Source organism: Hemibagrus wyckioides, linkage group LG13 (assembly GCF_019097595.1).
Source record: "Hemibagrus wyckioides isolate EC202008001 linkage group LG13, SWU_Hwy_1.0, whole genome shotgun sequence".
NCBI lineage: Eukaryota > Metazoa > Chordata > Actinopteri > Siluriformes > Bagridae > Hemibagrus > Hemibagrus wyckioides.
This window is the reverse complement of record NC_080722.1, coordinates 13,465,001-13,571,585: the sequence shown is the minus strand read 5'-3', so window position 1 is coordinate 13,571,585 and position 106,585 is coordinate 13,465,001. Positions and strand designations below refer to the sequence as shown.

Here is a 106,585-nt window from a genome sequence, read left to right as displayed (position 1 = left end):
TGACCTATTTATTCTTACACTAGGGATATGTTTTCAGTGGAGATTACAAAATACTTTTAGAAGTTACACTGGATAAGGATATCTCCCAAATTCTGTAAATGAAAAAAAGAGTGCAGCTGATAAGAGTGCATCAGAAAAAAATGGAACTGAACAAGAAGAATGAGCGCTGCATTTATTCACTGATGCTGGTTCAACCTGAGAGGTTTGAAACTAATGCTGCCAAGCTACCTTTCATTTCTGCATGATGTGTAAAATTCCCAAAATGAAATAGATTTAAGAATGTAGTGTGATGTGCACAGTAATGCAGCCAGTTAAGGTGTATAATGTAAATCTCCATTCCTTCTGGTCAGGAAGCACTATACAGATTAATCTGTTAGAAATTCCACAGTAGGACGGAGCAGATGCGCTGGTAGGCACAGCTCTGTGGATTGAGTCCAATCGTAAGAAAAGTGAGTTGAAAGAAAAGTGAGCTGCAGTGAGTCTTGCTGATATCCAGAAGAGTCGTTTGTAGCTTCTTAGAAGTTCTACATATTTAGAGCAACTGTAAAGACTATAATAAATAGTAAATGAGAGCGGTTGTAGGAGGAGCATGCAAAGATGCCCGACGCAGTGGACGCCATCTTTATTTTAGATAATTAGCTGTCTGTTAGAATTTTGCTTGTGACTGCAACACTTTAAGTTAGTTGAGCACTTAGCTAAACTTTATGATAAATGGTAGTAAATTAATAGCTAATGATTTAAAAAAAAAAAAAAGATCAAATCTTGTATTTTGAGCATAGTGATAAGGAGAACAAGAACAGGGTGTTTGGTGCCACTTTCTAATATCACTTACATGAAATGAAAATTATTTCAAAATATTTAAGGACTTCATATGGTCCAGGTGGAAGAAACAATTTAACACTTCCACCCGGTCAACAAGATAGGACGTCAACAAATGTTGATTTAGTTCAGGCAGACTTTTCGGGTTTCTAAATTGACAGTATATATTCAGTGATTAAAAATATATTGAAGCTGAAATAAATGAATGGAATATTTCAGTGGCTAAGTTAACAAGATTGGTGGAAGTTAACAAGATTCCCACCAATGTTTACACAGGCTCTACAAAAATTCTTAAATCCATCCACGGGTTCATGTTTTTGCATAGTACACTTAAAATGTGCTGATTTACTTTAAAAATAGGTTTGTAAATAAGAATAAATTAAATTTATTCAGGGTTATTTTTATTTTTATACTGGAAAGTGTATTCAAACTTTTTCAAAGTAAATGCTAACACATTACTGTTATTATTTTCTATAAATGTACACTTTTACATATGACTTAAATAGTAAAAATATAATAATAATAGAAATAGTATACAAGTATAATAAAAAAAAAAAATATAATATAATATAATATAATATAATATAATATAATATAATATAATATAATATAATATAATATAATATAATATAATATAATAATTAAAATAGCCTACATTTGATATTGTTTGATATTCTGATATTTTTCCTAAATTTCATAATATGATATTTATGGTATGTGAATAGCCAGGTTGTATTGTTTTGTTTTGTTTTTCCACTACTATGCAAACAGACAGCTACCATGTGCAAATAAGTCTACAGTGACAGAGAAATAACTGAGACACAAATGGTCACAGTGAGTAATCTGTATTAAAAGTAACCACCCTTTGAATATTATCTCCATAGTACGTATATAGTTTTACTGCATCAGCGGAAAATTATATAAATAACAGAGCCCAGACAGTGATCACAAGCAACCAGCTATAAATAAAACAGCTGTATAAACTCTTATAAATCCTAATCTACATAATGGCACCTCCAGGGATATCACTGACTCTAAAAATATTTTCACTCAAGAAATTAAGTAAACTACCAGGTTACTGAAACTAGTAAGCTCACAGACATTGGCTTTGAAAGTTCTGGAACACTGTACAGACTTGGCACACTCCAGTTCGCTCATGTAACTTACTGAACTCCTGTATCTTTTAACTCCTTAGAAAACTGACCAGGAATGATAGCGGTTTAAGGAGGAGGCACAACAGCAGACAGAACACCAACAGCGATCTCACTGATCACATCCACGAGTACTCAACACTCTCTCTCCGTGATCAGAAGACCTGGATTCCATGTGCACTCTCCTGCACTTCACATCTGACATCAAAACTCAGCTTAAGGCGCACGCAGTTGTAATCCTGTTGTAGTACTTAAGGGATGTGACTCTACTCAAACGTATCAGAACGCCCTCGCACGCTGAGCTTTTGAGAGCCCATTTTGAGTGAGAACAAAAACACAAGGAATGTATAGCTCAAAGGCAAGTTGAATTTGGAGTTTAAAAAGCAAGCGCTGACAGAAAGACATCACCAAGTATCAGAAGGTGCGATAATTTGTTGAAACAGCAGCCCAAGCTGGCAGAGCACAGAGTGTTCTCTAACTCCTAGAGCCCCATTTACCCTCCTCCTCCTCCATCTCTCACGCTCAGTCTTTCAAACAACCTTGGTGTGATTCCTTCCAAAGCAGACCATCTCTCAAGGTGCACTTGAGTGGGAAACATTAAAAAAGTGACTGCCATGAAGAAAATGGAATAAATGCATTTTTTTTTTCTAATTAAATGCGACGAACACTTTCTGAAGACAAAGTTGGATGACACAGTGAGACATTGAGGAACTCAGTCACTTTAGGAAATGTTTCAAAGTAGGAAGCGCAAGCGGATGTTTGCCAAGTTATAACGGCTAATTGGTGGAAACTTAATGAATGCGGGTTGGTGCAGAGACAGATGCTTTGTGGAATGTGGCAGATTTCTGTGGCTTCACGTCTCCACACATCAAGACACCGAGAACATTTGGCAGGTCACGGAATTGTGCAGGCAGAGGGGAAGCCTGAGAAGGAGAAGAAAAGCCCATATGAGCAGAGCGTGTGCGTCTCTGTGTGTTTGCTCGAGTGTGTGTCTGTGGATGCCTGCTCTTGAGCTCGCTTGTTTGTTGGAGCTCTCTCTCTTTTGTTAGGGCTTTCTGTTCTCGCCAGCGCAGTGGCTTGCAATTAGCGCACAGGCCTCAGGGACCTAATTAACCAGTTCAATTAATTCATTCTTTTTTTCAAAAATAACCATACAAGTCACCCTGACATTTGTCAGCCAGTCGGGAGGTGTTCACAGTAAGCGATGATTAGCTCGTTTGCGGCCTGTCCTTCTCCCCCAGGTGGCAGCTGGGAGGGTGTGTGTATGAGTGTGTGTGTGTGTGTGTATTATGTATGTAAAGGGGGACAGCAAACTGAGGTGGGCTCAGACCACAGGGAGTTAGATACTGCATTTTCAGTAAGGTGGTGGGTAAGAGGAGGGGTCTTTTGACCTTTTTTATCGAATCACCAATCAATATTGTTCAGGCAGCAGCCCCTTTGACGTAGACCCCTGAATGCCTGCAGGAACCAGAAACATGCAGTTACAAACAGTGCAAGTAAAACAGAAGTGGGGGGCATCAGCTGCCTCCTCTCATTAACACATTATGATGTCTTTCTTTTTCAGAAAAGTGGGGTGGCATGGGACATGGATAGCACAGGTCCTCAATAACCACAGTGTGTCTTTGTTCTACAGCTGCCTGACACATTGTCCTTATTTGAGACAATATTTACTGACACTTTGGAATGGAAATATTAAAAGAAATATTAAAAGGAATATTCAACATAGTAAACAGTATGTGGGAAATCAAGTAACAAAAATTGTATTATCTGCTCTAAAATTCTCAAATGGTTTGGGAAGGATGGAAAAAACATTGAAATTGAAATGTACAATATTCTATATACAACAAATGCAGAGTAAAATACAATATTTTTGTAATAGTTTGTTTGTGCTATAAATTACTTATTTAACAGAAATTGCTACAATAATTGTTAAATTGTTAACAGTAATTAATAAATAAATAAATAAATAAATAAATAAATAAATAAATAAATAAATAAATAAATAAATAAGATTATTAAAGCAATATTAAACAAGCAGGAGCTAACTGGAGGGTAGGGTAGGAGTTAAGGTAATGGGTTAAAGCATATGGTTAAACAGTTAAAACATTAGCATCTACAGTTTAAAAAAGAGGAATGGTATGTATTTATATTGGTGAGGTGTCTGGACACACTGGCTGGTCCGGGGAGTTAATCTTCAAACTGATGGATCCTATTTTTAATAGAAAGATAAAGAGAAAAAAATAAATAAAGACAGAGAAAAAAAATTAAGAGTTTAGAAACAGAACACAACTTCCACTATAAACATTCACTTCAAAAATAGTTTCTAGAAGGCCAGAAACAAACACTGTGATAATTTCTGTCAAGAGCTACTGTGTACAAATAGAAGGTCATGTCATAAAGTGCAGTATAAAAGACATCTGACCTACCTACACTTTCTCTGCACAGGCGTTCCTACACATTCTAAGCTTTAGAGAAAAACCTGCACGAACATGTCTGTTCTTCTTATCTCAGCATTATGAATACTGAGTGGTCTATTAAAAACTATGATATTTGTAAATTCTTCATCTGGAATAGATTTAAGATAACATCACCGTAACCCCAATGTCTGTACGCTGCCCACATAGATTTATTGCCAGATTCGATCCAAGAGTATTTTCAAGCACTGACTCACATGGGAGCAGAAGAAAATAAAAGAGGCAAGCAGACATAAAGAATGAGAGAGTCATTCGTTCCCTGTTCAGTGTGACCGAAGCACACCCTTTTCATGGGTGTACATGTTCTCTTTCCCTCACTCCCTCTTTCTCCCTGGTGCCCTCAACCTCCCCTTAAGAAATCACAGTAGAAGAGCAGCTTTGATAGGGAAAGAGAGGGGTCGTTGTGTAAACATTTTGTGTGAGTGCCTTTTGTGGATCTCCACCGTGCATTGGGTGATCTCTCCAGAGAAGAGCGGCGAGTGCTGGCGCTCATACACAGTGCCGGCTGGAGACAGGGTCTCTGTACTTCCGGGAGTGCTCAGGGCTAGAGTTCACTATGGGGGCGTTAAGGGTGTCAAGGAGAACGCTTCCCTTCCATTACAAGCCCCAGGGCCTCTCCACAAACATTCAAAAGCATAAGCAGTCAATACTGAGTGTAACTGCTGGAAAAAAGACAAAGAGATGAGTGTGAGGAATGCAAGGTTTCTGAAGAGTTACACAATATGGTGAGATCAGAGTGGTACTTTGGCTGGGCAGTACAGCTTTTTCACCAAGCTCCTTACTCTCAGAGAGAAAGAGCAAAAGGAGTGAATCATTCATAGCAAGATGTGGGGCATGATGGGATTTTGGAGTGGGGGGGGTGATGCTGTCGTGTAATAAAAGAAGAGTTAGATGAAGGAAAAGCACACCTAGTGCAATGAAGAGGTCAAAACATCTCGAGGACAAAAAAGAGACCAATTGCCCACTGCTCAAGATATTTAGAGATCTTTGCACTAACGTGACATGCAGAAGCACAAATGCATTATTTACAGGCTTGAACACAGTCTGAACTATATATATATATATATATATATATATATATATATATATATATATATATATATATATATATATATATATATATATATATATATATATAAAATTTATTTATGTGTGTGTGTGTATGTATGTATTTATAAAGATACATAGATCGACTGCATGTTTTCATCTTCAAATTCCTTCATTCACGGTCAAACTACACTGACATGCTTTCCAAAAATCTCTCCCAAACACTGACTGACAAGGTCACATATTGACTATTTGGGTGCTTCTGCAATGACTAGTGTTATTATTCAGCACCCAGCAAAATTTTGTGCTTTACAAACATTTGTGTCCACTTACTTTAAAATGATGAAACCAACAAGATGTTTAATGTGTGTTTAAATTTACAGATGTGCAGCAAAGCAGCTGTGATCCACAGATTGATCAACAGTGCAATAATATGATGAGTAACTTATGTCCAATGAGTTTATTCTAATAAGAGCATCCAATGCATAATTATGTCCTGGCACAGTTATAAATTGTTGTACTGGTTGCTTGTAGGTGGTATACATTTCTGAATGTGATACAAATGTAGACTTTCATTTCACTCACCTTCAAGGACTTTTTCAGATCTTGCCAACAGTTCTTTTTTCAGACAGTTTTCTCCTACGCTTTGGGAGTGTCTATGTTTCCTTCAGTTCTAATGCTATGGTATTAAATTCTGATATATTTTATAATATTTAGGCCATGTAGTAATATTTAAATAGGAAAACACCATTAAATAATTATAGTTGGGTTTTTTGTTTGTCTTGATATGTAACCAACATCAGGGGTTCCAATAAACATTATGAATATTCCTCAACCCATCTTACCTTTTCATCTGTACTACATTTTAAACATTTCAGATTTACACTGTAGTATTAACATACAGTGACTGAAAACAAATGGATATTTCTTGAACTGACTAACCAGTCTAGTGGGAAGTGTTGTGCTGTTAAAAGAAACTGATCCACACCAGGGTGATGTGATACAGCGTGATGTGAAACAGAGGAGCCTGGTTTATACTTGACGGAAGCAGCAGCAACATGAGCTGCATTGCTCACACACTCACTGTGTAAATTATGTACATCCAGACAATTTAAACATGACATTCAGTAGATGTTATGCCAGACTCAAAACATCCCAGTCCACCTGGTTTCCAACTCAGACCGTAAAATGTTTGGAAATTTTAAGCACAAAGACCAGCACTGTTTCATTCGGAACAATTTCTTGCTGCCATTGTTATTACTATAAATAAAAAATTCATACCTTACATTCAAAAATATTTACAATCCCAGATAATCAAGGTAGTGTGAAAGACAGACCTTTAAGTGGGTTTAAAGGCTATGAAACTAACACTAGCTGTAATATAAAAAAAAATGGTTTGTATTATTACTCACAGACTTTTTTTGAAGAAAAAATTATTTATTGTTAATTTATTGCTGAACTACTGCAACATGTGATTATATTGAAAAGACTAAAATGACATTCATATTCTAATAATTTAAATGTAGATTGTCTGAATGTGACTCGCAGTAACATCTCAAAATAGCATACGTAATCCTAATAATTTCTGAAATAAATGAATAAAACAAAAAATGTGTGAGTTCTCTTGACCCTGTCTTGTAAATCAAGTGATCCCACAAAGTGGCACCTAGATTGAACTCCTCATAAAGGATAATGAAAACCTTTTCATCCAAATGTAAATTAAGATAATAATTATAAAGATAATAATAAAGACAGGGACTAAAATAAAGGAAAATCACTTTGGTTTACAATAATTTTCTCACTGACTTTTGTTTAGATGCGAACTCCTTGTACTTGAGATTCCTTACGCTTCAAAAATTAATCTGCTGCAGTGATCGTCAGGATGAGCTTTCTAACTGCGAGAAAGTTTGATTCTTCTTGTGTTTTACATTGTTCATGAGTAACTTAATCCCATCTTGCTGCTCTCCTGGTGAGGGTATCGGGGTTAACAGTAGAGGAAGAAAGTGATGAGACTCCCTGGGATACAGACACTTTCCTTTTGTTGTCAAACAGAATGATTAAACATGCTCGTTCACATGCTCCCATGGTGCCGTGTTATTAATTTTTTACTTTGGAGTCACCCCAGCTTTTTCACACATGCCTTTAGATGAATGACAATGTGTTAAATTTTGTTTGAGTATGGCTGATATAAATTATATAACCACTGGCTGGAAACTTTACTGCTTCTGTGTAGCACACAAAACTGAAATACAGTGGGTTAGACACAGAATGTGTCTGATCTGCTCATTCTGTGGATGGTGATCAACTGTGTGACAATTATCTCTGGAGGAATAAGACATTGGAGCAAGGGTATTCGAATTAAATGTATGAAGGTCTAGCTACATGAAATTATTTGCTGACAAAGAATGATTGAATGAATGATGACAACAATTACCATTTAATGCTTAACTAAATAAAGAGCAGTTCATGGCTACAATTAGCATACACATCAGCTTGAAAGTGGTTATGTTTGTTTTGCACTGACACATCTCATTAGCACTTTTGGCTAGTTCCCCAGACTCTGAAGAAACAACTGTTTTGAACTTTAAGCAGAGAATAAACACATAGGTGACATCTCTGTCCAGTCATTCTATTTTAGTCATCACCTTATTAAAAAACAAAATAAAAAAAACAAGCCACATCATTACTTCACTAATCAGAGCATAGGGTATATAAAAGAAATAACTCTGAATTTCTAAAAACTATGAACAACAATGAAACTCTTCTCTTTCTTAATGAGCTGTCTTCAGACTCTTCTTATTTTGGCACCTGGGTGGTGGAATGAACGTCCCCTAGATGTCCAAACAGTTGAGTCACTGACTGTCTTCAAACAACATCTAAAGACCAACCTCTTCCTGATGTACCTAAATTAGCATTTAGAAAATAAACAAAACAAAACAAAACTTGTGTTGCCTGTGTGCTTTACTTGCTATATTACCTCCCCAACAGAGTTTTTAGACTGATGGTATTCTTGGCCTAGTGAACCAGTATCAGGATGTATTCACTCATACAGACTTCAAAGCAATTCTGCTATTCGTTCTGGATAGGGGCATCTGCCAAATGCCATAAATGTAAATAATTTGCATTAAATTATGTGTTTGGCTGCAACAAGCCCTAACAGTGGATCTGCTACAGAAGCTGTGATGGTTGATGTGATAAAAATGGAGTCAATGATCTGCAGTTTTTTTTTGTTGTTGTTGTTGTTGTTGTTGCTGCTGATGTTCTTGAACTGTCTATCAGTTCTGCTACTCAGTTCTACCCACTGAAATATTTTGCTGAGTCCACCTCTAGACCGCAGTGCACCAGTTGATGACCCCTGCATTAGAGTGTATTTGACACTGAACTCATGTCAGCTATAATGTGAACCACTGGGAGGCTCTGTGAAGAAAACCTGTGAAGAAAAAAGGCTTTCCATTGCATCAGGATTCTGCTAATTCTACCAAGCCTGTGTGAACAAACTGGTTTACAAAATAATAAATGGCAGCAATTATCAAAAACATGAACTGTTTGCTGAATGAAGAAATAACAACTGCCATGAATTGTATCAGTTCAGTGAATATCAATGATGATTTATTATATAAAATAAATACGGACAAACAATATATACACTACATTAATCAAACTTCCAAAGTATTAAATTCAATTAGTAGATAAATTCATATTAATTCAATATATGTGTTTATTATATCATAAATGCTGTGGGGTTTGTTTTTTGTTTTTTTATAGGGATCAATAACATGACCCAGGCACACAGAAACTTAGCTAGATTTTTTGGAAGCTCTGGCAAGATTCATAAGGATGCAAATAAACATTGATTTCTACTGTTTCTGGAAATACTCCTGACCTTGCACTACTGTCTACACACACACACACACACACAGACACACACCACACACACATACACACACACACACACAGTTAGAGATGCTGATAAACCAATATACATGGACAGAGCATCACTTTTTCGTGGCCAACCTGTCAGAATCTTGACATTCAAAGAAGTCCTGTTGTGCGTTTTCTCAAGAGGAGCATCATGTCTTCATCACAGCAGACTGACAGGAAGAAAGAGTAGAAATCCCCAGCAAATTCACTTCATACTTGCTCACTGGAAATTTTAAACTTAAGTGCAGGAGCTCAGGTAGCCTGTGGTTTAGTTCTTTGTCCGCAGTGACATAACTGTCATCAGTTACACTATGTAACTATATAACCTCCAATTCAGGAGAGAAACAAAAAGGCCATGCAGCAGCCAAAGTCTTTTTTTTTGATGAGTGGGCCTTTTCTTTTCATTCCACAGGGCCATAATGTGCATGGCAAAAGCAAATAAGTGATTATTTGGTTATTGTATAAGTCTCACAGTGCTGCATTTCTTGGTCTTCTGTATAACTGATATATTCTCAATTTATTTTGGAGGGAAACAAATCCAAACTAGATTTCATCACTGGAATAAAAATATCAAGTCAGTATTACAGTCTGAAAAAGCTGCGTGTTAAATTTTATTTAATTGAATCTCTGCTGGAAAGTGTACATATTTTTTTCCTTTTTTGTTTTATTTATGTGTGTTTTTCCTTTTCTGCTCCTTTCTTTTTTTGCTTCCTCCTCGCTCTATCTGACAAAAGACGCCAGTCTGCCAAGCCTGGCTGCTCTGGGACGAACCTGTCAATCATGACTGACGGCACCCTGACAACATGTACGTTAAAAATTAAACCAGCTCTCAAAGCCTGTGCGTGACAGCCGAGCCTTTGAAAGTGGCTACAGCGCTCAGCGACAGAGAGGGGAGTATGAGAGAAAAACAAACTAAGAAAACAACAGTGAAATTGGGGGGTGGGGGTGGTTGGGGGAGCAAGGGAGGGAAGGGAGAAAAAGAGAAAAGCAAAAGTTGGAAGTTAAAAAAAAGAGAGATTCTTAGCATTGATGGTGGGAATGGATATCTTTCCCCTGCCGTTTTTAATTTAGTAAACCCCTCACAAGAACATACAGGAGGCTTCCAGGGACTGAGTGCAGGGCTGTAGAGTGCAGTTCAGGGATCACACACACACACACACACACACACACACAGCCATACTGCCTCCAGATACATTCACATACCACTCCATCCTAAATTCCCTACACACCTAGTGAGAATTTCTGACACAGTTAAACACAGTTACTAGATAATACACATTATGTACACATGAAGATCAGATTTATTTAAGACCAGTGAGGGATCAAGTATATGATGTTAAATAAAAGAACAGTTTTTTTTTTGTTCCTCATTTTCTGTTTCTCACTTTAAAAACAAATTATAGCCAATAAAAATATCTGCAGTTTATCACACAACCTGCCAATGTTGGCAAAAAATATACATAACTTGTGCTTCATATACAGTGCTGATGTTAATAGTAAATTTAGAAATATTTTACCAATATTTGCCAATTTGTGTGTCTGTGTGTGTGTGTTGTGTGTGTGTGTGTGTGTGAGAGAGAGAGAGAGAGAGAGAGAGAGATCTTAGTGTTTGGATAAAACCTGGGCATGCAGCTGAGGACAGACTGATGCCTATTGCCAGGTTTCATAGGATTAAGAATTTAGAGTACAGGGGGAAAAAGAAAGAAAACAGCCAGCAGATAACTACCTAGTTCCAAGCTGAATTTTACAAATAGTACAGGGTGCAAAAGAGAGACAAGGTGCAGACATTTAGAGTACTACTGCCCTCTGGTGGACTCATGCGTCTCCATCACCTGGATGTTACAAAGCACGGGATTTTTCCTCAGAAAATAGAGCTGAAATGATCATACTCTGTAATATAATAATAATAATAATAATAATAATAATAATAATAATAATAATAATAATAATAATAATAATAATAAATCAATTACCTAAACACATCACTTAAAATCATTATATATGTTAATAAATTATATATACATACACATATACATACATACATACACACACACATGCTGTAGGGTAAATGTTTCACCTGGGCAACATAGTGTGGCTTGAGATACACTGATATATAATTTACAGTACGAAAGCTCCTATATACAGTACAACAGTTTCATAACACTTTTAAATTAATTATTTCATAACAAAATGTAAAAAAAAATGTATCTGTATCCTAATAACAAGCTATTATGGACATTACATATTACTCTCTTATATGCCTAATTATTATGCATGTCAATTTTTAATACACATTTAATAATAAATGTGTAATAATAAACACATTTAATACTGTGAGAAATATAAATGAATAATTGTAAATTGTAATGTCTAATAACAAAGAAAAAGAGAAAAATTGAGAAAAACATTTATAATAAAATAAAACCATGGATATTAATACAAATAAGCTGTAAGCTGTGGTCATGTTATAAGAAGAAGAAAAAAAGACAGAAAGGAATGGAGAAAGAGAGAGAGAGAGAAGAGAAAAGAGAGAAGGTGATGATGGAAAGACACCTCAAAGCTCTGATTACCCTGAGTGGCTTGGCCCAACAGTAGTACCTACTGGGACAGCAGCACAGGGCCTCTAAATAAATTGCAAGTGGCCTTGGGCAAAAAGAAGAGTCCGCCTTTGATCTTCTTTACCAGCGAACGAAGAGAATGTGCAGGCAGTCAATCAAACTCAGAAACCTACACAACAACAGGGAGGCCCTTTGTCTATTATTTATTTTCCTAAAAATCATGTATTTCATTATCACAAGGCACCCGCACTCTGGTCGGGGGTGTCACAATCAATAATTGATACTGTCGGCATCCCGCCTTTTCCTTTGGCACTCTTGTCACTAGCTGTTGTCAGAACACATTTGCTTTGATGGCAAATTTGAAGAAGCAAAAAATGGCATCATATATGATTATATATTTAGGATAGCTGAAAGGCTGGGCCAGATCGTCAGCTCTGAAGCACTATTCCCTGCATGTTCAAGGGGTTCCACTGAAGTTGCCTTAAACACAGCCACACCGTGAGGTGATCTCTCCTTCTGAGGAAGAAGATAAAAAAAGATCCAAACCTGTTTTGTCATGTGTCAGTAAACACCAAGCCTAGATTTAGAGGAAAGCAGATCACAGGCAAAAAAGGTTATGGAGCTGTGGATCCACCATGTCAAAGTCAACTCAATCATTCCCTGGAACTTTCAGCCTCCTCATAAACAGCCAGATAGCTTAGAGATGGAAGAGAGCAGAAGAATGCATGCTCATATGTGAGTTTTGATGTGAGTTATGACTATGCAATTTAAGATGTGGAACCAATGAATTCATAAACCCAATAAAGTCACCACTGGCATACATGTTCACAGAGACCACATCTGCTGTAGCTACATCTGGGGTTGGAAAATTTAAAACTTGAAAAACAAGGAGAAAAGTTTTCAAAAGTCAGAGAAGAAACTTTCAACTAAATAACAGCTGCCTCCATTATCCGTGGGCACCAGCTCTCAACCAAACACCCAATCCTCATTCTTCAGTCTATATTCCATCACCATTTCCTCTTTTAATTACCCTGCAACAGAAAAGATGGAGCACATCTGACACATTTTCATAAATCCATCCCTGGCACGCTCTCAGAGCACTGCTGCTCCGTCTGCTGTGGCCGATAGAGTGGCATGCGCTCTGTCAGGGACCGCGAGAGGCTGCCTGCATCTCCACACAAAAGCAGAAGGATGAGCTCTCAGCAGACGGCTCCTCGTCATTCTCTTTCCTGAGCACGAAGCTTTAGCGCACATCAGCATAGCACATCACACAACAGCAGTTTTCAACAGCAGATTAGGGGCCACCACACATAGCCACAACTAATTGGAGCTGCCGTTCTATAGCTTCTGGCTTATTTGCCAGCACCATAATGTACTTTGAATGAATTCTTTTGTTAAACTGAGGCACAAAGAAGAAAATGTAAATGCTTATCTGCCTTTGCAAACCTCTCAGTGTATTGTGCAGACATCTGATAAAGCACAATAAATCGTTGTGGTCAAAAATGGGATTTATGGAATGTATCATTCAAACTTTTTTATACTAATTTTAATATTGCAGGACTAAACTAAAACATCTTTGAAACAGTGAGTTCTCATTTCAACTCCAGCTAGGATCTGTGCTGGATTTCATAACCTGATAGCAGTGAACAATACAGAATTACCATTTGTGGTCTGTCCTAACATATTGCACATAAATACACAGCAGTTGCATGATGCCTGCATCCCAGCCCAACTCTCAGCTTCATGCAGTCTCTCATTTGGAGATGAAGCAAAAGATCCTAAGCTCTGGCTTTTTGTTCTCTTGGGAAAACCGAGGCAGCATGCTGGGGCTTATTTGATGTGTTCTCTCCGTGTGGCAAGATGTCTTGTAATGCTCTTAAGATTATTATTTTGAGAGCCTGTGAAGAAGGAGAAGAGTGCCAGTAGTGCAGTAATTTCCATGCCAAAAAGTAACACTAAAATAAAACCGAGAAGTCCCTGCTTGAGATGTGACAAGCATTTCATATTGATGAGGATAGAAGAGACAAAGTTTTCCGTAGAGTACGAGTAAACAACTGCCTCTTTGGGCCTCAATCTCAGTTTGCAAATCCACTGAATCAGGCTCCAAGCTTGATTTAACACCATCTGGCTGGGCTAATATGCCACAATTACTGGGATGAAATGGATACAGACGAGCTTTGAGGATCAGTCTTTGTCTTTTTTTTAAAGACACTTTAAATGACACATTAAAGCCTTTGTGATTATTACTGCCTGGGGAAGCCAATCCAACTTTCACTCACTCTAAAAGAGATTGATTTGGTTTTACTGGAATGGCATGTGATAGTGAAAGAATTCATACAGTACATTTCAGGTGTTTTGTCTATCCTCCAGATTAAAATCTGCAATAATTTTTAATCTGCAAAACAAACAAACAAATAAACACTCTAAGTGGACTCAAAGCATCTTATCAAGTTACTGAGAAAACCAGAAAGCACAGAAAGTCCTCTACCACTGGAGACTTCTTCAAAAATAAACATATACAGTATGTAACTGTAAATAACAACACTAACTAAAAGGCTTATATTATATTGAGCATCTGACCGGCAAGTCTTTGTGAATAAACTAGAGAAATTATAACACTGGAATGCAGATCAAAGTAGGAAAAAAGTTTTAGCAAAGTCCACACACCAGAAATGTGTCAAAGAAAAAAAAAAGCTAGCTTATCAGCCTTCAAAAATGAAGATGTATCCCTATTTAATCTTCTTTATTTTACTATTAATAAACAATTTCCTTTATTGAATAATGGCACATTGTAAAACTGGCATGTTCATTATTTTGTATTAGTTTGTATTGTATTAGTTTGTATTATTTTTTGTATTAGTTTGCATATTATATCTTCATAAAAGTGTATAACACTTTCATAAATTTTAGTTTAATTAAATCTATTTATTATGTAGAATCAAACTTTCCAAAACTACTGAGGTACAGACTTTAGTGGTCTCACAGTCAGTTATGGCCATGAATAAGAGCATTAAATAAACCTGTGATTTGCCTTGCAGTTAAACTATCATTTTTATCTGTTACAGAAAATTAATCAGTACCTTCTGACCAATCTGATTAGCGAAGTCAAAAAGATATATTTTACTTTACAAAATGTTTTCATCAATATATACTTCCTCTTAGATACACATTTGTTCATGCAACTAATACATTGCACATTACTGGCACACAAAGAAAGTAACAAAAAAAGCTCCTATACCTTTTGTGGGATGCTGTGTTAAGCCCCATCACTGGGTCTATCTTTAGAGGCATGAATAATGGGAAGGGCCTGTGATGGTTCAAAAGGTAAACTCTAGAATCTCTAGAGGGCCCCCTTTCTATATACATATAGAAGTAGATATATATAGGCCCCTATACAGAGCCTCAACAGCTTGATGGTGCAAGCAAGGATGTTTCAAAACTAAAACCATTGCATCAGTTGGATGAGGAAATTAGCAGAAGAAGTTTCACAGTTGTTGTTTTTTTCACAGGAACTGGCTCATACTATGGCTAAATAATGACCCAGCTACAGAGTAAGTGTTTGCTGACACTGACTATATTCTACACTGCTTAGATAAAACAATACTAAACATGATTCCATAATTAACACACCACTGCTGTTTTACGTCTGGAGTTACTAGAATTGAATAATCACTAAAAGGGAAGTTCTTCTCTGATAAAACCAAAAATATATATATTATTGACAGATTTTCCTAGAAAACATAACATGGTGTATACTGTACAGAATAATTGGATGACTGGAAATCCAGGTCAGTTCACAGGAGAAATGAACTAAATGATCTACACACTAAATAGGTATACTTTCACAGTATTTCATCTTGTAGTACGCAGCATAGGATGTGACCCATGGAATTGTGACTCTGAGAATGTAAGTATCTGCTGCTATTACTATTGTCTTCTCAATAGTACAGAAGCTTAGTAGTAGCTAGAGAGCACATTCTTGTCACTTTTAACACATTAGTTAACACAGCATTGTCTTGTAAAGAGCTGGCCATCTAACTTTAGCTACACTAAAAAGAGCTTGTTGAATTTGCTTAGTTTAAATGCATACATCGATTCCATGTGACTGAATTGAGTAACATTATCACAATTCGTTTTTGCACACCCAACATGATTTGATCACATATTTTCAAAGCGCTGAGTAAAATCCAAAACTGAGCTCGCACCTGACCTGAGAATCAAACACTGGCATGACAGTGGTGTTTTAAACCAGACACGTTACAGCTACACTCTGTTACCATGCATGTTTTAATTACCTAAAATTAATGCTATAGTTATATCCCATCAGTGAGATTGTACCGTGTAATTGGTTTATTACTACATGAATTGCTTCTGCTCACTCTACGTAATTCAATCCAGTCATTAGAAACTTGTTTCAATTAAGTTTTCTTTAAGCAATGAAAAGAAGTTTGTTTTGTTGACAAATGTAAAACTATACAAAATGCTGTTTCTTAAAACCACCACATATTCCCTTTTTTCAGTGTAGATAAAAGTACAAAATGCATGTCTTCAATTCTGGTTCTAATTTATTTAGTCATGTCCATAGTACTACTGAGTCTGTCTTTTATGGAACTAGATCATTTTAGTCACCTAGTGAATCTTGTGTGTGTGAAGACCCATGACGTATGTCTAAAAATGTATTCCAAATCAGACAAAACTTTGGATTTGGATAGCCAGGATGACTCAAATATTATGCACAGAAACTTGAAATTAAGGTTTCATGATGAAACATGATGAAAATCAAATCTTTAAAATATAACTTCTACCATTTCATTCCCATGACAGGCCAGAATTTTCAGGAAGGTTTTTATGAGTGCTGTGAGCCCTACTTGGCATTCAGACTTTAATTTAGGTCAGCTGGGGTCACTGGATGTCCCAAAAGAAGCCCACTTTCATGGGTCATCAGTACATCCTGGGCTATGGGGAGTCTCCTGATTTTCACCATTGAATGGGCTTCAACAATTGCATCAGATCTTGTCAGATGTTCCTCCCAGTAAGTCAATCAAAATGATGGTTTTTGTGGCCTACTTTAGAACATCTTAGCAAATCAATGTCAATCAATTAATGCTTTGAAGCAATTTATAGATGCAGCATGAAAAGTGAATAAGGGTCCACCAGGAGATTCAGTCATATAAAACAGAATGGAAGACATGCCCCAAAGACTACCCACCTCATTATAATTCTATTAATCTCTTCAGTCTGGGGGAATAGCATAAAATCACTGGACTGTCAGTGAAGTTGTTTAAACATGACTAAATGGAAAATTCAAAAATCACGTTTATGGCAGGAAATACTGTTCAAAAAGGATTAAGCATTCAAAGATTCAGCATTTTTAACAGCCTTGCTGTTTCTGCACTTATACAACAACAGTACAAAGGATGACACAGTATGAGAATCTACAGCAGACCTGATTTGGGCAGATTTATGATCAAGTCAACAGACACCTACATTGTCTATGATCGCTTCTATCTCCATGATATTCACTTTGTCTACAGCATGTGGGCTTACGGGAGACATGGGTACTTCCTGTGGACTGGAGAGCATAGAGCCTATGCAGACTGAGACTGCTACAACCATGACCGGCTCAACCCCATGATCAGAGGAGGCTTCATGTAGGCTCACTCTGTGGGATTAAGACATCATTAAAGGCTGGGTTTAAGAACACTTCATCCTGTTGCATTTTCCCCCATTTCTCTAAAACACAGTAGAGAATGCTGTCAAGGTAACTAAAACTATATATTAATTTGACTCTATACATTAAATATTAAAGCAAACTCAAGAAATTCTTTTCAAATTTCAGATATTTAGGTGGTAATGTAAACACCATAAGGGTATTAAAAAAAAAGTATGTATCCGTTGAAACATGTTTAAATATATTAGAGTAGATGATCATGACCAAACCCAGCTCATGTCTGAAACTCACTATTAACTAAAGTCAGACTTTGCAACCCTTTTGTCCACTCAAAAGTGCAGTGGTCCTGTCTTTTGCATTAGATAAAAGAGCTCTGACAAAGACAATGAAAGCAGACAAACCACCAGACCTATAATGGTATGCAGTCTACAGAATGCAATCTGCTGACATGGCACGAGTTTATGAGCTACACACAAAAGCCATGTCCCATGGTCAGTCTATAAAGAGGCCCTGACCTGTAAATGGATCTCATCTGCTCTGAACACACTCACTATGGGCAAGGTAAGCATGCAAAATTACAATTGCATCTGTTAGGGTGCAGAGGAAGTGATACAGACTGATGTTTGGGAGTAGATATTATAGAAAATATTCGTTTAAAATTCATTCAGGATATGTGGCAGCTGTGATCACATTTACAATAGCCACTAAAGTAAATACATAAAAGTTATAACATCAATCAATAGAAAAGATATATTTCATATTCAGGAGCAGATTAATACTGTTACTGTCTTTTCAAATCAAATTTTATATATGATATCTGAATGTAATAATAATATTCAGATAGGAACAGTGTGTAGTTCTGAGATTGTAAAGAGAGATTTAATCATCAGCATAAACTTCATGCATGTCTGTGAAGAGAAAGTATTATAGATCAGCCCTAACTGCAGAATGTAAGATTAGGAACTGTGAATCGACAGTCAGTTTTGTTTTGTTTCTTTGCCTCAGCATGACATCCTAACTATGAGAAGTTAAAAGAAAAAATAAATAAATAATATATTTACAGATTATCTTCTTTGAGGAAAAGAATTTCCAAGGCCGTCACTATGAGTGCAGTAGTGACAGTGCTGAGTTGCAGCCCCACCTGAACCGCTGTAATTCCATCCGTGTCGAGAGCGGCTGCTGGATGGCTTATGAGAAACCAAACTTCTCTGGCTACCAGTACATGCTGCACAAGGGAGAATATCCAGATTACCATCACTGGGCAGGTTTTAATGATCGCATCCATTCCTGCCGCATTGTACCTTCTGTAAGTATCTTTTTATTACACCTAAGCACACTTTCCTTTTTCCCCACTTGTTTGTCAACTCATGTGCATGATTATAAAATAATCCCCCCACAGTACCAAGGAGACTACAAAGTGAAGATCTTTGAGCGCTCTGATTTTGGAGGCCAGGCCATAGAGCTGATGGAGGATTGCCCAGATTTGCGCAAATGTTTCCACAATGGTGAAATCCTCTCTGCTAATGTCATGGAAGGTTACTGGATCCTTCACGAGCACCCCAACTACAGTGGGCGCCAGTACTTCCTGCACCCAGGGGAGTACAGGAGGTTTAGCGAGTGGGGCAGTGTCAGTCCTGCTACAGGCTCCCTGAAACGGATCACCGAGCTCAACTGAAAAGATTTTCTGCCTAATATAGCAAACTAATCATACCTGGTTATCAAGTGCTTCCAGCATGATCTGATCTTTTCAGTTGACTGTGGCTTGACTGTGTAATCAATATGTAACATGGATTCATGTTGCTTTTTTTTGGCCTCTGTTTGAGCTATTCATTAGCTAAAACAAATGTTTGCATCTTTTGTGTGTTGACAGATCATATACTTACCTAGCACCTGAAGCGTTAATGCTTAAAGTGCGAACAAATTGAAATTAAAGTACTTTTATACCTTCAACTTACACAAATGTATTATGGTGTTTAATAAGGAGACCAAAGTTTTCTCACTTCATTTGCTGGATGGTATACAGGCTCATACCATATGCTATATAATAGTCACTGTTTTATTTGACTATGCAGATTGATATCAGTATGGCTGAATGATAAAGAAATAATTTGTTCTTTGAGCTGTTATTAAAGAACAAAAAAGGGTCATCAGAGGATGGGAATGAAGACTTCTTTTATAAAATTACACGCTATGTTGCAAGGGCTTCTGGGCCCATAAAAAGGCCCATATTAGCAGCACATCACAGGGCAGTGAAGCCTCAAAGAGGAAAAGTCAAAGTGGCCTGATACTAGCCGCAAGCACGCACTTGTCTCAGAACACAAAACAAAACCAAGTCTATATCCCAGTTCATGCATTTTTTATAGACCAAGCATATCAAGCCCTTTAGAGATAAATATCAATTATTGAAATTGTTAATTAGACACCTATAATCGCCAAAGATACAAATGAATAAATAACTGCTGATTAATTATTGATTTGAAAGAAATCTAAGCTCTGCAGGGAACACATTTCAGAGTCTCTGAAGATCAAGCAAAACAAGAAATATGAGTTTTGGCCTTGAGTAATGTTCAATTAGAGCTAGGCCAGATTTGCTATGAAAGGTCTGACAGCTTGCTATGAGACTAACCTCCTTAATTTTTCATCCAGTCCGTCAGCCCTGCTCGAGTTAGACCTGTAACACAGTCTGTTACTTTTCATAGATTGAGAAATCAATAAAAACACAGCAAAAGACAAATTTCTCAACATTTACTCATTTTTAGTTTTTTTCCTCACAACCCTAATTATGATCTTCAAATAGGAAATTGTGTTTCAAAAAATTATGAAAATTAATGGATTGTGGAAAAACAGTTGAATTTAATCCACAATTGAAAATGTAAGCAATTGTCATGGCTGCTTGGCATTGGAGAAATGCCTTGACCTGGAGAAAACTCAAACACCTAACCCAGACATTATTTTTGTAGCCCTGCTATTTGCTAATGAAAAGGACAGAGCAGGAAATCACTTATTTTGTTTCTTTCGTTTGCCCCAGCTAATAATTTTCATTGTCTGTACTGCTTATCTGATCTATCCTTGGGTCACAGGGAGCCTGTGCCTATCTCAGGTGTCATCAGGCAGGATACACCCTGGACGGAGTGCCAACCCACCACAGGGTGCAGACATTAACACTACAGGCAATTTAGAGACTCCAATCAGCCTAGTAGCATGTCTTTGGACTGTGGGAGGAAACCAGAGCAGCCAGAGGAAACCCACCAAACACGTGGGAGAACATGCAAACTCCACACACAGTGAGCAGGAGCGAGACTTGAGCCCAGGACAATGGAGGTTTGAGGCAAACATGCTAACCATTAAGCCACCCTGCCGCCTCCAGCTAATAATTCTTTTCTTTTTATTTACATTTCTTAATTAACTTACAACTTGAAACATCCAATCAAATTCACATCACAATTGGTTTGAATACCACAGTCAACCTGCCTGTTAGTCTCAGTTACTCTTCATATGTTAAATCTGATTGGATTTTGCAGAATGATAAAAAAAAGAAAGTTTCAAACACTAACTAATTGAGTATTGCATATATTTCCTAATTTACAAGCATAAGACTGTGAAGAAAACCCTTCTAAAAGCCCACACGGTTCATGTGTAATATGAACTACTGCCAATGTAAGATGAAACAGTAGAATTTACATTGAACTTGTGTTACTTTTATCAAGATTCTCAATGCTGTTTTATTGTCTTTAAAGTTGGAATGCAATCTTCAATCACACAAGGATTTTGCTTCTCTTCATCTCCAGATCGCTTGCTTTCTGATGAGAGCTCATTAAGTATAAACAGTGCGTTTTTGCTGAATGAAAAAGATTTACATGAAAATGCAAAGGCACTTTCATAGCAGGACTCGGTTCTCTTTCAGCTGCTGCCTCTCTCCTAATAGCTACATAATTAAGCCTCTGTAGTATTCTTTTCACTCGTCTATGCCCACTTGCTGTGGAGTCGCTTTCCCTTAAGAAAACTTACTGAAGTCTGACTTGCCGACACACTTTTTTTTTTTTTAATTTATAAAAATTAATGATGGATTAGTTGAATGTCCTGGATATTGCTATAGTTTAAAAGCAGAAACTTAACTGTTAAACTGTCTAGATACACTCACAGCTTTAAAATGTATGTGAAGCAGGGACACAAGATACTGAAGCTTATTTTGCGAAAAAAATTAATGTACAATTCAGATATACAAATTACTGAACATGTTTGTCGTTCAGTGCCTAACATCAAACACCAAAAATGTTTCAGCCCATTCACATAAAGAAGAGAAACCCAACAGAAGTAGACATGGTGCAACACAGTAAGCAGGAAATGTCAAGAACTGTAAAATGTCTTTCTTTAGGATATTTCCTTTTCCAGGCTGAGTCTGTAGTGTAGTGGTTTTAAAAAAACTGGTCACTGCCAAGTAAAAAGTGTGATTTTAACCATTCCGCCATTCAAAAAAGGTGAAAATCAGAAGGATATTTATAATAACAAAACTGCTAAATGGGACAAAAACCATTACCGTCATAATTTCATTGTCATGAAATAATATTCAGTTGGTTTTAAAGAACCATACCTTTTAGATTTTTTTTTCAATCATTCTAATTGTGAGACAGTAACTTGTGGCATTGATAAACTTGTTCAGTTTTTAGACTTACAGTATAAAACCATATTGGATTTCAGGACAAAGCAAAAGCATTACAGGACAATATCCTATAAATGGAGAAAATGGTCCTCAGAGTTATATATTGTACACAATAACCACAGTCATTGGGCTTTGCCTGAAACTCAGATTCACAGGTTCGTGAACATATAATCCTAGGTATGATTTAATAGACACTATTTTCAGCTTAATTAATGTCAATTAATATTGTACAGAACCACATAGGTCTCATAAAGGAGGCAAAAATCGCACAAGCTACAGACAAGTGCAGGCAAAACAAAGGAAAAATCAAGTAGGATGTTAAGGTCACCATGAGCCACCAGAAAAGTTTCAGTGTACCTTGGCAAAGTTGCTACATGTCTCTGGACTTTAGTAGAGGTATGAACACCCTTCTTCCAAAATATATTACCTCAGTCATTGTTTTTATTTTTATGATCTTTCAGGTGTTTACTTGGGGTAAAATTTGATGACTGACGTCCATAACATACGACTTGCATCATTTTCATTCTCATCAAGCCGTTCAGTGCAGTGAGCCCTCATGCCCTTAGAATGGGGATGTGGTCTTCCTGGGAGAGACCACTCCAATCAAGATAGAAATGTTCATCATAGGATAAAGGTGATCAGTCTGAAGAACTTGCCAGAAAATGACAGCATTGTGTTTTCCTTTAAGTTGTTACCTACCTGTAGCTAGAGGAAATATTGCCTCCTAATTTCTAAATGGTTCAGTGCTTTTAATGCTTTCAGAATATGACCCAGAGCATCCAATGTTTAGCTAATACACTTGGTAAATTTAGAGGAAGGAGGAAATTCAACAGACTTAGAAACATTACACCATTCCCAGTATCCAGGCAGGGTTCTTTTCCATAGTGGATGCTGTACATCTTGAAAGGGTTTTTTTTTTTTAACCGCTCTAATTGGAGGTTCTATGTCCAGTTCGTGGCTGTGCAACAGGCAGATTCTCATGCAAGAACTTCATACTGCCTTGCTCAGAAAAGTCTGCTGCTGTGTGGCCATCTCCTCTCAGAACCCATTTAGTGGTGAGAAGCCCCTCCAGACCTACGGGTCCACGAGCATGGATACGAGCAGTGCTGATACCAACCTCCGCACCTAACAGACAAAAGGGTATTGCTGTAAAACACTGCCCTGATAAATCAAGTGTTAAAGTCCTTCTGCATGTCTGGTCAGAAATGTTATGGACTTTGTATTAAGTATAGACTTTAAGTGACATTTAACCATTTCAAAACAGATTAACATGTTTTATCTGAACCAGTAAGGTGTACATATGTCAACTGGTCTTACCAAGACCAAAGCGATATCCATCAGCGAATCGTGAACTAGCATTCCAAAACACACAGGCACTGTCCACTAACTGCAGGAACTGCTCTGCTGTCTCCTCTACAAAAAATAAGGTGCACATAAACTGTCACATTACAGTGCATATTTCATATAAAATATAGGCAAAGTAATCAGTTATACTGTATACTAAATAAAACCAGCACAGGAGAACACATCTACATTAACACAGAGTGGTTAGTTAAAATAATTTTTAATAATTACTAAAATCACACATATTAGCATATATTAAACTATATACATCACCCTTAATGGAAAAGAATGATTCAATAATCCTCTTGAATCTTGAATTATTTACCAAAATATTACAATAGTAACACATGTAAATACCAACATCACCACAAGATGGTACTACTGTCCCACAAATACATGTTTTAACAAACGTCCTATATTTCATTTGCTATTTATTTATCATTATGTACCCTGCAAGAAAGCACACTAAAAATAAATGAGCAGACAACTTTACCATTCTCAGTGATGATCACATCTGTGTGAGAGCTGCCATATTTATGAATGTGATCCACTGCCTCGTACATGCTGTCTACCACCTCTATGCAGCACTCCATATCTCCATACTCGGTACGCAGCGACTTTACCTCAGACGGGCTGAAGGTCAGGTATGATGCAAACCTGGGGCCAGCGTGTATCTTGACCTGCGTACGGCAAGTTATTAAAAAGGAAATAAGCACTAAATTTTTACAATGTGCAAGAACAATTCTATAAAACCTGAACAACACTGACAAAAACAATCCGCAGCAACTCGCAATCCAGGAGAATCAAGGACATAAGACGGCTGCAGCCCTTTCAGTTGTCAATGCCACCATCATTAAAACGCCTGAAACCAAAAAACATCTTTAACCCTTTTTAACTGGACCACTATTCGATGTACTTATTTGCATATATTTTACAGTTTAAAATGTTTGTGCCCATAATGTTTTCCCTGGATGTACAGGCAATAGCAATATTGATGACATTCATTCATGCAGCTTCAGTAACCGCATTATCTGTCTCAGGGTTTTGGTGAATCTGAATGCTATCCTGGGAAAACTAAACACAGACCCAGTATTCAGGCTGAACAGCTTGCAAGTAAATTCCCACTGATGACATTACAATGCAGAAAAACTACTTCAATACCTCAAGTACAATATAAGAGTAAAAGTACATTACAATACTTAAAGTCTGCTGAGACTTACCTGCTCTGTTCTCAGCATGTCAATGATCTGATCAAACAGTGGGGTCCGAAGCACATCTCTGTGAACTAGCAGGGTTTCCATGGCATTACAGGCGGCAGGGTAATCGCATTTCGAGTCTCTGACTGCAAGAAGAAAAGACAACATTGCACATCAAACTAATCCTTATTAAAAGTCATTCATCACTACATGTTAATTATTATAGTAAATAAGAACAATATGCTCACGCTGATATTTACCAATTTTGATAACTTTATCTATGCTGGCCTCATGGTCGACATAGACATGGCATATGCCCTCACTGTGACCCAGCACAGGAATGCCTTTAGCAGCCCGCTGGATATCTCTAACCAGCTGAGATGAACCCCGGGGAATGATGAGATCGATCATCTTCTCCAGGCGACACAAGTCTTCCACCTCCTCACGTGTGCTTACCTACAATACACAATCCAAATACACAAATATATACAGAGATCAAGGGTCATAGCATTATATTATAACCTGCAATATTACTGGCTGTCATACTGCAACCGCCTGCTACTGCTACATACCCAGTACGACAAAAAATACATAAAGCCATGTCTTCAGTTAATCAGACAACGAGATGCCACTGTGCAAAAAAGACTAAATTTACAGAGTTGTCCTTAACTGTATGACTTTGGGCTTTTATTGTGTATATGTTATTGTGTATATTCACATAAACCCCGGCATCTTACCAGTTGGATGGCGTCTCTGACACCATGTATAGATAGAGCCTCCTGTGCTAGCTCGTGTAAGACACGGTTGGTGTTAGCTGCCTCCTTTCCACCTTTCAGCAGCAAAGCATTCCCACTAGCAACAGCTAACGCAGACACCTTTGTGGGAAAACATATATTCACCATGAAAATAGAAGAAACACCAAATGGATAATCCAAAGAATAACAGGAAACTCAACTGAACGTCATAAAATTGTATGTGTGTATGAGAAAGAAATGAGACCTGAGGCAGGCAGTCTGGACGCGATTCGAAGATTACAAGTAGCACCCCAATGGGCACAGTGATCTGCTCCAGCTCAAGGTTGTTGGCTACACGGGTTCTGCGCAGTACTTGTCCCACGCTGTCTTGAGAGGACACTGCAATCTGACGCAAGCCGATGGCCAGACTGCTCAGCTTAGCTGATGACAAACTCAGCCGCTTAAGCATGGCAGGAGGCATACGCCCTGTAATGTGTAAAATAAGGCATACTGTAAGAATACCAAAGTCAATATTGAGGTGACTCATTTTCTAGTAGCACAATCACTCAAACAGCAAAGTGGCAGTCTCACAGTCCGCATCTGCAAAGTCTGCAAGGCCATTTAACATTCTGGGATTCAAAGCGCTCACAATGTTTTGCATTTGATATCCTACAATTTTTTTTTCTGCAGAATTAGTGTTTGTTGCTTTAGTTTCAATTTCATAAAATATTAAAACTAATATACACTACTCACAAAAAGTTAAGGATATTCATCTTCTGGGTGAAATTTCAGGATGCACCTAAAATGCGCTATGACCTTTACAGGTGAACTTAATTTGACCTTCTCTACACTTTTGAATGCACATGTCCAACTGTTCAGTGTTTCAGTACTTTTTACATAACTTGCTGTTCTCTAACAAGGTGCTTAAAGGCAAAATTCACAACTGGTGTTTGAGCCATGAATCGACCAATAAATTTTCTGGTTCAATTGCGGAACCGGATGATGAATGACACTCAACTCCAGGCACATTTAAGGGAGGTGAGAGGCACCCAAGTGTCATGTCAGACCATTCAAAACCGTTTACATCAGCGTGGTCTGCGTGCTGGACAACCTGCAAGGGTACCTGACCACACCACCAGGCAGAGGCGTCATCGTCTTGCATGGGCCAAGGGGCATTTACGCTAGACGAGGGACCAGTGGGCCTCAGTGCTGTTCTCTGATGAAAGCCGATTCACGTTGAGCAGAAATGATGGCCGCCAACGATGTTGGAGATGTCAAGGAGAGCGCTATGTATCAGCCACTGTTGTGGTGATGTTACAGTCTGGGCAGGTGTGTCTACTCAATACAGAACTGCCCTACATCTTGTGAATGGTACAGTGACAAGCCAATGCTACCTGAATAACATCATTAATCCAGTCATTGTGCCCCTGCATGAACAACACAGGCCTAATTTCATCTTCATGGACGACAATGCTCCAGGTCATCGAGGTCGCATCATTAGGGAACGGCTGCTGGAGGCTGGGGTACCTCAAATGGAGTGGCCTGCACTTTCTCCAGACCTGAATCCCATAGAAAACCTATGGGATCAGCTGAGTCACCATGTAGAGGCTCATAACCCTGCACCCCAGAACCTCAATGACCTGAGGGCCGCCCTTCAAGAAGAGTGGAACGCCATGCCTCAGCAGACAATAAGTCGACTCGTGAACAGCATGAGACAGCATTGTCAAGCTGTAATTGATGGTCAAGGGCACATGACAAATTATTGAGACATTGACATTTTTTGTTGTGATATACCCTCCACTGTTGTTAGCTTTTGTTTCAATAAATTGTTTGAGATGAGGAAATCACCATTGCATGCTTCTACTTAAATGCCCTACTTTGGTGATAAAATATCACTGTAGCGTGAACTTTTCACATTTTCCATAAATTTTACCCAAAATCCAAATATCCTTAACTTTTTGTGAGTAGTGTATTTCTATTAAGACAGCTAAAACATTGTAAAGTGGTGATCAAAATATGGTGAAGAACTTTTAAACCCTAAAGCGTATCATTGGCTTGCACCTTAATAATGTCAGCAAAGTGACTTGCAGGAAGACCACAAGACTTAGGAGTATCCATTTGGGACAGGGCCTGTATGTTAAGGTTAATTCAATAGGTAACACAATCCAATATACCTGAATTGACAGCAAGTTCCATGTCCTTTTTATTAGCTGACAGAATTTCCTCTCTCTTCTCAGTCAGAAGGTCAGCCATGGAATAAATGATCTCGCTCCTCTGAAAGAGGAATCAGAACATGTGGACGGGACACATTATTCTTCTTCTTTTTACACTTCATTACCTTTGCTTTACATTTGACACCAAAGAGCTACACAGAGCCATATCTCAAAACAGTCAGCATAATATTATTCAGCATCATGAGAGATATACCTGCTCTGGAAGAAGAGACGCCAGTGTCCTCCCTGCAGTGCGAGCCATATCTGTCTGCTGCTCCACTGTGGGCCCTGTAACATTGGTAATAAAGAGTAGAAATATCACCACAACATCCTCTAACAGATGAGACCAGAGAAGAACACTGAAATGCTTACATACCAGCAGGCTTGACCTCAGAAAAGAAGGTGCCCACTTTCTTGCCCTCCACAATGTCTGTAATGACATGGCCTGTGACTTTTGGGTGAGTGCCGTTAGCGATGACTACAGATGTGCCACCCTGAAGAGCCCAAAGTGCAGCTTTCACCTGTGGATTGTGTGGTCAGTACATCTTTAATGATTTTAATTACAGAAAACTGGCCTATATTCCTCAGTCAAATAATAAATGAACTCAGACGTCATACCTTTGCTTCCATTCCCCCAATGCCCACTCTGGATTTGGTGCCATAGGTTATAGACTGCTGGTCCCCAGGGTAGAAAGTGTCAATTAATTTAGCATCATCAGAACTGGGAGGGCTGTCATAAAGACCTGTTGGAGGCAGTGGCAAGATTAGACAAAAGAGTAACTTACCAGTTTGGCTATTTTTTAAACAGAATGGTGTTGAAGGTTGTTTAATAAACAAAATAAAATAAATAAAATACAAAAAAATGCTCCTACTATTCTTACGTCTGAAATATTTTTGATTCAACATATTATAAATCTAAGAAGAAGAAGAAGAATTTTGTCCTCCTTCAACCATATTGGTCAGGAGGTTTAAAAATAAATAAATAAAACATAAAAGCTTGAGATTACGCACATAAACCCCAGGATTGTACATGTTCAAGTTTGTAAACAGGCTTTAATAAAACCCTCAAGATAAATTCAGCCCTAATGTCATGTATTCATTTCTTACCTTCTACATCAGAAAGAGCAATAAGGAGATCTGCTCTCATCTCCACTGCAAGCCGTGCTGCCAAACTGTCATTGTCTTTGATGCTGATTACCTGTAATGCGATAAAGTACACGACAGTAAAACCCAAAGCACGAGATAACCTACACTGATTTTTCTTCCTATTCTTCTAAATGCATTTAAGCCATCAGCAATAAGCAGAATAAACCATAATATTCTTTGAGAGGACTGTGAAAAATGACCATAGCTGCTGTATGGCAGCAGGCAGACAGAAATGCAGAGCACAAAGAGTGGTACAATATAGGAAACTGTGACGTTAGTTAGCATCTTTCCATGGAGGTGCGAGAAATAAGAGAAAAGTCAAGCTGTGTCCATTTACTCCACTGAGCTCCAGTCTCTCCTAGCCTCTGCTTCACAGCATGCGTGTGTTAATAGGGCCCTCCCTGCATGCATCTTTCACAGACCAGTGGGGGAAATCAGAGTATTCTGCCAGCCCCTCTTCCCCCCAGGCCCTCTCAGCTCTATACCCACATTTACCCCCTGCAGATCACTGTTTGGCTCTGGGGGAGGCACCACTGCATCATTAGTGTTGATGATGGGCACGATGTTCATACGCAGAAGCTCATGCAACGTGCTGTTCAGATTTCGTCTCTTCTGGTCATCGTGGAAGTCCAAATTTGTGACCAAGATCTGGAAAGAGAAAATGGCATTTCATATATCAGTCTACAATAATAAACAGAAACATAAATTAAGTAACAAGACACTGAGAATTAGTTAAATGCTGGAGTATTCAGTTAACCATCTCCATCAACTACACCAGTGTGTGAACAATACTGTGTACTGTACAGAAACTGCAAACCCAAGGGCAGTTGTTGGGGCAGACATGAAAGAATAATGCCAAGCAAACTTTTGTAGACTGATTTCATAACTAATAACACTAAAAGCAGTTTTATTTTATTTATTAACTGTATAATTCCACTGTCTGAAACACAGAACAGTTTTACTAGAACACTCATGCCTGTCTCATCCCAAGACCTTTTAATTGTTATAGTCCTGCACTTGTGAGAGCCACAAGATATAAATGTTTATTGATGGAATTCACCACGTGCCTTTGGACCTCCATAAGCATGTTTTCAGTAAATAGGCTCCTTTCTATTCTTTTTTTTTAATGTACAATGAAAATTGATGCAATGTTTGTCTGTAAAGGGCAAAAATGGAGTTGTATTCATTTAATCTGTGTGTGTTAACATAGATGATGGAATATACATTTGGCTAGAAGCTACTTCATCTATCTTATGTGTGTATGTGTGTACCTGTGCTGTGCAGGTGCTGTACTGAGTGAACATGGCCTCATACAGTGCCATCAGTCCACTCTGTCCTGCAGCGGCACATGCCCTCGCCTCCAGAACAGGCAGAGACTGCAGACACGATAAAAGTTCTCTACAGGTCATCCAACATTATCACCACTATCCAACAACTGTAATATAATGAATTAAACTGTTAAGTGGCATCTGATAGTTATAACTAGTTTAATAGGGTTGTGCTCACCATGTCTTTAAGCTGATTCTGTCCTGAATGAAGGGCTTGTCTGACACTCTGGGAGAGAAGAATCTCATGCCTCAGTCTCTGTTTCCCAAATGCTACAGCTCCACTTGTAACGATCATCATTTCTCTGCCTTGGTTCTGCAGCATTGCTACCTTAAAAGACCACAGAATACATTCAAATACATATAATTAGCAAGGGATATAATATCAATGTTAAAAATCCATGCACTATAATTGTATTGAGTTTGTCTATAATGCTTACTCATGCTACAAACAAACTGATTATCAACTGATAAAGCAACGAGCTCATCTAATCTCTCTTACCTGTTCTACAATAGAGGCAAGCCTCCCAAGTGCGAGGCCGCATTCATCACCTCGAGTTACTACAGCACTGCCCAGCTTCACAACAATCCGTTTGGCCTGACGCAGTTCACCTCGGTGTGCGAATGACTTACCATGGGCACGCGCCAACGGCACTGTAAGAAAAGGCACGTTACTCCAGTGATGCACAGCATGGTGTCTGAGAGATGAAGATGTAGAGGGATCTGGTGGCAGAGAGACCCAGGGAAGGAGCCAGTGAGGAGAAATGGCATGCAGGGAATCAGTCCAGACAAGGTAAGGGAAAAATCAAGGGAGATGTTAGTAAAGAGATGTGTAGGACTATGATTGGGGCAAATGTGTACAGTGTCAGAATTATGGAAAAACATGTGGAGACAGCTGTTAGCATTCTGTGGATCAGTGGATCACTGGCTGAGACTTATGGAATGGGACAGAAAGAAATTGCAAGATATATAAAGAAATAAAAGTGATGATTGCGAAGCTATAAAGTGGTTCAGCATCAACTGATAATGCTCCAACTACACTATCTAGTGTAGCTTTTATAAACCATCACCACACCCAGGCCTGGTATTAACTACCATCTTGGGCGATCAGATCCTATGTGGACTACATGTGGTGGTGGTGGTGGTGGGGGGAGGTCTGTCAGTCTGAAATCATGTCTATTTGATTCTAGAAACACAAAAGCTGCATTGCATTGTTCAAGTCTGACAGAACTATCTGACTAAATGCAACTCACGTTTTACTTTTCTCGTTTATTTGTTTGTGTGAATCTGTGTCATATTAAAAGCACAAGAAGCAGGATTAACGGAGTGAAAGCTGCACAAAATGTCACACATGCAATCTGCTAAAGATAAAACATGATCGTAACTGGTCAGTGAAGACACATGGACTGCCGAACTTGACTCACACACCACACACACCCAACACCCCCCAACCCCAGTCAATGAAACCTAATGACAGTGTTAAAGCTGCCACATCAGCAAAGCCAAACAACAGGCCCTGGTGCTGACAGCACAGAACTCTGAGCAGAGCATGAAACCCAGTGAATAAAATTATTCAGATAGAAAAAGGGGGAAAAAAAACTGAGACACAAAGGAGAAAACATCAGAACAACAGTCTGCAATAGTAATTAAACCTAAAAATAAATATGCTTGTGTTTGAAATGTATGTGATGGAAACTCACTTTTCCCGAGAGAAAGAGATCTTGTGAAGGATTTGGGGCCCACAGAGAGCCGGGAGCACAGGGACAGTCTCTGCAGCAACATGTCGATCATGTGCTTTACTCTGCAGAACACAGAAGAAGCACACATTTACATCCATCATATTTTTACTGACAACAGGGAAATGTGTCTAAATTCTCCTTTATGATAATCTCACAAACACTTCAGATGTTGAAAAAAAAAATACTGTGTTCCTTTGTCTAAGCTGCTCCAACAAAAGGATTTCCTTTATGGGATCAATCTATCTATCTATCTATCTATCTATCTATCTATCTATCTATCTATCTATAATCCCTCTACTATGATTTTACTTATTTCTTGTCTGTATGCTCAGTGTCAGACTGCTCAGGATTTCATTTACTGGAGCATGTTAGAGACCACAGTCCAACAGCTCCAGCTCCACTACAGCACTGTGACAATAACAGATACCTCATTTCCCTTCAGCTGTCATAAGGAAGTACAGCTTTAACCTAGTTAGCCCTAGCCTCAGGTGTCAGTCTGTTTACAGCTTTATACACTTCACATAAACAACCAACGAGATTATAGATTACGGTTAAGCAGCTTCTTGTAACCAGTCCAGTTTATTAGCTAACTAGCATCTTAAATCCATCACACCAAGTCTTCTGAGATGGCAAAAGCATCCAAGTCAGGTCCTCCAGCACATTAACTGAAGGATGGTTAGCTTAGCTAGTTTACGTTTAACAAGCTACAACAACCCGTTTAACTAACTACCAGGTAATCTGTTTAACACCACTCCGGTTAAAGATCTGCGTGTTAGTTAGTGAAACTGTGTGAGTTGTGTACACGGTTTTTTAGCAGGCATGAGTGTTAGCAAAAAATCCACACACGGCCACATGCACACACTCCACCACAATAAAACACACTCAGGTTGCTAAACGCATCATATCACACCAATAGTAACAGCTCGTATCTACACAGCATGTATTCGTGCATACCCTGATTTGCTAAACAATCCAACGCCGTATCCGCGGTTCAAGTTCAATGTCTACACACCAGCTGCGAGTGCCACATCAACTCACCACGGCTCCTGCAACTTTCAGCCGTGTTGACCTGCGCGTGTTCTCACACCCGCATTCCGCACAATCCCGCATCCTGTAACACGTTTTGTTTTAACATGCACTGCGTTCAATTGGGCGGTTAAAAAATACCTAAACAATACAAACGTGAAAACCGAAGGCAAATTTTCGCAGAAAGATTAACGCAAAAGTGTATTTCTTATCGTTTTACTTGACAGTAGCAATTAGAGTCACATCACTGCCCAATCAGTGAGCGGCTTGTATAAAGGCTTAGCCAATCATTGTGCAGAATGCAATATTTGTCGGAATACGGGTGTGGTAGACACCAACCATCTACGTGGAAAGCCATGTTGCCAGGTCTGAGGTTGCATCATCTGTGGTGCTTCGGGGAAAAAACAGATTTCTTCTAATATAGAGCGATGCTAAAATAGTTTGAATATCTGAATGCATTATTTTGTGTGTCTGTAAATCTTGTTTGCTCATTATTAACGACATACTGTACATTTAGTAAAAACAGACATAACTGGAACCTTGTGAAAAATAATTATTTATCTTAAATAAATATTTTTTTATATAACATTATATTCAGTTGTGTTCTTTGTAAGCATAACATTTGGTGTGGCTCAAAATGTGTGCCCATGGTTTGAGAGGGATCTGTGAGCTCGGGTTGGTCATTTGGCTGCTTTAGTTGATCTGGCAACCATGATGTGAACTCAGAATATGCGCTCTTTATCGTGATATAAAAATATTGTCATAAATAAAGAATGCGTGATGGAGATCAGCTGCGCCTTGCCTTGACTGTAAGAGCGAGCTGTTTATATATTTCTGTCTGTGCGTCACCTCCAAGCATGAGTCCTGGCAGATATTGCAGAAAGAAATAAAACACATGAGCTAGTAAAATAATTTATCCTGTTCACATGTTTAAGGGTGCAGACTGATTTTAAAGTGAGCAATGTTTAGAACTAGATCAGAATTATTGATATTGGTATCACTGTGACAAACTTTTCATATTTAAATGGGTAGGGAGATATAAGTGTGTTAGTGTGTACCCATTATCTGGAAGAAAAAAAAAAACAAGATATGGGATATGATTATGATTATAAGAAAAAGGTTGTACGCCTACAAGGGTGTGTAACATTATTACCACACATTAGTCTGAACAAAAATGATATTTAATTGTGGTAGGCTAAAGGAAGATAACGGGAATGGGATAAAGGTAAGGGAATAAGTAGGAAACATCATGGTGACTGGCAGAGCCTCTGGATTATATTATTATTCTGTCATTATAAAGTCAGATCTGGGCTTGTGGAGTAAGTGAAGAGCAACTGGATCATGTCATACATCACTGTGAGGTTCATGATGTGCTGGTGGCACTGACACAAGTCATAAAACAAAAAGAAATATCATTTGCTGCACCAAGCTAGATGACATCCACAGAGCCACACAGGCCTGCAGTTAATCAAACTCACCTACTGGGAATTAATACACAAACATACACAACATGGCCTAAAGTTTGTGGAAACTGAGCATCCCATTCTAAAGCCATGAGCATTAATATGGAGTTCATCACCTTTTGTTGTTATAATAACCACCACTCCTCAGGGAAGGCTTTCCATTAGACTTTGGAGTGCTGTTGTAGGGATTTTCCCTTTCAGCCACAAGAGCATTATTGAGGTCAGCCACCAATGTCCGGCAAAAAGCCTGGGTCCAGTCGTCATTCCAATTAATCTCAAAGGTGTTCAGTGGGCTTGAGGTCAGAGCTCTGTGCAGGACTCTCGTGTTCTTGTGTATGCACTGACCTTAGCAGACCAGATCTTCATGGACCACCCTTTCTGCACAGTGACATTTTCATGCTGGAGAAGGCTCAGGCCTCTATGTTCCAGTGAGGGGAAATTCTTAATTCTCCGGCATAAAAGACGTTCTAGACAATTGTGTGCTTCAAGCATTGTGGCAGCAGGATGGAGAAGAGCGAGTGTGATGAGTGTGATGGTCAGGTGTCCACATACTTTTGGCCATATAGTGTATTTATAAAATAAAAAAATAAAAAAAATAGTCTAAAATCTAATAATAAAAAGCTATATTACTTTATGCTATTTTATGCTTTATTATATTTTTAGTGTATATAATTTTTTTTTTTTTAATTTTTTTTACCAACATGCATCTGTCAATGCATCTGTCAATGTAATTCTATCTAATCCATATGCTTCTGTGCTTAAAGCAGTCTATACAGTACATACAGCAAACACATGCCAAAGGGGGAAAAAACGTAATCGTAGACACTCCACACAATCTCCAGGGGGCAGTGCATGCAAAAAGAAAAATCACTGAAGACTGCCAAAATGCTCTTCAAAGCAAGAAGATTTTATTTCCATTCATTCTTTCAGTTTGATTCACTGCAATTTAGTCTACACCAGTCCTGCAAGAAAAGCCCTGATCTTTGGCCTCCTCGAAGAGATCCCACCCAGATGTTTCCACAGAGTTCATCCACGTTCCAGTCTGCAGTTACTTAGTTACAGTTCTGTGGAGGCCTGTTATAGTCATTATGCTAACATAATGCAGCCTTAAATGTACCAGATTGCATGGAATCTTGCCATATGTGGCTGTCTATTTGTGTGTCTGTGTGTAGGCACAGTAGGGCCTTTATCTTTATGGGGACCAAATTGTCCCACAAGTAATAAAAAATATCTGATAGCAATATCTGACCTTGCGACCTTGGAACAGTTTCTTCTGCTTCTTCTGAACACATCAGCTCATAGTTGTGGTATGCCAGAGATTTATTTATTCAGATACAGGGTATTGCAGTATGAAACAGAACATGATTATGATTGTGGTTGAAAAAATCAGTGGATAAAAACAAGTAGTAAAAAAAATCTGTTTGTACATTTTGTAAAAGTAAAACTGTACAAATGATTCAAGATTTGTTTCATGTGTTTTCAAGGGATAACCTGAAGTTGGATAACTGGAAGTGTAGAGACATTTCTTTGGCCATCTCTTTAAATAAACCTTTTTTTTTTTCTTTTTTTAAATCTAGCCTCCATTACACCCACACACATAATACTTGAGTATTGAGTAACTCTTTTCAAGTGAATTGAACAAAAAAATTAACCATTTTAGCTAAATGTATCATATAATGTAGCTTTTGTAGCTAAATCAATTAGACTCAATTTAGACTCCAAAAAAAAAAAAAAAAATGGCACAGTTTTCTACTGCAATCAAACTAAACAACCACAGGGATCCTTGGGGAAATCAGGAGGCTCAACCGAAAATAACAAATTTAAAAATATATCGTAATATGAGACCAATATGAGACCACATTCAGTAGTAGATTTGGGTTACAGCCAGTAATTATATGAACAGTATATAAACTAATCCTGCTGGTGATGAATTGCAAAATGTACAGTGCTGTAGGAATTCATCTGATGCAAATCCTTCAATTTAGAATGCTTACATGTGATATATTATTTTTTCTGCAGTAGCAAGCTAAAAGAAAACTGTGCATAATATAAGTAAACCATGCATATACATATTCACTACAAATGCTTAAAGTAAGAAAGGAATGCAGTCCACTTTTCTGTCATAAATAATTCATCACAAAATGTAGTCTATTGTAAAGCAATTGTGATTTTACTGTCCTTTACTTAGCCATCCATAAGCCTAGCAAAAATCTCACTAACTGCTTGCCATGCAGTGTTATTTTTTAATAATAATTAGAATTAAACCCTGTAGCATTTGGTTATTCCAGTAAAGATCTCAAGGTAGATACATTCAAGATAATAAGGCAGCAGTGTAAAGTACCTTCCATATCTTGAGACTCTAATGGATCCAACTAATGTGCACGTAATGACGGTTAAATTGCTATGAATTTCGGATTATAATTGATAAGAATTTACTGTATGCTGTACTGTATAACATTTATGCAAATAAATATAGCATTATTTTTTTGGATGCTATGTGAGTCTGACATTAATTGTTTAAAATGTAAAAATGTAATGAATAAACATCCAAACCAAGACCTGGCGACATCTATTACAGTTGCATCTATAATGGCATAAGATGATAATATTATTATTCTTCTGACCATCACTGATTGTGGCAACTGAATTAAAAGCAAAACATTTGTAATTTGAATAAATCATGTGTTATGAGATGCGGTTAGGTGTAATCTGTATCTGAACCTGTCAAGAAATGTGCAGAGATTACCTGCTGTGAAAAGTGTATGGTTTGTGTAGGTGATAGAGAGGAGTGATTGCTGGGAATTGATAAGGTAACACTGTAAACAGGAAATGTTAAACTGTAGCACATGCAGTTCACACCATAGATGGTCTAGCAGCCCCTTAACTGCTCAGAACCAGGGCACTAAACATTGCAAATAAGAAGCAGAGCAGATCAGATTTCACTCCCAGTGTTGTAAACAATACACATCACATTACAGTCAGTCTACCACCAGTGAACACACATTGTGCAAAGAAGATCAAGGCCAAGGTCAAAATCTGGAGCTGTGCCACAACCATCATCCAGCAGACAAATGAAGAAAACCACAAATACTGTGGTTGTTATTTGTATATCTATTTGTATCACTTTGGAACACATTATCTGTCAGTAGGAAATGGAATAATGCATTTGTATATGGTAATAGTCCTACTTGCTAACCACACAGGCAATGAAATTAAAATGTCTGCTATATCCATCATCTAATCTACTTCTATAATCTTATGTCTATAGTAATGTCTTTCTCACTCAATTAAAAAACAAATCAGATTTCATCAGGTATCAGCATTACATGTTTAAAATATAGTTTATAGTGTATAGAAAGTGAGATGAATCACTCAAGAATCATGACTCAGAAACTTGAGTGGTGTGCTATGAAATGCTGGTTCATGTACCTTCTCTGTGACTACAAAATGTTTCAGAACTGATTTCAGTGTGAAATACCCCAGAAAATTACACTGATATAATAAAATGTTGACTATTTCACCCTGCAGTGCAAATGCTTTATTTTATTTTTGACACCTAAACAGATTGGTCATATGCGGATGTCATACCAGCAATTTCTGCTAAGAAAGAACAATATGTTTTACATTATTTATATTTCCATGACCCAAACACTTTATCCTAGGGATGAAGCTTTGTGACCCTAAATAAAAAGGTGAAGTCTGTTCCCCTTTTGGAGTCCATATGCTTTGTCCAGAAGGAAGCTGGCTGGACATGTTTTTTTTCCATGAATTATGCATTCTGCGCAACAGAGACACCAAGTGTGTTCTAAATATGTGAGGTCAATCATGCGCCGATCTGTATGGCCATGTCTTTTAACATTATTTCCATGATTCCATGAATTCTCATCATTCTAAAAATGCCATAATGACAGATCTGTGCAGGCTTCTGTTCCAGAGGTCTCAAATGAACACACAGATACTAGACTGCCTCTTATTCACATTATAGAAGTAGTAAAAAGTAACTCTAAGACTATACTTGTTTCTAATAATAATTTCTAATGATTATGATAATGATAGCTATATGATAATTTGATATTGGCAGTGATAAATATATATCCAGCTCTAGGTTCTCATTTACTATTGTTGAGTGCAAAATGACTCATTGTTTTTGATCAGGGTCGCAGTGGATCTCAGGGTGTGTTCCAGGAATACACTAAATATGGGAAAGCAGTCCATTACAGGGCAGATAACCAAATAAAACACACACAAAGGCAAGAAGAAAAAAATATTTAAGGAATTTTTAAGGAGATGTTATTTGATTATAATTCAATTCAATAAATAATTTGATTATTAATGTAACATCATAGATTTTAACCATTAGGTATGTTATTGCAGGTATATATAGTCGTTCCCTCACCTGTCTTTTGTCCCACTTGAAGTTAATAACAAAAATCAAGTAACTACAAAGCACAAACTCCCATATTATTAACATATTATTTATGCTACATCTAGAACTACAATCAGAGTCAAGATGCTATAGAAAATACATGGATACATTTTGATCCGAGAATTATTTTAACCATTTGTTACCTTTTATTTGTAATAATGAAGAAATGATAATGTAAAAATGAATAGAATTTCTTTGCAAACTTCTTTTTTTTTGTTCTAAAGGGTCTACATACTTTAGTACACCACTGTAAGTGCTTTCCAGAGTAACACTTTAAAATGAGAAGTCCATGAAAAGTGGAGAGATCAGTATCTCTTTAAGAATTTCCTGATATTTCCTGTTTCTGTAGCATTACAAAGAGTGAAACTTTTCTTTCCTTTTTATGTTTCCTTCTTTTAAGCTGCACATGGCTATTTAACATGAGAACTGAAAATGCTGATGTGGGAAAATGTGCCTTCCTCTTGTATCCCTGAGACCTTGCTCAATATCACTCTGTTTGTAAGTTGGTGATAATGTGCCTTTAATATAAACAAGAGAGTAAATAACTGTGGCTATAACACATAGGTGTAGAAAGATAAGGTAAACTAACCTTTCTACCATTGTTTATATGAAACTCCACGCTAAACCCACCTTTCAAATTCTGTGTGCTTTTAACACGATCTTGTGTCAGCACTCTTTGTATCTTCTGTCCTCCCTCAGGACATTACCCACAATGAAAGCACAGAAAATATACATGGACAATGGCTGTAATGTAGTCTTGGAGACAGATTTTTACAATAGTGTTAAATATTTTATCATAGTTTTTAGAATATTTTCTGTGAAAAAAAACAAACAAACAAACATGCTTTTGTGATTGATGAGTGCTTGGCTCGGAAGTCAGGCATGGTACAAAGCGAATGGTGGTGAGACAATACCAGCTAGTGTGTGAGAGAGAGAGTGTGTGTATTATTAATTGAGGCTGGGGGAACCAAGTCTTTCTTCCATAGTTCTGATAGTCTGTCTTACTTTCCTTTTCAGATTCTCTGTGGTTCTCTTTTACAATGCACACACTCACCAACACACACACATTATGTAGACACACATACAAATACTCCATTCTGAACTAGACATTAGCGAGCAGACAGTGAGATAGTGAGCTAGTGAGTAGGGGTTTGTGAGAGTGCGAGTGAAAGAAGGGAGGGTGGAAAGCTGGAGGCAATCCCGCCCACTCTTGCCCTCGACTTATAAAGGACCTCAAGAATGGAAAAGACCTGCTGAGAAATACAAGCCAACAACCGAGATAAAGGAGGGAGACCCAGGACGGGAGTGAGAGAGAGAGAGAGAGAGAGAGAGAGAGAGAAAACGAAGAGGGGAAGCAAGAAAGGACTTTAAAAAGGCTGCACAAATGGATGAACAGCAAGGTAGGACATGCTCAACTTTTTATGTATATGTGTAATCTGGCTGGTAAAATGTAATTATGACTGGTTGGAGAAAGGCCACAAAAAGCTAGGGGTTAAGCTGAGGTTTTCAGGTTTTGCTTGGAACCAGATGGTTTACAGATGCTTTCCCCTGGTCTGGAAAAAGACTTGTGCTCTTCTTCAAAGCACAGAGTGTATATCTTATCCGGATGCTTTAATGTCTAAGGCAAATCAAGTGATTTATTTTACTTTTTAGACAGGATGTGCATCATTCAGCATAAACCAATATCTGAGAAATCATAAAATATAGGAATTGGATTTGTTTTTGCCATAAGATCAATTAAAAATACATTGATTATTCAAATGTTACCAAAAATTTTAATAGAACATAATCAGTAGAAAAGGACCTAGAATCACATCTGCCTAAGAAAACTTCAGCACATAGTACTCAGAGTGTATCAGTCAACCTGAGACTATGAGAAAATAGCCTGTTCTACTGGAATGTTTTGCACCCAGCATTAATGCATTAGGTATTCTCGAAGACATTGAAGTACATCAGTGGATACTTGATTTAATATTGTCTTTCCATTAAGGTCAGATGAGCAGGTAATGGAGGTTATGGAGCTCCTGTAAAATAATACATGATACAGTGAATGGGCTTCTAATGTGTCCATACTTGGCTGCTGGGCTCAGTCCAAACAATTGTGGCTGACAAAGAGTCTGGAAGGGGGTAGGGAAGTCGTTTTATTGCTGGAAATGCTGAAGTCTGAAACTATAACTGAGGGGAGAATGAGAGAAAAGTCTGTTATGCAACACAAAGGTTCACTCTGCTAGCTTACACAGGCCATCTGGAAACCTAGCAAGCCCACATTAGAAGACAGAGTGCTGGCAAACTTTCTAACTATTGTATGTATTAAAGTGCTGACAGTTTAAAAAGGAGTATAAAAATGTAACCTAAAATGGGACATATTCAAATTTTTGAAGTTAATTTTCTATCCTCATATTGTATGATAGAGCTAGTCACCACCCACATTTCATCAATAAGCCCCTTATTTTACTATTCTGGGCAAACTAGACTTCCAGGCTCTGTTCGTGAACTTCCCTTATTATTCCAGTCATGTGTCAATTGAGGAAGTTCCCCAAGAGGGGCCCAAGTGATTCCCTTTTTCAACAGCTTTAGTTGTTATTTATGACAAGCAAGGCTTCCCTGCCAGAGAGGAAATGCATACAGGCAAGCAAAGGCTATACAGAACACAATGATGAAAGCCCAAAATGAATGTAGCTGCCAATGATAAATCAATGATTAATGATGGACAAATGGTTAAAAAATAGACGTTTGGGTTTCTCAAATTTAAGAAGTAGAAATAATCAGTGAATAAATCAATGCATAAAATAATATAGATACAGGCCAGCAGCTTCAGGTAATGTTTACATCAACCATCAGAATCAATGAAAAATTTGACCTAAGTGATTTTTTTTAATCAAGGCATGATTGTTGGTATCAGACAGAGTAGTCTGAGTATTTCTATAACTGTTCATAACCTGGGATTTTGCCAGGATACACTTATTTTAGCCAAAAAAAGAAAGCTGAGGCTGCAGTGGGCAGAGGCTCAACAAAAACTGGATAGTTCAATGGTGGGACAACATAGCCTGGTCTGATGAATCTCAGATTTGTTGACATACACAGATGGTAAGGTCAGAATCTGGCACAACACCTCAGATGTAATGGTATGAAGAATGTTTTCTTAGAACACTTTGAGCCTATTATTACCGATTAATCAACAAGTGAATGCCACAGCCTATTTGAATATTGTTGCTGATTATATGCATCTCACCATGGCCACAATTTACCAACTTCTAATGGTTACTTCAAACATGACAATGTACCATGTCACAAACATGTGACAGTGAATATATACTGTATATATATATATATATATATATAATATATATATAATATATATATATTTTGCAACTGACCATTGAGGCAGTTGTAAAACAATTGAGGCATAAGGGCCTTGCTCAGGGGCCCAGCAGTTGCAGCTTGGTGGGATTCAATAATCTTCTGATCAGTAGTCCAACACCTTAAACACTTAGCTACCACATACTGGGGGTATGTGGGGGTGATATGGAAAGTCATATATCTTTGACATTTAGAATGAAAGCCATGGTCTCCAGGTTGGTTAAAGCTGTTTCCTCCAAAAGCAGATATGACAGGTTTATAAGCTAACAATGTGCTGTTAGACTGCTGCTGTACCACTAAAAAGTGTTGTTAAAACAAAAAAAGTTTCAATGCAAATAATAATAATTCACAATATGCATTAGCATGTCTATGTCTATGCACATAAAACTTAACAGCAGTTTTTAATAAACTACACTTAGAACAACAATGAAACCACATTTAAATAACATAAGTAATTGCATGCAGCCATATAACATAACCTCAGACATAAAAAAAATAAAATATAATAAAAACATGAACAATGACTTAAAAACTCAGGAAAGTATTGTTTTATGTTCAGCTCATTTGTATTTACTGTGACACTGTTATGGGTTACATTTTTATACTAAGTTCCTCAGAATAGCAGCATGTTGTGGGACTAAAATCTAAATTAAATGGAGCATGTGTTTATAGCTATGCCTTTGTTAAGATGGAGGTCGGAATTCCAAACTCAGACAAAGGTGTTGAAATTGTAGGACTTCCGTTTCTAGGAATTAAAGTGATTCCTCCTATATTTAAATGTGTTGACTGAAGTTTAAAGAAAATGTGATTCATCGTGTACCCCAAAGCTTCCTGTAGAGGAAGTTTTATTGTACTAGGAATTCTTATCCTGGCATTGACTGATGAAACAAATTAAGGAGTGTCCCTGCAAGAAAGTGTACCTCTATAGGTTGTAGTTTGAAAGGAGTGTAACATCCTTTATTGATCCTGTTGGTTTTGCATGCTGTAGAATTGTTGCATGAATGAATCATAGATGACTTTATCACTAGTGAGTTATTTCAAATTCTGAGCACTCTGACTATCGTAAACAGGCAGGCAGGGTTATTAGACTAGATGGCAGTCCCTTTTAAGCGAAAATACATTTGAAATCAGATCCTTTTAGATAACCGATAATAAGAGTTTTTCTATTAAAGATAACAAAACGTTGTCTTATTTTGTTGTTGAGACAAGGCCATTGTGCTTTGATGACATCATGGAAAAATGGAAGGGGGGTTGTGTTGCATGTGTAGTTCAGTCTTGCAGCCATTAGTCATTTCAAATCCAGACCACACAGCACAGACATGCTGATTTCCTCTAACAGCACAGCAATTACTCACTTGACATTATGTATCAGAGTAGGCATTTGTCAAGATTCAAAAAATATACCTTGCCCTACTTTAAATAAAATTCCCATAAAGTATTTGCAAGTATTCTTTCTATCAAACTGTTAGTAGAGGTGTGACGGGATACTGAAGAACCAGGAAAATACACCCAAATCCATCTCCCTCAATAAATTCTTTAAAAAACAGAAACTTCCTGTAATTAAAGAGGAATTTATCACATTTTAATTTTGTCCAGATCTACATCCAGAGAGTTGAAGCACTTGTTTGAAAGCAAATCTAAATAGAACAAAAAAACGTTAGCATCATAAGTGTGACCATATGTAGTCACACATGGCTAGAACTTTTTGATCTGCTAGAAATCATGTAACATGGTTTTTCTCCAGGCAGACCACCCAAACATGCACCTCAATCCTTGCATGGCAGTTGCATTTTTCTAGACATTACTTTTTATCAAAACTCTTGCCTGTGTCTTTTAGTAAACACAAGATTAATAGGAAAGTTCAAAACTAGATTCTTGCTAGAACCTTGTTTCTTTTCCTCTTCAGACTAACCCTGACATTATCTTAAACATGGTATAAAAAATGCATTCCCTAAAGCAGTGAATGTGTCACTCTATGACCCCAAGAGCTTGACCTAACTGATATAACTGACATATATCTTCCTCACTGGTGACATCACTCATGCATTAAACATCATTATTCAGTCTTTCTTACATTGTGAGTCAGACAATTATAACCTTTTCTTACGGCATTTTACTTTAAATGGGTGATTTAGCTTAATTACCGGTCTATAAAATTTCTTTTAAAATGTCTAAGATTCTTTTCAACTCATTTGATGACCCAACAATAAAGCAGCATGTTGAGACTGTAGTCTTTTAGTCAGTCTGCTAGAGTGCAATGTGAAAGTGGCAGTGGGGAAGTAGTGATCAAGATGATGTTTGTGGCTAAAACAGATGACACATATCTTACACAAAGTGCAGATAATGCAAGGTTTTGTCAGCCTGACAAGTAGATTACTGTGTTGGCTCAAGACCTAATTTTTGGCTAAAGGTATACTTGGAAACACCTCCATTAGATTTCCATTCACCATAACGTAATTTCAAATATCCGGATCTTGAGTGCCTCCTCCTCTCCTCTCCTCTCCTCTCCAGGTCATTACAAATTTTATGATTGTGTAGAAATTGAGTTACAGAGCTCACAATCTGAATCCTCATCAAATCAATCATATTCTCCTAAAAGGTCCACTCTAATTCTGAATTGTCCAGAATTTGCAAATTCACCTAGCAACCAATGGGTAAAAAAAATGAATGACCACTATTCACCTACAGATAGACAAATGATCTGTTGAGTCCTTAAGTTCTTATTACTATCGCTAATATAAAAAATATCAATTATTTCTTTTACTACAATTTGCCAGTGTTAACATTTATTTATAATTCATTTAAAAATGGCATTACATTATATGTTTTCTCTGCATCGTTATAGTTAACGTTGAAAGAGGTTAGTTCCTGTTCTAAGAGCTATAAATGTCATTCCCTCACCAGTTTCTGTTTTTTATACCCTTAAGGTGAATAAGACAAGAAAGCAGTTTGTCATGTTATAGTGAAAGCACTCCTCCCTGAAGAATTTGACTCTGAAAATGTTGAATTACTACCTGCTCACAAGAAAAAACAAAAAAAATGTTTATGTGGCATATCTGACACACAGGTCCCTGTATAAACTGTTATAGCAACAATAACATATCGAGAATAAACGCACTGATATAAACCTATGCAGCCGAGAGTTTCTTTTAAAAATAATCAACATCTCTGGACCAATCAGAATTCAACAGACACTGCTGTGTAATATAGGAATGTTTACTTATTTAGCTATCAAGCTGATCTACTTCAAACAAATGCAATTCTTTGCTCTAGAGGAGCAAAATAAACCAGTTCCTTCAAACTGCTGCTATAGAGTAAACTTTTCTATAAAGATTCTCTTCTATGAAATATGTCCATTTATCATAACAGTGTCATGACCATGACAAGAGTTTGTTCTGAATGTCATAACAGAGAGCATGAAAAATGTCCATATCCATTTTACTAAGAGTGTTATTGTTACATAAAACAAACTGTCGGTGCAATGCTAAAAGTGTCCAATTTTAGCAATTAGTGCTTTAAAGAACTCAGATGTATTGTTATTAGATCCCCTTAACTGTAATCCACCCCAACTATGGAAGGTATAAAGCAGGATCTACTGTTATTTACTTTGGACTTCTGAGACATATTATACCACAATCAATGGATTGCACTACCTCAGCCAAATGAGGATAAGTACAGACAAGCCTCACCAATGATGCACATATCCGGCTATGCCTTCTTCAGTCCCAGACACTCTGGCTTCAGGAGACACTCTCTTTACACGTTTTAAAACACAGTGTGGTAAAGACAGCAAAACTGAAAGGAAATACAAATTCCTTTTAATGAACGTATAGGAAACTACCATAGGATAAAGGATTAAGGACTGAAGCTTACATACTGGAAATGGGTGAGTGTTTCCTGACTGCTTTAACAATGTAGCTGAAACACATTTTTCTTGCCAGGGTATATCAACATTAGTTTACTCATGCTTTTTTGTTCTCACTGTCTCCATAGTAATGGCTTGGCTAAACTTCAAGCGAACTACTTAATTTCCTGAATAAACTTCAAGCAGATGACTTCCAAAGCAGGAAATGTAGAGTTTGTTGCTGTTTTGTACAGGGGTCTCCAGGAATTCATAGCAATCCACAAGACAATTACCATTTCCAAAAGACACTGGTCACTCTGGCATCACACTGCCCTTGGGATATATAACAGTGGGCTAAGATAAAATTGTAAAGATTAAGTAACTACACATTTTTCAGAGAAGCAAGTTAGCATTTAAATACAGAAGAATATGGTAGGTTTTAAACAACAATAAAAAGTTACTCTACAGCCAGTGTTTTCTTCTTGAATACCTGAATCATTGCCTGTTATGCTGCTTAGCAACCAAACCGTACCACTAAGACCTTTTGTGATGGAAGAATGGTTTATTGTGAATATCATTAAAAATAAATTATTTATGGAACACTGGATTTCATCATATTGCTTTTTCCATCGTATCGTAAAAGCAGTACATCATTTGAGAGCATAGCTTTAGTGATTTTTGTCACAGGTAAAGGAGTTTAAGGCAAGAGCATTTTTAGCTGTGACACAAAATCACTGTAACACATGCCCTTGAATGGCTTGTAGCTTTAGTTGAAACCACTTTCACAAAAATATCATAGTATGATGTCCTTGACTCCTAAAGAAATCATTTGAGAAACACTAAAGAAACATTGTGATACTGTAATGTGCTTATAGACGAGATATAATTTAGTAAGTAGTGACAAAACACGGTATTACATGGCACACTGTTGTGGGTCCTTGGAAAATTCAGTATCATTTTTACAATTACTTGTTAGTCTGGTTCTTTGGCTTGATAGTCACTGTGCTTATTTTTACAGAGGTGGCAGGAAAAAAAAGGTTTATTAAAAGCTTTCTTTCTTTCTTTCTTTCTTTCTTTCTTTCTTTCTTTCTTTCTCATTACTTACATACTTACTTAATTATTCACTCACTCACTCACTTACTTACAGATAGGTTGCCTGGAGCTCTGACTGTAGTCACAAGCTATAAAAGTGGCTGGTTCCATATGGTATACACATGGTCTGATATGTATGAAAACATCAAAGATACTGCTTTATGACAGAAGTATTTACTGGAAATACTCCACCATATGACTTCCTAACTTATGCTAACTATAATGTTTGATGTTTTGATAGTTTGATCAGAGTTTTTCGATTTGCTACTTATATTCATTAAAAGCACTCTGGTGAGACATGAGAAAACAGTAGCCCTGGTGAACAGCAATGCTACTGATATAACAATAGTGAAAAAGATTAGATCTAGTTGTATTATTAGAGAGACGCATCCACAGTCATAACAAACTATTTATTCGTTTATCATGTGCTCTTCCTGTGATTAGGATAAACCCAGAGTGAAACTTTTGTACTTTGTACAGGTAAAAAAAATCTAGTTGGACCAAGATATTTTTAGATTTTCTAGTAATTTTATACATTTATAGTTATCAATTCCCATGAATCAAGATAAATTGGCATTGGTATTTAAATTCCTGCCCTGTGTTTTTGGAATTTGCATGTTCTCTCAGTGCTTTGAGGGTTTCCCCCAGGTGCTCTTGTTTCCTCCTCTAGTCTAAAGACACGTAAAGTAGTCTGATATCACTAAATTGTCCACTGGGTGTGCCTGAGTGTGTTTGTGTGGTTGTGCCCTGTAATGGTTCAGATAGATTCCAGGGTCCCATGACCTGGGTAGGATAAGTAGTAAAGACAACGGATGCTATAGTCCTGTAGGAATTCAATATATCAGCAAAGTTCAAATAGATATATTTAAAACAACAGCAACATAGGACCAACCATGTCCAGAATGTAGCTGTATTGGTGAATAGGTGTCCTGTGACATTTTGATCTTTCATATGTTGTAACACATGCAATAAGATTTTCTAGAACAAATAAAGGATATTAACAACTCAAAAGAATAAAGCAGGAGATAGACTAATAAACAGGACAGTGCTAAAAAGGAACTAAGACAGGCTATGATAAGGGTGGGCCATTGTGCTCTAAAGATGGCTGTGGTTTAGTCTGAGATTAACTCTGTGTTTTTTGTCTTGTAAAGTAAACACAAATGATGATGGTGGTCTGGGTTATAAGAGCAAATGGAGAATCCTGTTTTGTTCAACTCTAACTGGCAGTATGACTTAATAGTAAAATCTGTTAATGCTTTTTTGAAAGCATGTATTATCATAACACATAACACATTGTATAATGCTGATCTTAATTTTCAGCAACCTCAAATTCTGGCGTAATGGTAACTATAATGACATCATTTCTAGATGTTGCTTTGGCAGTAAGTAGAACATATGAGAAGAAAAATATTGCTTACTGTGATTTTCGGGAGACAATAACATAAATTACAAACCTGCACTTTGTTTACACAGCTGATGGATCATCAAAATGTCTTAATATTCTCAAAACAAAAGGAAAAAAAAACACACAGTTATTTCTGCAATCAGTGGGATGTTTTGTAATGATATAGTTTTGAAAAATCAAAGGCCAGACTAGATCAAAAACAGAGCAGAACACCTCATCCTCTTTGTCTAAACACTGGGCAGTGGCAGGATCTGATATAGAGTAGACATGTAAACAGTATGTTAGCTCATTCCTTATATGATTTTCCACAAAGCTCACAGTCCAAATAGATTTATTCAGGTGTCCCTTTCCCTGTCTAAACAATGACTTATTTCAACATGACAAGCAATTCAGTGTTATTCATGTGGACATTAGCCAGTTATTTCCCATGCAAAATGGTGAAGTAAAAGAAGACGAAAAGAAAAAAAAAACACTGCCAAATGTCCAAAACATATTAAGTAAACCTTAACATGGGTTGCAGTACTTGTTTATGCACAGATGATATCAAGCCCTCTCTTCTCACTGTCTTCCTTAGAAATGAAAGTCAAGAATCCGTGGCACAGGCCACATATCTTTCTTGCCACTGCTGGTATTGCAGCTGCAATCATCATAATGGTGGCCATTGCAGTTGTACAGAACAAGCCTCTACAACAGAAATACAAGGTATGAAATCTTGCATGGATTCTTATTTAGGATGTAAATGATTTATATATCTTTCACAACTCACTGAACCACACAAACAATGTCATATTTGCAGTTCATATTTGTAATTATTTTCTAATGATGTCTGTTAAGGAGACACATTTTGAGTGTGGCATGTTCTAGCAGGTCATAGTCCTGATAACATTAGCCAGATTTAGATTTTTCCCCCTTCTTTTATGCCTGTCTTTTGCAGTACGGGATAGTTCTTGACGCAGGGTCTTCCCACACATCTGTTTATATCTACGAATGGCCAGCTGAGAAAGAGAACAACACTGGGATGGTCAAGCAGAAACAGGCGTGCAGTGTAAAAGGTAAAAGAGAACACTAAATTTATTATAGATTCCCTTTTCCAAGAGAAAGGTCTTCCATCTTGAATAAAAGGTTACATTCTTTCCCATAAGCAAATTATGTCCCAGCAATAATGCATCCGCAATGTCTCATTTATAATAAAAGTGCTTTGTGTTAGAGTTTCCCTGAATAAGTAAATTACTGTTCTTTGCAACTGACACCATTTTTAAAAGGCCCAGGGATCTCCAGTTACTCAAAGACTCCAGAGAAGGCTGGTGAGTCATTGAAGGAGTGTATGGATAATGCCACGAAGACCATACCTAAACACAGACACCCTGAAACTCCTGTATACCTGGGAGCCACAGCAGGCATGAGACTACTCAAGTAAGTCCAAATATTTAAATACAATCATTATGTGCAGTATACAACAGATAAAAACAAATGCTTTCCTTATAAATAAAAACTTTTTGCTCACTGATTTTAAGTGATCTACCATAGTAGGGGAAAATGGGAGTGGACTGCACAGATCATTTACAGAAACATTTACAACATTTACCAGTTGCCCTTATCCAGAGCAACTTACATTTATACAACTAAATTGGGGCAGAGGCAGAACTTAGTGATCCTGGGATTAGAACTCACAGCCTTCTAATTAGTAGTCTAAAACTTTAGCCACTGAACTACCAGTTAAATATAGACTCTGATACTAGAGTCATGCAATTTTTATGTGCACATGTTTTTATGTGTACATGTAAATATCATATACATTGTGCATCCTTCTAAACATGTATCATGACACTCATGTCTGGATCAGTACTTTGCACATGTAACCAACTTTGTACTATTCAACTCTAATCTGTAATGTTATGTAACAAGCATAACACTCGCACTTTAAAGAACAGTAGCACAGCAGGAAGAATTGTCTCCTCACAGATTCACACCACTTTGCCTCACATCAACCGTCTTGTTGCCAGAGAGATGACATTTTTAATTGTCCCACGATGTGCTGGATATACAGTATATGTGCTGTAACAACCAACCCATGTGACAACCAAACCCATCCTGTGCTTTATTGCTAATATACTAATAACACAATGCATGTTTTTTTAGCTCTGTACACCAGCACACTGGATTTGAAAGTGATAACCTTGCACCTTGCAAGTTAAAACCATTGTGTTGGAGTACAGTGTAAAACAGCATAATGTACCAGCATATACACTTACTTGTGCTGTAGCAAATAACTATAGATAACATATTGTGTCTTGTTAAGGATGGAAAATGATGTTGACTCCAAAAAAGTGTTGGCGTCTGTGGAGAAGTCTCTTCAGACGTACCCATTTTCCTACCAAGGAGCTCGTATTATCACTGGTCAAGAGGAGGGAGCTTTTGGCTGGATTACTGTCAACTACCTGAGTGAAAACTTCAGAAAGGTAGAGCAGCTATTCCAATGTTTTATCTTTCATTTTTGGTGCCTGGTCAACATGAATTAATATTACAGACTTTATTAAAGAGGAGAGTTTGTCATTAGTCAATAGTGCAACAATTTTTAATCAGTTGGTGTTGTACTATATTTGTATTACAGTATTAAAGTGTGTGTATGTGTGCTGACGTGCAGGCTTCCAGGACTGTGGGAGCTCTTGACCTAGGTGGAGCCTCCACTCAGATCACCTTCGTGCCTGGACAGCAAGTGGAGTCTTCAGACAACTCTATTGATTTCCGCCTCTATGGAAATGATTATCATCTTTACACCCACAGTTTCCTTTGTTATGGAAAGGACCAAGTGCTAAAGCTTTATTTGGAACAGCAAATACAACCAAACGCAGATATGGTGAGATATTTTAGATAAATGAGTACGTGTCTAAGACATATTAAGCCAATCTAATATTCCCGTATTTTCATCTGTTCTTTCCTAAGACAGATAACATAATTCTGGAGGACCCTTGTTTCCATCCAGGCTACAATATCATTAAGAGCTTTCAGAGTGTCTTTGACAGCCCCTGTGTCAAAAATTTGACCAATTCTCAGAAAGGACAGAATTTCACACATAGAGGTATTGGGAATTGGAATAAATGCAACCAAGCAATCAAGGAGGTCTTTAATACTTCTCACTGTCGTTATTCAAGATGTTCCTTTAATGACGTCTTTCAGCCGCCTGTGACAGGAAGATTTGGGGTAAGGATGTTCAGGAAAAGAGTTTAGCACTTGCACTTGTACATAATATTAATGGGGTGCATTGAGAAATACATGTAACTGATATGTATTTGTTTTTTAGGCATTTTCTGCTTATTTCTTTGTCATGGACTTTTTAAATGTGACCCCTGATCACAGCTTAGACGAGGCAAAAAAAATACTGGAAGCTTACTGCACCACACCATGGGGCACTGTAAGTTCTTTTTCTTTAAACTTAAAAAAGCATTAGTCTGTTTATTTCACAATTAAAACAATTCTCATATTGAACTCTGTTCACTGTTACAGTTAAAGCAAAAACACCGTAAAGTGAAGGAGAAGTATCTTGCAGAATATTGCTTCTCAGGTACCTATATCGTATCCTTGCTTGAAGATGGATATAAATTCACAACTAATGACTGGAAAAACACTGAATTCATCAAAACGGTATGCAAAGATCACAAAGCTTGATTGATTGGGATTAAATCTGATATCCCAAATGGTTGATTTTTGCTGTCAGTGTCTGATAATATTTTGTGCCTGTGCAGATTAAGAATAGTGAAGCTGGCTGGACGCTGGGTTACATGCTGAACCTGACAAACATGATCCCTGCTGAAGCTCCAGACACTCCACTTCTGCCTTATGGGGGTTATGTCTCACTCATGCTTGTCCTCTCTTTCCTGATTATTGTCTGTATCATACTTGGTTGTATATTCTTCCGCCGACCATCTGGCCCAGCCCATAAAGAAATTATTTAGAGGCACTGACATTCTGCTCTCTGTCCTTATGGAACAAATATTTCTGAAGAATGAAACCTATGGGACTGATAACCACTTTTTTAACTTCTTGTCAAGAGTTTAAAGCTGTGTGATTTAATAACAGGTCAGTGTAAGAGACTCTATACCTCATTTGAAGGTGACAAAGGCTGAAATCAAGGATTTGAAATCTTGTTGAATTGGAGGGCATGATGCGAGTTGACATTTCTGATTTCTAGTCTTTAAAAGCTGATTCAAAAAAATCTCAGGAGTAATGATCATAACTGAAATTGCAGAAGGCTGTAGGTTTCTTCTAAAAGAAAATGCACTGATATGTATATTGTGTGCCTTCAATCCTTATGAAGAACCCATATTAATCCTTGCACATACAAAAATATTTTATTCAATATGCAATATAACTTCCTGACAGGAAAAAGCAGGTGTAGCAATGTAGCCCTATAACTATGTTACAGCCATACATAGAACATTTAGTGCACTTAAATGTGAGTAGTTATAGTATTAATTCATTATAATGTTTCTGCACACACTGTTTCTTTTACTGAAAAACAAGGCACACTTAGATCTGTTTCATTTTTCTTTCTTTTTATCCAAATATATGGTGTTTATACTGTATGATAAATATAATGTTAGAAGTTCAAAACAGCAGACTGTTTGGTCGAATGGAGGCACATTCTTTTAAAAGCACTGTGTACTGTCCAATGCTATTTGATTTATGTGACATGTACACTATAGACCAAAAGTATGGAAGCAAGCAAGTGCTTTCATATGTGCTTTTGCAATTAGATAACAACCAATAAACAACAAACTGCATATTTATTGAGAACTAGTTTAACCAAAGATTTTTTCCTGATAATCCCAACACTCACCAACTCCACATTATTTACAAATGTTATATGATTCGATCATAATTTGATTTTTTTAGATAATTAGAGACATATAGTCAGATTTTGTTTTTTAAAAAACATTAGTTTTGCTTCCAAACGTTTGGCATATAGTGTCCATGAAGCATCCTGTATATATGTGGCATATAGCAGTAGTGTCTGTAGTGTATTGTTTAACAGATAAAGTTTAGAAAGTATTTTAATACGGCGGTGGCTCACAATGAAGAGCTTCAATGTGCCTTGGTATAGATGCTGCTGGGAGTGTACTGGATGGATGAACACTATTGAATAATAATATCTCAATCAGTGTTTTGATGATGGTGATGGAGAATACATCAGTCTGTGAAGGCCATAGCACTGACTGTGAAGGCCATAGCATATGATTTACATCATTGTTATACTCATCAAGCCATTCAGTGAGCCCTTATACACTGTATGTAGTATATATAATAGAAACAAAGTTATTGACTTTCTTTAGTTCTTTACTTCTTTATTTTTAGCTGTTCAGCATGTCAAAGAAATAAACAGCTGTCATGCCTTACAAAGGTTTACAGTGAGCCACAATTCCACAGGAATATAATAAATACACATTGCCACTGTTATTGAAATACATAATATGAATTATTGATTTGATAATGGTGTCCGTGGTTATAATGTTTTTTTAGGATTAGATAAAAGCCCTAAAATGCCACTATATATAACCAACCTGCGCATATATATATGTATATATTTAATAAGAGCATTAGTGTGAAGGCTGTGGCAATGCATTGAAATTGAAGATTAATACTCTGTATATCCATATATGCTTTCAGTCCATAAATTGACATTATACTGCGTTATATCATATTAGAAGGTTCTATCTGGATTAAGAATGAATGGGATATTCATTAAGGTCACAATATATTCAGCTGTATTAAACATAACTGTCCAATACAAAACAAATGCAGCATAAATCAGTTTCTATCTAGAACTCTGAGTTATGCAAGATGCTACATTATGCAGTCTTGTGCTTTGATGCAATAAATAAAAGACGGAGTCAGTGTTCATCGCATACCTCATGTTTTGACAGTCTCTGTAAATATCAAGTGAAGAAGTACTGCATAATCCGCTCCAAATCTGCAGTCCTGCACAGGTTTATCTTCTTATGTAAGTGCTGTTATTTCCGTAGCACCGTTAAGAATGCAATGCTCCTCTTGCATGAAACAAACATCAGCTTAATGAGAACTTGCTGTTTTAGCGTTGCATTTTCCAGTCTTGCTAGTGTGTAGCATTTCAGTGTGTGTGTCTCTGCTTCCCTCTTGTGGCTTCTTCCTGTTATAAACCAAAGAGTGAAGCTGCAGCAGATATTCATCCCAGTCCTCTGGGAGCAGCAGCAACAGGAAGCCCAGGCAGATGGTGGACATGGCAATGATACGCACACTGTTGAACTGGATATCACACATGTAGCGGTCTATTACTGGAAAATGGAGTAGACAGAGCAGCTTGTAAACATCAGGCGAATTTAGATCCATTTAATGCTAGTAGTTAGATTATAGTTGCTTATAGTTTATAAGCAACTATAATCTCACTACTGAAGATTGTGTAAGTAGACAAGCGTACCTTGACAGTCATAATATGTCATTTAAAGGTTTGTTTTGGACTGCTTCATACCAGTTTGTCATTTTTAACTACATATTAAATATAATGGAACTACCAAGTGTAATTTCTGTATGGCTTTGCACTTTAAAATAAAGTGGACATCTCCTGTATAAAGAGTGCTTACTAGATACAATCATAATCAGTAAGACATTCACGACTCTCAAGATACACTTGTGTACTTCTACAAGCCAAAACTGTAGTTAATATACATATGTATATGTATATGCCTGCATATATATATATATATATATATATATATATATATATATATATATATATATATATATATATATATATATATATATATATATATATATATACATGTTTCATGTGGTGTAATCATGTGTATGTTATCCAGAACAGATATTATGTTACAAATGGATACAAATACAGATAACTATTCTTAAAAGGTGTGCATCTAGGTTTTAACTTTCAAGGATGTGATTAGCAAGGTTCATCTACTTACACAACTACCTAGGTTGTTAATGTGCCTTTGGAGTGCAATTACCAGCAACCACAAGTCATCCTTGCACCTACTTGTATAATTATAACATCTGATTTCAGTGAAGGCTAAAATAAATAAAATAATGTGCATCTCAAAGATGGATGGGCGACATTTCCTTACAAGTAAGGAAAATTAAACAATGAGGTGACAGTGTATGCCAGAGGTGTTCCAGATGATCAACTAAAAGATTTTATATTTTTTGACTTTTAGACAGATTTTATATTTCTGTTCTCTAATTTAAAATTGGTGCCCAGATTTTGTTTGTTTAAGAAAGAAAGAAAGAAAGAAAGAAAGAAAGAAAGAGTAAATTGTAGCTGCATGTATAGTTAGGGTTGCATGTAATGACACAGGCATTGCAGGCTATGAACTGTAAAAGGCATTGCCATATTTGACATCAGGCCTTTTAAATTTGAGGAAAAGTTTATTGAATCATAGAAACATTCATGGCACACAGGAATGAGGGCAACTCACCAGCATTAACAGGTACACTGAGGACAATGCTCAAAGAAATCAATGTAGGAAGCGTTATCAAAACACCAAAATTTATCAGGAAATTGAACACTAGGGCACAAAAAAAAGAAAAATCAGACTGCATGTTCAATTCACAGAATTACACATGTATAAAACATGTAGAAGCACAATAATGGTTAATAATGAGTGACATCACAGGTCGTGTGTGTGTGTGTGTGTGTGTGTGTGTGTGTGTGTGTGTGAACTAGGAGGAGGTAGCACAAAGTAATCTTACCCAGCAGGAGTGCAGCTGTACAACACAGACTGTGCCAAGGTATCTCTCTGGGCGAGCCAAAATCCTCAGCTCCAGTGAGGATGAGTATGAGAGGGACAATGCTGACAAAGACCATGTTGGCTCCTCCAAGGACAGTCAAGTACAATGCAGCCTCACCTAGCTTGGCACTACCCAAAACCAGCTTGAACAGTACCTGCAGAGAGAAAAGAGCATGCTCATAAATCACTCTGTAGTCAGCCTCAGCATGAAACAATGCAGCATTTTAGTGCTCAATATGAAGTATAAAGTGCTGTATCTAGTGTTACCTTGTACATAGCTGCTGTTGATGCAGCTCCAACCACCAGGGAAATGCCAATCACAGAGTGACTGTGAAACCCATCAGCGTATGTTATCATTACTATGCCTGCAATGGCTAAAATAGCTGCAACAATCTATAAGCAAAGAAGAAGAAAAGGTGTTTATTTTAGATTAAAAGCAGGCTAGAAGCAGAAAGAGATGTTGCAGCTTGGTGGTTTTGACAGTTCCATGGTAGTGTCCACATACGCAGGTGGTGAAAATTTTATGAAAGGATCTTGTGAACTCCTTTATTTTTTATGATCCGCACATGAATAAAAGTATGAACTTCTGCATGCAGTATCTCTGCCACAAATAAGGTTATAAATGCTTACAGCCCCATATCAGATTTGACCAATTTTAGGAAGGCATAAAAGTGTTACTGCAGTCGCCATGCAGGAGGGCAGGCAGACTGAAATCAGATCTCTAACGGCAGTTATGGCAGCACAATTGTCCTGCATATGAAAGGAAATACACACCTTATTCCTTATTCTTACATTCCAATACAATTGCTGAGGGCAGGGTTTCCTTAATGATGATATGGCAGGAACCGGCCTTGACTATGCAAACCAAATATGATATACAATAAACAACCTTAAAAAGGAAAGCTGGTATACAGATATTTATGAAAATAATATTAGTGACTCAGTAGCTGTCTGGTTTGGAGGAAGCTAAATCAACCAATTCGGCTTGACATCAATGAGCTATAGGAGAGAGCAGAAGGCCACAAAGGTGTGAAACACAAATGACCTCAAATGAGGTGTAAATGCCCCCTGACAAAATCCCAGGGGATTATTTGCCATGGCAACAGATGGCTGTTGCATGGAAGAATACCTCAGCAACATACATTTAAATTGGTTTTGTATTAGGTGTATATGGACAGATGTGTGGTCAGTAATATGCACAGATACATCCAAAATTCAGTGGTGTATACAGAAGTATTCTAATCCAAATTCACCAATTTTCATGCAGCAATTTATTCTGAAATATTTCTAGGCTGTTAAAAACTGTTTGTACAAAAAAGAAGCATCTACATGACAATAGTCATAAATGCATATCAGTTTGTATTACAAAAAATGTGACAGCGTAACAAGCCTAGCAGCTATTTTGTATTTTGTTATTTGCTGTTTTCTGCACTTAGATTTGTTTCTTTTGCTTGAAAGAAATCTAAATGTCCTCACAGTGTCAATCTCACCCTGACACCCATGAAGCGATCACGCAGCACGATCCAGGAAATGAGAAAGACGAATGCACGACTACAACAGAAGAGAGCTGAGGCATCTGTTGCAGGGATCCTGCGTAGGCCCTGCAGGTATAAGTAGCTGGTGAGCGTCCACAGCACTCCAAATGGTGCCACTACTGACAGCAGCGTTTTCACTGACAGTCCATCATCACCCAGGAACTGACAGCACTCCCTGTGTTTATGCACACACACAAAACACCAATTGTCACTCAGCAGGAACTTACGTGCCATACACAGTAAGCACAAGTCAGGCCTTGTTAGTAGCAAGGAAATAATTTTGCTTGAGCACAGACAAAACATCCCTTTTCAGCCTTTTCAGATCCTTATGAGCTGTCAAATTGAAACAGAAAAAAGGACAGAAGCCAGATCTTCTTTCTGTCTTTTGTGCTAATCTTGAATGTAGACCCAACTTTGACAGCCCTCTGAAAATTATCAGCCATCACTCACCTGAAGCGCTGTCGAATGCTCTGCCTCTCCTTGCTCCAACACAGGTGACCCAGGTAGTACAGGGGAAAAAGCAGGCAGTTCCAGGAGGTAGAGAACCAGGTGAGCGTGAAGGGAACATTGAGCTGTCTGAGAGTCAGTTTGGCCAGCTGAGTGGATCCCGTCCATGATGAACATACACAGAGAACCACAGTGACACCCCATAGTGCCTGCCTCAGGTGGGCTACAGTCCAACACAGACAGCAACGTACCGTCTGCCGCCTACTTGTACTCTCCACATTTATCACATTTGTCCCAATATGGCTGTCAACCTTCACTTCCACCCTCTCTTTGTTAGGCTTCTCCACAACTGCAGACACAGACACAACACAGTGTGGGGTTTAGCTATAGTCAGAAAACCTATGTGTCCTGTTCATTTCACAGTAAGCTAAAAGAAAGGTATGCTAAAGAATTTATTAATTATAATACTAGTTACATCATTTGCAATCAAGTGGGTTTTAATAATTATTTCTCAGTAATAACGTGTAATTTGGCAAGAAATGTCATTTCTCCATGACCATAGAACAACACAGCTTGTTGTAACACAAGTAAATCAGCTTATATTTACAGCTTTAATTATATCAGTGCCCAGAGTTATTTAGAAGAGAATCGTTTTTGCTCTAGCAGCCTTTACTGGTAGTTAAAATAGTTCACATATGCTTAGTTACATACTTATTATGCCTTAATAACATTATTACTCAAAGAATTATATGTTTGTGTTTGACCAATCAGTTCCAGCTTCATCCACACGTACCTGTTCATCATTCATGACACATTGACAAGAAAGTTAATCAAATTCAGCATGGGTACTTATTATACCAGAGCTTTGTAGAGCTGTCATTGCAGCAGTCAATAATCTGAAGGTCTGAGGGGTAGACAGATGGTCCCAAGTAGCAATCGGCCAGAGGACCGAGATTCTCATCACTCTACATCAGTGACTCCTGAGATTTAATAATTAACACTTAATTATGGCTTATAGAGGATCTGCCTGCTTGTAGGCTAACCCAATATTCTGTTGTCTAAATCGACTGCATCCTTCAATCACCAGCAAGAATTTTCTCACTTATTTAATTGTTTTTTTTTCTTAGCGTTTGTCCCGCACACTTGCAGGGTCCGCTGTTTGTAGCAGATCAATCGACCCGCGCAATTTGGCACAGGTTTTACGCCAGATGCCCTTCCTGTCACAACCCTCCCATTTTTAGCCAGGCTTGGGACTGGCACTGAGAGTCAACTCTTCAGCAACTGGGGTGGCGCCCCACCCGGGAATCGAACCTGGGCAGCGGCAATGAGAGCAAGGGATCCTGCCGCTGGACCACCAGGAGGCTTTCTCACTTATTTAATAATTTTACTAAAGAAACTCTTATATTCAGGTTTACATTAACACCCCTCTTTCAGTGTTTTCCACCCCTGAAGGTTAGGTTTATCAGTTACAGTGGTGAATCTCAAATCATCAGTGAAGCAATGTCAGGGGACTGTTTTGGACTGTAGGAAATGAAGACCATTATCAATAGACCACAGACCATTAATACGCTATTTTATTTCTTATTAACCAGTCAAATAGTAGCTATTAGCCTACTTAACTGGACTCTTGATTTAATAGGGTTCATTTAAAACTTAATAACTCAATAACAAATAGGCCTATGAATAATGTTAACTTGGCTCTAATGTACTCTATTGATAAAAATTTCAGAAAAATTTAATTGGTCCTAGCCAAAATATAGCCAGAATTGTATTACACACATCTGAGCAATTAACTAAATATACATTTGACTAATTTAATATGACTAATTGGATTTGATTTAATATGTTCATTAAAACATCTGAAATTAGAGGGTCAATGTAATTTATTTTACAGTTAAAGCCTCTAAAATGTTTGAGAAACTTATCCTCAAAGTATCCTCAAGCTACAACATTGTTTTGTATAATTAAAAGAAAGAAAATGCTTCTTACACAGGATTACACCTTACACAGCATTTCCATTCTCTGCCTCACTGAGCTACCTATCTGCTATTCTTGCAGTTTATTACACGTGCAGAATAAAAAAACCTTAAATTGCACAGCACAAATAGACCCAATGATCGCACTTATTATAAGCAGTGACTCAGGGTTTTCTTTGATAGTTTCATCTGCTACTCTGTTTGACCACTAGGTTTCGCTTCATCATCGACCCCTGTTTAATTTAGACAGGAGCCGCCACCCTCCATATTTCACCTTGCAAATCGAAAAGCACAGAGACACTGCCATGGTCACAAGATCAATCACCCTCCATCAGATCACTGCATCTCCTGAAATCTGGCAAGGTTCTTAAATAGGGCAATAGGGAAACGACTGCACTTCTATAAAGTACCACAGAATCTGTTCCTTATGCCTGATTGCTGATTAGACATTTGTTATGCACTCACCTATACGGAGGTAAATCCTCAGCAGATCCAGAATAAACATTCCTCATCGTCATAACTAAACGTTTCTTATTTCACAGTAGTTACTGATAATTCATCGTAATTTCAGAATAAAATGCTTTAATATGAATGTTGTTAAAACATGTATAGTTTACAGGATGACAGTAAAGGACACATTTAAGGCTGCACCAACAAGCTGTATTGCTCTACAGAATCATCTCTACACTGCACACACAGAGGGTCTGCTGCCTGAGAGTGCATACAAATCAGGCACTGCATATTACATATATCAAGGCAAAGATAGCAAGTGGGGCTAGGAGTCTTCCTCTACCGCTGATGACTCACCAAAAACAGTCTTAGTTACTTTCTCTTTCAAAGTAAACACACAGGAGAGGTTAAATCATAACATAGTCATCGACCAAAAGACACAACAGCAAACAGAAAATTGTTTATGGCTTGTAATTTGAGGCGTTTAAAAAATGTTGTGCATTAATGATTACCTAATGGTATTCTGCAAACAATACACTTCATCAGTGATGGCTGGTCCTGATATTAAAGGGGAGAGCTAATATCTATCAATAGCTTGACAACAAATCTATTAGTGTTAAGCAATACATTATTTTAAAGGTGTCAAAGATGGTGTAATATGAATAATGTGGTGTAAACTACACAGTTAAAGGCAGATACGCAGTTTCATTTATGATTTCTCATTCAAGTCATAAATGCTTTACTGGGTTTCCTCTGAATTCGAATCTAGTATTTCCTACAAATACGAATCACGGCAAACAGAAAAGCTGTAACCCTTTCATTTAAAGCAAAGAACACTAAAGTTACTAAACTGAATGCTTAGTCTATTTTTAGTGCTATCCATTTTTCATTTTTCCTTTAAACGCCCGGGGAGCAGGGGGTTTGAGGGGATGAGTACATTACATCATTACATCAATTTTTCAAATGTTCTTTCACAATCAAGCTGGAATAAGATCCATTAGTATAGAGGATTAGAAAGAAACAAGACCCACTCCAGGTTCTTCATATCATACCATGCTGCAAATGGTTCCATAAAAATCCAAAATAATTTTTAAAAAAAAACAGATGTGTTAACAGCAAATGATTGGATGTGAATGCCAGAAATCAAACCACATTTATGCTTTTTTTAAACGGGGTGGTTACATGGTGTAATACCCCAGCACTTCATTATGCCATGTCTATGTCTGACCCATTACAGTCCCAAAGTGTTCCTAAACTGCTTGTGAAATTTAAACATACACCATCTACCCCGATTTTGGTGTACCCAAATGACAAGGTCATATTCCAAGTAGTGACAGCCAGTCATGCTTATGTATAGGGTGTTAGGAGCAGAAACAAATAATAGTGAGACAAAATGAAAAAACCTATGGACTCTGAAATCTAAAAATATTTTTAAAAAATGACAGTGTCATGGAAAGAGAAAATGATTAATCCCTTGTTAATATATATATATATATATATATATATATATATATATATATATATATATATATTAAATATTAATTATTATATTAATATTAATATTATATTATTATAAAATATTATATTAAATGTGTGTGTGTGTGATGTATGTGTGTACGATGCATCATATTAACCAGACTGTGATTTATTACAGCAGTTAATCTTTTCTGTAACCTACATGGCAAAAACTGCACTATATTAATTTGAAAAGTGCTGCAGAGCGAAATACTTGTGTCTGTAGCTAGGTGAATGGACATTGTTCTTCATCAGTATAAATCAGTGGTCACAGATAACACCAATATAACACTGACTATAGGTATCTGGAATAATGCTGGTCTAAAACACTTCCAAGAATCCAAGAGACAAAAAGCTTGGGATCTGACAATGTGTCACCATAATTGACAACCCTAACAACTCCTTTCCTTTTATATTTTACTTTTAAAGTTCACCTGAGTGTTTAGGAGCTCTTCAGCAGCTATTCATGACTCCCTGTTTCACTGAGGTATAACTGTGTGGTGACGCTGAAACCATATTCCCCAAGGCACAGGGGTCACAGCCAAACTTTTCTCTGAGGTCCTGGGATGGCCAGGTAGGACCAAATGATTTTACTGGGGTGGAAATCTAGGCAGGACCGATAAATCTAGGGTGGACCAATATCCATATAAAATGGCATAATGTCAGGGGCACAGTGAGATTTAGCTCTGCCTCGCATAGGGTTTGATTCCTGTCTCCACCCTGTATGCGTGGAAATTGAATTTTCTCCCTGTGCTTAGGGGTTTCTACTCAGTACTCCAGTTTCCTTCCTTAGTCAAAACCATGCATTTTATCATGATTGGCATCTCTAAATTGCCTGTAGTGTGTGTGAATGGGTGAGTACCGGATAAGGGCTCCCCCTTACAGGGGTGATCATGCATAACTCAACTTAGCTACACTCTTACATTCATCATCATGGGGGAGGTAAGTGATAAATACACATATAAGTTGTAAATCAGGCATAGGTTTTTAAAAAATAGCAAAAACTCTGAAATGTATTTAAAACAACCAGAGATGCAATGAACCCGATTGGAAAAGAACACACGTTTATGCACAGTGAGCAGAATGGTTACAGAAGCAACAATTTCTCTATAGATGCCATAAGTTTAGGGACACCACATCAAATTCTACAATTAGATGCCACCTAATTCTGTGCCAGTACCAGAAGACTTTCATCTAATCACAAATGTCGGAGCTAGGAGTTCACTAGATGTTAGTAGACCTTTGAGTGTAGACATCTAAGATCAGATGAGACAAAAATAGAGCTGTAATTACAGAGATACATGAGATATTAGGTGTTTTGTGTATCCCAAGGTATACAAGTGTTAAGGTGTTCCAGGGGTTCAAATGACAAAGGATGATAAAATAACGGTAAAAGAGAAATAAATTAAACTTATTGGTACTGTATGGTGCAACAGTTTTTCATGGTACTGGAACAAGAAGAAACTTTAAACATGAAGCAGAGAGAACAATTTGTTTTGTCAACAGTTTTGGATGCTCCTAAGCTTTCTTGCCTAGGTAGGTGAGTTCCCTGGGATAGCCTATTGTTAATGTTTATGGATGATTAAAATGATGTAATGCTTTATTCGCTCTATGTCACCTGGGCCAGTGGAGCTCCATGGCTGGTAGCCGTAATAGCCCGTGATCCTGAGGATGCGCTCCTCGATCGACGCGTTTTTTATGTCCTCCACCGAGCGGGAAGACTTGAAGTCCTCCTTTATTTCGTCTTCGACGGCCAGGGATTTTAACTGTCGAAGTTGTGGGCTGATGTCTGACAGACGGCGTGGGCTCGCAGCCGGTGATTTCCACATTCCACTGGGCAAAACAAAGAAGACTGCAGTTTAGTAATTCATGCCGCAAATGCAGAAACCCTGGAGCTCAGCACCGGTTATATGGAGAAGGGACAATAAACGGTTCTCTCTCAGCACAAAGCCTACACAGATCCTCATCAACACAATCCCACGCAAAAAAATGATTTTTTAGACGATTTTTTTTTTTTTACGAAAAATGAAACCTCGACCGTTTTATAACTTATTATAATTTATAAAACTCGACCGTTTTATAAATTTAGCTACATCAATTTGCAAATCGTGAGAGCATGCTGAAATATAACTGCATCCGGTTTCAGCTAAAAAACAACAACAAAATAAAATCTAGCACGACAAAACAACTCACTCCGGTAACTTTTCCATCAGATACAGCGATGAGCATATTTGAGAGAACGGTGTTAAGGACCCTGAGAGCTCGAGCCGAATTCAATGCAGTGCACTGTGTAGAAGTACCGCGTTCATGCGGCGAAAACGCGGCCACTACACACACACACACACACAGACACGCACACTCTCTCTCTCACACACACACACCGCAGTCACATTCTATCCAGATATGTCGATATGATATTATAAGAAAGTATTTACCCCATAGTGCCGCGTCTCAAGGAGAATTTGGACTGAAGAAAGCGCAAATCCGAGCACAGCAAAGCGACACCTAAAACACCTACAATTTTGTAAACACCCCGCAGAAAGACCCCCTATAGGGAGTGAAGAGAAATCACTGATCAAACTAAAGCCTGAGACCTGAGCACTCATGCACTTCATCACTGGAATTCTCATAAAAGCAAAGATGCAATCTTTATACAAGATTTCAATTAGAACCAGTTCTACTCAGAAGTTATCATGGCCATGGCAGAATTTGTAAGATGTCTGTCATTTATAGAAAATATAAAAAGATCATATACAAAAAAGTATTTTGTTTAATACTAGTGTTAGCTATTTATCATCACAGAAATTTCCATGTATGGTAATTTCCATTTTCTAAACTGTTTATCCTACAAACTGGTTGCAGAGAACCTGGAGCCTATCCCATCCCAGGGGATTCAGAGCACAAGGTGGGGAACACCTTGGATCTGGTGCCAACACACACACACACACACACACACACTGCAGACAATATTTTTCAGATACAGACAGGTATAGGCTAAATGCACAAGATTTCCCTTATAACTAAAAACACTCTAACTATTCATGTACGTATGCAAAATATATTTGAATCAATGTTAATAGGCCCGAAATACAATGGTATGCAATTTTTTTGACTATGGTCACTTTGTGTAAATGATTTTATGGTCACTTAGTGTCATTTCAGTTAAAATAAATGTGGATGTAGATGCTAAACGGCATTTTTTGCTATGTACCTGTACTTTGCAATGACAATAAAGTTCTATGTATCTATCTATCTGTCTATCTATCTATCTATCTATCTATCTATCTATCTATCTATCTATCTATCTATCTATCTATCTATCTATCTATCTATCTTTTTTACAGGTGCTGTGCAGCACAATGTAGGTGCAGTTCCTGGATGAAAAAATGTAAATAAAACTATAAAAAATGTTCTCAACTTAAACATGTTTGCATTGGATAGATATTACAAGCCTGTTATTGTGCTGCTCTTATGCGAATGAGAGGAAAATGTTTAACTAGCTACCTCTTCACAATAACAATCTCCAGTAAATTATTATGAGCTATTCCACAGATATGATGGAGCAAAAACATGAAAATGACCTCTCTCTCTCTCTCGGGCGGGGGTTGAAGAATTCTTTAATACAAACACAGCTGCAGGTCTAATAGCTTTCCAAACATTTTATTATATTTAAAAAATGTCACAGAATGACTATTGAGTGGGTTATGTTTGGTTCAGATAAACAAAATTTGCAGAGCTAAGGAAATGACAACCATGAAATATTTTTTTTTTTAAATGGAGGGAAAAAAAGAAAAATCATTCACACTTTTGAAACTTTTGTTCGGTACAGTAACAGAATATTTTCACTTGTGCATTTTCTTTGGCAATTTTATTTGCTTCAAGGTCATTTGCCTGAACTGGTATTTTTAAAAGTCTTGCTGGTCAGGTAAACTGCAGTAAATGCAGCAGAGACACAGTAGAGATGAGGCCTATAGAAATAGAGTGCAGTTGGCAATTGAGACCGAGAGAGGTTTAAAAAGATCAATAAGACACACTGGGGTCTCTTCGTCTTACCTCCCTATCACAGACATAATCAGTCCTGTCTAAACTTCAAGAATCTTAAAATAGGCTGGTTAGGATAGTGTGGGAGCCAAGTACAGAGTTGTCACTTCTGTCCTGCTGTACTTTTTTGTTTATATTATCTAAATGCATACGCTATCTGCCCAAAATTTTAAATTTCTTTATGCTATGGCTTTTGTTTTTTAAATAAAAAATCTTTCAATTATATTGTCACCGACAATAAGTCAATTTCAGGCTGAACTTTCAGGCTAAATTCTTGGAAGGCTTGGTGCGTAGGTTTATACTGAAACATTCTAAACTATTCAAAGTGATGTGCCTTCTTGTAAATATACTATAATTTAATCCTCCACCCACTTATCATCAAGACTGTGCCTGGATCCATGTTTAAGGTACAAATCATGGTGTTTAAACTCCAGAAATATCACAAAACCAACAGTTTAATGGAGATATATAAATATAAAAAAGGAAAGTTTGTTTATTAAATGCATTTAAAAAAGTTTACACCTTACACTTTGGACGACTTGATCAGACTACTGGTTCAGACGTTAGAAAGTAAAAGACTTTACCTGTGTATCTGTGGCTGCAGCTTTGTGGAAAATGCCGGAGTTTGATCGCCTCTCTGCATTGCGCCGGCACATCATGTGTGGGATCTTCTCCCAGCAGTGTGGCAGCATCACTGCCCAGAGCCAGGTTTTGAAAGATGGCTGGCGGTGCAGGTGTGTGTGTGTTTGGGATGAGGGAGGGGGGAGCTGTACATCGGGGACTGATCGAGATGAACTTCCTCACCTCCTGGAACCTTCAGTGAGGAGACCTGTGCTTAGTCAGGCAAAAAGCTCTGACAGTGCTCACTAATAAGCAGCTGGACACCTTCAGATGATCGATGCTCGCGATCACGATCATGAAATAAATCTTCTCATGTAGAGTAAGCCTATTTCTGAATATAACATCTTATACATTGACACAGAATCTTTCAAGAAACAATTATAGTGCACCAACCACCATTTACTTACATCCTGGAGTTTAGAAAGAATTTTATTTAGAATTAGAAACAGTGTTAATTAGAATTTCTATTAAATTTATCTTAATATGACAAAACATGCGAGCTGAACCACACCCTCCCATTTTTCCATAACATAACACATTCCTGTTGCTTATAGTACATCATCTTTATTTACAATAAAATAAATTGTCCCTGGATTTTCTCCAACAATCCTTGCAAAATTGCAAGTCTCCATGTATAATTGATAATGTTACTGAACTCCATAGAAGTGTTAATAACGTGATTTGATATACCTCTACAATAAGATTATTGAACAACATATCCTTTTTTCTTTCTTTTTTTTATTATAAAAGCATCCTGCATGGTAGACATTTTGAAATCTAATTTAAAATCATATTTTTTTCCCCTCAGGCATTTGAGTCATTTACGATCTGTAGTGTCCTGCCTTCTTCTGTTGAGTCTTTTTGTGATTATTATTGTTTTACTTCATTTGATTTGTATTTTATTTACACTAATTGCTGATTGGATTTACCTGATGATATTGTATAGCACTTTGAGAAACACTTGTCTTTAATTGTGCTATATACATAAAGGTGACTTGACCCACTTTGTTCATTATTTTTTATAAGCTTGATAAAGACAAAAAACACAGTTGAACCAATTGAGGCTGCTTTTATTAAAGCATTAAATCATTTGGTATGGTTTGCCCGAGGCCAGCTGTATCTGGCTAATCAGATTTTTGGTCTGCCAAGGAAACATCAATGAAAGTAATATGAAATGCTTCATAAGGAGCGTTACACTGATAAGCCTTCTTTTAATACACATCAAGTTTAAACTTGATGACAACAGCAATTTTTTTGTGGAAGCTGTTAACCCTGATGCAATTTCAGCATGACTATTAAAGTAGCACATCATCCACTTCCTGCAGCCGTGCACACATTACTGCTAACAGATCTCAGCAGGCATATTGATACACTGTCAACACACAGTACAGCTGCTGCTGGCCACAAGGCCTCAGTGATCCAGGGAACTCCTGGATCACTGAGGCCTTGTGGCCAGCAGCAGCTGTACTGTGTGTTGACAGTGTATCAAGTACCCAAACATGGGTACATGGCCTCAAAATGAACTCACTGTCTGTAGTGCTGTGTTTGTACAATTTTGACGTGTGGCTGATGAGTCCAGTGTTTACATGGACTAACAAATAAACAGAGACACAAGTTTAACCCCTAGGTGTTTTTATTTTCACATCTGAGTGCAACTCTATATTAAAGATGAGTCAATCTACTGCACAGATATTATAGTTTAAAATTACAGCACATTTTATTCACAATTTCCAGGCTTTACAAACACTAATTCCAACATACAAAACGGTCACATGAATTTTGCAGTGATTCTTTAATACCCTGTCTTAAAGCATACACCTTCAGGTACTGTAACAAACAAGCTATCAGCATTGCAACTACATTACAGAAATAGATCACAAAAAGGATGATGTATTATCCCAATCATAGGAATTGTAGCTTCAAGCTACAGATTTTATCACCACAATCTGTAAACTTGTCTGTAAACTTGATAGTCCTTCATCATACTCCTAAAACAATGTAAAACAGTGCCCTCAGGTGAACAACTACAGTATATACTACTGCAACATCAACTAATACAGCATGAAAATCCAGTATATTTCAGTTAATGTAAATCGTATATGAATCCAGGATATGTGGTGTGTTTTCACCTTCTTCTGTTCTACACATGTGTCTATATTGCATGATGTCAGAAAGACCCTGTCTATAGTTACTTAGGACAGTAATTAACTACATTAATGACATTACAGTAAGGCAGCAGTCAAATGTTTGGACACAGCTGATTAAATGCCATGTATGAATTCACTTACCAAAGAAAACGAAAAAAATATTTATACATTTCCAACGCACATGCACACACCACAAATAGCCCACAATCAAAAAAAAAAAAGTTTTACAAAGAAAACATTTAGAAAAAAGCAGCTGAGGAGCCTTCAGCATGTGGAAACGTGACTGAGGGAATGTAAGGAGTGTGTGATGAAGGCTAAAACCAATCTAAAACATTATACAGTTTAATTTGTTTAACACTTAATGGCCACTGGACAACTCTACATGTTCTTTCATTATTTTGGTGACTTTCTTATTATTTTTATTAAATGTGAAAAATAATACAAATTAAGAAAACCTCTCTGAGTATGCGTGCCCAAACTTTTGACTAAGGCTTTATGTGTATAATTAGCGCTCAATTACAGTTGTGGCACTGAAACATGTATACATACACAGGAAAAAAAGTGCTTAATTAGGTTTATCAATACACATTCATAGAATGATCAATGACTTTAATTTCTTATTAATGATGATCAATAGCCTAGGTACATACCCCTTTTTAACATATTTCTACCCCTTTTAAATCCTTTAAATTACTATAAGATATTCTACATGTCCCTATGCATATTTATTACCTAAAAGCTGTTAAGGACAAATTAAATTCTACAAATAATTCCAAGATTTTACATGATTTATTTCCTGCCTAATAATTTATGATTACACAATGATGAGCTATACTATGATTGCTACAATCATAGGTCCATTTTATAAAAGTTGGCATGTGTTCCAACCATCATTTCAAGTTTGACTAATCTAATTCAGAAGCATTTGATCACTGACTATCTAAACCTGACAGTTGCTTAGGACCTTACCTAATGGTAGGGGTATCACAACCTTCTATTGGGGATATGTCAGGGGAAAGATCTGTCTTATAGTCTCTGACTGGGGCTCCTTGATCAGACATGGATGTGAAAGAGAGATGATCATGTTCCATGATTGTAAGCTGGTCTTCTGGTTTATTTTTCTTGATATAAAATAACTTCCTTAGTTTCTTCAAGTGCTGAAGCTCACACAATGTCTCCAGAACCACCAGCATGGCGATTAGGCCCAGTAACAGATAGACTGAAGAGAAAAGACAGACATACACAGTAACACTGGCTATATACTAGACATCTGAATACAAAACACATTTATTTGTTAGGTTAATTTCATGTTAATTTAATTTAGTTTTCACACTCACCAGTAATTCCCACTTTATACAGCTGCCTGAACTTCTGGTTGTAGCCCTCTCCTGGCACGTAGTCACCCAGGCCAATGGTACTAAGTGAGATAAAGCAAAAGTAGAAAGACTCCAGGAAGTTCCAGTCCTCCTCCATCACAGAGAAGATTACAGCAGGGATGAGGAAGAAGCTGGAGATGATGATGACAGCTAACAAAATTGCATGCACACTTGTCACCAGAGACTTGGACAGACCCCAGCGGCGCTGTATGAAGGCTACAGGCCGTCGAGTGCTGAACACCATCACCCTCTGCACCACAGCAGTCAGGAACAGGAGGGTGAATGGGATCCCAATCACAGAGTAGAAGATGCAAAAGGCCTTTCCCTCATCTGACAGTGGCACCGTGTGGCCATACCCTAACAACACAAATGTGTACAGGTTCGGTGAGATTTTTTTCCACACACTTTTGTGAACATGTTGTAGAAATACAACATATACATTCATGATATGGAACTTAGCTACGCAATGACTAAGACAAAGGTGACCAAACATTTTCTGACCTTACTAACCACATTCTAAATAGAAAATAAGGAGAGCATCTCTTCCAACTAATACCTGGTATATATGTGTGCCTACATATGCAGTTACAGCAGCAATGTATGTGTATGTATAAATACATTAAAAGTGACAGACAGAGATGTAACAACCAGGCCTTGATGTTTTTTGGACATGCACTATTCACATCTGAAATAAAGTCAGAATACACACAGTAACTATCTTAAATATGTATAGTTAAAAGCAAGTAAACTTCATTGCTATTTAGTACACACCTTCTCAGAGGCTCTTTTGTTTTTTTGTCCTCCACTGAGAACGTTTAAATATTACATCCATAAAGTCACCAAAATCATGAATGACCTCTCCCATTCTTCTCATTTAATCTAACAAGAGATATCACAGTATATAGGCCTTCTTTGCTAAACTCCGCAACAGCTCCTCCCTCAGACAGCCTCAACATTCTAAAGCTCTCTACACCCACCTGAGCTCAACTGAACAAACCAAACCAGATTACTCACACACCTTACACTCATCTTTATTCACAGTTGCAAACAGTATTATTGGGTGTTGTTTAGGTTTTGTTGTATATTCATATATATATACTCTGAGATCTGTTATTGTGAAATCTGACAGTCCAATAGCTCTGGATTGCAGCAACCAACAAACATTACATGTTACACAATTGCATGGTCATGTACTAACAGTTATAAAGGGCTCTTTATTGGTTTTCTAACAATAACAAAGGCCATGAAAATCTATTAATTAAGCTAAATTTAGAGCTCTATCTTTGCTACAGATCTTGGGCAGATCTTTCATTTATTCATTTATTATTAAGAATTTGAAGAATTTTATTTCTTTATAATTAATATATGGCAGACCTGTTGTGCATTATGTTTTACAATCTGAAACCTCTGTTCATAGGTATCTTTGATTTGCATAGCTGTAAACACACACATGCACATTGCTTTGCATTGTGTGTGATTCAGAAATAAAAAAGGGACCATTTTTCTTCATACACATATTTTTCAAAATGACTGCAGTGTGTAATTATACCCATACTATTTGTGTCATTATGCTGCTCCATTTATATGCTGTTCAAGCCATCTTCATTATTCTGCTGTTCTCTGTAGTTAGTGTGTACATTGGCGTGCCTCGTCTGACAGATTTATTTACATCTGAAGTGCATTTGTTGTTATGTACACTGTAGGGTAATATGCTGCACCATTGTTTTGCTGAAGCAACATTTTCTTTCACTGTATACATGAATATATCGATTTCTTGATATTAGGAAGTTCAGTAACTTGAGGAATAACATCAGATGAATTGTTCACATTTTTTCTTATAGGTATGTGTTAATCCACACATCTTATCAACGGGAAGACTATTTAGTCTAGGCTTTATGACAAAAACCTATTTTGCCGTAACCCAGCAACTAGGTTGCTCCCTGGGCATTGTGTTTAGCTATGATCTCTATGCCGGATTAAGTTACTTAAGTCCAGGAAACACAACACCAAGTTTTCCTTCAGTCAACCTTCAGCACACCTGCAGTGCTGCTGCACTGGCCACTAAAAGTCCTTCTGTGCTAATGCTGGAGCATCCACATGACCTCGAAGTGTAGCACTCACCTGGCACTGATCAGACAAGCCTGAATCACTGATCATTTGTATTGACATTATATTCGACTGCAATTATTATGTAATAACGTGAGATGTGCCAAGATTAATGAAATATGTCTTTCAAAAGAGCTGTCAAAGATCATTACACATACCACTAGACAGACTGAAATAAAACTAACAGGTGCTTTATTCTTTTTTTCAAATTCATAAATGGATGAATGTAAGACAATGTTTAACCATAACTCTTCAGTTTTCAGGTAACGAAGAGAAGGCCAGAAAAGGAGAAGAGTGCTGCTGATCGAGGCCTATTGAATATGAGACCTTAGATTCAAAGGCAGTTTGTCTCGCGACGTACGTCTAAGCAAACAGGAAGTGCTTTAAATATTTTATATGAAATGCTGTAACCTATAGGGAAGTCTATTTTTAGTAGTTGATGGCCGGACTCACCTGTCGTGGAGAGCACTGTGCTGGCGAAAAATAGCGCTGATGTGAAATCCCAATTCCAGTTGGTGGAGTTGTTACTTAACACGGACACGCCGTAATTATTCGCCTGCAGCGCTTTGGCCAAAAATGCCTCCAGTTTCTCCTCGGATAAACATTCATTCTCCTGGAGAAACTGCTGCTTCGCGGTGGTGAGCTCTTTTCGGAGCAAGTCCTCATACGGCAATTCCACCAGAGAGAAAACGACAGCCCCAAAAATGAGATATAGCACATAGGCCAGCAGCAAGAGCAGAAAATACCACGTCGATTTGTTTCCTTCAATCACACGCAAGCACCAGTTCCCACAAAGACACTCGAGCATTTTCTGTCGCCGGAGTGATGATACAAAGACAGGTAGCACCTCTAAAGGTATCGAACGTACGGCTATGTAAACCTAAAGCACACCGCCGTGTCGAGGCGATTTTTCTCTCGGCTAATGTGTTGTGATGTGACGTTAAGGTGATGTGAGCAGTGTCGAGAGGACTGAGCGCATGGCGTCGCTTCCTTCCACGCGTCACCTCGCTCAGGTTCAGCCTATAGGACAGGCAGGGCGCGTCTCAGGCGGCTTCTCAATCACAGCGGGAGCGCTGACGTTTACTGTAAACTTATAGTAGCAGTCGTTCAAGTCGCTTTAGACACAAAACTTGCAGTGCCACCCGCATAGCTAAGGAAAAGGTCTCCACCTTTGGGCGATAAAGATACCAATCAGTGGACTTGCTGAACTCGTTTAGTAAGATGCTATTTTGTGACAATGCACAAGCATGAAGTGAAACAGAGAAGCAGTATTGAATATGCGTCACTGGGGCAGGGTTTGGTGATTCACGCCTATTTGTTCTGCTTTAGGAGAAAAGTCATTTTCAAAGCATCCTTTCTCTTGGTTTGAATGGAAAGCTTCATTGTGATCATTCATACATCAAAAAAGTATATAATTACTGACTGGCAGCCATCTTCTCAGTGTATGATTTGACAGTCCACACTGTGTACCAGCAAGGCAGGAGTGACTCATGAAGTGCCCAGTATGTGTACACCTCCAATAACACAGCTGTGCCTGTGATGTGGGCCATACATAATGTTAATATTACATTACCATTAAAATATCTAGCCAACTATTCTTTCATACCTATGGTTTGATACTGATAGGCAGGATCGAAATGTTGTATACAGCATTAGATGTACTACAGTTAGTGATTGTGGCCCTATATTGGTTTATGTAATGTTAAATTGTAGTGTTTATCTTGTTAAGTTCAGTGCATTCCCAGCTATGCTGATGAAACAACATTCCGCAAGCATTACAACCACTCCATTTACAATTATTTGCCTAGCCTACCTACTGGATGTCTGAATACAGAGATTATGATGTTGACATTGGTTCTAAAAGCAAATTGTCTGTTTCATGCATATGTAAAATGCCACATGCTTAATCTAGTCAAAACACCAATGCACCTCCAAGCCTTGTTCATTGTCCTTGTTCATTGTGGTTGCTGCACCAAGGCCAGTTTGCCTGCAGCTTGACAATTGCACAAATTTGTTCTTGTAGTAGTTGGAAAGCATTTTTCCTCCAGTTTTACGTACAGTATATTATTAGATCTTTAGTTCATAACATAAAGACAAGTGTTTTGAACAAATGCAAGTGTAAATTTAGAGTTTACTAGAAAAGGTGCAGTAATTACATCAGGAAATACAGTAACAGTGTGTGCAGTAGCTGCTCAAATATTTGAGTGGGCGTATATAACTTTAGTCCTACCAGAATATCAAAATTTAAGCCAGTATAACCTATCATCTTATAAATAACTTTCTAATGGGAGCTGTTTTTAACTCTTTCCCACGCCTAAAACATTGTTGGATATAGGCATACATGTGGTCCTAGAATATGGCAAATGAGGTACGATGTGGTGAGTGTAAAATACCTGTTTTTTATTCTTTTTCAGTAATATGCTAGGACAACCAAAGAAAAAATATTATATGTTTTAGAAGAGAACAAAAAAATGTCATACCATAATATCATCACCAGAAACATCAGTGTATATATCAGAGAGACTATTATAAAAAATTTTCCTGAATAAGAACGTCATGTATGGCCTCAAGTATGCACAGCATGCTTCTGCCCAGCCTGAACTTTCCACTGTGGCATGTCTTGAATATAGGCTGCTCACTGTGGGCCCTGAACATTGGCCAGTTGGCAAAAGGTGACCAGTGATATATCTTTCAGCCATTTTGGCCTATATCTGGAAGGGAATATAAAACGTAAGATCTCTGGAGGATGTGAGAAGCTTTTAATGAAGACAAATGTCCTTAACAAATATGTGCTTACCAAAACATTCAGTAATCAAAATGTGAAAAAAGAATGCATGTTGCTCATGAACAAGACAATTTTAATATGTAATATTTTGAAAAAAAGGGAAAAAAAAGAAGACCTTTTTACTTTTTTGCAACCAACATTTAAACCAGTCCCTGTGCCTCCTAATTGCCCTAGAAAAACACCCCTTTTTTTTTCTCCTGATCTAATTTTTCACATGGTCTAATTTTCTGTTCATCTGATATGTCCATTTTAATCCCATGAAGAGTTTGTGAACGAGTCAAGTGTGCTATAGCTGGGTAAACGTGCAGTGCAGAGAAGATGTATAGAAGTATAAGTAAATGTCAAATGTCAAAATACGGAACCTTCAAAAACCCTCTGTGGGCAGAAAGCACCTTTTATGTATGTGCGTCAACTGCTATAAAAATTAATGGTTCTACCTAAGAGGATATGAAACCAAAATTAGGAAATAAGCAGAAATAAGTGGAAGCAGGTGACAACTGTAAGCCACAAAGTTATTTAACATTAGCTCAACTTAATGTCTGAGAAGCATGGAGCTAGATTTGGCAAAAAAAAAGGTTAAATGTTGAATATCAAAATGTTTTCTTGTATTTTGAATTCATTGTCGATGCCCACCCAAATTTACCCAATTTAGCATAATGTTTCTGAAATAAAGCTATCCTATATTATTGAGTTAAAGAGGAACTTTGTGTATGGTTTCTATCTATCAGCGGGACTATATTAGGTCTACCTTTTTGTCAAAGGTGCTCATCAGATATTTATATTTCATTGTTTTAAGATACAGATTTCCATCACTGTATGGGGAACTGGCCTGAATGTAGGCAGCACAATGAACTGTTTTAACTTATTACAGTGTTTAAAGTAAACACATCTCCTGAAGCAACATTTACAAATGTTTAACATCACATGTTAATGTGCAGGTAGTTTATGTTTGTTAAACCTTTATAGAAACAAATAGTGATTGTGGTATATACAAACGTTTGAATAGCCTTTCAGTTGTGAAGTCTTAAAACTTAAAATCAACTTCCTATTCTTTAATTGACTCATTAGGTCTCATTAGATCATCAGATTAAGAATTAGGAATAAGAATTCCAGAGCGTATCAGAGTTTTAGACTTTTTAAACCATATGCTAGCACTGAACGATAATGAGTTCCTCTAAGCAGCTCACTGTGGATCTGAAATGAAGATTATTGATGCTTGCATCATGGAAGGCTATTAAAGGTAGTAAAATGCTGCAAGTTTACAATGTTGGAAATGTCATTAATAAATGGCAGTTAACAGGAACTGTAGAGGTCAAGGGCAAGATCTGGAAACTCTGGATAGAACTGTTTATATGCTGGACTGAAAGGCAAAGAAAATAGCAAGGATGTGCAGGAAGGTTTAGATGATACCAGAGTAATGGTGAACTTTTCTCTGTAGAGTTGTTTGCACAAACATGATCATCACTGGAATGATGGAAAAGTGATCCAAAACATACCTGAAAATCCACAATGCAAGCGTTACCTTATTCCTAGATCTCTAAACCATTTGCAGTAATTATAAGATTAATAGAGTGTCCAGACTTTTGCACATTCCATAATGCTTTGGCCAGAGGTGCCCTAACTTGTGCCTAGTAAATATAGCATGGCATTATATATAAATACCATAAATGGTAAATATAGTATTACCTTTTCTAATCCCTAATTCCAGCAGCAGACTTTTCTGACGATAACTTCATCTAACACCAGAGGGAGCTGTATGTCCAAATTAAGTAAAGTGCATGGGGTTTGAATGGATGGATGACAAACGTTATTGTTTATATGTATAGATGGTATGAAATATTTTCATGACTCTTGCTATCATGAATCATGCTATCACCTTTCATGAAACTACTAGACCATTTTTCCAGTTGGTAAATTATTTTCTTTCTTTGTTATTACATTACTAAATTAATCAGTAAATGTTAGTTCTTCATCCACACACACACTGGGAGTGACTACATACACGTGATTTTTTTAATTAATTAATTTATTTATTTACTTAAAGCATTTATGGAAAGCTAGTATTGTGTAATTTTGGGCAGTTGATAGATTTTGAGGCTTTTATTAATCAGACATGCTTTAAAAATACGTCTTTCATTAGCTACCATGTTGTATTATTATAATGTTTATGAGCTACTGTGATGAATTTAGATTTATTTAAAAAATAATCTAAAAGTCATCTAAACATACTTACAAGCCTGACCATTATTGTGCCAGAACTTATATTGTTACATTTATTTTGCAGCAGTTTATTTATTTCTCTAGGAGGTCCAAGTCTTTGGAATAACCGAAACATATTTTGTTTACAGGAATAGGAGGAACAGGAGAATAGAAATTTCAGTCATTCAGTTTTTGATATAATACTCCATCCATCCATTTTCTGTACTTATGGACCTACACAGAGTCAGAGGGAACCTGGAGCCTATCCTAGATTACTCAAGACACAAGGCAGGGGACACCATGGATGGTGTGTCAATCTAACATGTGTCTTTGGACTGGGAAAGAAAACCAGTGTATCCAGGAGGAAACACCCCTAAAACACAGAAAGAACAAGCATACTCCACACACACGCACACACACACACACACACAGGGCAAATGTGCTAACCACTAAACATGCCCTCTTGATATAATACTCTCTAGCCTTAAATGTCCAACACTTCTGTGTGATTATGGTGATGCTGAAGGGATAATGGATGATTAATATAAAGTGTTATGATAAAATGGGCCTTTTAGGGTAAAACTGAAGGGCATCACTTCTAAACATACAGATTGTACATTCAGCATAGGGTTTGATAGCAGAGAAATCATTTCCTAAGCACTTAGACATTTAGGTATCAATCAAGCCTAATCTCAGGGAGCAGCAATACATTAATGTGTTTGTATGTGTTTCAGTAAAGGTAAAAGCTGCTTACCCACTAAAGAAAATGTCTATCTTTAAACATTCCTCTGAACAACTCCATAAAAACATTAAGGCGCTTTTCAGGGTTCCACAGCTCTCAACACTACATTTGTCTCTCTGCTACTGCCATGACGCAGTTATAGATGAAAAGCCAGGGAGCTAACAGGGATTACATATCCTATTTGCAGAGAACAGACATCCACTTTGATTTTCATGTCATTTGACATAATGTCATGGCACATATTACAGCGTCTTCCTAACTATCCTGTAAGTCTCTGGACTGGCTGGCTCTGTCCAGTACAATTTTTCTGCAAGTAACGTAATGAGGGTCAGCTAATGATAGATGGTTCATGCAGGACAGAAACAATATATTGAAATTTCAGTTCTGCTCACCACTCCTGTGTCACTTGATCATGGTCTGTATTTATTGCACATGGAAATACCTTGATGACGTAATTCCCCAAGGAAGCCTGATTAATTTTCACGATTCGTGTTTTGGCAAAAGTCAAACACCAACTTATGTGCTTTCAGTTGCAGTTTTTGATACATGTCGTTGATTGGGACCACATACAACACATACATACCACTGCATATGTTTCAGGTTAAGAATAAGTGCATTTTCCTGGCCCAATACAGCTCTCGGAACAAGCCAGTTTTTCTTGGGGAGGTTCTGGTCCTGGCCCGAGTAGAGACAGAGAGGGAGAGTTCCCAGATGGCACTGGTTTCACTGTATCTGCTGGACAGAAGCATCTGGAAAACCCATTACTGCCAACAAGGCCACCCCACCGGGGTGTTTAAGCTAGCCTAGGCTATGCAAAGACAGCAGGAGAATGCATGCTGTAAACTCATCTGAGGAATAAGCACTGTTACTTTTGCTGATTTATCTCCTCTTCTGCCTTTTCAGGACTGCTACATGACTATGGAAATGTTTAGAATGTTTGGGATATGTGTATGTTCACACAGCAAATTCCCTCGTGCTGACTTATAACTCATATACCCTTCATTTGTGTTCAGCTGTTAATTCAATTAGCCATTCTTTTTAACACAGAGGATTGGGCTGTGTACACTCAGAGACCTATAAACAGGGTTAGGGATAGAAAGTGAGGCAGAAGAAAATTTTATGAAAATGCAAGCAATATCAGTGGATTGCATATTATTAAGAAATGTGGTGAGGTACACAGATAAAAACTCATTTCTGTTTTTCAGTGAAAACTGTAAAGAGTCTATAAAGAATTATGACTTCTATTCTCAAATGACTAATACTATTAAGACAGTTCCACACACTTAAAGAGATATGAAGCCAAGTCATGTATTATCTACTTATTCCATCTGCCACTGTCCTTCAGCACATTTCCGCTTGTATGGAGAATAGAGCCAGAAAGAAAGATTAAGTGAGAAAGTATGTTTGTGTTTAGAGATACACAATTCTACAATTTCCCAACAAGGAAAATGACTGATTTTTTAAACACCAGTCTTTTGCTCCCACAAAAGAAATCTGATGCAGTTATCAGTCCCCTGCTTCCACATGACTACACCAAAGGACAAGGGGAAAATACAGGTGTAATGCACTTTAGTGTCAGTTTGCATAGTTAGTTAGTGTTTATAAGAAATGTTATAGGAAAATAATCTGTTATGGGGTGGTTTGATGCAGCAGGAGAGTTGCTCTAAACAAAGGTTCGATTATCAGATTGAAGAATTCAACAAGACCGATGTATTAGAGATAAATAAATAAAACTGTCTACACTTGTTATGATAACAGCCACAGTTTTTAATATCATAGCACTGAAGCATTAACCTTGCTTTAATAAATAGTAATATACCTCCGACTCTGACATCTCTTCAATGGCATCATGGCATCAGCATCAAATAAACCAGTGGGCAGACTATACTATATTCCACTACAGCCCATCCCCTAGGTGTCAGTATAAAGTTTATGTTGTACTATTTAAAACTCACAGAAGAAAATCATTTAGTGGGCCTTTAAGGGTTTAGTGCTGGCATTTAACCTACACAGCATGTCAGATGAGTAAGGGCTTAATTTTAAATGCCCTGCTATTCCATGTGTCTTGATTAGATTTGGGATACTAAAGTGTGCAATGCAGATGTTTCTAATTATGAACAAACTACCTTATTTCCTTTAGAAAAATCAACTGCCTGTGCCTATGGTGCTTTTACTGTGCTTTTTAGTTGTTGACAGTCTGCTTACAATCATGTTATATGGGGGAAAAAGAGACCAAAAATGTCTTCAAAAATTCTAATCAACCATGAAATAAGAAACATCAAGAAAGATCGATTTTTCCCTAAACTTTTTGGAATTTTCTGAAAGGCAGTATTGTGCATAGCAAAGCTGTCTTGTTGTTTCTTGGATGAACATTAATGAACATAATCATACTCATTCATTCCATCCCTCACTTGCCTTTTTTCACGTATCCTTTTTCCATATCCTTAAATGCTCCCAGGGCCCAGTCCTTCAGTCTGCAAAAGTGGGATTAATGGTAATAATTAACTATGATTGTTCCTTCATTCTCTGCTTTTTTGCAAGTAGTTTAAAACACATAAATTTATATCTGTTGATCATCAAAAGTGTCTGACATTTTTGGGTCACTAAACTGTCTAGCTTTGGAGAGATGTGAAATGCACAGATGTTGCTCCAATAGCCCCAGACTACAGATTACAAACATGCTGATAAGTGAGTATAAATATGAGGAAGTGATTAATCACTTAATGACTGTAGACTGGGTGATAACTTTGGAAGCTGATGCCAACTGGGCAGTCCAGTACTTCTGACTCTGTGAGTGATTAACAGGCAGCCTGCTCATTTTGGCTGTGGTGTTATCAGGGTTGATGTAAAGGCTTTTTCATTTAAAATGATGCTGTTTTTTCCTTGACCAGTCATATAGCAGCATATATGTTATAGTTAATGCACAAAAGCAAAAGAGCACATGCTGTCTAGTGTCGCTGACAGACTGTTGATCACCAAGCCTTCACTGTGATTTCATAGTTAAACTTTAAAATATTTTGTATGTAAAGCATTCGAACAAAAAAAACAACTTTCAGACAGGTGATGAAGTCAGTACACTACAAAGGAGTAAGCATGTAGGGTTTTTTTTATAATGCAATAAATATCATGGTGTGTTACGGTCTCAGCATAGAACATTATAACATAAACTTCAAGCTTTGTCCTTAATTTCAGGAAAATCCATTTTCATGACCTCATATCCCCATCGTGCTATAGCAGAGACGTCCATCTGGTGTTACTATACTGGTCTGAGGAGGCTCGTTGAAATGGAAAACGTTTTCTTTTCCTCTTGGCCTCTGAAGGCTTGTTCCACTGCTGCCAAACAAATAGATTGAAAGGAATATGTTAGTAAATGACCTATATATACAGTATGGCCTTTTTATGTGTTTTTGAACAGAACATACCATCCAAGGTCTTTTTAGTCACCAAGTTATTGGAAGTTTTTCCAATTTACTTTTCTCAGCCTAATCACTTAAATCTTCCAGTCAGCTAGGGAAAGAACCAAAATATCAGCACAGTATGGCATAAAGGAGATCTGGTTGCATTTTGGAAGCAATTTGGTTGGCTTTTGAAGAACTTGTGAAGGCTTGGGTGAGCTGGAATGATGTGAAACTGATTTCTGATGTGGTCTGGAGGTTCCTGTTTTAACATCCAACTCAATGCAGCTTAAGTGTTCTTGGCAAATACAGTAGCCCACAGATATCAAGAACGTTTTGTTCATCAGGCTCTCAGGCCTTACATTTCTTCATCGTGGTGCTATAAATCAAGTAAATTGAGAACACTTAAGCCATGTTTAAAACAAAACAAAACAAAAAACCAAACAGAAAAATAATTAAAATTTAATTCCCTTTTCTTTGAGTTATTTCTGTGCTTCTGCAGGACACCCAGTTTCTGTGCTCTAAAGCAGGACTGCATTTAAATACACCTACATGTTCTGCATCTAGCCTTTTTTTTGGGATGCACTGTTTTTTCTTCAAATTTGGTTCAAAAACAATTATACCTGGCATGTATTTATATGACTGTTATAGCATAATTGTAGCAGTTAATTGTAGCCCAGTCAAACAGCCAGTCTTTTTTTTGTCATCTACACAGTCAAAACATGGAAAACCGTTCATTAAAAGTTAATGATTGCTCCACTAACAAATATTGGACCTATATGAGCATATCCACTAAACAATATACAAATGCAAATACAGATTATACACAGAGTAAAAATATCTTTCAGTATGCAAGAAAATGTGTACCGCTTGCACACGCTTTTTGTAGCCACGGGTTTCTATTCTTGTTTTAGGAAATCTTCAGATGTTTCTGTTATATTCTTGGGCTATCATGCATTCTTAATGACATTTTGGACAGTGGAAATGGCAAGCTGAAGTATTTTAAGAGCCTTCCTCTGCTTTGTAGGCATCAATTAGCTTTTTTAGATAGATTTTTAGATACTTAGTCAGCTGCTGAGAGTAGCCCTTGATTGTTGGGTGTTAGGACAAGGTTTGAAGAGTCAGAGATATCATGCCCCGATTATACTCAATTCCTAATGACAATTCCTGGCCTGAGTACCAGATCCTAAGGAGTGAATTAAGGCGTAAAAAGTAATTTCTGAGAAGTCTGTGTCCAAACCTTTGCATATATGCCAATCATATATAAAGTAACTGTGCAATGTTTTAAAAAATGTAAAATAATTTGCTTCAGAGGTGGTAAAAATATGTGATACATATGTAAAGCTATGGTCTTGAAAGGAGTCACATTAAAGAAATCTCCATGCTATTGTGTGTGTGTATATGTGTGTGTGTGTGTGTATGTGTGTGTGTGTGTGTGTGTGTGTGTGTGTGTGTGTGTGGGTGGGTGGGTGGGTGTGTGTGTGCTGGAGGGGAAAAGTAGGAGAAAAAGAGAAATAAATTTCATATGGCTATTGACACATAACAGGATACTTGAATTTAGCAAAGCACGTCCCTTGAATGAGACCTTTATTTATATAGTTGAGCCAGCTGGATACACGGACAAACAAATAGCTTCCCTGCACCATAACATGCTCAAAGTTCACATCTGAAAGTTGTGAAATGAGACATTCCACCAGAGAATATATATTTTTGATGGATTTCATATTCACCCGCTGCATAATCCATCATAATCAAAAACTGTATTCACTTAAATCTCCTCACTGACTCTAAGACATGACTTAATAACAGAAAAGAGCATCCAGAGTTGGATAGCTTCATCAGCCTTCACGTTTTAACGTGCAATTTCCATATATTCAATTGCTGGGATTGATTTACAGCTGTGGAATTTAGTACAGCCAAAAATTCACAGAGGGATTTCATTAGAGCCATTTTTATCACGCTGATGCCTTCACCTCAGACGATCATCAAAACTGATATTAACATAGTATATAACCTGTCTTGAAAACTTTTTCTGGTATGTCCTAACTGTCATTACTGCATAAATCACAAGAGCCCAAAAAACAAGACTTTAGTGTGCTCTAACAGTGTTATGTGTACGCAATCCCTACATAGATCTGTTACCTTTTGTTCTATTATATTATTGGATTACCTTAATTACAGTAAAGCATCATATGAAAGATGAAGCTGTGTGTGTGTGTGTTTGTGCATTTGTATGTGTGTGTGTGTGTGTGTGTAATAATATACATTTGAGCCAGTAATGTCAATGCACACCTTTGTACCTTTCATATTTACACAGGAAAAGTAGATGAAGAATACAATGAATATATATTTTATTATCCGTATTTATTTCAAACATGTCAAGTTTGCTTTAAGATCCATAAAAAAAGACAACATTCAGCTCTACAATGTAGAGGAACTGGAATGTGATACAAAATATGAAACTGGTTAAGGCATTGTAGGTATACATGCAGAAAAGTTAAAGACCCACTGATGATGGATCAGTCATTTAGTTCCTTTTTTTTAATGAGTTTAATGTTGTTCATTATATTAAAAAAAAGAACATGATACTTCACTATGACTCACAGAACTAAAAAAAAATTTATTTTGGATTCTATGTGATGGATATTGTTGACATTGAAGCACGAACTTGGTTAGCCTACTGTTTTTTATTTTATTTACTTCTAGTGGTTCATTACTGCAAGTACGATCTGTGACATCTACTAGTGCTTTGAACAAAAATAGATGAGAGAAGTGACTCCACATGATCAGCTATCAGGCTATCCTTTATTATAAATGGCTTTATGATGCTGGTGGAAAAGTGAGATATGTGCTGCGTGAGATTCATTTGGCTTTTCATTCATCTCCAACTACACCAAACACCACTACCACCAACTACACTAATCTGTGTTGAATCATCATGTCATCATGTCACTCTATCACTGGAGCAGTATACCACTTCCAACCACACATAGAGACATGTTACAAATTAAAGGAAAGACACTTTATACAAAGATACTTTGTGTTGGTTTTCCTTTAATTTGTCAATCTATATACCGTATATTCACATTAGCTTCAAGTACAAACACATTATATATCTTTTTTTTTTTTTTTTTTTTGCTCTTGCCAGATATCATTCTGTTAAATAAACACATCCAACCTCTACCACTGCAAACCTCTGAAATTACTTTTAGGTCAAGTTCAATAGACATGAAAAATTTGAGGGAATTCCTTGGCCATAAAAATGCTGAATTTAAAGAGTGTTTAAGTAAAGGAACGAACACAAACACGTCTAATGGTTCACTAATGTTAAGAACTATAACTCAGATACTTTAATGTCTAGTAGGGAATACATTTTAGAGGTAAAAGTATAAGATTTTTACAATTCATTTGTGAATTTTAATGTCTGTGAAAACTAATAAATAAGTATTTACAATTTTTTTTTGGCAAAAGCAAAAACAACTTGTTAATTCATAAACTTGCACCACAGAAAAATAAGTTACAACAGAAACAGTATTATTCTGAATATCATACATCTCAAATCAACACGTGTAACCAATGCAAAACCTACTCTTAAAAATGACTACTATAACACATTTGAAATGACTACATGACTACATAAAAAATTGATAATATTCAAACCCTTAGGTTTATATTCAAGAAGACAGGACTTAATTGGTATCATGAAGGGTAATTGTGCAACAAAGCTGAGAGAGGCACTTAAAAAAAATACATTGGAATGTAGTAACTTTAACTCTTATCTTGGGTGTCCAAAATGGAGTCAGTTTCACTGTCGAAGGCCCCTGGAGTTCATAAATCTGTGCATTCTAATAAAGTGGAAAAACACTGCAGATGTTCTCAGAAGACTGGTCTAAAACGCTTGTTCTGAGTTTGGATTTCAATGGCAGGAGGTGTAAAGTAACAAAATCAGTTGTCTGTAAAACAACCAAAAACACCCTCCATGTTAATAAAGTAATTAAACATTGCACTAAATATCCAAATAAACTGTGCTTTCTCAATCATTGGCTCTCACCTCTGCATTCATATTTAAGGTCAGAGAAGAAGACAAGCTCTTGAGAGAAGACAAACAACCCTAGTCTACCACCAGCAAATGTCTTGTCATAGATAGGCCCAGAGTCTGCCATGATCTGCTTGCCTTCGTACACTACAACCCTGAGGGCAAACAAAAGACAGAAAATAAATCACACTTCCCGTATTATCCAATTTATGCAACTTATAATTTTATGCATCAAGATATAAAGGTAAGAGATAATGATTTCTGCATTTAAATTCTTCATGATTATAGATCTAGACTTTCCCCAATAATTGTAATACTAATATTTCAAGCAAATTCTTCTGTAAATAGGATTTATGGACATTAACTGTTATGACTATTCAAGAACAGAATGTGACCCAGCAGTGAGTCCATACCTAATGAAACCAGTCTTGGGTCTGTGGATAAGATGCCAGCGGTAAGCCGTGTAGTCTTTCCAGCCAATGTTCTTTGGATCATGCCAAAGTGTTCGTACCTGAACGTAACACAGACAAAACAAGCAAGGTGAGCCATGAAGATTAGCAGGTCTGCACTGCTTTTTATTTAACAAATGTTTCAGATTATCTTCTTTATAACTTTAGAGCATCTTTATAAAGGGCTCTTTCAAGACTCCTGATATAAAGAGCGCAAACCCACCTGGTTTTTAGTGTTGCCTGTGTGCCAGAGGGCATTGCGCAGATACTCTCCAGTGCCAGTGGTGGAGTTGACAACTTTGAGTGATACTCCAGAGATACCAAAGGCCTTCGATGGCTTGTCCTCCCAGTAGGTCTGTGTTATCTGTTTCCACATGACCACATAGAAGCGTCGACTGGACTGATAGCCAAACACAAAGCCTGCATAGTCATCATCTCGATCCGTGTTCACATAGAAGGTTCCGCTGAAATCCACGGCATTGAACTCATCATAGCCTGTCGGTGCAAAAGAATATGCTATAAATGCTGAGTAAACATGTAGAATAGCGAATACATATCGGTTGTGCTGTTTGCATACCAACTGCAATTCCAGGGTCAGAGTTAGCAGTCTGAACCAGTTCTTTGCCCTGGTTTCTCACCACCCAGTGGGGGTCGATCTGAAGGGTTCCCTTGGGATCCAGGTGCACCATCTGAAACTTCCTGAAGTCTGTAACACTGATGCCATTGTTCTCTGGGCAAGCGTCGAAGAGGTCAGGAATGCTGTCGTTGTCAAAGTCATCTTTACAGGCATCACCACGGCCATCTCCTGCAGAATGGACTCACAAGTTATTATTCAGCAATAAAATATATTGTATGTACAACAAAAATCTTTTAGTAAAAACATAAATCTTAAAAACATAACAAACTCGAAACTTCAAATCTGTAGTTACTGTTCCATCATAACTATCCTGAATTTAAATTTGATACTAACTGAAGACAGTCATTAAAACTTTAGATACTGATCTTCTGCTTTTTTGTGCCAGTTAAAATTTATGTATTTCATATTGCTTCTCCTATCATGCTCTTTTGATTTTCTCATCTTTTATGAGACAGAGCCTTGGATTACCTTCATAGGAATCATGAAAAGTACCATAATAATAAAGGCTTGGACCCCACACAAATGAAGGAAGGATCATACACTGGAATAAACACATGTGGGAAGCCCAGAGGAACATTCCAGAAGAAATGTGTCTTATGTCTCAGAGTTCCCTGATGATCTGCAGAGACTTTGCGAGCCTTCGTTTCAACATATCACAAATCACTGTTGCCCCAGGTGACCCAAACCTCTCTCAAATCCTCACCCACAGCGCTTGCTTTCTGCAGGCCACAGCACTAGGCACATTCCTGTCATATATAACCCTGAAACCAAATTCATTTATTTTAATCAGTATAAGCAAATATGGACTAATGACTCTGGCCGTCGGGTATTAGCATTCTAGCTTCATTTCATGTCTAATCCCATCTTAGTGGAGGAGGAATTTGCCCCAAGGTAGGTTTGAACCCTTGACCTACTGTGTTATCACAGAACATTTTACAAAGTAGCTGAGAGCTGCCTCAAGAGCAGACAGCGGCTGCCACATGGTCAAAGTGTGAGTTAACCTGCCCTCACCGTTTGTATCAACCTGATCTGGATTAGCCACGAGCCTGCAGTTGTCCCGGTCATCAGGAATTCCGTCATTGTCATCATCATGATCACAGGCATCTCCTTTACCATCATTGTCATGGTCTGCTTGGTTAGCATTGGCAATATAGGGACAGTTATCCAGGTTATTCTGATGGCCATCCTCATCTATGTCCTGGTTATTATCACACTGGTCTCCAATCAAATCGTTATCCGCATCCGTCTACAAAACAGCGCATTAGGAATAAGGCTTTCCCAGATTTATTTCCCAGAAATAATTTATGGTCATTTTTTAATGTCCTGACCTGCTGTGGGTTGTGGATGAGTGGGCAGTTATCACACTGGTCCCCAACACCATCCAAATCTGTGTCTTTCTGGTCAGTATTATAAACATAGGGACAGTTGTCTTTCTCGTTCAGAATCTCTGAAAATCAAGAAAGGTCAAGGAACATTTATCACCACCACCACCAGTTTTTTAATTTAATGGTAAGAAGACACGTCAGTAATTTATTAAGGATAGGTCATGTCTTTTACCATCTCCATCAATGTCGATCGCACAGGCATCTCCTTCGCCATTGTTGTCTGTGTCAGTCTGAGCAGGGTTGTGCTCATAGGGGCAGTTATCACACCGATCCCCTACAGCATCTTTATCATAGTCATACTGACGAGGATTGTACATCAGTGGGCAGTTATCCTGAAAGTAAAACAGTACATTTTATATTTTGCATGGTTAGTATACAAAATTCATGTATTCATTATGCATATTTTTCTAGTTAATGGAAATAAGCTTGCTATCAGCTTCAGCAAACTGTGATACACACTCACCCGTTCATCCACAATTTCATCATTGTCATCATCCTTATCACAGGCATCTCCCTGTCCATCACTGTCAAGATCTTCTTGGCCAGAGTTGGGAAGTGTTGGGCAGTTGTCCTAAAAATGATTATTAAATGAATAACACTGACAGTGATAAATGTTTTGGTATTCAACCCTATTTACACAATGAAACTTAGGGGAAATCATAAAGTCAGTTGATTGTGTTAAGTTTCATTTTGCCAGTTGTTTGTTTACTATTTGTGGTTCTTTTTGTGCAAGTTTTGCGCATATGTTGTATGTCCTAACCTGATTCTTTATATAACAACTTGCAGATTGCAGTTTTGGTTTCTTTCCAGAGTGCATTATTACATAACCAGCCAATTATCCATCAAACATGAAGAAGGATGAAATCATTACTTTTGTGAGTTCTTCTTGTACTTTTATTCCCCCTATTTAAAAACTCCAGATTAAAGACATGCAAAGGTTTTGCTGCAAGGGAAATATATTACTGCATGTTTTCTTTTAGAGAACGATATATTGCCACAGACAAATGCTTCAATTTTCTCAGTGTGCAGGACACTACGGGTGAATCATTTTTTCTAATGTTTGTCTAAAATCTGTAAAACACACTTCCCCATGTCACTTAAGAATAATATCTTAGTTGTTATTTGATTTGTCAGGGATATACTGGCACATAGCTCATTTAATAAATATCATCTATGCTGTACCTTTTTGCAATGGTATGTAGCATTGGCTCCACACACAAGATCCTGATTGGGCCATCCATCGAGATCAAAGTCCTCTCCACATATAATGCCATCTCCAGCATAACCAATGCGGCACTCGCACTTGTACATAGGTTCTGTTACGTGGCTGAGGAAAATACACTCAGCATTCTTATGGCAACTGTGGGTATTGTCTTTACATGGGTTGTAAGGTTCACACACCTATTCAAAAAGTCAAAGAAAAACATAGCTTAAAATACAGCACAGGAATCAGCTCTTACAGAGGACTGAAAATACTCTGTTTATTATGTTTGACCTGTTTATTTGTTTTAGCTGACTCCACTCCAAGGCCATAGGGCTGAGAGCCTTTGTAACGTGGAGGACAGGGCAGGCAGTGAAATCCTGGGTCTGTATTCACACACTGCTGAAACCCGCCCACTTTATGACACACATCTGATACCATATCACACTGCACAAGACCACACAGAGATTAACAGCTTTCTCAGCTGGAAAGGTACATAATATTCCTGATGCATTCATTCTTTACCATATTACTTACCTCATTCACATCTTCACAGAAAGTTCCATTACCACGGTAACCTGGTGGACAAGGCCCACATTCCCAAGAGCCATCAGCGGCAGTGCTGCACTCCACTCCCCCGAAGCAAGGATTTGAAAGGCAACCATCTAACAGAAAAGTCAGAAAAATATTTTCATTATTTCTCATGCATTGTTCAATTTTTGTGTAATACTTGATAAAGAGCAAAAACCTGGTATATTACAAAAGAAATAATGGGTCTTGTTGATACTCACTAATGGGGCACTCCTGTTTGTTGCACACTTCATTTTCAATAGCATCGCCCATGCATTTCCGGCCCCCATGCTGTGGAGCGGGGCTATTACACTCCCTCTCACGACTTTTCAGACCCCCACCACATGTAGCTGAGCAGATTGGCCAGGGTGACCACGGGCCCCAGCCACCGTCAACTGTTTGAACACACAGACACACCGCAAATACATTAAGCTTTAGAATACACGTCAGCCCTAGTCTCAGATCTGGGTTCGGGAAACATATATTGTGGCATGGTGAGAATAATGTTTGTGTGATGGAAAGATTTTGTTTTGTTTCAAGCTTCAGGGGTACACATTTATTTTGACACAACATCTGTTCTTTGGTTAGATGTTTTTCCCTGTTTGCGATTTGGTTTTTATGTTCTCTTTGTTCTTTTTTGGGTACTTGCAGAAATGTATAATTATATCTATTAAATAAGAGATGGCAAAGCACTAATTCAGTTTTGGCTTAAAACATCAGAAGTGAAAATCAATATCAGATTATCAATATTCACATACATGTGTATAGTATAGAAGCTCATACAGATGTCTGTCTACCTCTTTTAAAATTATTATAAAATGGTAATTTATCATAGTATAAATTTGTAAAGGGTGTACAAGTTCATACACATCCTATCCATAAACAGCTAAAGTAAGAGTAAGAGTAAAGAGTAAGAGTAAGCAGAGTAATGTATACACTGGCTATCTTTGAAGCCCACACCAGCTGAAACATTCATTTAACTCATCAAGTGATTGGCTAGATCTTAAACGTGTGATTATTCTGGCTATAAAAACCCTACTTTTCTTCCAGTTGAGCACAGTTGCCTCTTGTTTCCCTCTGGACAATCTCATTTATTGGGCGTGTCATGGGAGTCTTATCCATAAGCCTTTGTGGTATGAGTTGCCAGCCCTATAGCTGTGTATCCTCCAAGCTCTAAGGATAATATGAGCCCTGGAAAGAATGACATCACTCTCCGGTTCTCTCGTTCTCAGCTTTGGACGGTTGGGAGAGGATGGGTTTTGAATGAGCATATGTGTGTATCGCTCAAACTCACTTGGGCAGGGCTTAGCCTGGCAGCTCTGTGTCTCTCGTCCTTCGCCATCGCAGTCTTTACCTCCTCGCTGTGGAATAGGCGAGTTACAATGGCGGATGCGAGTGATCAACCCTTCCCCACATGTCACTGAGCATGAAGACCAGGGCGACCACAGACTCCAACCACCATCCTGACGAACTAAACACACAGGAACTCAATGTTTTCTCCATTTGCCCCACTTTTTCCACTTGCCCCACAGAGAATTACGACTGGCACAAAGCAAATGTTTTCCATACCTCTGCGGTCACATTTTCCTAAGCTACACCTCCGAGTCTGGATCGAGGGGCCAGAGCATGTGTTGCTGGTGTCGTCACATGATCTGCCTCTTTGTTGCGTTCCGCTGCCACAGGTAACCGTACACTGAGTCCACTCTGACCATGGAGACCAGCCGTCCTCACTTTCCAATGCTGGACCCCAAAATAGACACAAAGTAACACAATAATTTCTTAGTTTGTAAGGTAATATCCTATAAAGATATGGTATATGAAGAGTGAGAGGCACTCACGAAGGCAAACAGGACAGCACTCCCCATCAATGAAGGATGGATTAGCACAGGATACTGGTGGGCAAGTGATCTGACGGCACACTACCTTCCCGTCCTGGCATGTGCATTTGGTGCAGCTATCCACAATCCAGTCCTCCTTATTCTCAAACAGTCGTCCATCCTGCCAGCAAATACTCTGCTGCACTGGATCCTGTATCTTATTTAGAGCCTCACGCATAGCAGTGTTCTCCTCTGTCTGAAAGCCAGTACTAAACAAATGAGTCTCCCCATAATTTTGATGAGCCACAGGAGCTGTTTTTTTTAACTATGGTTCAATGTACCCAAGTATATGCAGACATATGGTTATTGCAGCAAGCTGCCATCAAAAAGTCATAAATTTCCACAGATCCACAAAAGTGCATAAAACACTGTGATTTACTGTGCAAGCATTCCTTCCACAGGTATGTGAGTAAACATCAATTATGAACCAATTGCCCAGTTTATGCAAAGGGAAACAGTGAAAATGCCTCAATGGGCTTTCCAACTTTTCTTACTGGGGCTGTTCACCAAACCAGCAGCATGACATGCCTGTCTCAACTCAAATGACTTTCTGAGAGACTCACCACTTTCTGCAAGCCATCAATGAGGTTGCTAACAACAACACGAAGGCCCTTGAGCTCTTGGAAGAGGTTGGCCAACTCCTCACACGAACGCTCACACATCATCTCAGAGGGGCTCTGTGTTGGGGGGTCTGTGTTCGGGCTGATCAAGTTAGTGGAAATGGAGGATGCAACATCCACATGTTCAGCGCTCTCACTCACTGTATTCAGCTCCTCTGTGCAAAAAGAGGAAGACAAATGCATGATTAATTAATGAAACAAGTGTTAAAGGCTCTTGAATGACTGTCAGTCAAAGCAACAAAAGCAACATGCCACATTTATTTGTCTAGTGTAACAATTCAGATGCATCATGCAGTTAAGGATGTAGTGTGTATGTGTGTATTTTAGTTTGAACAAAAATGAACCAATCCTGTAGTTTGTTTTACATGTATGTTCAGTTTCTCAAAAAAAAGTCACATGCAGCTTGAAGAACAGCAAATGTGTTCTGGAAAAGTGAGCATCAGGGGTTGTAATTTAGAGTCTTGGGAGTCCATGGGAGGCCAGGGTCAGTTCCAATACTGTTGCCCATGTGGATGGGATAGCAATCAGTGTTTCCCATGCTACCCGGTAGAATGTGCCTTGCTGTGTGTGAACATGGAAACAGAGACAGTGCAGAAAAGCTTGGAAGGGGGTCCTCAGCATGTCATCTAAACCTTATTGTAATGAACCCTCATTATTTCTTGTTTTTACTCCTATCTCCTTCTCTCTCGCTCTCGCTGACCAAATGCCTAATGTCTGACACTGATAAATCTTGAACATAAACCCCAGATTCTTCAAAGAGGAATAAAGAGGAAAGGCAGCATCTAAAATGAGTTTTTTTTTTCTTATCAAACAGCATTTCATTTTCCAAGCACACTCTTCAATTCGAAATATTTCACTATACAGTGGATATAAAAAGTTTACACACCTCTGCTGAAACCAAGATAAATCATTTGTCTGACCTCCACCCTCAATGTGAAATTACAAATGTAAAAAAGAAATAAAGTAAAACGATCAAAAAGATTTGAGGGCAAAATGAAAAAATATATTTAAAAAAATAAAAAGTTACAATAACATGGTTGCATAAGTATACACACCCTTATATAATTGGGGATGTGACTGTGCTCAGAATGAATCACATTCAATTTCATATTCGAAAGTAATTATTATACATCTGTCATCAATAAACCTATTTTGATTTATCCCAAATAAAAATCAGCTGTTTCTGTAAGGTTTTCTTCATATCTTCTTGGTTTCATCCAACTGCTGTAACAATGGGCAACACAAATCTTACAAAGCATGCATGCTATCTCACTAGAAAAGTATCATTCAAGAGAGGGGTATGAAAGAATTTCCAAAACATTAGATGTACCATGGAACCCTGTAAACAGAGAGAACAGAGTACCACGTCACCAAGAACAGGACGTCCCTCCAAGATTTCTAAAAGGACAAAAGAAAAACTTAACAGGGAGGCTGCCAAGAGAGAACTGATGTGACAACAATTTATCATAATTTTCACATGTCTGGGCTATAGATTAGGGTGGCTAGACAGAAGACCTTCAACAAAATCACCCCAAATCATGTGGCCTAATGTGTTATTGTCCGATGAGCCCAATTACGAAAGGTATAATAATTCCATAATTCCAAAAGGTATGTTTGGTCCAAAAAAGCACATCACCAAAAGCACACCATACCCAGCAAGGTGTAGGCAGCATCATGCTTTAGGGCTGTTTGTCTTCAGCCATAACTGGGGCTTTCATCAAGTTGGAGGGAATCATGGAAAGCTACAAATACCAGTCAATTTTAGTGCAAAACCTTCAAGTGTCTTCTAGTAAGCTGATATTGAAAAGGCCTTTCACTTTTTAGCATGACAATGACCCAAAAAATACATCCAAATAAACAGAGGAATGGCCAAAAGAAAATCAGTGTTTTTGAATGAGCTAGCCAGAGCCCAGACTAAATTCAACAGATTCAACTAAAAATCTGTGGGATGACCTCAAGCAGACTGTGCACAGGAGATTCCCTTACGAGTTGATGGATATAGAATGTTTTTGCAAGAAAGAGTAGGAAAATATTGCCAAAAGTCAAGACACGCTGACAGACTCTTACCCAAAATGACTGAGTGGGTAATAAAATCAAAAGGTGCTTCAACAAAGTATTAGTTTAGGAATGTGCACATTTATGCAACTAGGTTATTGAAAGGTCTTTTATTATCATTTTTATTCCAAAAAATATTTAATTTAATTTTTATATGTTTCATGCTGAGGGTGAAAAAAGTTTCACATTGCCATTGTAACAGGCACGTGTAGACTTTTTATATTTGTTGTATGTACTGTGAAAACTAAACAAAGCCTTCACAACTGATTGACAAGCCATCTGTACTGATCATATCTGCCATCTTCATTGTAAAACATTCAAATGAAATTTCCACGGCTGACAAAAAGAATACCGATTAGCCACTGTATGGTGTTTCAGAGGAAATATAATACATCTTACAGAATAGTTGTTTTAGGATAATGATTCACATATAGAATATATATAAGTAGACTCTGTATACATGAGATATCTGCTGGTCATACAGACACCACAGAGATTTTTAAATCAAGAAGTCTAGTTGGCCTTGAGTGCAATTTCTTGAGCCAGCAAATTTTTTCACGCTTCAGTCCCATGTCTGCCGAACTCATTCAAATCCCTAATGACCGTTAGGTTGGCTGCTTGGCTGTTTGTGTGTGTGTGTGTGTGTGTGTGTGTGCATGTTTTTATATCTTGGTAGGCACCATAACTGACAGTTTTGACTTGTTTTTATTTTTAAAAAGTGATGTTTTTATTTTAAAACATTTTAGGTTAGACTTAAATTTGTATTGTAGCATCGCATTGATTATCTGCATTAATAAGCATGTCAGTAGAAAGTCCTCACAAGGATGTGGTGTGTGTGTGTGTGTGTGTGTGTGTGTGTGTAAACCCTCTTTTTCTGCTCTTATTACATGACTTCATGGATAGTCTTAAGGTCCAGGACATATCCTATTACAAGACTGAACAAACCAATATCAATATTTGTGTAAAAACTGAGCAGTTATGTCTGACACATTATATGTATATTCTGATATATATTATGTATGTTACAAATTAGTATTTATTGAATTTTATTCGAATTAGTTATACCAACACACCAGCCTTCAATCACATGGCATTGACAAAGTCAAGCACATATGCACGCAAGTTATCCTGTTACTAATCGTTTCTTTTGTCTGGCTATTGTGTCTGTTTTGGATCAGTGTAAGAACGTCAGTGTTACTCAGGATATTTCACTTTCCTTCTTTAGCCAGTGATTTAAAAAAAAATAAAAAACTCACATGATCACAAGGGACATTTTGCTGGACTGTTACAGAATATTTCCAGAACACCATTGCAAGATTCCTCATTTCTGCTCCTGGAGCTCCAAAACACTGCTCTCATATCTTCCTTTCTGAACTGCATCCAAACCAATTTATTAAATTCAATACTTGATAATCTGATAAGTTGAAATTTATGCGTCAGAGCTGGAGTGCTGCAGCCCTCCAGGAACGAACGTGGAAACTTTAACTTGTCACCCCATTTCAGTGAGCACTTCAAGAGATTCAAGATTCAGCTGACATTAAAAAAGCGCTGCTTATCTGTATTATTCCTCTTAGGATAGACTTTATGTTGGAAGAGTTTAAATGTGTAAAAAAGATATATTGCAGAACAGCATTAAACACTTTACCTGTGTTTGCCAGCTCACATCCTCGGCTCTCTAGCACATCCTCAAGCGGAATGTCAAAAATAAACTGCACATTCTGCAGCAGCCCCTGAACACAAATAAATAAATATAAGGATTAAATATAAAGATCCTACAGCCAGAAGGGATATTAAAGCTTGTAATGAATGAATTGCATGTTGCGTCAAATCAGTATCATGGTATATATGGTTTAGTTCATTAGGAGCTGGCTTTTGGCATTTGGTTGGCAATGGCCACCTGCCACCTTTTACATTATATCTGCCACCCTAATCGACTCCCTGACTTTGACCCGAAATCACATCTCTGAGAGTTCTGGGAGACCTATGCAACTCAGGCTGACTTATTTAATCACATATAACTCATATTGATTTAAATTAGTGTATGTTGTCCCTAAAGTATTAGGAATGTAGGGTAAATAGTTTTTTTTTTTTTTTTGAGCAAGCAAACATTGCTTTAACTAGACATTCACTTTGCTCTATGAAACATAATTAGGTGGTACCATAATTTATTGTGCTTTAGTATCACCACTTTTCTACCCCAGGCTTATAATCCTGGAAATGCCACTGGTATAGACCTCAGTGATTAGATCTGAGAAGTGTCCTCAGGACCCACTAACCATTTTTTCTTCACCCAGGTTAGTTGTAACGGGTAAGCTGTAGATTGCTTATAATCAGGTGTGCTGAAAACCAAGAACTAGGATGATATACTGTGCTCTCCGGTGTGATTGACACAATTCTCACCCTAAAATGTGTCTCGCGGCTAGCTCCTTTAGCCACGTACATCCGTCCACCCGGGGCGCGCAGGTGCTCGTAGAAAGGTTCGTCGAGAATGAAGCTGTCGATGAGGCTGCAGCCCACGTACAGCGTGGCCGTCTCTCCGTGCACATGCAACGTGACGTTTTTCCACTGCGAGTCCACCAGCTCCACATCCTCAAATGCGATGACGTTGCGCGAGCCGTCGGCCCACCAGTACACCAGCTCGAGCGTATTAGCTCTGCCGTCAGAAAGCACCTCAAACTGCCGGCGCTCGCCGGGACCATCGATGGAGAGCAGAGTGCCGCGGGACGCACGGTCTTGACGCAGCGACGCCGTCAAGGTGAAGCCCTCGTTGTTCTGAATTTGTTGCACGAGCTGCTCTAGAATTTGCGGTTTGACTGACGGAAGCTGGTCGAAGCGGATGAAGCGATACGCCGGGGTATCGGGGTCCGGGCCTCGGAACAGTTTCACCCCGATGGTCCTCTGTGTGATTCCACTGCTTTCGAATAAGTCAAACACAGTCACGTCCTCCACCGGCTCGTCTAAAAAGCATACATAAAGTTGGGATAATTTACATGTAATAGCCTAGACATCCCTGTGGATTGCACAGTAACATCTGTACCTAGACTCTGAGGAAAAGGGTTGGTGTGGGGTTCTTTAAAAGTTTCGGTGAGGGAACGTTAAGAGTCCTATATTTAGTCCTATACTTTCGTGTACACTGCGAAAGTGAGAGTAATGTATTAAAGTTGAAAATTACCTGGATCGATGGCGGAGGCGCACAGAAACAAAAGGACCAGCCCCAAGTGACATTTTCGGAGAATCATAATTCCTAAACAACGCATAAGGACCTGTTAAATGTGCAGTCACTTTTAATGTGGTTTATCATCGATAACAAAGGAAAGACTTAGATGCCATTTGCATTAATAACAGTTACACCTATTCATATCTGATTTCACAGTTCACCGAAAAAATAATCATGATAATCAAGCAATATACTGCATGCGCAAAAGTTCTAGTTCACGAACTTTGGTCCCACAATTAACTGAATAATTGCTGAAAAAATAATTGCTAGTGCACGTGTCCTACCTGAACCAAAGATGAGGTCCTTGGATTTATGGGGGGGAAAATGCTAAGTTCCTCAAAAAAGTTGTAAATGGACGCCTTGTCTTGTCATGAATCAGATCTGCAGGGGGTAAAGTCACCAAAGAAATCCAGGCACTGTGTGCGTAAAGGGCGGATCCAGCGCACTCGGCACGCAGGGTCTTTGTGTTCACTCCGAGGAAAACCGTCAATCACTTCTCCTGTTTAAGCGCTGTGGTCGTGGGTTGGGATGCAATGTGTGTGCTCCAGAGCTTGAAATTTGATCGATACCGGTGATCCCAGCCTCGCGCACGCCTCCTTCATTGTGCGTCTGAATCCGGGGCTTATCGTCAGTGCGTATCTGAGGTTGTAAGGAGGAGTCTTAAGGCAAGAAGAGGGTGTGCAGTGTACGGACGGCATCGGGGCTTCTATTTGGTTAATACATTTTCTGCTCACCAAAGGACTTACCAAGAATTTTGCTCTGGGATTTGGGGTTTAGGATGACTTCACCTTCATCTGAAGGTTACCCCTAGCCAAGAGGAGGTCCGGGTTAGACAGCACTGAAACACAGCTACCCATCCAATGCTAGTGCCAGTGCTACATTCATATATTTAGCAGCAATCTATATATATACTATATTAATGTGGTTCATTTCATTATAACCTAGGTTATACTTCAGGGTTAAGTATAAAAAGTTTGATATTGTCAGTCATAGATTCTGCAATGAGTGATTCTTGATTCTTCCACTATGCAACTTGAGAGACTGGGCTCAGAATGTACTTCTTTGGAAATGAATGTAATATCCTCAAGCTAAGATAAATGAATGATTAGATGGTTTGAATAATAAACTACATGAAATAAAGGGTGTCAAATTGTTGTAGTCAGTACCTTTACCAAAGAAATCATGAACAAATACCACAAAAGAGTTAAAATGTTAAAGATAAAAATGATAAATTGAAGAAGTCTAACCAAAGGCAATAAATAAAATCATTAAAATGAAGTAGGTTCTATATGGAATAGAAATGACAGCACCACTGTCATAGATATTACGAATACTTAGGAAAAAGGGTTGGAAGTGATAATATAATGCTGACAATATTTTTCTGTTCCTAGAAATGTCAGATTTATTGCACAGTTCTAGAAAATTGCACAATCCCAAGTGATATATGATTGCATGGTAAAAATCTGTTCCATATTAGTCACAAGCAGAGGATTTCAGGATTTTCATCTACAAACCTCCATTGTCCAAGTCCAGACATACAAGTTGTAAAACCCAATAGGGGATGGCAGTAATGACTTCCTATAGCTCTTGATATGCTGTACTTGGATCAGGCTACTGCTGAACATGCATTTCAGATTTACAAGCATGCCACACTAGCTAATTAGGTACAATGCAGTGGGTTCTTCTGTTAGTATGATGATCAAATATGTAGTTCTAAATGGTGGATATTTTTCTGAACAGAAAGGATGAACAACCTTTACCTTTCCCCACTGGTGCTGGTACAATCTGCATCTAATCTATTTACAAAGAAACATTAAAAATGCCCAGTTGTCCACAGCTGAAAAAAAGCGTACTTTAATAGTCACATAATGTGCAATCAGCAGAAATGTCTGCCAGATTACATGGTTTTTCCCTGTGGTTATAGGGTGTATATGCAGATTTCTGAGCCCTGTGGAAAAATCTCACTAAAATGCATGACAGATGTGTCATTTGTAGTGAACCAACAGGTTGCAAAAAGTCCTTTGCCCTCCAAATGAATGAACCCAGGTGTGAGTTTTTTTGTAACCTTGCAGTTTAATTGCTAGAGTGCAATCAAGAAAACATTTATTTCTGGTTATTTTAATTTCCTCAATATGAAAGGAGTCTACTTTTTTCCCCCAGAACAAAGTGCAACATGAGGTGTGAATGAGTGCTTTGACCTATTACATCAATCTATAATTTTAATCCCCACATAACTGTTAGGAAATGTGTGTAAATGAGGAAATGAAGTAATGTTGTACAGCACTAAACAAAAAAGAAGGTTTGCATGAAGCATGATCCATGTTTCATGTTCAATTCAAGTTCATAGATGTTAGGTCTGAATTGTTGCCTGAGAATGATTTGCATGAGGCTTCACAGTCACAGTCATTTCTCAGACTAGGCATTATGATGTTCCATGTTTGTCAGTTGGCAATTATTATAAATCTATGTATTTAGGTGAGTTGGCAGAGGTTATGTTGCTCCTGTTGATTTTTTGGACAGTTAGCCTTTGAAAGAGTAATTCTGGAAAAGATTACACTGGATTTGGCAAGTTAATCTAAATATTAAAAGCAAATCTTCCAGAGAAATGTGGATTAATGACTTCAGTTCCTGTGGTGTCTTTATCCACAGACCTCATACATGGACTACTGTGTGTGTGTGTGTGCCTGTATATTTTGTGGGTCCATGCATTTATATTTATGCACATGGTACACAGAGAAATCCCATCAGGGTGTGTATATGTTTTAGTGGATGTTTATGGTTGACCTCTTGTGTTGCAGTGTCCCATATATCAATTCCCATTTTTGCTTTTGCTCAGTTCCACCCTTAGTAAAACTAACTCATAAATATGGCTTATCATGAGTAATATTTTCTACCAACCTTGCTCCCATTGAAGTTTATTTCCATTTAAGGCATTATTAAAATGAACTATGTCTGTTTCTCTTTACTGGTAAAATGTATTAAAGTCTATAACAAGCAGAAATATCTTTCCTGTCTTCTTCCCTAAGCTGACCTGCAAAGAATTCACATAGCTAGCTTTCAGTTAATTGCTTCCAGACTGGCATATAGTCCCTAAGCACTGACCATGAACAGGGGCAATATGACACATTTCTCATTGCCTCAGCCATTTACAGATATGTGTGCCATTGTCTGGGACCTGGGAAAATACTTTTATGCTTATATACCTTTCATTTGCTTACCTCAAACTGTTTATACTGTTTAAGTACCGTTTCTTGCATTATAGGGGCTCACACATTAGAAAATGATTGGGCTATATGAGTCAACATTTCTAAATTCCTACAAAAAAAACTGGCCTTAAATCTTCTTTTCTGTCTTAAAGCAATAAATTAGTTTGACTGTTTTTCCATTCCTTTCTAGACATACAGTCTATTTCATACACAGCTCTTATCATTTAGAATTCAGTTTTTATAAATGACAATCTATTGTTTTAAAGATTTAACTTTAAATGAACACATTTATCATCATTAAAAAACAATAACAAAAAAGGTGACAGCCTCCTGAGTTGCTTTCATTCAAGTTCAAAGTTCTCTGGTAGCCTGAAGCAAAGTAAAATATTGAACCACCGATGGAGTCATATTTCTTATGATATTATGGAATCAGATAGAAAAACAAATCTCTCTTGCTTTTGTTACAGTACTGCACTGTGACAGTTTAATTTCGGCTATTATTTGTCCATTATTATACCTGGGTTAGCTGCCTATACTATTTATGGCTGCTTCAGAATTACTGTATGGTTGGTTGGAAGTTGCTTTTTATAAATCATTGTCTAGGTCTATGGTGCATGGTCCATATACATTTAATTATAAGTAAAATATGCATGCAAAAAATACATTTAAGCATTTAAGCATGCATCATACCTATAAGAGACCTTACAAACAAACAAATTACAAATTAGACACAATGAAGTTAATATATAGGGCACATTGTGATTAGTGGTGTGTACAATATACTGTAGCATCCATGCAAAAATGAAACAACATAAGAAATAAGCAGGGTTGACAAGTCAAGGCCAGTAACAAAGACCAGAAATGTATGACTAAAGCCTAACATTTTAGTAATCTTGAGTAAGACTTAAGGTCAGTGCCGTAGCATGACACAGGGTAAGAAATACAGGAAGCTAAGGATATAAAGACTTAAGCAACATCAAGAACAGGAGCATGACTGAACTATAAGCATAACCAGAGACAGAGGATGAGCTGTGACCATAAGCAGCTGAGAGAGAGACTAAGATAGAGAGAGCAAGGCCATGGGTCTGTGTCAGTATTTAGAGGTGTAGGAGTATTTACTGGCAAATTTGTGCGGAAGAGAAGGCTATGGCTCTTGTTTGACAGTTGCCTTGCAGCTGAGATAATTGATGCATCTTAATGAGGTACGACATTATGCTGACACTTTCTCAAAAGATGGTAATAACCGAGGAATAACCCAGGCTTTCTCACACTCCTTCTAGGTGAGTCTGGCATCACCCAAACGCAGACTGATGGCCTCGCCCTATGACGTTATAACCCTGTTTTCTCTGTCCAGCTGCATTCTTTTCCCATACTTTCTTTTTATTCGTTTCTTGTTGAAAAATCTAGGTCAAATCGTTTCCAGAGCACTAGTGGTTCTAATCTTTCTACTCATAAGAAGTTCAGCTGGGTTGGCCCCGATAGTTACACAAGGAGTTGGTCTAAGTTACATTTGAAGGAGAACAGAGCCATCCTGTTTGAGTATTCTTTTAGCAGCTTAGCACCAAATCAGTGCTATAACTCTAGTGACTCCATTCTCCAACCATTTTCCTTTCAGTCAGAAGAATTCTCAGTCTTATTCATGAGTTTGTGTAGCTTAAACACAGCTTGTCATCTTCTGGCTGCAGACATTCTGAACTTGGTAAGCCATGTTGTATCTAGTATACGTACTGTAAATAAAAACAGCATTGTGTCCTGTGGGTGGGAATAATCCCATCATGGAAAAGAGTACTCTCGTTAGCGTAGAAATGTCTCATCATAGGTGATCAGTCAAAATAACTTTGTACTGATCTGCAGTGACACCTTTCGCTAAGGGCCTAAGTGGATCCAAAACCATTCCAGCAAAATAAATCACTCCCTACAGTGTAACAGACCCAGCAAATTTTGCTTTAATTTGTCTGTAGGTTGCTCTTTTGACAGGCTCATTTGACGTTTTCAGTCTGTTGGCTGAGACGACACTCAATTATGTAATTGTCTTCCATGATCCATTGCTGCACAGCAAGCTTCTGGGCTGCTGAAATGTATTCCACATAGCAGGCGGTTTGTATCCTTTGAGCCAGCATAGGATTACCCAATAACTGAAGTCTGCATAAGAGCTCTTTGTCTACAATCCCTAAATTTTAAAACCCTTTATTTCTTCTGACCTTACAAATTGCACATAAAAGGGGTGCTTCTAGTTCATTATCATCGCCCAGAGAAATTGCAAACTGCATTCAAACAGGATGGAGATGGAATAGCACACGGAATCATGTGCTAGATGCATTTAGGATTGTGAATAGTGTCTCATACATGTTGAAGGAGAGAGAGCGGTAGAAGCACAGCAGTTCAGTATCTGCTTTCGGGACAGACAGCAAGTTCATGTACTGTAGAAGAACCAGGCATTAACTAGGAGCCCTTAATTATGGATAGTCAAATGTGCTATTTGTCCACAAACATTTATAAAGCTTGAGTGCCAAACGTCTAACATTATCAAGCCCTGTGTCAGCATCCTATGTAAGCACAAAGATTGGCAATAATTGTATCAGTCACCACTCTGGCTGCCCTTGCCCCAGCCAGAATGACCCTGTCAAGATCTATGGCAGGGGTCAGAATATATGCAGACACAGTTAAGACAGACAAATACAAACATTCAGACAAAGATCAAAACCAGAATGTTCATAACTGCAGTAATGCAAGACCAAGACATGCTATTTAAAATACAACATAACATGATATTTGTTAGACAAACTAGAAACAATGAGACATCTGGCATGGCTCTGACAATGTTTGGAAAGCTTGGAAAACCCAGAGCTGGTGCAAGGGTGAGGAATAACAGGGGTTACTGATAATCATGTGTGGCATATGGTATATAAAGAGCTCTGATTATTTGTTTTTAAACACTTGTAATGCTACTTTCTCTCATTTGATACAGAAGGTTTTGTTTGTTCTTTGGTAAGTCTGTTTATTCTCATTATCTGCAATGCAGGAGATGGTATACCATATGTGTGTTTCTGGTATTATTTTAAAAGCTATGAGATGTAAATATCCGTTAAAAATATGTCTGTTCTTAAAGATTATGGGTCTGAAGGTTGATAAGAAGTTAAACTCAAATGATGTCATAGAAATTATTATGTTTAGGTTGAGTGTAGACTTGAGAGTGTAGAAAATATGAAGGAATACCTAGGTTTTGCACAACTGTAGAGAGTTTAATAATGACTTCATCAGTGTTAGTAGGTTCTGGACATTTGGACCCTAAAAACATAAGGTCTGTATTTAAAATATCCTATTTATCAGTATTATATATAAAAATGTTAATGTTCACCCATAATTGTATATGTTGAATGAATGGTATAAGGGCAGGTCATGATGGATGTGGAGGATTATGTTCTTACATAAATATAGGTATCATCAGATTATGATGCCACATAAGGTGCCCCAAAATAATAGTTAACTTTAAAAAATACTGGGCCAAGTACTGACCCCTGGAGAACAGCATAAAGCAACAGTAGCAGTGAGCATGTTTGTGTTTGCTGCATAGCAAACAATTATGTCTTCCTGAAATGTCTATGTATAAATATTTGTAATTTAAGATTAGAAACAGGAAAACCTACGCATGTAACCCCAATAGCTGAGAGACGAGAAGTGAGTATGCCATAAATTACCATATTAGGCAACACTGAAATCCATAAAGGGTTATAATGTTGTAATGATGGTTCCAGAGTCAGCAGCGATGAGAAGATCATTTAAGGCATGTAAAGTGTGGCTTCACTACTGTGTAATGTTCAGAAACCAGACTGAAAAGGGTAAGAATTATTATTATTTATGGTTTAAAAACTATGAGGCTACAGCTATTTCCAACAGCTTAGCCAGGAAAGGTAGATTAAAAATGAGTCAAATGTTTTTCAGTAAGGCAGAGTCAAGATCAGGTTTCTTAGGAATGGACGAGCCAGTTGAGTTTTATAAGCAGTAGGAACATAACCACAAAAACCAGCATGTTAATAAGATAACAGATGGAAGCAGGGATGACAGAGAGACAGGATCAAGCAGGCAGGAAAATGCATTAGATAGATAGAGCTTGGATCAGTAAGAAAAAAAGCACTTGCATACATACATACATAGAGTACATACATACATACATACATATCTTACTTAGAAACTATTTCTTCGGCTACAGATACTAAACAATATATTTCACTGCAGACCCTGCAGACCAAAAAAAAAACAAACCTAGAGACTTGGAGTATCTGATAAACCAGTGCTTGAGGGATTTCAAGGCTTTAGTTTCAGCAGCAGAGGGGGTAGATATGGTTGCATGGAGTCCTGCTCACCTGAAATCCAATGACACAGTCTCCAAGTCTATGTGGAAGGAGATATGGCTTTTCTATTACAAAACACCTCCTGTGAGCCTCGTAGTATTTGGCAATGTCTGTCAAAAGGTATGAAGGTGGACTTAGTAACAAATCTCTCTTTTTTTAAAGGGACTCATGGTTTTAAAGCTATGAGAGTCCCAACATAACCTTATCTGACACTGGTGGTGATTTTGCCTGCCATATGATCTGGCGTGGAATTTTTAACTTCAATGTCTAGAAAGACAAATCACTACAGAGCACTGTTACTGGTGGGTAATGTAGAAAACTTGTAGATACATCATGGCTTACCCCAGGTGATAACAGTTCATAGTAGGGGAAGAATGAGATGTGACATAACAGCTTAAAGGCTTGCAGATTGGCAAACAAATCCCTGCTGTGATATTTCCTATATAATGTGTGTGTGTGTGTGTGTGTGTGTGTTTTCATTTCTGGCACTGCCTTCTGGCTCTTAAAATAACTACTCAAAGTACTTTAACTGAAGGTGCAACAAGGTCTACAACATAGCCCCAAGATATTGACTCAGAAGCGTTTTGTGTCAGTTGCTCTTTGATTGTTATGTGGACTTGGCACTCATTCCTCACTGCATTCACTGCTGTTCACTTTGATTTTAAAGAGCCACATTTACATAATTTTTTATATATACGCCATAATTTACCTCGTTATACGTCATTAAGTAAAGTCCAATAATAACAGGAAAACTCTCAGGCAAATGAGCAGGAATTGTGGATAACAGCAAAATCCACTTTGTGAAGCGTTTTGATTTTACTGACTCTTTATATCCTATCCAGCGCATCAAGCAAATATTTGTATGATTCTCCACACATGTGAGCCTCGCCCTTTCTGTTCAACTTTTATATATATATATATATATATATATATATATATATATATATATATATATATATATATATATATATATATATATATATATATATATATATATATATATATTCAGCCATATAACTGTAGATTTCCATAATCTCAAATTTTCTATGATTTCCAAATGTATACATCAAAGCAACAGAGGATAATATTAAAGTATTTCCAGATGTTTTGCTTAGGAGTGTCAAGATCACATTTAAATGACAGATGGATGATGAAGATTTCATCATCCCATGTTTATTTTTTTGGAGGAATGTTAATGCATGAACTTGTGCCAGAATTCTGATCTTGGTTGACATATCATGTCAAGATGACAA

At 37.7% G+C, this 106,585-nt stretch overlaps 6 protein-coding genes across 15 annotated transcripts; 2 read left to right on the top strand and 4 right to left on the bottom strand.

Annotated features, from left to right (window-relative positions):
- Positions 1 to 15,603: 15,603 nt before the first annotated feature.
- crygmx (crystallin, gamma MX) lies at positions 15,604 to 19,667 on the top strand. Of its 2 annotated transcripts, XM_058406902.1 has the most exons (4): positions 15,604 to 17,731; positions 18,004 to 18,202; positions 18,705 to 18,947; positions 19,041 to 19,667. In XM_058406902.1, the coding sequence occupies exons 2-4, from the start codon at positions 18,194 to 18,196 to the stop codon at positions 19,314 to 19,316; spliced, it is 528 nt and encodes a 175-aa protein (XP_058262885.1). In that variant the 5' UTR covers positions 15,604 to 17,731; positions 18,004 to 18,193; the 3' UTR covers positions 19,317 to 19,667. The 2 variants fall into 2 exon arrangements, with proteins under 2 accessions (XP_058262885.1, XP_058262884.1); XM_058406901.1 differs by lacking the exon at positions 15,604 to 17,731 and having other exon boundaries at positions 17,831 to 18,202.
- Positions 19,668 to 20,572: 905 nt separating this feature from the next.
- aldh18a1 (aldehyde dehydrogenase 18 family, member A1) lies at positions 20,573 to 33,207 on the bottom strand. Of its 5 annotated transcripts, none has more exons than XM_058407083.1 (18): positions 32,953 to 33,207; positions 31,960 to 32,060; positions 30,762 to 30,982; positions 30,441 to 30,590; positions 30,206 to 30,310; positions 29,430 to 29,582; positions 28,896 to 28,986; positions 28,407 to 28,531; positions 28,165 to 28,309; positions 28,003 to 28,076; positions 27,750 to 27,849; positions 25,841 to 26,061; positions 25,579 to 25,716; positions 25,102 to 25,297; positions 24,866 to 24,987; positions 24,139 to 24,325; positions 23,619 to 23,714; positions 20,573 to 23,426 (listed from the first exon to the last, which is right to left on the bottom strand). In XM_058407083.1, the coding sequence occupies exons 2-18, from the start codon at positions 32,048 to 32,050 to the stop codon at positions 23,230 to 23,232; spliced, it is 2,412 nt and encodes an 803-aa protein (XP_058263066.1). In that variant the 5' UTR covers positions 32,051 to 32,060; positions 32,953 to 33,207; the 3' UTR covers positions 20,573 to 23,229. The 5 variants fall into 5 exon arrangements, with proteins under 5 accessions (XP_058263066.1, XP_058263065.1, XP_058263064.1 ...); XM_058407082.1 differs by having other exon boundaries at positions 29,424 to 29,582; positions 33,037 to 33,206; XM_058407081.1 differs by having other exon boundaries at positions 20,574 to 23,426; positions 29,424 to 29,582; positions 32,953 to 33,205.
- A 6,861-nt stretch (positions 33,208 to 40,068) lies between these two features.
- Positions 40,069 to 52,959, top strand: entpd1 (ectonucleoside triphosphate diphosphohydrolase 1). 2 transcript variants are annotated; one of them, XM_058406847.1, is made up of 10 exons: positions 40,069 to 40,313; positions 49,189 to 49,316; positions 49,549 to 49,666; positions 49,877 to 50,027; positions 50,914 to 51,073; positions 51,259 to 51,471; positions 51,558 to 51,815; positions 51,916 to 52,026; positions 52,119 to 52,256; positions 52,358 to 52,959. In XM_058406847.1, exons 1-10 carry the CDS (start codon positions 40,298 to 40,300, stop codon positions 52,565 to 52,567), a joined length of 1,503 nt encoding a protein of 500 aa, XP_058262830.1. In that variant the 5' UTR covers positions 40,069 to 40,297; the 3' UTR covers positions 52,568 to 52,959. The 2 variants fall into 2 exon arrangements, with proteins under 2 accessions (XP_058262830.1, XP_058262831.1); XM_058406848.1 differs by lacking the exon at positions 40,069 to 40,313 and adding an exon at positions 46,012 to 46,159.
- A 1,416-nt stretch (positions 52,960 to 54,375) lies between these two features.
- On the bottom strand, positions 54,376 to 64,908 carry slc35f3a (solute carrier family 35 member F3a). 3 transcript variants are annotated; one of them, XM_058406850.1, is made up of 8 exons: positions 64,751 to 64,908; positions 63,934 to 64,148; positions 58,378 to 58,723; positions 57,883 to 58,102; positions 56,660 to 56,785; positions 56,355 to 56,547; positions 56,081 to 56,170; positions 54,376 to 54,922 (listed from the first exon to the last, which is right to left on the bottom strand). In XM_058406850.1, the coding sequence occupies exons 1-8, from the start codon at positions 64,753 to 64,755 to the stop codon at positions 54,681 to 54,683; spliced, it is 1,437 nt and encodes a 478-aa protein (XP_058262833.1). In that variant the 5' UTR covers positions 64,756 to 64,908; the 3' UTR covers positions 54,376 to 54,680. The 3 variants fall into 3 exon arrangements, with proteins under 3 accessions (XP_058262833.1, XP_058262832.1, XP_058262834.1); XM_058406849.1 differs by lacking the exon at positions 64,751 to 64,908 and adding an exon at positions 64,509 to 64,627; XM_058406851.1 differs by lacking the exons at positions 56,081 to 56,170; positions 64,751 to 64,908 and adding an exon at positions 64,509 to 64,627.
- Positions 64,909 to 68,583: 3,675 nt separating this feature from the next.
- Positions 68,584 to 73,826, bottom strand: kcnk1a (potassium channel, subfamily K, member 1a). Its single transcript, XM_058407134.1, has 3 exons — positions 73,060 to 73,826; positions 70,462 to 70,857; positions 68,584 to 70,343 (listed from the first exon to the last, which is right to left on the bottom strand). Exons 1-3 carry the CDS (start codon positions 73,412 to 73,414, stop codon positions 70,090 to 70,092), a joined length of 1,005 nt encoding a protein of 334 aa, XP_058263117.1. The 5' UTR covers positions 73,415 to 73,826; the 3' UTR covers positions 68,584 to 70,089.
- Positions 73,827 to 84,110: 10,284 nt separating this feature from the next.
- On the bottom strand, positions 84,111 to 98,401 carry thbs2b (thrombospondin 2b). Of its 2 annotated transcripts, XM_058406715.1 has the most exons (21): positions 98,059 to 98,400; positions 97,730 to 97,801; positions 96,958 to 97,514; positions 96,203 to 96,287; positions 92,446 to 92,657; positions 91,844 to 92,078; positions 91,575 to 91,745; positions 91,300 to 91,476; positions 90,227 to 90,400; positions 89,973 to 90,100; positions 89,730 to 89,882; positions 89,417 to 89,635; positions 88,698 to 88,805; positions 88,407 to 88,566; positions 88,178 to 88,296; positions 87,861 to 88,095; positions 86,790 to 87,017; positions 86,436 to 86,707; positions 86,177 to 86,274; positions 85,779 to 85,918; positions 84,111 to 85,680 (listed from the first exon to the last, which is right to left on the bottom strand). In XM_058406715.1, the coding sequence occupies exons 2-21, from the start codon at positions 97,794 to 97,796 to the stop codon at positions 85,673 to 85,675; spliced, it is 3,546 nt and encodes a 1,181-aa protein (XP_058262698.1). In that variant the 5' UTR covers positions 97,797 to 97,801; positions 98,059 to 98,400; the 3' UTR covers positions 84,111 to 85,672. The 2 variants fall into 2 exon arrangements, with proteins under 2 accessions (XP_058262698.1, XP_058262697.1); XM_058406714.1 differs by having other exon boundaries at positions 84,111 to 85,918; positions 98,059 to 98,401.
- Positions 98,402 to 106,585: the final 8,184 nt, after the last annotated feature.

Bases quoted from the DNA above. Each gene is read 5' to 3' on its own strand.
- slc35f3a (XM_058406849.1), bottom strand. The intron at 58,103-58,377 runs GTGAGTGATGGC...GCATAAACACAG, and splicing joins AGCATTCGACAGCGCTTCAG to GGAGTGCTGTCAGTTCCTGG. The intron at 56,786-57,882 runs GTGAGATTGACA...CTTTGCTTATAG, and splicing joins ATCGCTTCATGGGTGTCAGG to ATTGTTGCAGCTATTTTAGC.
- crygmx (XM_058406902.1), top strand. The intron at 18,948-19,040 runs GTAAGTATCTTT...ATCCCCCCACAG, and splicing joins CCTGCCGCATTGTACCTTCT to TACCAAGGAGACTACAAAGT.
- kcnk1a (XM_058407134.1), bottom strand. From the start codon at position 73,414: ATGCTCGAGTGTCTTTGTGGGAACTGGTGCTTGCGTGTGATTGAAGGA. The intron at 70,858-73,059 runs GTGAGTCCGGCC...TTGTGTTGTTAG, and splicing joins CACAGTGCTCTCCACGACAG to GGTATGGCCACACGGTGCCA. The intron at 70,344-70,461 runs GTGAGTGTGAAA...TTTTCTCTTCAG, and splicing joins GTATAAAGTGGGAATTACTG to TCTATCTGTTACTGGGCCTA.
- thbs2b (XM_058406714.1), bottom strand. From the start codon at position 97,796: ATGATTCTCCGAAAATGTCACTTGGGGCTGGTCCTTTTGTTTCTGTGC. The intron at 88,567-88,697 runs GTGAGTGTGTAT...TTTTACTTTCAG, and splicing joins ATGAAATTGTGGATGAACGG to GATAACTGCCCACTGATGTA. The intron at 85,919-86,176 runs GTATGGACTCAC...GTTTGCCCTCAG, and splicing joins CCCAAGACTGGTTTCATTAG to GGTTGTAGTGTACGAAGGCA.
- entpd1 (XM_058406847.1), top strand. The intron at 51,074-51,258 runs GTAGAGCAGCTA...GCTGACGTGCAG, and splicing joins TGAGTGAAAACTTCAGAAAG to GCTTCCAGGACTGTGGGAGC. The intron at 51,472-51,557 runs GTGAGATATTTT...TTCTTTCCTAAG, and splicing joins TACAACCAAACGCAGATATG to ACAGATAACATAATTCTGGA.
- aldh18a1 (XM_058407082.1), bottom strand. From the start codon at position 32,050: ATGATCGACATGTTGCTGCAGAGACTGTCCCTGTGCTCCCGGCTCTCT. The intron at 29,583-30,205 runs GTACACACATAC...TTCTCTTTCCAG, and splicing joins ACAGCACCTGCACAGCACAG to ATCTTGGTCACAAATTTGGA. The intron at 24,326-24,865 runs GTAAGTCTCAGC...TGCCGTACGCAG, and splicing joins ACATGCTGAGAACAGAGCAG to GTCAAGATACACGCTGGCCC.